The 144,179-nt window shown below is 47.1% G+C and overlaps 1 protein-coding gene across 4 annotated transcripts; it reads right to left on the reverse strand.

Moving 5' to 3' along the window:
- Positions 1 to 18,975: 18,975 nt before the first annotated feature.
- On the reverse strand, positions 18,976 to 119,779 carry DNAJC14 (DnaJ heat shock protein family (Hsp40) member C14). 4 transcript variants are annotated; one of them, XM_086950270.1, is made up of 7 exons: positions 119,644 to 119,779; positions 96,451 to 98,135; positions 96,104 to 96,210; positions 92,154 to 92,273; positions 85,849 to 86,009; positions 85,605 to 85,707; positions 18,976 to 22,664 (listed from the first exon to the last, which is right to left on the reverse strand). In XM_086950270.1, the coding sequence occupies exons 2-7, from the start codon at positions 98,065 to 98,067 to the stop codon at positions 22,433 to 22,435; spliced, it is 2,340 nt and encodes a 779-aa protein (XP_086806396.1). In that variant the 5' UTR covers positions 98,068 to 98,135; positions 119,644 to 119,779; the 3' UTR covers positions 18,976 to 22,432. The 4 variants fall into 4 exon arrangements, with proteins under 4 accessions (XP_086806396.1, XP_086806397.1, XP_086806399.1 ...); XM_086950271.1 differs by having other exon boundaries at positions 96,451 to 98,132; positions 119,644 to 119,767; XM_086950273.1 differs by having other exon boundaries at positions 96,451 to 98,132; positions 119,563 to 119,736.
- Between the last annotated feature and the right edge of the window lie 24,400 nt (positions 119,780 to 144,179).

The raw sequence follows: 144,179 nt of genomic DNA on the forward strand, positions 1-144,179 counted from the left end.
GATGTGGTGGTGTCCCCGAGTGATGTGGTGGCGTCCCCGAGTGATGTGGTGGCGTCCCCGAGTGATGTGGTGGCGTCCCCGAGTGATGTGGTGGCGTCCCCGAGTGATGTGGTGGCGTCCCCGAGTGATGTGGTGGCGTCTCCAAAGTGATGTGGTGGTGTCCCAGAGTGATGTGGTGGTGTCCCAGAGTGATGTGGTGGTGTCCCAGAGTGATGTGGTGGTGTCCCAGAGTGATGTGGTGGTGTCCCCGAGTGATGTGGTGGTGTCCCGAGTGATGTGGTGTTGCCCCTGAGTGGTGTTCCTGAGTGATGTGGTGGTGTCCCCGAGTGATGTGGTGGTGTCCCAGAGTGGTGTGGTGGTGTCCCAGAGTGGTGTGGTGTTGTCCCAGAGTGATGTGGTGTTGTCCCAGAGTGATGTGGTGGTGTTGCCCCTGAGTGATGTGGTGGTGTCCCCGAGTGATGTGGTGGTGTCCCCGAGTGATGTGGTGGTGTCCCCGAGTGATGTGGTGGTGTCCCCGAGTGATGTGGTGGTGTCCCCGAGTGATGTGGTGGTGTCCCCAAGACATGTGGTGGTGTCCCCAAGACATGTGGTGGTGTCCCCAAGACATGTGGCGGTGTCCCCAAGACATGTGGTGGTGTCCCCAAGACATGTGGTGGTGTCCCCAAGACATGTGGTGGTGTCCCCGAGTGATGTGGTGGTGTCCCCAAGACATGTGGTGGTGTCCCCAAGACATGTGGTGGTGTCCCCAAGACATGTGGTGGTGTCCCCAAGTGATGTGGTGGTGTCCCCGAGTGATGTGGTGGTGTCCCCGAGTGATGTGGTGGTGCCCCCGAGTGATGTGGAGGTGTCCCTGAGTGATGTGGTGGTGTTCCTGAGTGATGTGGTGGTGTTTCTGAGTGGTGCCCCTGATCAAATACTTTTTTGCTTTCTGTAAAGAACTATTGCTGTGCAAACAGTAAACATGCTGCCGGCAATATTTACTTATGACTACTGCCTGTAGGGAAACAGATCAAAGGAGTTAAAAAAGGTATCAATTGCTTTGTTCAAATAGCAGTGTTAATTCTGTTGCCTAACCTTTTATACTTTACTAGCTCTGGCACCACGGATTGTGTCCTTGCACTGGATTAGATACGTAATCTTATTACAGACGACCAATAAAAACTGTTATGGAAATTTTAGACCGGTTTTATATACGGAATAAGGCTTCCATTCATAGAAGGACATTTTCAAATGTTTCTTTTTGAAGCTTTATGGGGTGCGACTAGGCCAAGGAACCTTTCAATAGAGTGCTGCACAACACACATCCGGGCCAGTAGTATCGAGTGAGAAACATTCTCCTTGCACAGAGATGAAGTAATGGAGAACATGTGAATAAAGTACGTTTAGTCATAAAATAGGATTGATATGGACAAAACTATTATTTCTGCAGAAAGTAAAGCAAAAAAATCATTACAAATTCTAGATTCTTCTCAAAGAGATGTCACCTTGTATTGTTCACGAAGCCTTCTAAGGAGGTTTACAATCGAGGTTTGAGATTTCCATAGAAAGATGGAAAAGGTTATAATATGGCTATTGCTAGCTAACCTATATAACACCATGGCTGCTAAGGCTTTTCCCCCCTGTGCTGATTTATTGAGTTTCCCATTGTTCATGACGAGCTCAGCTCGGCATGAGTGTACAAGAGGTGTACCTCATGACGAGCTGAGCTTCATCATGAGCGTCGAAGGTGATAATATAGTTAATAACATTGGCAATGCCTGTTATCGGAGCCCTGCCTTGAACTGCAGTGAATGGCATCTGCTACAAATGCTGTGAATATGTGCCTCTGTTGGCGTTACTGGTGGCCTGCATTCACCCATCACACGTGCCCTCTGCATGGTACCACTGCTCAGAAATGGGATATTCTAATGTCCTCGTGTCAGAAGTGTCTGGTTTTCTTCTGTAACCTTTCAATCTGTCAGGGCTGGAGATCTCTTTTAAAGCACCCTCTGACTCCCTCCCTGCCCTCAGCTGCTAGGGCCAGGGGCAGCTGCAGGTTTTTTGGACTAAGGCAGGTGGCTAAACAAGTTAGTTCAATCAAGGAGATGGAGGAGAGCCGCTGAAAGAGGGCCCCAACTGTCAGGCTGCAGGTGTTGTGAAAAGGAGTAGTTTCTGTCCTGTAACTCCAGTTCTGTAGTAGGGGTATCTCTGTTATAGTCATAATCTAGTGAATAGTCCCGCCCGTGTGCGTGGACCCCGGCAATCAAAAATAATCTCTTAAGTTGTCAAAATCATGCAGAAACTGCGAAGACACTTAAGAGAGAATTTAAAGACAAATAATGCAGCCTATATCCACAGGCTACACTGTCCAGTACTTCAACTAGAAATTCCACCAAATAACACCACACATAATACAGCCAGCCCAGTTTCTACCATAGAGAAACTTGCCTCCACCATCAAAAAGACTCTGGAATGATAGAGAGGAAGGCATGGACAGACAAGCCCCATAGGCTGCCAGTATGTGGCTTAAATAGGATACTGTGCCTTTAAGAGAGCCTTCTAGAACTTTCTCCCAGTATCCCAGAATGCATAGCAGGTCCCTCTACTTTCAAGTTCTTTTTGACAGGCGTAGCACGCCAGACCTGTAGCATTACGTACATGAATACATATCTCCACCGGGGAGGAGGGCGAGCGCTTATGACTATAACAGAGATACCCCTACTACAGAACTGGAGTTACAGGACAGAAACTACTCCTTCTGTAGTAGGGGATCTCTGTGTATAGTCATAATCTAGTGAATAGAATGGCAAGCCCATCCCCACACCAAAGCGGCGGTGGAGAAAGAAAATAACGCCACTACTGTGCGAACAAGTTCCGCAGCGAAGCCTGCCCCACCTGAGCATCTGCTCTGGCATCAGTGTCCAGACAGTAATGCTTAGCAAAGGTATGAACCGACTTCCAAGTGGCTGCCTTGCAGATTTCAGCAATCGGCACGTTACGGAGCAGAGCCGTCGTGGCAGCTTTGCCCCTGGGGGAATGAGCCTTAGGCTTACCTCCTAAAGTCTTATTAGCCTTTTGGTAACATAATTGTATGCAGGACACAATCCACCTAGCGCAAGACCCGTCCTGACTGATCCGTAATTGATGAACAACTGGTCAGACCTACGACTATCTTTGGTTTTATCCAGATAAAATTTCAACACCCTCCTAACATCCAGGGAATGGAGAGACCTCTCCGCTGGGGATGAAGGGTTCTGAAAAAACGTAGGCAAAGTTATGGTCTGGTTGACATGAAAATCAGAAATAACCTTGGGAAGAAATTTAGGGTGAGTACGCATAACAACCTTAGCAGCATGAAACACAGTATAAGGTTCAGTACAACACAACGCCTGAATTTCACTCACCCTGCGGGCCGATGTAATGGCCACGAGGAACGCCGCCTTCCAGGACAGGTGCTGCAACGAAGCCTTATGAATAGGTTCAAAAGGCTCCTTCATCAATCTGGACAGCACCACATTCAATTCCCATGAAGGCGAAGGAAGCCTGACAGGAGGGAATACTTTCTTCAATCCTTCCAGAAAATCTTTGATCACAGGGATCTGGAAAAAGGAAGTCTGTGAAGGGCATTTCCTGGAGGCAGTCAATGCAGCAAGATGAACCTTAATGGAATGAACATTAAGGCCAGACTGCGCCAAATGTATAAGGTAAGGGAGGATGACATCTTCCTTACAGGTCGTAGGATCATGGTTCTTAGACTGGCAACAGATACAAAACCTCTTCCACTTGTAAGCATATGAAGTCCGAGTGGAAGGTCTCTTAGACTCCTTCAGTATGTCCATGCAATCATCGGGCAGATTCAGATGGCCATATTGCACTATCTCAGGAGCCATGCCGCCAAACTCAAAGACGAGAGGTTGGGGTGTAACATCCGTCCCCCGAACTTCGTGAGAAGGTCCGGCCTGCACGGCAACCGAATGTGAGGCAGGAGAGACCGGTGAAGTAGGTCCGTGAACCACCACTGCCTGGGCCACTCCGGGGCAATGAGTATCATCCGAGCCCTGAACCGGGCCAGCTTGATGAGCACCGCCGGAATCAGGGGAATGGGAGGAAAGGCGTACAGAAAGCTGTTCGTCCAGTCTATCCATAACGCATTCCCCAGCGTCCCTTGCTGGAAGTACCTGGAGGCGAAGTCTCTGCACTTGCTGTTTTCGGCGGTGGCGAACAAATCTACGTCTGGAGTTCCCCACCGTGCGAAGACTTCTCCTAGTACTTTGTCGTTTATGACCCATTCGTGGTTTTCCTGAACCAGCCTGCTCAGTGAGTCTGCCTGAACATTCTGCACACCTGGTAGATGGGTGGCCGTTACCGTCAGTCCTCTGGCTAGGAGCCAGTGCCAGATCGCCTGCGCCTCCTGTGACAGAGTGCGTGATCTCGAACCCCCCTGCTTGTTGAGGTAATACATCATGGTGGTATTGTCCGTCTGTACAAGCAGAGAGTTGGTCTGGAAGGACGGCAGAAAGGCCTTCAGCGCCAAGTGAACATCTCTGAGTTCCAGGAAATTGATGTGATACGTGGCCTCCATCGGCGACCACGTTCCTTGAATCTGTAGAGTCCCGGAATTCGCTCCCCATCCCAGGAGAGAAGCATCCGTCACGACAGTCTACGTGGGAATGTCCTTGTGAAAGGGAACCCCTCTGAGGAGATTCTACGCCGAACACCACCACTTCAGAGACTGAAGAGCATGCAGCGACAGTCGAATCTTGTCGTCCCAAGATCCTTTCCTCTGATCCCACTGGTCCTCCAAGCACTCCTGCAGGGGTCTCATGTGCAGCCGTGTGTGTGGCGTCAGGAAGATACAAGAGGCCATCGATCCCAGTAGAGAAGACACCGTCCTCACTGTTGTAGATGGAGTTGTCATAAGAGCCTTAGCCTTCCGAAGGAGAGATAATCGTCGCTCTTCCGAAGGAGACACGCTTGCTGACAGTGTATTGATGGAGGCTCCCAAGTACTGTATGCATTGGACCGGAGTCGGGACAGACTTGGCCATGTTGATGTGCAGCCCCAGCTTGTTCAAGAGAATGCACGTCTTCTGGAAGTGTGCTCGCGCTTCCGAGAAGGAGGATGCCTTGATCAACCAATCGTCCAGGTACGGGTAGACGAACACCTTGTTCTTCCTCAGGTGTGCTGCTACCACCGCCATGCACTTCGAGAATGTTCTCGGCGCCGACTTCAGTCCGAATGGGAGTACTGTGTATTGATAGTGATTGGTGCCGACTTGGAACCGCAGGAACTTCCTGTGTTTGTGTGCAATGGGCACATGGAAGTAAGCATCTTGTAGGTCTATAGCACAAAGCCAGTCTCCCTGTTGCAACTGAGGATAAATCTGATGCAACGACAGCATGCAAAACTTTTCCCTGCGAATCCATTTGTTTGCCTGCCGCAAGTCCAGAATGGGCCTGAACTCGTTCTTGTCCTTCTTGCGAACCAGAAAGAACCGGGAGTACAGACCTCTTCCTCTCTGAGACAGAGGTACGTCTTCTATCGCCCTTTTCCTCAACAGAATATCCGCTTCCGCCTGAAGCTCGCGCAGCTGAAACTGCGAGCTGACCGGTGGAATAGCTGGAGGAGGGCTGGTGAACCGAAGACTGTATCCATTGCAAACAATATTCAGCACCCACTTGTCCTGAGTAATTTTTCTCCACTCTGCCAGAAAAAATTGAATGCTTCCCCCTACCGGAGTGGGTAACAGATCCGGGGGAAGTAGGTTCCTAGGGCCTAGACCCAGCCTGGCCCTTGGGCGCCGGAGCCTACTGCTGGCCTACTCTGCCCTTCTGGCGCTTCTGGAATGGCTTACGGAACTGTTGTTGATGTTGCGATTGTCCCGAAGCCTGGCCTCGTCCTCGGCCTTGCCCACCGAACCGCCGTTGGTACGTCTTCTTGGTCTCTTTAGGCTTCTCCAGGCCCACGGCCGTGAGCGTCTCGGCCTCCGCCTTCATGCGGGCCATCTCATCGTCCGCATGCTTCCCGAAGAGGGTCTCGCCGGAGAATGGTAGGTTGGCCACCCTCTGCTGAGCGTCCGGTTTCAGGGACGTAAGCCGGAGCCATGCGTGGCGTCGTTGGTTGACTCCATGGCAAAATCCGTGAGCAGCCAACAGGGAAGAGTCCGCTGCCGCGCTGATAATCTGGTTCGCCACCAGCATCCCCTCATTCAGCACTTCCAGGAAGTCCTCACGCTTCTCCCGAGGTAAGTGCTCTGCAAATCGCTCGAGAGAGTCCCAGAGGGCGCGGTCGTATCGTCCCAACAGCGCCGTGGCACTCGCAGCTTTCATGGAGGTAGCGGAAGTTCCACAGACTTTCCTCCCCGCCGAATCCATCCACCTGGACTCCTTATCCGGGGGAACCGTGGATGACGGGGTGGTAGCATGTTGCTTGCGGGCCGCCGTCACAATTACGGAGTCAGGAGGGGGTTCCGTCCTCAGAAAGGCCGGATCCGAATCGGGAGCCCGGTACTTTTTCAGCAGCCTCGATGGAGCCGCCTTCGTCACCGCAGGGGTGAGAAAAAGGGCCATAGCCGGTTCTTCCAGGCCCGGCACCAGAGGCAGGAGAGGCCGAGACAGATGTTTTTGATGTAATGTCTCAAAAATGACTGAAGTTTTCGGAGTAAGCACCGTCAAGGATATGCCCAACTTCGCAGCGCCCCTTAAAAGGACGTCATGGAACGCCACCAGGTCATCAATCGGGGACACCCTCGTGTCCGGTGACCCCGACAAGGTAGGAGAATAGTCCCTGGTCCCAGAGGACCTCGTGTGTGAGCGAGATTCGCGCCTCCTATGGCGGCGTCTCGACCTCGTGGACGATCTGCGTCGCGATCTCTCCCTCCTCCCAGAGCGAGAGCGAGACCTGCCAGCCCGTGGCCGCTCCACCGGTTTTCGCGGCGGGGTCTTCCTTGGCTCCTCACGGGGTTTCGGTTTTGGGGTCCCCTTAGGAGGTACAGGAAAAGACGGCAGCGAAGTGGACCTCGGCGGCGGAACCTTCGGCTGCGGGGTGGGCCCATGCGGAGGGACCGGAGGTGGTGGTGGGTCCCCTGAAGGAAGTGGAGGTTTGGGTGGATGATCCTCCTTAGGAACAGGGGGAGGAGTTGGAGTCCGAGGCCTAGATGGCGTGTACACCTCTGAGTACACCGAGCCCGGTGACCCCTTAGGCGAAGGGCGCGGAGATCCAGCCCCTTCAGCAGGTGATCGCTTTCTCTTGCGTCCTCCACTAGAAGCAGCGTGACTTCTGGGACTAGAATCCCTCTAGCGCCGTTTTGGAGAGGCTGAATGACTTCCAGACGCCGACCGCTTTCTGCTCGACGCAGAGCGTCGCTTTTCTGGTGTCGAACGTCGCTTCCGCGACTCTGGCGTCGAACGCCGCTTCCGCGACGTCGACCTCTTTCTCGACGTCGAACGCTGACCCCTCGATGTCGACCTTCTCTTCCGCGACGTCGTACTCCGCCTCCGCGACGTCGAGCGTTCCGTCTTCGACGACGAGCGTCGCCGTCTCCGTCGTGATGCTCTCGACGTCGAGGAGCCCCTCGACGTCGACCGGTGCTTCGACGGCGATCGACGGTGTCGCCTCGACGGCGAGCGTCGATGCTTGTCACTTCGCCTTGGGCATCGATAGGAAGACCTTGACGTCGACGAAGACGATGACGTCGACGGTGGCTTCAACGGCGACTTCTCCATGATCTTCGACGTGGAGCCGTCACGCCGTCTCGACCCGGAGCCCCGGGGAGAAGGGGAGCACACCGCCGTCATCCCTCTCGACGTCGTCGTCGATGCAATCGACGTCGACGGAGACCGGGACCGTTTGCTGGGCTTCCTGCCCCTGGGGAGCCCCCCAGAGGCCTCAGCAGAGGCAGAGGGAACCTTCCCAGACTGCCCAGACCCGCCTGCAGACGCCTCTCCTCCAGGCCAGAAAGCCTGATCTTCATCCTGTCCCTCAGAGTCCGAGCAGTAAACTGCTGGCAGATGACAGTCCTCAGGGACATGATCCTCAGGGAGGCAGACGATGCAGACATCATGGGGATCACTCTTGGCCTTCTTCCTCCCACATGCTGGGCACTTATCAAAAAGGCCAGGCATTTTAGAGCCCTAAAACGCCTGAAACAGCACACAAAAGAGAAAGAAAACACCAAGAGAGACAACTGAAACACTTTTAGAACACAAAAGTGCCAAAAAATCCAATAAACCCTTGAAACAAGGGAGAGCTCAATGCCAGGGTCCTGTAAGCAGGAGCCGGAAAAAAGAACTGAAAGTAGAGGGACCTGCTATGCATTCTGGGATACTGGGAGAAAGTTCTAGAAGGCTCTCCTAAAGGCACAGTATCCTATTTAAGCCACATAATGGCAGCCTATGGGGCTTGTCTGTCCATGCCTTCCTCTCTATCATTCCAGAGTCTTTTTGATGGCGGAGGCAAGTTTCTCTATGGTAGAAACTGGGCTGGCTGTATTATGTGTGGTGTTATTTGGTGGAATTTCTAGTTGAAGTACTGGACAGTGTAGCCTGTGGATATAGGCTGCATTATTTGTCTTTAAATTCTCTCTTAAGTGTCTTTGCAGTTTCTGCATGATTTTGACAACTTAAGAGATTATTTTTGATTGCCGGGGTCCACGCACACGGGCGGGACTATTCACTAGATTATGACTATACACAGAGATCCCCTACTACAGAAACTTAATTCAATTAAGTTTTCTCCTCTAAACTAATTAGGCGGCAATCTGCCACGCGAGCTGCTGCTGCTCTTGCAGCCCAGAATCGGGCAGAATGGCGAGGTGAGGGGGCAGGAGGAGAGGGAGGTAAGGTCAACGGCTGGTCGAGGGATACAGTAGACCAGGGAGTGTGGGAGAGGGGAAAGAGGGAAAAAGGAGGGGGGGAATAAAGGGAAAGAAGAAGCAACAAAGAGAGGGCGAAAGAAAGGGGAAACAAAATTAGGAAAGAGACTGGAACGAAAAAGGCAAAGGACAGCATTGAAAAGTGAACCTATAGAAGCAATGAAATTAGGAAGGAAGAGGCAATGAAAGAAACGAAGGTGAGAGAGCACGACAAAGATAATAAAGAGGAACCCATCACAAAAAGAAAAGCAACTGAATTACAGGCTGAATGAAAAACGTTAACCAAGAAAAAGAAAGAAGGAAATTCATGTTTAAATAAGGAAGGGTTAAACGATCAAGGAATAACGAAATGGTGAAAAAAGCACGTAAGAAATATAAAATGTAAGGCAAGGAGGAAGGGAACTAGCAGGGGAAAGGAAGTAAATGCAAGATATGGAAGAAAGGTAATAAAGAAAAAAATGTGTGGGAAGAGGGGGCTGGAGACGCGAGACACGGCCAGACCAACGTGAAAGCAGGGAAAGACACTGTATAGGGAGATGAGGCGGGTGGGGGAGCAGCAGCCTTTGAAGTCTTATGAGGGGGGAGCGGGGCAGAGGCAGCTTTGAAGTCTGATGCGAGTCACAGACAAGCGGTGGAGTGAGATGTGCACGCGGCGGCTGGGGAGGGCCTAGACACGGTGTGGGAGGAGGGGGCTGGAGATGCGAGTATAGGGAGAGAAGCGCATTCATTTGAAGTCTGATGCGGCGGGGGGGGGAGCGGCAGCATTTGAAGTCTGATGCGAGGCACAGACAAATGGTGGTGTGACGTGGCTGGCCTCGTGCACGCGCCTGTCTCACATGAACTGTGTTTAATCCACCGTTTTGGTAGACTTTTCGGACTGCTTACTAGAATCTCGACAAACAAGCATTGCTAAAGCAATGCTTTAGGTCGAGACGGTAAAAGGTTACTAGGTGAATCTTCCTAAACCCCAGTATTTCCTGGTTGTTCTCAGAGCTGCACTGACGTCACAACCTAAAGCCCCATTGTACGCGACCCGTTGTTTTTTACAAATGGTCATTCACACTCAGGGCCCAGGAATGAGTAATTTGTTGGAGCGAGTTAACGCTCACCATTGACATCTGTTGTGATCCGAAGGCCACAACCCCGATTGTGCCACTAGATGTACGGTCATAAAAACAACATGAAAATCGATATTTATAATACTATGTGTAGACCTCTCAAGCTTTCCCAAGTTGTGCGTGAAGAAGCTGAAGAAATAACGATGATAGAAGGAAATATATCTGACTTGAATAAGTACAAGTTGTCACAGTTTTGTAACTCTTAGAAAGCCCTTCTTACTAACCCTGCTCCACAATTCTCGTTTTATGGACCTTTGACAGGTAAAAGGGCTTTTCTGGCCAACTGGGAATCAAACCTGGATGCATACATAATTCAGCATCCAACATATGAAGCGTAAGTTCTTATGTAACGATACTACACATTCCACTAAATTACAAAATGGTGTATTCATAGTTTTGTTGGAGAGGTTGTGGCCTTACGGCCAGAGCTGCAGACTTTGGAGCTGGGGGACCAGTTTCGAGCCTCGGCGTTGGCTCAACATCCCGTGATTCTAGCTTAAAGCAGGCCCCCTCCGAGTCCTGCTTTAAGCAGATGCTGAAGACCTGGCTCTTCACCCAACCGCGCTAGGCGCTCAATTCTGGTCCTTGTGGCCATGCCTGCTCTTCTAGCGCCGGGACACCTCCGTGTGAGGTAGCTGTTCGCGCTTTAGAAAATGCCGTATTATTATTATTATTTAAATCGCTCAATCTCCCCATGCCTACCATAAAATGAATGTGTCCTTGTGTAACGTAACTGGTGCTCATGTAAAGCGCTCCAGTACCTTCTGGTCGAGTTTGCACTATATAAACCTGTTTTAAAAAAATGCAGCGCTCTCTATCCAGCCTCCAAGTTGCACCCCGAAAAAAGCTGTATCTGGATGTACCAGTGCTGCCGTTAGTCCATTAATGATATCACTTCACGGTGGGGGCTGGAAGGCCCTCTGCTTCTGCTCAGGGTTACTCAGCCTTTCACCTGCAGGTCACCGGATCATCTCCCCCTGGCCCCGATTGGCGGGAACTCGTTGGAATCTTACCAGCCGCGGCCGGTAGTGGGAGTACCTGCCGGGCGGTGACGTGGGGAGGTTCAGGGTGGGGGGTAGTAATGTATGGATTATGGAGTTTAACAGGTAAGTAAACATATCAATAAATAAAACTAATTTCGCTGCGCGCACTGCATCCCATTTGGTGAGGCAGTGCACGCAACGAAATTCATTTTATTTATTTATTTGTTTACTTACCTATTAAGCTCCGTAATCCATACATTACTACACCCCACCCTGCCCCTCCCCACGTTACCGCCCGGCAGGTACTCCCCCTACCGGACGCGGCTGCATCTGACAGCTGCTCTGCGTCATATGTGGAGAGAGTTGGCCTCAGACCGGTCACCCGCCGACGTGTGGAAACTGTTCTAAAAACACCCTCACACTTGGCGTTCTTTTTGGCGGCTGCTCGCACGTCACCGGCACTCACTCCCTGGTATGGTGCTCTGTGTCTAGTTATATGGGGAGCGGTGAGGAGCTTTGACTGCTCCGGCTATTGTATCTCGCCGGTGAATAAGGGCCACTTTTCAGGGCCGCCATCATGGCACTGTTCATTGGCACCAAAGTGATCGGCCACAAACACACATCACACAGAATATCTGAGCACCCAGCAACAGGCAAGCCACTTGCGCCTGAAATTAAACCCCACTATGTCAACATTTGTCATTGAATTACTACGCAATTGTAGGCAAGTGCCTCCTCACAAGCAGGATGTGAAGTGAAATTCTGGTTGCAGATGTGGCCTAACAGACAGAGCAGCTGACTTTTGCACTGGGGAGCCAGGCACCAGTCCTACCACGGCTCCTCATATGGAGTTCCTGGGTAAAGCACTTCATCTACCCGTGCTTATAAATTACAAGCGTGGTCCCGAAAGTGAAAGAGGACCACCTTGTAGCTGGAGCATGGGGATCTCTTATCTTTATGGGGCCATGTGTTACCATAAAGAGAAGAAACTGCTTTGCGACAGCAGCAAAGCAGGTGAGCCAGTCCAGCTCGGAGACAAAAGGCGTAAACAGAAAACCTGCATTTCCAATGGCAGGCCATCGTTTAGCATAAACGGTGACGCCAGCCAATGGAAATGAGGGGTGGGGCGGGGCTTAAAGCCCTCTTCTGAAAGTTCTCTCTTACAAAATCTCTCGGGAGGCGGAGCAGTGCTTTGCGCTGCAACACCACGCGAGACCTAAAAAAGGAGGTTTGGGCTTTGTCATTACTTTAAATGGCAAAGTTTAGTTAAAGTTTCTAAACTGCCCTTTCAGTCTGCAGTGGCAGACAGGGAGCCAGGTTTAACCTTGTCCTAATCAGTGCGGCAAAACAAGTGCTGCAGTCCCTGGTGGACACACTAACTTACAGGTCCTGGGTAACCCTGGTACCATGTACTAGAGACTTGCAAGTTAAGCTATGCCAATTGGGGACAAGCCAATTAACCATGCACCATTTTAAGGGTCAGAGCACATACGCAGAGTCCAGTTTAGCAGGGCTCAGGGCATTTCAGAGCCGTTACACCAGTACCTAGTAGTAAAAATGGGGGCAAAAAGTTTGGGTAAACCTGCAAAAAGCCTGTTTTGTAACACCAACCAAATTAAAAAGCAAAAGCAGCCCACTGCCAGACTAGAAAACAATGGAGGAAAAAAGTACTGTATCATCTAAAGAATCTCTACATTTTGTCCAACCAATAACTGGAAACGGCATGGTCAGAGAGTAGGATAGAGTACTACCCTAAGGCAGGAAGTTAATTGAGAGTTTCTATGAATGCTTGTCATGAAAAATAATTTTCACTTGGCTTACGCGACTACTTTGAATCCCATTTTCTTTTTATAATCCCTGCATGTGCCGAATGCCATGAGTTGGCCATAAAACGGCATGGAAGTATTACATAAAACAGCTGCCCAAATAAAACAGTGGAAGCATGGCTACACAATACAAAGCCTGACACTTTCTACTATACAACATCTGAGTCTTCGGCAGTCGAGAATCTGAAGCAAACAAGCAGAGTCCTTCAACTAAAGGGAGGTTTAAAGAATAGTATTCTTCATTTCTCTTTCCACACTTCATCTCTTCACTCGATATTCTCATTTTATTCTCTCTTTTCTCAGGGTATTTGAAGATATTGAACATAGTTTCTGATCAAACCACTATATGACAGGATAGTGCATAGCAAGTAAATCTAAGGCGGATTCAGACTGTGCAGGCAGTGATCTTCAGACATTTTCCACCAAAGTGGCTGAAATTAATTAAATGTGGTGGGTGCCTTGCTTAGGTCTTGGTAACACACCAATATGGGGTGGGTGCCTTGCTTAGGTCTTGGTAGCACAACACTTCAGCCGTCAGTTGTCAGAAGAGCGATTGAGCACTATGCTGAAGCTTAGAGTGAGCTTTGGGTCAGTCCATAACAAATTACTGCTTGGCTTTCTGGTTGACCTCATTTGCTTACTCATTATTAGAATACTTTCCTTCCTCTTCTTGTCTTTGTCCCTCCCCTGGAGCTTAGCTCTTTCACAGTATTCCTACTGCATACGTTATCTACTTCAGCGTCTTACAATGGGAGAACTACTTTTTTCTTTTGGTTTTAGTACTCTATGGGAGTGAATTTTTTCTCTGTAACTTGTGTACTCGTCACTTTAAAAATGCTGCCCCGCCATTTCCACTGTGCGGGTTGTTTTCACCACCACTTCCTCCAGTTGCTTTTCCACACTTACCTGCTCTTCTGTTGCTTTTCTCTGACCCCACCAGTTGCTGTTGGTTGTTCCACTGCCCCATCATGCACTTTCATTGCTTTTTGTTCACCCACCAGTTCATCCGTTGCTCTGCCACCCACCTCCGTCGTGTTTATTCCTGCAAACTCCGGCTCTTTCCTGTTGATCACCCCCATTTGCTACATTGCTTTCCAACCCACGACAATCTTCTGTTGATTTCTCCTCTCCTATCAGTTGCCCCACAGCTCTGCCATGCCTACCTGTTCCATAGCTTCACTGCCAGTACCACCCCCCATTTATCTTAACAACAAAAAAGGACAAGCATTTACAATGGAACGGTCTCACCTTCGAAAAAGTTAGAGCTATTGGCATTCTACATGACAAACTTTATTTATGTGTTAGTTATTAAAACAGATAAATAAATGGCAGTCATTTTCAATTCCAATAGCTCAATCTCTCGCAAATACAAGACCTATTGCATTTGCACCCACACCCAGAGAGCCACACACACAGAAACACACAGACACAGAGAGAGCCAAACACACACACACACAGAGCCACACACACACAGAGCCACACACACACAGAGCCACCCACACACAGAGCCACCCACACACACAGAGCCCCGCACACACAGAGCCCCGCACACACAGAGCCCCGCACACACAGAGCCCCGCACACACAGAGCCCCGCACACACAGAGCCCCGCACACAGAGCCCCACACACAGAGCCCCCCACACACAGAGCCCCCCCACACACAGAGCCCCCCACACACAGAGCCCCCCACACACAGAGCCCCCCACACTCAGAGCCCCCCACACACAGAGCCCCCCACACACAGAGCCCCACACACACACACACACACACACACACACACACACACACACACAGAGCCACACACATACACAGAGCCACACACATACACAGAGCCACACACACACATACACACACACACACACACACACACACGGAGCCACACACGCACGGAGCCACACACACACACACACGGAGCCACACACACACACACACACGGAGCCACACACACACACACACGGAGCCACACACACACACAGAGCCACACACAAACACAGAGCCACACACACACACAGAGCCAAACACACACACACAGAGCCACACACACACACACGGAGCCACACACACACACGGAGCCACACACACACACACGGAGCCACACACACACACACGGAGCCACACACACACACACGGAGCCACACACACACACACGGAGCCACACACACAGAGCCAGCCAGTGTGCCAAATGCCGATAAGCCCGGTGGTACCAGTGGGAGAGGGCACCTCACTGCATCTCAATGGCAGCCCCAATCGAGGAAAACCGGTGCCAGGTCTTTGGTGTAAACTGAAGAGTGCACACGAGCCGGTGACACCGAAGCCAGCTCGCTGCATCCCACGCACGCGGACCTCAGCCAGGGTACTCTGCAAAAACTGAAGGGGTGCCCTACGGATGGTAGTCCCTCCTCAGGGAGCCATGCTGTTTACATGCCACACAGATTGTCTTCGGCCCAGGTCTTTGCTGTAAACTGAAGGGGGTGAGGGAGCCAGTATCACCGGAGCCAGCGCACTGTACCCCAGGGCTTTAAGTGGGATGAACCCACTGGGATGGTCTCTTAAAGGGCTGTGGCCGATGTAATTAAGTATGTGGCTTAAAAACACCCAAGCTAAAAATCTGTGCATAGCATAGTGTGCCGCCCATCTGGCATTTTGCTGTTTCTATCGTTGCAGCCAGATATATAAAACAATAAAGCAAGCAATATTATGGGGCACATGCAGCAAGAGAGTGTTCTGGGAAGGAAGGGACATGGCACAAGCTGCGGAGCTGCTGAAGTGTAGGTAGGGTGCAGGGAGAACTGACATTTAGGCTGGGTAGGGTACTCGGGCAGGATGCACGTTGCATGGCAAGCGATTAGCGTGGCACGCCCAGGAGGCGGGGGTCAGGACACAGTGGATAACAGGCTCTAGTTATGGAACAGGATGCAGGGCAGGTGTCTGGGTGGCTTGGTTGGAGGCATACTTGAGGAGCAGTGTGGCTGCAGGTTGGCAGAGGCTGCAGGTAACTGGTGGCTGGTTGGCAGTAGAGAAGTGTGGCTAAAAGGCTGTGTAAGGTGCCAACGGCCCCGTGCAGGTAATGAAATAGGCCACCTGACAGCTGGCTGGGTAATAAAGATACAACAACAATCATGGATTTGCGGGTGCTAGGGCCCTGAGTCTCGGTGCCACTGCACTTGCTGCACCATCGACACCTATGCACGATAGGTTGTTAGCACGCTACCTAAGCTCCATGGAGGCTTGCATGGTATATAAGGTGCATGGTAGTTATCAGACGCCAGGGCCGGTGGCGGCTCGCCCGCGGGCCTCTCACCTGCATTGTAGAAGCGGTCCAGCACGCCGGTCTCCCCGAAGTCCAGCTTGCCGGGGGGGCAGCATCTCCAGGCGGACGCCGGCCCCCTCGTACGCCTCCCGCAGGCTCTCAGCGCTGCGCCCTCGCAGGCCTGCACCCCAGGGCTGGCCTCCTTCACCACGTACACCACAGAGGTGCTCCTGCACCCGGGCTTGTATCGCAGCGGGCCGTGCACCCCGTCGCCTGCCCACCGCCCTCCTCCACCTCGTGCCAGAGGCTGCCAGCCGCGGGGGTCTGCAGGGGGACGCCCCGAGGCGGCCCCTCCTGCGGCGGAGGGGGGACAAGCATGGGAGAGGGGAGGTATAACTTATAAAACAAACCCCACTTAAAAAATGTATAATACGCCATTGAGAGCGAGCGGAGATAAATACATGCCAGGTGGTGGGTGCCCAAGTGTCACTAAAGCTAGGGAAATGTGTGTGGGGCTGGTCCGAAGTGGCGCTCTGAGAGACGGACCAGGAAGTTACATAGCGCCTTCGATTAGATCTGGCAGCTGTTTAATTGGGCAACAACAAAAAAATCTAATTGGATTGTAAAGCAATCGCTAAACCCTTTCATGTTATTTTTGCACACAGTAAAGTGAAAGAAACAGGGCACGTTAATTTCCCCTTCTCCACAAGAAATTGTCCACCTAAGTCCTTTTCTTGGTGGGTTGGGGACACACTTTATGCGCGTTCTTCATGCTCTTGGCGTGCGCCAAACACGACGTCACCTCTGATTTTGTCTGCTAAGTGCCCTTATTTCATAGGATTGCCCGAGTGTACCCCACCACGTCCTCGAAAACTGCGGTGGGCCCCCGCTGATGTTCAATTGGCCCCAACGTGCACAAAACTTGGATCACTCACTTCCATTTCCTTCGTAAAGCGTCTTTCTAAAGTTTATAAGCGCCACCACCCTATGTGCATTCTAAGCTACTTTTCAAGCTTCTCGACTACTTTCTTTACATTACGAATTACATGCTCTAGTCCTGCTAAAGTGCCCCCGATTCTTAGATACCCCCTTTTGCATGACCTCTGAGGTTTCTCACACCCCCTCCACGCCTCCAATTTCAAATGCACCATCTCCTGGGAACGTCGCAGCTGTGCTTAATTTGCAATGCACTGTGCTCCTTTACCAATATCTGAGCCACGTGCGCGCCCCTCAAAATCTCTCCCAGCCGCTGCAGCCTGCGCTGCCCTGGGCCTGTGTGAGCCCAGCACAGTCGCACCAACTTCCAGTGAAGCTAAGGAAGGGGCACCAGGCACGGGTTGGACGGGGAAGGCCACGTAGAAGCAACATTAACCATGCGGGGTACCCTCTTGCTCCCCAACATCTGTAGCGTACGCAAAGCTCCCACTCCGGCCCCCACCTCACCTGGGTCAATCTGCAGACTGGAAGAGCTCTCGGCGGCCGGACTTGTTTTTCTCGCTCCTTCAGCCACTTCTTGGCCCGGGAGAGCTGATTCTGCCAGGATTGGTCTGTTTGTTTTTCTTTCGCCCCTCTGCCCTCCGCCCTTTGTCTGAACAGAATTTGTGAATGGAAACCCCTGTGCAGGATGCCTGAGCCAATGGGAGCGTAGGGCTCGCCTGGGTGGCCTGCGTCGTAGCCAATCACCGCGTGAACACGCCAGCTCCAATCACAGCTTCCCCCTCTCATTTATTAAACAAGCAGCGAGTGCAGACAGGATAGATAAACCAGGAGGCGAGCATGCGTGGATTTAAGCCCCGTCCTTTTCAGACCGGGGTGTGTGTGTTTTGGTCCAATGATGTCACGGAGAGAAAGGACATCAAAACCTCAATCTGAAAAAGACGGGGCTTAAATGGAAAGATGGCCGCCTTCTCCAATGGCGGGCCTCCGTTTAGGAAGCCAGCCAATGGAGAAGAGGGGCGGGTTTAAGCCCCCTACTCTAAAACATAAAATCTCGCCAGCGATACTGCGCAGGCGCAGCCTACGCAGGCCAAGACCTAAAAACAATGCATATAATAAAAAAATGTAGGAGTCAGTTGAACACAAGTAGTGAGCTGTTCACTCATTGTTATGCTAATGCGCTTACCTTTTAATTTAGTTTACTGTTTGAAAATGGTAGTCTGCCACCTCGGAAAGGTAAATGAAGCAAAAAAATAATAAGAATGGCCACTGATGTATTACAACATATATGCAGTGTTATGGTACATGGCATGTACAGGAACTGGTGGCCATCTTGGAATGTTGATCCTTCAGAAAATGAGTTCCAAAATGGCTGCCAAATCGTGTGCTTGCTTAATGGCACAAAAATGGCCGTCTTGGCACAGGTAAGACGCACCCCATGCCAATTTGAATAATACAGGCATATTTTCACTATGCTTTATAAAAATGTACTGTCTAAAGACAGAACAGGTTGGCTTTGCCAATGCTCATTAGAAACTGGATGAGCAAAAAAATTAAAGCAACATTTCCAAGTTATAATTCAAACATGTAGGCATTAAAGACAACAATGATTCCCCTTACTTAAGGGACTGGAAGTGTTTCAAGTGTATATTTTCACGTAATTTTTTTTTTTAATTGCACGGTGCCATGACCATCTGACAAATGAAATGAACGGGTCTGTCTCAGCATGTTGAAGTTTCCCCATTGGTTGTTTTTTATCCCCCAATGCTGGACCACCAGTTACAACACGCTGTCTCATACCCCAGATTTCTGCGGTCTTCCTGGCTCTGGGTTCTGGCTGAACCACATTCTCCAGTACTGCACTAATAACCAATTGGGGCCAAAATCAGCAAAACCCCGGTGTCCCGGGGCTTGCTACAGTAGCGATAATACCACACTACCACTGCCACAATCTTTCAACATCCAACCCAGTCCCAACTGCACCTAGTTGAAAAATGAAAAACACAGAAGTTTTCTATCCTTCAAATTATAGCACTTACTTTTTTTAATTTAAGAAAAGTGATCAGAAAAGCAGTACATACATTTTTTAAAAACCTATCATGTGAGACCCATCAATACAAAATATCTGAATGCTGAACAAAGCCCACAGATCAGAGGATGCAATCAGCACTGATAAGAGATTTTTAAAAGTGATTGTCCAATATTTAATAATTATTTCAAATAAATGTTTAATGGCCATCGGAGGCCTGCCGGCTTCCTCAAATAGGCTGGAAACGTACTGGACAGTCCTGTCCAGCCGCTGAACAGAACCATCCCTGAATACTGGGCTGCAGTTGAACGTAAAAGCGGTGCAAACGAGTAGTGATACAGAGCTGCTGAAGCAGCCCAGTTAATTCTTTACACCTCAACTGCCCATTTACCCCTGAGCCCAAACCTCACAAAACACTTGCATTTTTTAAACTCTCAGGGAAGTCTGTGTAGACTGAAAACTGTCTGGAAGTCTGTGTAGACTGAAAACTGTCTGGAAAACAAAAGTTGGGACAATGTTTTTAGTTTGGACCTCTTGCTTTACAGGTTTGTATCCCTCACTTGGCACGTTTAATGCTTACAAATTCTTCATTCCACCACAACCCAGACTCCAAAGTGTTTAAGATTAGGTTTAGCCCCACTGCCCATGCTCCCCAGTTGCAAAAAGCTCTATCACTCACAACTTTTCATCAGGTTCAGAACTCAGGAAGCTCTCATTTTCTCTTACCACAAGTTCCAAACTTCCATATTACAAGATATTCCTCTCTAATAAGACACATGCATTTCAGTAACACAAAGGTCTCACGAAATTTGCAAGCAGGGAGAGAAGATGAACTGCATACCTTTTGCACTCTCACCACTGGCATTAACATGCACCCTAGTCTGCACTGCACCATGGGGCCCTGAAGTCAAACAAGAGGGTGTACAGAACTCCGATTAGGTGAGAGTTAAAGGACGTTTAGGAAGGTGGTGGAGTTAAAAGACTTCCCCAGTCCAATCACAGATCCCTGCTCAGGTGCCAGATTCTAAAACTAGTGCAGATTGCATATACCCACAATACATATACTATGAAGAACATTCCATTAGTCAACAAGAAGGGCGTGGTCAAGAGGCCCAATGAAAGTGGGGATGTTTTCTAACAGCGGCTGCTGTACTACGGTATAGATGATTTGGGCTGGCAGAGACAGGCCAAACTTACATGACTCATGGTCCAGGGGCCAGCAGCTTTTCAGAGTCACCTGCCAGTCAAAAACAACTGTCTGTAGCCAAAACCCTAGCAACCAGACAAAGGCTGCAATTTAGGAAAAATGGCGAAAGATCTATGCAGAGATCTTTCCCCTAGATCTCCCTTACACCAGTCTGCTTTCCCTTGTTTTGGGTGTAAGTCTGCAATTTACTTTGTTCATGATTCCAAGTTCTTTGATTCAGAGGTATGGGACAGCAACAAAATAGACAATTTGAGAAGGCTCAGCTTTTAAAAGGAAAAAAAGTGTGGCACTAAGAAAACGGAAGAATAAGGATACTCATGATGCAGTACCAGCAGCAAGGCTTGCGATGATGAAGGCAACCTCAGGCACATGCCTCTCAAGAGTCCCCAAGGGTACACAAAGTGCTCCCCACTGACCATGTTTTAAAAGTATTGCAGAACTTGAGCAATAGGGCCATGAACAAGAAACTGAACTAGTCTGGTTTTAATACAGTGCCAGCAGAGACAACTGATCCCCAGGCCAACAAGAGGCATGGAAACAACTGGGAGGGTAAATGCATACAAGGTGTTCAGGACTGCCAGCTCAAATATCTCCCTTCTGAAGAAATAACTTGGGATAAAAAGTAAGTCTGCTCACTGCAGTCATTTATATATGAAGAGATACTGCTCCAGCACTAATCTCCCTATTTGCTAACATGATGCTGCTCCGTAACAACCTTGAGCCGTGCCTGAAAGTTGCCTGCATCTAACAGGCTTACAGTACTCGTACATCTCTCTTTCCTTATAAGAGACTACATCACCAACTCAAACACCAGATTTACTTTCAGAAGAACCTGCTTAAATTAACAACTCCCAAAAATAGGAAGCATTTAAAGCTTCTGCTTGGTGCAGCCATCAGGCGTCCCTTCCCATGATTCTTAATAAAACAGAGTATCAACTTTAATTCAGCTAAAGGGACTGGAAAGGTTTTTATATTTATTTGTGCTGTTCTGGTGTTTAGCAGAGGGCATGCAACCACCAAGTGTAAGGTAAAAGCTCTTTCAGGTAACTCGGTCTTGAGACAAGCAGATATGGAACTTTACTCAAAAGACCAAAATGCTCTGCGAGATGGTAAAAAATGGCCTCTTTCTACCTACTGCTTGAAAACGTAAAAAACACAGAAGATAAGCTTTGTGTATTTGATGGCTTTTTCACCATTGCAGAGATCTTAAGGAGAACACTGTGGATTGAGACAAGATGTGTCCATCACCCTGTGTACGAAGCAAGATTCCTATATAAAAATCGAACAAGTGCATCAAAACCCAAAATCTATCTGCAGTGAAGGAACCACAGGCCTATTTCCTAAACCTGCACAGTGGCTTTGTGGCCATATATGCCTGAGTGATCCTGGCCAGATCTTACCTCCAACAAAGCAAACGAGAGATGTAGGTCGTGTCTGCCTCAGCTGGACATGGTTTACCAGCTGAACCTACAGGAATAGATGGTGGAAGACCTGCTTCCCGGTAGAAAGGGGCCGTCTAGATTCCTTGTTGCCAGGATAAGTCTCCGAGGTACAGACCATGGAGGAGGTGCATTACAGACATGACTATTATCCTGTGTGGATGCAGCTTACTATTAACAGCCACACTTGAATGGGGGTTTTATGACACACACACTGACTGAGAAAAGGGCGGTACCAGGACAGCAGAGCCGGTCTGTTACTTTAGGTCGCCAAAAACTGACACTTTCATCACCATGAGGGAATTACACCAAGGACCCAAAGAAGACTATCGGCAAAACCTCCCAGAACATTTACCATCATACACATCGATTGAGTGCAAATGCCCTAAATGATGGGATTCAGGAGAGATCCTGAAACTGCTCACTCACTCAATATGACTTCTGCAGATCTGAGAGCCCTCACTTCCTGAGCGTCACACTATCTATATCCTCACCCCCATCCCACAAACCGACCCTTACTGTTAAATTCTTTGGTATGGATAGAAGGAGGTTGTTCTTTAAAACTAGAAGTAACTGATTTAATAATCCTTCAAATAGCACATTATTTCTCTTTAAAATCGCAAGTGAGGGAAATAGAAAACTTCGAAAGCCAACCCACTTACAATGACAGACATCCAGGTTGACCCACTGCCTTGACGGTCATGCAGCTGGAAAGCCAGCTTCTATTTGTGGGTTTCACTTCAGGGTTAGTGCATGTGTCCAAAAAGTATACTATCACAGACTTGTTGACTTCTATCTTTGAAAAGGTCGTCTGACTTTCTTCCTCTTTTTCGGTTTAGTCTCTGTTTTCGGCACACTGTCTGGCTTTGCTGGGCTTGGAGCAGATGCACCCTGTTGTGGTGGAGCCTGCTGTGGGGTGGTGAAAAAGCCTCCGTTGGGTATTGGTCCAGGAGGGCCCTGAAATATCCTGTTAAAGAGGTCCTGTAAGTCTGCTGCTGAAGCGGGGGTGCTCTCTGGAACAGTTCTAAGAAGGACGAGAAAGAAAAATGCAATTACATGATGTGTAGTACACAGATTCCCCCTACCTTAAAGTAAACCCAGCTCATTGGCACGCTCCATCTTCTTCATGACAAATTTGAACAAATATGTACGTTCAAGTTATTTCAGCAAAATACACTTGTAATGCAAAAGCACAATTTCGAAGTATTTGCACTGAAATAAAACAGCTCAAACAAAGCTGATCTGAACTATTACCATGGAATATTCCAACCACAGTCCGATCACCAGTTTCGCCAATTACTTCAGAGTACTGTCGACATTTTGTACAATCTGTGCTTTTAACAAATGTGAGTTAGTTTGTCAATAATAATTTATTTTAATTAGTAACCTGTACAATGAGAATACTGTCAAATTTATCAGAGCATAAAAGCCCACATTTAAAAACAAATATTGAAAGAACCAATTAAAAATACAGCTTGGAATGAGCAAGTGCCAATACTCAAGATAACAGCAAAAAGCGAGACAGCATAAATGACAGACTTGGAGGAATCTGCTTTATCTAAGTATAAAGTACTCAGATCCCTTTAAATGCTCTTATTTCTAATTTTCCTCTGGGGTTTCCATTTAATGGGCAGATGAACACAAAATGTGATTAATGCTCCACCCACTCAGTAAAACTATAACAAGGGTGGCACTGCACAAAAGAAGACCTCATCATTTGTGAAAGTTGGAAGGAGCAGTGTGCCTACACAGGACCCAAGTCAGCCCTGGTTCACATCATCTAAATAGCTTTCAAAAGCAGAGTGCTTTTACTGCGAATGATGAAATGGTTATCCTTCCAAAAGTCAGGTTAGTCTGAAGCATTCTTAAGAACTGTTCCCAACAGGCATACATATATGGACCGTAGCGTTATTTTCTCTGGAGCTTTCTACATGTGCTGCAAAATTAATATCTCAAATTCTTCTCGAACATAAGTCTACCATCTCAGATGCCCCATGCCTTGATACTTCAGAACATCATATACTGCCTCCTGCCAAATCCTTAATTTAGCCATACACAAGATCTATAGTCAATACAGGAGTCACCTAATTTAACCAGAGACTATTTTTAAAGCCTAAGTTCAATAATAGTGTAACAGTCACTGAAGGAGGTTCTCACTGGATTTCAGTGGAGAAAGGATTGTAAAGTCCCATATTTCTGCCCCTTAAAAATACAGTCTGCCCCTTAATCTTGTAAACCTCAAGCGCTGGGCATACCACCCCACACCCCCATCTAAGTAGCAAAATGGGCAATGGCCACAAGCATGCTGAACTAATACTCTGTCTTGCTTTTCTGGATTTGTTTGCCACCTCGTACCCAAGCTTATTCTTATCCCTAAACAGACAAAATTAGAGAAAATTTCCCAAGCGATTTATCCAATACCAGCTAATTTAAAACTCTAGTGGGGCCGGGAGAACACTTTATATGGCTACGGTGTGTTAACCGAGCCCCTTTTCTTCAAAGAAGTCCCTAAGTCTGTGCAACATATTCTGCAATCCTCTTGGAGTCCTTGATACCCGAAGGGTGTTAAATGCAAATAACCAGGACGCAATCTTCTGAACGCCTAATAGAAGCACAACACACGATCCATGGCTGGGGAATTCTATCACCTGCCTAATATACAAGGAAACAGCAGTGGCATCAGCGAGCTACCTGAGGAACACGTTTTGTTCAATGGGAAGACATTTGATTTTTTTTGCGTTCGGTCTTTGCCTGAACAAGGCATGATTTCTACCATGTAATCATATTGGAATTTTCAAAAGAGTTATGGGACACCTTCATCCGCAACCACACTCCAAAGCAAGGGTAGAGGAACACTGCGAAGGTACCACGATCTGCAAATGACATTTCCAAACACATGTAAAATCTGAAGGTCTGCTGCTCGTGCTTGCTTTCCCCTTGAAACCTGCCTGGCACAGCAAAGGTGTATTATTAGTCTGAGCTCAGAGTTCCAACCAAGCGAGAATGACCCTCAAAAAGAATGGCCCCAGCAATCATTGTGCACCAACGACTCCATTCTTATTGCGCGGACATCAAATGGTTTACAGTTATTATTAAATCTCTTTTACTAATTTATTAAGGACTTAGGACTGAAAATTAATTATCCTAAGTCTTATCCTATGATAGTAGGTCCAAAAACATAAAATCGAAAACTCACTATATTAAAGACCATTGTTTAGGGAAAGCAGATAGGTTTTGTTATTTAGGAACTCTGATGGAGAATCAATTAAATTGGGGCCCTCTGGTAAGAGCGCATATACAATCTTTTAACGGGTAGCTCATGGCATAAACTCCTTTGCTAAGCGCCTAGGACAAATCTATATTACATTTCCAGAACGCGAAGTGCGTCCCAACCATGGCGTTTGGTGCAAAAATCTGGGCATATAAACCCTATCGCCCAATACAAAATGCCAAAAAGAAATGTTTTAGGAGGTTATTACGTATTCCCCAGAGTGTCCCAGAGGGAATTGTGCACGAAGAGGGGAGCAGATTTTATTTCTGATTTTATTCAACTCTGCCCAATACTTCTTTGGTTCTCTATCTGGCTTAAGAGAGAGCTAGAATTTAATAGAAAGATAGTGATTGACTGTATGAATATGGATCAGAGATACCCCATACCATGGCGAAGCTATGTCAAAACAAATTGAGGAGCGTTGAGCAAATCCCAGAGTTGATCATAAATCAGACGTAGCTTGGGTCAAAGAGACCTTTAAGATAACCACAAGAGAAGCAAGTCTCCAAGCGGCCCTACATAAAGACAGTTACAATCACTTTTATGATGGTGAAATCTACAAATAAAATGGGAATGTCTTTAATTCTGGATAGGTCAGCCCAGCACAGAAGACTTAACGTGCTTTCAATTAAACCGGTTTCTGCAGTTGTTGATGGGGTGGCATAAAGATCGCCCTTTTTGCATGAGTGATTTGGCAACTGTAATAGACACTTTACACATTGTTTTTATTTGTCCTAACCTGGTCAGCCTTAAGACACAAGTATGCTCGCCCTCTCTTTATACCTTTGAATTTTAATCAAGTGAGACCAGCCTTATTGTACCTGCAATTATTAGACTCACTTAAAGTCTGCTGATTTTTATCCCTATTTATGGGAGGTGTGTATTATATTATTAATTCTGTGTTATAGTCTTACTTTAATAATACGTTTCCTAATAATTTGCTCTTCAAGATTGTATATGCAAACTGTATTAAGATATTTATGATGATTAGATTAATGGTTTTAGGTGGCCCTATTATTTTCTAACATAGCGGACCCTAAAATTGAGTTTTTTGCTAGTTAGGTTTCATCAGGATGAGCCCCCACGCTGTTCATTCACAACCATTTCTCTCTTATTATTAGAGGTCTCTCTTTTTTTGCCTTAACATTTTTTTTTTTTAAAACCTTTATTGAGTTATAATAATACAGTAGCAAGCGCACAACCGCCAGGTCTGGCTGTCTCCAATATAGACAAATGCATAGGATAATTCAGTTACGCAGCGCTTCAGCCGGCAACCCGGGCGTCCGGCGGCGATTAAGCTCACATGTCATATCTATGCATATTGAGACGCAGGAGAAATAAAGGTTTTTCTTTTTTCGTTTTATAAAAATGGAAACCAACAAAATAAATAATAAAGAAAAATATATATAACTGGCGAGGCAAGACAGGAATTATATACATGAGTGATCCCTCCGGGAAGGGGAGAACCGCACCTGAAGATTCTTATGTATCAGCAGATGAAGCTATAAGCAGTAAAAAAGGGGGGGGGGGAAGGGGGAAGAGAGCAAGCAATCAGTGTACCAAATAAAATCAAGACAACAGAGGGAACATCAGGCTAAGGGGACTGCAGCACCTCCGGTGGATTTACAAAAGGGGGAGTACAGATCTCTCCGCGATACTGATTCCACTGGTTCCATATTCTCCCCCACTTCTTGGGTCTACCCCATGCGACATACACCGTTTTTTCTCGAAACATGCACCAATCCATGTTCTTTGACCAGGCGGATAGACTGGGTGCCCTCGAGGACCCCCACAGCTGTGCAATGTCTCTTTTGGTGACCATATTCCCTGAAGTGGCCCATTGTGTCTGAGCCACGTTATAATCGTTGGGTTCCCACACATTCAGCAGACACCTATGGGCCTCAGGCAACATCGAAACTCCTGTTACCTCTTTCATGACGTCATGCATACGGTTCCAAAAGGATACTACCTCGGGGCATTCCCATAGAATATGGAGGAAGGTACCCATCATTCCACACCCACGCTTACACAGTCCATCCACAGAGTATCCCATACATAACAATCAGGGGCCTGTCACATACACGCTGTGTAAAATTTTTAGTTGCACCAGTCGAAGACGGGCCGGGATAGCCACCTCCTTAGGAGAGGATATTGCTGCCTGCCAATCCTCATCATCTAGCTCCAGTCCATCGCTGGTCCAGGCCTCCCGCAGCTGTAGAAGAAGGTCTGTCCGGTCGTTTATACGTTTTTTATATATGAGAGAGATGGAACTGTCCGGGACGTGGCCGTCGAGCACTCTGTCTTCCAGGGGTGAGGATTCCGGAATGAGGGTACAGGTCGGGAAGACCGAGCCAATCGCATGCCGGACCTGCAGGTACCGGAAGTACTCCCTATCGCTGAGCGCATATTCAGTTTTTAACTCATCGAAGGTCTTTATCCTATCCTTAATCCAAAGATCCCCACCTTGCTAATACCGATGAGGTCCTATTTCTCAAAGCCCTTGGTGGTCCATAAATTGCCTAGCTTCTCAGTAACATATAGTGGAGCCGCTCGAGTGACAATATCCGACCAGCCCATAGCTGCGTTTGCACTATGCCAAATCCGCACCGCAACCTTGGTGGGTCCCGTTAACGTCCTGCCTGATGCTTGGAATATAGTGCCCTGTGATAGTCCCCGCCCGGGAGCAACCATTTGTCCATGGCGAAGGCCGGGTTGGACACCGGGCCATACATAGCGTGATTGACCGCGCTTAGTTGGGAGGCCCAGTAGTAACGTCTGATGTCAGGCAGCGCAATGCCTCCATTGTACCAAGTCAGTGTTAGCTTAGCCAAGGCAATACGGGGTCGTCCGACCCACAGTAACTTTCTCTGAAGGCTTTCGATCTCATGGAAATAGCTAGTGGGCACAAGGTCAAGATGTTTTGGAGTGCGTACAAAAATCTAGGCAGGGACATCATTTTGTATAGAGCTGCCCTGCCCACAAGAGACAGCGGCAGCTTACACCAAGCTTTCACATCGGCTTTCAACCGGAGAAGCGGAGGGAGCAAATTACGCTGGTACCTAATCGCGGGGTCAAGCGAGATATATATTCTCAAGTACTTGAAGCTGGAGTGTGAGATTTGTATCGGGCAATTACGCGGCACGAGTGGTGTCTCATCAGTGAGCGAGTAGACACAGGACTTACTCCAGTTGATCACCAGACCAGAGTTCTTACCAAAGGAGCTAAGGACATCAAACAGTACCCCGAGCGATTTCCGAGGGGAAGTGAGGTAAAGGAGAATATAATCCGCATATAATGATATGCGATCTTCAAAGTCGGGGGTCCACCTGATACCGTTGAGCGATGGTTCCCATCGCAACCATGCGGCCAGGGGTTCCAAAGCCAATGCAAACAGCAGCGGGGACAGGGGGCAACCTTGTCGCGTACCTCTCCCAAGAACGAAGGGATCTGAGACCCTACCATTAACAACAACCTGAGCCAGCGGCTCCTCATAGAGAAGATTGACCCAGCTAATGAACACCGGCCCGAAGCCAAACTTAGTAAGGGCCGCCCATAGGTACGGCCATTCCACTGTATCAAAGGCCATAGTGGCGTCTAGAGAAACCAAAATGGCCGGCTCACGCAATGTCCCCGCCCTCGCAAGAACGCCGTGAAGACGGCGTAAATTCAACGCAGTGTTGCGGGTTGGAATAAAGCCAGACTGATCTGGATGTATCAGGTCTCCAATCACTTTAATTAATCGATTCGCTAACAATTTCGCCAGGATCTTAGGTTTGGCATTCAGAAGTGAAATGGGTCTGTAAGAGGTACACAGCTCAATGGGTTTCCCCTCTTTATGAATTACGGCGATAGACGCCAATCTCTGGTCTCGGGGAAGCGAGCCCTTCTCATTGGACTCCAGAAAGATCGAACGAAGTTACGGCGCCATTTTGTTCGGACACAACTTGTACAACTCGATGGGTATACCATTTGGGCCTGTAGCTTTTCCTGAGCGAATGGAGCGAATAGCGAGCGCTATTTCATCGGTGGAGAATTCCGCCTCCATAAGCTCTCTATCAGAGTCAGATAAGCTAGGCAGTGCGATATCTCTTAGTAAAAGATGAGAGTCCTCCTCCGGCCTATCGGAGACTGGCGCATACACCGTTCGGAAATGACAAGCGAACTCTTCCATGATCTCCAGTGGATCAACCACACGCCCACCATCCGCACGTTCAACAACCGGCACCACTCGACTCAGTCTTTCCTTCTTGTGCAACCATGCAATCAATTTCCCTGCTTTGTCACCCACATCATACAAACAGCGCTGTTGCTCGCGACTCATGGCTTTAGCAGCATTCGTCACCAAGGCTTTATAGTCGGACTGTTTTAATTCAAGACATGCACCTTATCTTGCGTGACCCCGGACTCAAGGTCAGCGATTTCAGATTCTAGCTTCACAACCTCCTCATTATGACATCTCTTAGCACAGGCAATCAGCGACAGCGTCTGGCCCCGAAAAACAGTTTTGAAAGCCTCCCACAAGGACACAGACGAGGACACCGATCCCACATTTTCGGCAAAGTAATTGTCGATAGCCTTAACCACACCAGCCCGGGTTTCCGGATTACGGAGATGCCAAGGATTGATCAGGGCAACCCGACCCCCGGCTCCCAGTTGGAGATCTATGAGTAGCCATAGCGGGGAGTGATCTGAGATGCCTCTGGACAAATGTCGGACCTCTCTCACCGATACGGCCTGTGCCGCAGGCAATGTTCCCTCTAATTTTTTTCCTCTGTGTGCGGCAGTGGAGGGTCTCTGTGCGCTGCAACCATGGCTATGGCGCCAGGAACCAAACCGCGCGTGTCTGCGGCGCCAAATGTCACTCGTTTTTGGTGCCCTTCTGCCCTCTGTCCCACTCGTTTTTGGTGCCCTTTTAATCTCTCTCCCACTAGTTTTTTTGCCATTTTGCCCTCTGTCCCACTCGTTTTTGGTGCCCTTCTGCCCTCTGTCCCACTCGTTTTTGTGCCCTTCTGCCCTCGGTCCCACTCGTTTTGGTACCCTTCTGCCCCACTCGTTTTTGGTGCCCTTTTGCCCTCTGTCCCACTAGTTTTTTTGCCTTTCTGCCCTCTGTCCCACTCGTTTTGGTGCCCTTCTGCCCTCTGTCCCACTTCGCTTTTCCATGTTTTCGTGCCCCTTTTGCCTCCTGTTCCGCTCGGTTCCCCAGCCACTCTAGCTTTTGTTTAAGTATTGATGTTAATCAGAGCCCCTTCACAGGCTTCGATTAACAGTAATACTTAAACAAAAGGCCAGAGTCTGCAAGTTGGGGTCATTTTGGGAACTGGGCCAGGAAATGTAGAAGAGATCAATGTATTGTTCTACTAAAGACCTCAGAAGTCATCTTACTGGATTTCCCAATTACGGATCAATTCCAGCTGTGTTCGGAAGCAAGTCCTGCAGCAGCTTCTGAAGGCCAAACAATGGTTGTATCCCAATGGGGAAAAGATAGACTGCAAACACCAGAGGCCTAACTACACAGAGAAGCCTTACCATAGGTAATATCCTGTAACTCCTGTATTAATACCACCAACCATGTGCCTGAGCTCACCTCACCGCTAAGGACAGCAACCATCCACTATTACTTTAGTACACCATAACAAACTGAAATGACTGCATGCAATGGTTTGCTTTGAGTGCACAAGACTAACCCTAATAACAAACAGTAACCAATAACACTGAACTAACCATTAACCACGGGTTCCGAGCAATGTGCTGCCCGGCATAAAGCGCTTCTCCGCCTCATCAGGGGTAGTAAGAAATATATAAAAGCAATAACAGTTAAGATTGAGAATTTGATCTGTTCTCTGGCAGAAGTGCAGGGGCGGGTGCCTAAACTCTCACCTTTATTCATCAAAATCAATTATGGTCCCAAAAGAAAAATGCGATCAGTGATGCAAGCCATGGGTATACATACAGGAATGGTGTCAACTCCATCTAACAAGTTATTTATTGATGTTGCAATTGAGGAGGTGTGTTACCTTGTAACACAAGTGTATAATAAATGCACCTCAAGTTGTTTCACCACAAATAGTCTGTGGTTTGTGCTTTTGCACCAGGTGAGTCATCGCTTATAACTTCTGCTCTGGGGAGGGGGTGGGCATATAATGCAACATCACCGACATCTACACTATGCATCGAATGAATCTCTCATAATGCAGTCTGCATACACAACTGTTAAGAACAGACCCATTCACAGACTCTGCGATGCCCCCCTGTCCCCACATGCAGTGCACTTGTGCCTCAGATCCAAGACACTCCAAGTGCTCTCACAATGCATCTCTATCCTGACTAGTAACGTGCCCGGCACCTCAAGACTTAGAAAATCAATAAATACGTTTAATAGATTATTTCAAATTCCATTTGAACTTCTTCTGTTATATGTATTACATTTATCCAAAGTATGGTAAAAAGACCTTTTTTTTACATAAATACTATTGCCAAATTGAAATTAATATTCATTTTACATACTTCAAAAGGATGTGAAGTACTTTTGAGTATTTGAACCTGTGACCTATGGATCAATAACCATTCACTCGTCACGACAGCACACACTACCTGTTGAGCTTTCTTCACACATTGTGTATTTTTTCTACTCAGAACTCGCAGGCATGAACCTCCTAAAGAGAACTCCATAAGCAGCAGAGTCGTAGGGAAAAATACTGGCGGGAACAACTCGCCATTTCGTCCTTCTGAGGTTGATAAAATGAGTACCAATGAACTGGAGTATCACAGCCTCTTAATCACCTTAACACCTTGGCTGCTAAGGGGTTTTCCCGCTGGGTGCTGCATTCCCAGATTTTCCATTGTTCATGACAAGGTCAACTCGTCATAAGCACAGGGCAGGTAAAACCCATGACGAGTTGACCTTGTCATTAGCATGGAAGTGGTTAAGGTAAATTTGAATCAGCTGCACAAACTTGGTCCCTTTTATCTACGAACCCCACTGAGCCGGTTACGTGAATTATCTTATTGGCGCTAATTGGGAACGAGGAGTTATTTGCCAGCACCTGCTGATTATAATGGTGTCCAATATATTATTCAAATGGTCAGTGCTTTTCTACAGCAGCTAAAATCAATATTCATATTCTTTTCAATATGGACTTTCTGGAAAACAGCACTGGCCCAAATGGAGTAAAATAGCACCCCTTAAATAATGAAATAATGTATTGCTGCAAAGTAGCGCCACGCGGACAGGTACTTGCATAAAAAAACTATATAGCATTGGCCAAAAAGAAGCTATCAACCTTCAAGGGTCTGTGTGCGAGGCAAAAACGAACTGAACAAAAAGTTCAATGGGTTCAGCACATGCTGCACTGATTTCTCCATAACTTACAGGCCAAAGACTTTTGCAACAGAAACATGTGCGATGTGCAGCTCTCATGATTCACTCCAAGTGAGACAGCTCAGTGGGTTTGTGTCCCTACGGCAGAGATGGGGATGAAAAGTGCAGGTCTGATAGCCCGGACAGTTAATGCCACTGCTACCGAGATGTTCCTGAAGCCTTCATTCGCGTCACATTTCTATCTCAGCATGAAGGTTTGGCTGGCCTGCTGCAGGGACCTGTGCGCCTACGTCACACAAAGCAATCTGAAACCTTGGAAGCTATGAAACCATGTGGCCCTTTGTGAAAACATTTAATTGCAGTCCCGTCATGCGCTGCAATTAACAAACATTTTCACAATGGTTCACAATCAGCCCCCAACCGCGCTCCCTTAAGAGAAGACATTTAGCAAGTCCAAAAGCACGGACTTGCTAAATGTCTTCTCCCAAATCTACTGTGGAAAAATCAGCTGTGATGCTGGATAGAGGCCTTTGCATCCTTGGCTTTCACGAGCACAATACCTGTGCTGTTCCTGTGACCAGGAGCTTCTTTCTCTTCATCTGCTGAACTGATCTTTCTCTGACCTTTTATACACACAAGAGGAATGTGAACTCGCATGGAAGCCCCGCCCGTTTGGCCCCGCCCACACACTCGCGGTTTGCACCGTCTTCCCGGTATTCACCCACTATGATGGACAGCTCACTCAAGGGACCCCTGCACCCTTCGGGGCGATTGCATAGTAACACACACATGGTCGCTCGAACTAGATGATGCTCAAATTCAGTGACTCATTCATTAGCCCAAAAACAATCGTGAGCGTCGTCGAGGCTGGACAGGTGTGCCTTCTTCCCAAATCTACCGTGCAAAATCAGCTGTGATGCTGGATAGAGGCCTTTGCATCCTTGACTTTCACGAGCGCAATACCCGTGCTGTTCCTGTGACCAGGAGCTTCTTTCTCTTCATCGGCTGAACTGATCTTTCTCTGACCTTTTATACACACAAGAGGAATGTGAACTCGCATGGAAGCCCTACCCATTTGGCCCCGCCCACACACTCGCGGTTTGCACCGTCTTCCCGCCATTCATCCACTATGATGGACAGCTCACTCAAGGGACCCCTGCGCCCTTCGGGGCGATTGCATAGTAACACACACATGGTCGCTCGAACTAAATGATGCTCAAATTCAGTGACTCATTCATTAGCCCAAAAACAATCGTGAGCGTCGTCGAGGCTGGACAGGTGTGCCTCTTCCCAAATCTACAGTGGAAAATCAGCTGTGATGCTGGGTAGAGGCCTTTGCATCCTTGACTTTCACGAGCGCAATACCCGTGCTGTTCCTGTGACCAGGAGCTTCTTTCTCTTCATCGGCTGAACTGATCTTTCTCTGACCTTTTATACACACAAGAGGAATGTGAACTCGCATGGAAGCCCTACCCATTTGGCCCCGCCCACACACTCGCGGTTTGCACCGTCTTCCCGCCATTCATCCACTATGATGGACAGCTCACTCAAGGGACCCCTGCGCCCTTCGGGGCGATTGCATAGTAACACACACATGGTCGCTCGAACTAAATGATGCTCAAATTCAGTGACTCATTCATTAGCCCAAAAACAATCGTGAGCGTCGTCGAGGCTGGACAGGTGTGCCTTCTTCCCAAATCTACCGTGGAAAATCAACTGTGATGCTGGATAGAGGCCTTTGCATCCTTGACTGAAAGCTTGGAAGCTATGAAACCATGTGGCCCTTTGTGAAAACATTTGTTAATTGCAGCCCCGTCATGCGTTGCAATTAACAAACATTTTCACAATGGTTCACAATCAGCCCCCAACCGCGCTCCCTTAAGAGAAGACATTTAGCAAGTCCAAAAGCACGGACTTGCTAAATGTCTTCTCCCAAATCTACTGTGGAAAATCAGCTGTGATGCTGGATAGAGGCCTTTGCATCCTTGACTTTCACGAGCACAATACCCGTGCTGTTCCTGTGACCAGGAGCTTCTTTCTCTTCATCTGCTGAACTGATCTTTCTCTGACCTTTTATACACACAAGAGGAATGTGAACTCGCATGGAAGCCCCGCCCGTTTGGCCCCGCCCACACACTCGCGGTTTGCACCGTCTTCCCGGTATTCACCCACTATGATGGACAGCTCACTCAAGGGACCCCTGCGCCCTTCGGGGCGATTGCATAGTAACACACACATGGTCGCTCGAACTAAATGATGCTCAAATTCAGTGACTCATTCATTAGCCCAAAAACAATCGTGAGCGTCGTCGAGGCTGGACAGGTGTGCCTCTTCCCAAATCTACAGTGGAAAATCAGCTGTGATGCTGGGTAGAGGCCTTTGCATCCTTGACTTTCACGAGCGCAATACCCGTGCTGTTCCTGTGACCAGGAGCTTCTTTCTCTTCATCTGCTGAACTGATCTTTCTCTGACCTTTTATACACACAAGAGGAATGTGAACTCGCATGGAAGCCCCGCCCGTTTGGCCCCGCCCACACACTCGCGGTTTGCACCGTCTTCCCGGTATTCACCCACTATGATGGACAGCTCACTCAAGGGACCCCTGCGCCCTTCGGGGCGATTGCATAGTAACACACACATGGTCGCTCGAACTAAATGATGCTCAAATTCAGTGACTCATTCATTAGCCCAAAAACAATCGTGAGCGTCGTCGAGGCTGGACAGGTGTGCCTTCTTCCCAAATCTACTGTGGAAAATCAGCTGTGATGCTGGATAGAGGCCTTTGCATCCTTGACTGAAAGCTTGGAAGCTATGAAACCATGTGGCCCTTTGTGAAAACATTTGTTAATTGCAGCCCCGTCATGCGCTGCAATTAACAAACATTTTTACAATGGTTCACAATCAGCCCCCAACCGCGCTCCCTTAAGAGAAGACATTTAGCAAGTCCAAAAGCACGGACTTGCTAAATGTCTTCTCTTAAGGGAGCGCGGTTGGGGGCGGATTGTAAACCATTGTGAAAATGTTTGTTAATTGCAGCGCATGACGGGGCTGCAATTAACAAATGTTTTCACAAAGGGCCACAAACAGCCCGCAGCCACAGCCGGAACTACCGTTTTCGCGCCGCTCGCGTTTTAAAAGCGGCAGCGCGAAAGCATTTGCAGGATGTGTGCGCGCTTCCCTCGGGACTCTGCGCGCTCGGGGTAATCAACGTGCGCGCGCGCGTTACAGGGAACACTGGCCGCAGGCATGAGGATGTAATCGAGCCTAGCGAGGCTCCCGTGTGCCACCGAAAGGAAGGTGTATTGGGCTTGCCCGGGGTGTAACATCCGCCAACAATCGACCAGCCCCAATGTATCCAGAAGGCCACCAAGGCAGGACTGCGACCGCGTGAGACCTCTGGGAGGATTATGATCTTCCCTGCCACAAACAACAGAGTTGAAGTCTCCTCCCACAACCAAAATACCTTCGAGGAGCTCCAGCACCAGTTTCCCCAGGTCGGCAAACGTCGTGGTCTGTAAACCCGGGGGAAAGTACACTGAGAGGATGGACATCGTCTTCCCCTCCCACCTACCAATAATGGCCGCGTACCGTCCCCTATCATCCAGGACAGTATCATCAACCTCCAAGGGGCTGGAATTTCTAACCAGAACACCAGTCCCTCTCGATCCAGAGGTGAACCCTGAATGTGCAATCAACCGATAGCCCCTCCGATTCATAGTGTGAAACGTGTTCCCCACCAAGTGTGTTTCCTGCAATAGTACAATATCAGGGGAGTGGCGTTTCAAGTATTGAAGTACTATCCCCCGCTTTATCCTGTCCCCCAAGCCATTGACATTCCAACTTAAGACTCTCAACCCCCTATCCCCCATCCCATAAGCACTGGCGGAGTCTCCCAAACCCCGAGAAGGACACAGAGATCAAAATGCACAACAATACGTAGCCTCTAAAACAATTCAAACAAAGGAAAGAAACCCCACCCCTCCACCAAAAAGCCCCTAACACACATCCCCCCTCCCTGCACCTCTGCGGTAATACAAAAAACCACCCCAACTTGCAGTGTGCCTGTCGCCCTACCCCAAAAAACTAATCTACAGGAAGAAAAAGGAACACCCCAAGAGGAGGAAAAGTCTCAATCCCCCCGCCGTCTCGTGAAAGTGTCATTGACCCAAAAATAAGACGAGCCACCGCTGCGCAGTATGGGAGTTGCTCACGCCAGTCTTCTCACTCCTCCTGGTCAGTCTGGCCTTCCTCCGCGCCTCTAGGTTGCTCCGTATGGTCCAGTTGCGTTGACAAAGTGTCCAACCAGTCACTAACTACCTCGGGCCTATCATAAAATAGTACACGTTCATTATGTTCGATCCGTAGCCGGGCAGGGAAGAGCATGGCGTACTTCAGGCCCAAGTCTCTTAGTCTACGTTTCACCCCGGTAAATCCCAGTCTCTGTTTCTGCACCAATTGGGTGAAGTCAGGGTAGAAGCTGATGGATGTGTTCTCAAATTTCGTGGGGCCGTTGGTCCTCGAGGCCTGCAAGATGGCGTCCCTGTCCCTGAAATTAAAGATCCTAGCAATTATGGGTCGTGGAGTGGCACCCGGTTTGCGTCTTCCGCCCGGAACTCTATGGGCACGCTCCACCGCAAAAAAGTTGCTGAGGCCCTTAGGAGCAAGATGGTTTAAAATCAAATCTTCCACAAGGAGATCAGTCGATTGTTCAGCAGAAGTCTCCGGAACTCCGACGATGCAAACATTGTTGCGCCTCGCGCGGCTTTCAAAATCCTCGAGCCGGCGGGCAAACTGTTCACTCGAGGTTCGTAAGTTCCGGACCTCGGTCTGGAGATCGGACACGTCTGTGGTAAGACTGGCAGTTTTGACATCCAGCGACTTGACCCTCTCATTAGTTTTGGCCAAGTCCGTCCTGATCAAACTGACATCAACAGCCACTGTGTCGATCTTGGAGGCCAAAGTTTCATACTGCTGGCCCATGGATGACTTCATGCTCACGATGGCGCCCATTACATCTCGCAGAGTCAACTCCTCCGTTTCTGGGGGGCCACCTCAGAGGTCCTCCGTAGTTTTGCCAGTCCCACTGGGGGAACCCTTGGGGCGCGAATATCGATCCATGATGTTGGATTGAGTGGCACCACCCGGAGACGTATTCTTAGTCGTCCGTTTATCGCTTTCAGGTTTGCCCGCCATATTGAGCTGTGTGCCCCAAAGGGGCTTTTGGGACCTGGTGCGAATGGCTCCTCGCGGAGAGAAACTGCGAAAAATCAAAATGCAGGGCGCCCTTTAGGAGCAGTTGAGCAAGTTGTCCCATGGACCGGCAAGAACAAAGAGCAGCCGTCTTTCAGCGGACGAGAGCAGGAAGATCGAAACCGAAAGTAGACCAGGGGTAGCAGTCTCCGTCCATCAGCCGTTGTTGTTCAACTACCCCCCGGGTATTCCGGATGCTCAAGTCCCAGGTTGTCTCACGGTGTAGGTCTTCAGGCGTCAGGACGGAGTATTTCGGGTTTCCGGTGTCCGATTCAATTTTCGAAAAGGCCAAGTAGATCAGGAGAGTTATAGCTACAATAACCCGTCGTTAAAAACAGGATCCGTGACAGGATAGATGTAGGAGGCGGCGAGGGTTTCGGGAGCTCTCAGCTCACGCGACCATCTTGGATGCACGCTAAGCTCCTCCCCCCGCCTTTAAATTTTAAATAAGCTAGATGTATTTGCCATCTTTTGATAATTGTAATGTATGCAGCTATTCATCTAGATTTTTATCAGGGTGTTTTATGCTTATATATGAATTTGTAGCTTATGGATAGCTCATGTATTCACTGAAGATTTTTAACTGTTTGTACTGTGCTTGTATCATTGCAAATCAAATGAAGACAATTTGATGATGACCCTCAAAAAGTTTTTCCCCCAGGATGTTGAGGTGACAGTTGGCAGAATCGTTCAACTGAACCTTCTTTTATACAGGGGGCATTTTTGCAGTTAGCAAAATAAGAGGAATAGGGGCACCTTTTAAAATTACATTGCTCAGGACCAGGATATACTGTCCTCACAAAAATTTGGGTCGGTTTTAGACTGGTCAGCTGAAATGATGTCAGGTCCTTGAGGATTCACAGATTTTTGTTGTTTAATCGCAGCTAAGGCCTCTTTAAGAGTGAACTGGCTGGGAACATTTCAAGATTATCGTTTCTAAGGGGGTATGCTTGATACTGCTTCCTTCTAGAGGGTGGAAACCAAGGTATACCAGCAATCCACAGTTATATGGCCTTCACCTCGGCTGAAGATCTGCTGGCCTTCGTTTCTAAGTGCCAGAAACATTAAATCATTGACTCCGATTGAATCTTAGGATTCAGCCCATCAGTAGTGTTTGCTTTCATCCTTTTGATCTATGAGCGGAGTTTTGTAAGGCTTTTAGCAAGCCTGTACATCACCTCTTCCTTACTTTTGATAGTAACCAGCAGGAACAACTCATCTCTGTTCCACACTCCTTGTCTTACAGCACATTTGGATTACTTTCAGTAGCATAAATTTGAGTGGTCCCTTGATGAAATTCAAAAAATGCGGACAAGATATGAAGCTGCATCATTGCTATCAATCACAGTAAGAAAGGACAACCACAAATGGAATAAGGAGACTGAACAAGCAAAAATAAAGGAGGGGCGACAGATAAGTAGTATGCCGCAGTAAGGTGCCCAAGACCAATACAAGGGTCGCCACCAATGAACTGAAATCCAAACTGGAGAAACACCAGAAACACGAACGGAAACTAGAAGGAAATAGGTTATTTGTGCAGCACAGATACAATCAGCAAATTAACTCGACTAGTATACAAGCTGGGTTCTGATCCTGCTAGAATGAAAACTGATTCCTTGAAGTGAGTGCTAGCAACTGTGAGAACTCATTCCTTGAAGTGAGTGCTCGTATCTGTGAGAACTATCTATTCAACCATTAAACTCGACAGGTTAGTTACTGGTTCCTTTATTCATACTTCCTTACCAACCCTCAATTCCTCAAACTGTGGACAAAAGCATGCTCCAGAATCCTAGTCCAAGTTTAGCCATCCCAAGGCAGGGAAATCATCTTAAATTGCAACCATCGAGTTAGTGGAAAATAACGAATTAAAGTTTTTTTGCCCTAACCGAGAACAATCATTGGCACAAACATTTAAGCGAGGTACTCTTTTTGATAAAACAAAATCACTTATGGATGCATATCCATCACATTACATACATATCTCTAACTCAAAAGTATTATTAGTTTGCTATTACACAAAAGAAGGCAAGACAGTTGGCCAAGTCATGAGGAGACCCGCACGCAAAACTACATGTGCCGAAACACGTTGAACCTTGTTAAGGAGAGACTATACCACAGGACAGGGAGGCAATACCTTTGTAAAACCTAGGATAAATTAAATCAAACCTTGGCCATTTTCATAGACAGCTCATAGCTTCTTTCAGTTGTAAATTAAGCCAACTAACAATCCCATATTATCCCCTCTACCTAGAATACATACAGACTGGTTTTACAGGCCATTTATGTGTTTTCAGTGTATTAAAAATTAGTTATAACAATAAAATTGTATTTTACATACAACCACGTGTGATGCACAGGTCGACGGCCACCTCAATAATAAGGAGATGCTCAAGAGATTAACTTTGTTTGCTGATTTCTCATGCATAATCTGACACTCAATCTGTATGGTTGCTCATAAATAATTACACTTTGGAAAATACAAAGAATGTAATCATAATTAATTTCTCCTATTGGATGCAAGGCTGTTCTGCAATACACAAAGTATATGACTCGAGGGCAAAGGGGTACTTCATTTCAATGTATATAGTGTAGGCCCAACTTGTTATGGAGGCCATACAAAGACTAAATCCCATTTTTGTTTTATGGTGTAAATGTTCCATCAAAGGATTGAAATTTAATCCATGCCTTGCCCCACCCATTAATGTGCACAATTGCCTGTTTCTGGCTTTTCCAAACTTTTCATAAGCGCCCTGACTTCAGAAATGGCCAATGTTATTGCCTTGTTCAGGGGCACACTGGGGTACAATTTGTTGATGTCAGACAGCACTGTGATGTTACTATCCACAGGATCAGTCCTTCGCACAGACTAACTACTTCAATTTGTATCTATTGGTGCACGATTTTTCAGTGTGCCTGCTATTCCAATCAGTTATGAATTAGTTGAAGCTAGTACCCCCTCATGCACTTTCCTTGATATATTATTCTCAACTATGACAGGGTTCCTAAGAATGGAATTTGTGCCGGGACAGAGTTGAATCAGATTTGAGGTGAGAGGGTCCAGGGGTGTGTTGGTCTGAGAGCACTGCGAGTGTGGCTAAAAAAATGTAAGCTTCCGGAGTTACTTCAAATTCTATTTGCTGTGGAAGACTGTGAACCTCTTCCTGTCAAGTGCTTCATCACAAACAAACACATTCCCACACTACTCTGGCTCAGGAAGCGCAACCTGCACTATTGCCAATTATCTAACATCGCTATCTTTTTATTTTTTTTATAAAGTGTTACATAGTGCAAACATGATCCCGAAGGATATCCGAGAGCTTTACAATTTGAGGGAGAGGAAGGTTATAGGTACAGTACAGTCATCAAAAGGAATACCAACCCAAGCAAATCAAATATGCATATCAAACAAAAGGTTACGAACAAAAGGGACAACAAAGGGAAATATAATAATTGGACCATAGAGAACTGGGAGGGGAGCAAGTGACTAGTAAAGCAGAATAATACCAAAGACCGGATTAAGGGTGTAAGTCCAGAGCATTAGAGCAGACGATCAGAGACCCTTTGACGGTAGGTACTTATTCATGAGGAATCTTTTTACTTCCAATTTGAAGGCAACCTTGGAGGAGATTCTACGTATTTCCGGTGTGAGAGAGTTCCAGATCTTCGGCGCAGACCCGGAGAAAGCTCGTTGACACGTTTTCTTTTTGCGGAAGATCTGTGGTTTCAGGAGGAGAGAGTTAGCACTCCTAGAAGGTCTACCCCCTCCAGATAATTCAAGCTTTTGCGCTAGATAACTGGGGGTTTTGAAATGGAGGGCTTTGTTAAACAGACAGGCAATCTTTAGATGAATTCTTGCTTCATAGGGCAACCAATTTAGGAATTTTAAGACTGGGGAGATGTGCTCATTACTTTTGGTACCCATGACCAATCTGGCCGCCGCATTCAGAGAAGCCTTTAATGAGGCCAAGGTATATTTGGGGAGGCCACAGAGCATAGCACTGCTATAGTCTAGCCTCGGCAAAACAAGCGCTTGGACCACTTGCTTGAAGTCCGCTTGTGGGAGTTTGCATCTGGCATGAAAAATGTTGTTCCAACTCACCTCTGGAAACCTTTGAAACCCTGTGACCTAAGCTGTTCATCAAGACTCACTTGGAGCAATTGGAAGGAAATGCCATCGTCTGAGCCAATCAGACCCAATTTGGAACCAAGAATACAGAGGGACACTGGTCTGTAAACTGGTCTTCCGAACCCATTGTGTTCACACTTGAAATGCAACTTGAGCCAAGATAAGTATGGATAGTGTAGGGAGCTGGGTTCTTGTTGCAGTACTCCCCACATCCCACTCCACTACTTTTGCATGGTATTTAATGCAACTTTGACAGAAGTGTACTGGGTTCCTGCTAACAAGGTCCCCAGTACCAGTGTTCTTTCCCTAAAAAAGTTCAATTGTTCCCCAATTGGCACACATTTAAGCACCCTCTAAGTCCCTAGTAAATTTGACCCCTGGTACCTAGGGCCTGAGGTACTAAAGAGGGTAACTAAGGGACCCCTCACGAGGCACATGCAAGGCTGACATTGCAGGCTCTGTGTCTAGGTGAGACAAAAGTGAAAACCGACCTGTCACACATCCATGTGTGCCATGTCCCCTAACACTGCATGCAATATTTGTAAATCACCCCTACAGCAGGCCTGACACCCACAATGTTTGTGTTTATGTTTATGTAATTGGTTTTGTATAGTGCATAAATCACCAAAGGTCTCAGAGCTGCAGATACAATCCGATAAATAGAAAGAAGGAGGTATGGAAACATCTTAATCAGAATAGCCAGGTTTTCAAGTTTTTTCTGAATGATTTATGATTCGGATCACATCTGATGGATAAAGGAAGTGCGTTCCAAGTGGCAGGGCCAATTTTAGAGAAACTTCTGTCTCCATTTCTGACTATTCGGACTTTGGGCGCTGTTAAAAGATGTTTATTGGATGATCTAAGGGTTCTTCCCGGACAGTAACCTCGGAGCTTTTGCATCAGGTACTGTGGACCCTGTCCATACAAAGATTTATGGACCAGGCAGCAAACCTTGAACTTAATGCGTTTTCTAATTGGCAGCCAGTGTAGTTCTTTCAGACATGGGGCTGAAGGAGTGCGGTGTGGAAGATCAAGGGTCAGCCTGGCTGCCGCAATCTGAAGTGTCTGGAGCTTGATTAAAAGGCTTTCATTAACATCCGCAAGCAATGAGTTGCCATAATCCAAACGACTGATTATGAGCCCCTGGACAAGGGGTTTACGTTTGCTGCATTCATTTATGCATTCTGGTTCCCCTGAAGAAAGGGGGTCTTGCCTACTCAAAGCGCATCATGAGCGCTTCATCTTTGTTGCACCTTTGAGCCCAAGAGGGAGGCTACCCTCTTCGCTCTCGAGCCGAGTGGTCGCTCCCCAGTGTCTCTGACGACACCTGGTATCGTTGTGCAGCGCTTCCTATCACTGCCTCGTTGTTATTGCCTGCAATCTGCCTTGCTTGCCGCTTTTTGCTCTGTTTACATTTTAAATTGCCGCTTTTGCTCTGTTTACATTTTAAATTGCCAGTGTAACTTTGTCTGTGTTTGCGCGTTATCCCCCAGCGCTCCGCTGCCATTTTGTTTGTTGTTGTGGTCCTAGTAAACCCGCCCCGCCTCCCAGCTGAGCCGCCCTTGCCCCTCCCCCTCCACTATCCATATATGACAGCTGGTCCCGCGCGCAGCGTTTACGCGCAGCGTTCGCGCCCCAGTCGCGCCGAAGGTGCGCCAAAGGTAAGCCCGTCTACGCCCGTCCGCGCCTGGACCGCGCCCAGCGCCAGACCCCCTGGCCCTTGCACCCCCCACCCCTCCCGCATCACTTACAATGCCACCACCCTCCTAGCCCTTAACCCCGGCCGCTCCCCCAACTGCATCCAAGCTGCTCCGGGACAAACCCACGGACCTTTCTCATGCAACTCCTGCAAATTCTACGGCACCGTCTACAACTCCGCTACGATCACACCACAGATACCCGACCCCAACAACCTACAATGCATCTTGCTCAACACCCGTTCGGTCCACAGGCACGCCATTGACCTATGGAATCTACTAGACACCATCTCTCCGGACGTCGCCTTCCTAACAGAAACATGGATGAACGCCTCTTCTGCCCCAGACATCACCATTGCCATCCCTGAAGATTATAAGATCATACGCAAGGACCGTACCGGCCACACAGGAGGAGGAATCGCTATCGTCCATAAGAAATCAATCCGCATCTCAACCAGCTCAGACGTCAATCTCGCCAACTCCGAACACCTCCACTTCCACATCCACATCCACATCGACCCCAAGACCACACTCAGAGGCACCCTCCTTTACAGACCTCCAGGACCCCGCGCTCAATTTAGTGAGGACATCACGGACTTCATCACTCCACACGCACTCCCCTCCAAAGATTACATCCTTCTGGGAGACCTCAACTTTCACCTTGAAAAGCACAACAACCGCAACTCCACCACCCTTTTGGACAACCTCGGACTTAAACAACTTGTCACTTCCCCCACCCACATCGCAGGTCATACACTCGACCCTATCTTCACCTCCAGCAATCATGTCTCCTTCAGTCACACCACGAATCTCCTTTGGACTGACCACAGCTGCGTTCACTTTACCTACAACAAGCCCAAACCCAACAACCACCCCCAACCAACTCTGCAAAGAAACTGGAACAAAATCACCATCGACCAGATCTCCTCATCGCTTCTTCTTAACCCCCCAGCCCACTCCTCAAATCCCGATCAAGCCGCCTCCAACCTCACCCTATGGTTATCCAACAGCGCCAACATCCTAGCACCACTGAAAAAACGACACAACAAACTCGGCAGCAAGAAGGCCTCCTGGTTCAACGATGATCTTAAGAAATCCAAGAAACTCTGCCGCTCCCTTGAGAAGGCCTGGAAAAAAGATCCAACCACCAGCACCAAGGTAGCCTTCAAAAACGCCACCCGCTTACACCACCAACTGATCCGAAAAGCCAAGAAAGCCGCTTTCAAGGACCGACTAGATAACAACGCCCACAACAGCAAAGAACTATTCAATATCGTCAAGGAATTTACCAATCCCACGGCCAACTCCAACGACATCACCCCCTCCCAAGCCCTCTGCGACTCCCTAGCCTCATTCTTCCACAACAAAATCGCAGACATCCACAACAGCTTCGACAACCAACCCGAAGACCAACCCACCCAACCCCTTGCAGGACCCCCACCTCCCTTGAACACCCTCAACGACTGGAACCCAATCTCCACTGAGGACACCATCCGCCTGATGAACTCCATCCACTCAGGATCCCCAACTGACCCATGCCCTCACCACATCTTCAACAAAGCGGACTCCATCATAGCACCACACCTCCGAGATGTCATCAACTGCTCCTTCAACTCCGCCAACTTCCCGGAAAGCTGGAAACATGCCGAACTCAGCGCCCTCCTGAAGAAACCCACAGCTGACCCCACCGAACTCAAAAACTACCGCCCCATCTCGCTCCTTCCATTCCCGGCCAAAGTCATCGAGAAAGCGGTCAACAACCAGCTCGCCGCCTTCCTTGAAACAAACAAATCCCTCGACTCCTCACAATCCGGCTTCCGAGCCAAACACAGCACTGAAACCGCCCTCATCGCAGCAACAGACGACATTCGAACTCTCCTGGACAATGGAGACACAGTCGCCCTCATCCTCCTTGACCTCTCCACAGCCTTCGACACAGTCTGCCACAGCACCCTTCTACAGCGCCTCAAAAACATCGGAATACAAGGAAAAGCATTGGAATGGATCACCTCGTTCCTCACCGGAAGAACCCAGAGAGTCCGCCTCCCACCATTCATCTCAGAGGCCACTGAAGTCATCTGCGGCGTACCCCAAGGATCCTCACTCAGTCCCACCCTCTTCAACGTATACATGAGCCCCCTCGCGGCCATCGCACGCCAACACAACCTCAACATCATCTCCTACGCGGATGACACTCAACTGATCCTTTCACTCACCAACGACCCTAGCACCGCCAAAACTAACCTACACGAAGGAATGAAAGAAGTAGCCGAATGGATGAAACACAGCCGTCTGAAACTGAACTCAGATAAAACAGAAGTCCTTATCTTAGGCACCTCCCCCTCTGCCTGGGACGACTCTTGGTGGCCAGAAGCCCTTGGAAAAGCACCCATCCCGACGGACCACGCACGGAACCTGGGCGTCATCCTGGATTCCTCACTTTCAATGAATAGACAAGTCAACGCCGTCTCTTCATCCTGCTTCAACATTCTTCGCATGCTCAAAAAAACATTTCGTTGGATCCCCACCGAAACTAGGAAAACGGTCACCCACGCTCTGGTCACGAGCCGCCTGGACTACGGAAACACCCTCTACGCCGGTACTACCGCTAAACTCCAGAAAAAACTCCAACGAATCCAGAACGCTTCAGCCAGGCTCATATTAGACATCCCGCGCAAAGAACACATCTCTGGTCACCTGAAAAACCTCCACTGGCTCCCCGTCAATAAGAGGATCACTTTCCGGCTCCTAACCCACGCACACAAAGCACTCTACGAAATCGGACCAGAATGCCTCAACACACGACTGTCCTTCTACACCCCCTCACGCCAGATACGATCATCCAACCAAGCCCTGGCCACTGTACCTCGCATCAACAAAACCACCATGGGAGGTAGATCCTTTTCCTACCTGGCAGCTAAAACCTGGAACTCACTTCCCACTCACCTTCGCCTTACTCAGAACCACCTAGCTTTCAGAAAGCAACTTAAAACGTGGATATTTGACCAGTAATTCCCAACCCCTCTTCAAGCGCCGTGAGACCCTCTGGGTATGTAGCGCGCTATATACATTTTCTGACTTGACTTGACTACTGTATCAAAGCCCGTAGTGAGCGCTTCATCTTTTACCATGGTTGTAACCAGGGCGAGTGCGTCCCCCCAGCGAGTTGCCGTAGCAATGAGGGAGCCGCGGAGGAAGCTAGAGCCAGGTAGCAGGAAGACAGGCAAAAATTGCCTAGTTGTGGGTGGGTCCCGACAGAAGATGGTGCCGGCGCCTCACGGGCTATAGGTCCGCGACTTAAAGAGGAAAAGAACAGGAGCCTCGTGGGTCCCACTCCGTAGCTCCCCGCCTGATAGAGGGTGTGGCAAGTCACCAGTGAACGCCGGATGCCGCAGCAGCCAGAGAAAAGGGTATCGGGGTACTGCCATTGATCGCTGGTCGCAGCAAACAGCTGCATCCTATCTCGCTCAGCCCTCAAGGAGTGGTTAGTGGGGCTGAGCCTCTTTTCACTTAACCTCGGGCCTCGGTGGTGACGGGCCCAGCCATTTGTAACAGTGAGCTGCTGCGCCGCATGTTCATGGGCAGTTGCACCCTTACTGGAAGCAGGGGCATTTTTCCTTCTCGGCATTCCCGGGCAAGCCAGTAGTCAGTAGGTGCCCCGGCTTGGAAGGTGTCGCCGAGGAGGAGCTACACTGGACCAGAGTGTGAGGTCGGGGCGGGAACTCTGTCAGAGGTCTCGGTGCTCCAAGCTGTGAGTGGGGAGAATCATTGCACCACGAGCAATGGGCTTCGTTGGGCCCTCAGGTACAAGTACTTCAGTGCCTGTGAATACTGGAAGTTGGCAATGAGCATAGGTGGTGCCCTGATGTAAGGTTACGTTGCCAGTTACTGGAAGTTCCCTAATGTGCCTATGTCATGCCCTGAGGGGATCAGGCTTTGGGGGTACATTGACATGGGTGGTACCCTATGCACCCCTATGGTGATTTCATTGATGGGGCACTCAGATAAGTGTTTACTTCAGAATGCTGTAATAGGTCCTGCTATAATGTATGCCTAAAATGCTCTGCATAATGTGTTTGTGCTAAGTGTACCCTGACCGTAGTTACTGGTTGTTTTCACTACTTGTGAGCTGTGATATGACAGCGGCCCGATTGCCTTCTGGCACTAGGTATGGCTTTACAGGGATTTTATACACTTACAGGGCCACAGTGTACATATGTGATTGCGTTCTTATGAGTTTTATGGTTAATACAAAGGCTTTTTTTTATATAACCTAGTGTGGAGTTTCTTTTGTGGTGTGCATAGTGTGTCGCTGCTGTGAGTGTTGCGCAAGCACGTTATACAATGCCTCTGGGATAAGCCTGACTGCTCTACCAAGCTACCAAGGGGGTGAGCAGGGGTTATCTTCAGCGTGCAACTCCCTTGCCCGGACCAGAATGGTGGTTTTCTGCCTTGCTTAGGCACTAGCCCTAGCCAACCAGAAATCCAATTTTTAACTAACAGCCTGTCATTTTAGAGTTTAGAATGGAATGGTCGAGGGGGCGTGGCCGGACGAGCAGCGAGATGGCCGCCTAAAGTGCGAGCTCCGCCGGCTGCATCTTTTATCCTACCAAGATCCTTAATAATCCCAAGTTGACACCCATGTATCCAGCTCGCATCGGCGGCTGAGGTCCTGGGGCGCCGTCACTGGAAATCCTGATCCCCGTGAACGCTTGGTGCGCACAAAAATCGCATCGGAACTGGCGACCGGAGTGAACCCGAATTGTCCCCGGGCGACGCCGGAGTGCGAGGCGGGAGACAACGGCTAAGCAACACCGCGGCTTCAGAGGCCCGACTGCAGGTGCACGACATAGCGCGAAAAGCCCCTACGAAATAAAAGCGGATGTTGGGGTAGATGCCGCTTCAAAGTACACTGAGAATACCCCGCATAGAGGCTCCCGGGAGGCGGCGCGGACATTGCGGCGCTGGTACACAGATAACATCATCCCCGTCTGCGGCCGCGGCCACCATTTTGGATCGGGAAACCACCGCCCTGCAAGCTGACCCAGCGGAGCCCGCCTAGAGATTGCCTGTCTCATCAAGCGCCAAACCAAGATCCCTGCCATCCCTCCCTTCAAGTCCAACTATCAACCACTGGCCATGGGGGTTCCGCAAGGGTCCTCGCTGAGTCCCACGTTATTCAATCTTTACGTGAGACCGCTGGCTGATGTCGCTAGGCAGTGGGGCCTTACCTTGGTCTCATATGCTGACGACACTCAGCTGGCGGTTACTCTCAGCGGGGATGCGGAGATTGAGGCCCCCAGGTTTCAGTCCGGACTGAAGGCGGTGGCTAGTTGGCTGACAGGCAATTGCCTTCAGCTAAACGCCACTAAAACAGAGGTGATGGTCGTCGGGAAGGGAGTGGAGCTGTGGGGTGACCATTGGTGGCCCTCAGAGCTGGGACCTACTCCGACCCCGGTATCGGAAGTGAAAAATCTGGGGGTATGGCTGGATGCGGGCCTCTCTTTTGCAGGCCATACTAAAAGAACCGCGGCCTGTTGTTTCGGTCTCCTGAGGGGCTTGAGACCTGTTCTCAAGTTCTTTGATGCCCCGACCAGGCAGTTGGTGATCCAGGCTACTATCATCTCCCGCCTGGATTACGCCAGCTCTCTCCTGGCTGGGGCTAACCAGGCTGAACTAACCCGCTTACAACGGGTTCAGAATGCTGCGGCGAGGGCGATTGTTGGTTTGCCCAGATTCTGCTCAGTGACAGGTGTCCTTCGCTCCCTACACTGGCTTCCGGTTAGGAAGCGCATCCTCTTCAAGGTTTTGTGCCTTGCTTTCAAAATCTTGAGAGGTACAGGCCCGGAAATCCTGTCGAGTTGTCTGTCTTTTTATGTCCCTGCCCGTAGCCTCCGCTCTCAGGGTCTTGCCCTTGCGGTGGTTCCCAGATTCAGGCTCAGCCGTATGGGAGGCCGCTCGTTTAAGGTAATGGCTGCGACAGCATGGAACTCCTTGCCTGTTGAAATCCGCTTGCTGGAGGACCTTCTGACCTTTCGGAGGGCTATAAAAACCTTCCTGTTTTAGCTGTTTCTTAGTTTCTGTTTGTAGGAGAGTAGGGTCTGCAATCCTATGATCACCCAGATTTTTTGCTTTTGTTTCACTGGTTTACGACTTTCTCTGGCTGTGGGCCTGCCAATCAGACCCACAGCCTGGCTGTTCTCTTTCTAAATTACGATATGTACCCTAGGTGCATTTACCAATTGGTACTGGGCCACCTTATCAGACCCCGTAACGCAGGGCATAGGTGTACCCAGGGCCGCCAGGGGCTGCAGCATGTATTATGCCACCCCTGGCTGGCCTCTTAAATTTGACACAACTGGCTGCACGACAGCTGGGGCGAAGTCGTGTAAGCACCCTTCGCTTTAGGTATAGTAGCCCTATATCTAACCATACAATGGACACCCGAGTCACTATCAGTCACTCCTATGGCAGGCCTTATCAATCCTGAAGGCAGAGTGCGTGGGCTCGTGTGAGCTAGGTTCAGGCCCGAGCCGAGCCCGGCTGCAGCTTGCGGAATCAAGCCCCAATAGCTGTTCCATGATAACGCGTACCATATCGGTAACTCCGGTATCGCGTTATCAAGACATGTCGAGTAAGGTGTCATACGAATCGGGGTGCTGCCCTCTCACCAACTCTGGCGATGAGGTTAGTATCCCACCCTTCTCGAGGGACACGACATGTACGTAACTGTGAACCCCGGTTAAAGTTAACTGAAGCCTCAGCTCCACAAAATGGATGCTGCCACCACAGACACAAGTCTGACCTCCTGCTGCTGGGAGTCCTTCCAGCGAGGAGCATTTGGACAAAGGGTTTCCTGTCGAGGGCGCTGTTCGCACCGTCCCAGACAGGGTTTGTGTATTCTGGGTAGGTAGGGCTTTGGCGAGAAGGTGACTGCGGAGTGGCACCCCGGTGCTCACTACGCATCTGCCGGTTGGAACCAGTTCCAGGGGCGACAGCCCTGGCCTGGGGAAAGCCCGGCAGGGGAGAGGGGCGTAACTACCCCCCTTCCTGGTCCCACCCTTAGGGCAGGACCTAGTCATGTACCCACCCCTTTCTTTAGGATAACGACCGGAGCGGGGACCCTTCCAAATTAGATCATCTTTGAATCAAGAATACTTTCTACGAAAGGACTTCAAGACTCTTCTCAAGATTTCTCCCTTGTGGCTAAGGAGTAGTCACCCTGCATCAGCGGGCACCAACTAAGAACTCTGCGGTTTGCTGCAAGTCCTTCCTCAAGGATCCGACGGCCCAGCTCGACGAGAACCGGCTTCCCTGGCACCTCTGACCTCTACCCACGTCATCAGCTCAGCTGTGATCTGTGGGTGCGACGAGACCTCGAGGGACCGGCCATCATCAGAACCTGCACGCTCTTAAAAACCAGCACGACCATCGAGGTAACTCTCTGGTGAGTGCTCTGGGGTCCGAGAAGCCCCGACCCTGAGCCGCTCTAGCACCGAAGTGCAGTCTCCCAGCATCTCCACGATCTGCGTGGGGCCCTTCTGCTCGCTGCTCAGCACGTTGTCTGGTCACTCGCCGCTGGCTTGTGCCCTTCTGTGACGACATCCGAGAATCATCACTGCTGGTCTGGTTGCTCCAGACTGGCCCTTGCTTCCATCTTTGCGAGAAGCACCCCGGACCCTCCTGGTCCACTCAAGACGCCATCTTAGGCCCACCCCGTGGCCCTGAGATCTGCCAAGGCTTGTTGCCCCATCCTGGGCCCAGCGACACCGACAGCATCATCCTTCGTGGGACAGCTCGCACCTCCACCGTGGTCGCCGACAACGCCTCCTGGTCCGTGAGACTGCAGAGCCTAGCGTCGCCCACTCACCTAGTCGAGGTGACGGCCAACCGGTGCCTTCCTGGTACCCTCTGACTACTGGCTAGTAGTACGAACTTGGTCCCCTCTGCTTTCAGGTTTCATCAATCTCCGATCCAGGCTTGGATCTCTACGAACTATTCAGCACTGGTCGCCGGCCAGCAACTCCTTTCTTCCAGCTCCTGGCTCGTCAGCGAAGACCCCGACGCCTGTAAGACTTGTGCAGCCGCAGCCCTCGTGGCTAGGTAACTCGGCATTTCGGTGCCTGCATAGCCTCCTTACTCTAGGGTCCCGAGTCCCTCGCTTCCGACTTGCCTTATCGGGTCCGCCCGAGACCTTAACCTTTCCGTGTCCTCGGACACTCGTTTTAATTGTGCACTTGAAGTATTTGCTAAAGAGATTTGGTTTGTGCTTAGTACCCTGTCCTCATAAAGAGTACAGGGCTGTTGTGATTCTTAATAAATATCCTGTTTATTTTCATAACACTTGTGTGGTGTCCTTTCACTGGGTGTTCAAGGGGTACATGTGTGGTAAACAGCTGGCTTAACACGCCCTCTCGAGTCTTTAGCCTTAGACTGCTCGTATCCACGCTACTAGGATAGCTGGTCTATAGGTTGACTTACAACCAAACACCATAAGGGTCGTTGGAACGATACATAGCGGTCGCTAGAATAGCGAACGTTGCATATCGGGCCAACTTCTCACATTGGTGAGCAGCGGTTGGGATTTGAGCTTGCTGTTGTTTTACCACACGTATCCTAAGAATATCTTGTTGAAAGATCGCATAAGTACTGTTAGTACATATAACTAAAGCTTAGAATACTCTGAGTTCTACTGAACCAGCTGTTGTAGCTCCTCAAGGCTTAGCACACCTTGGCTGAAACTCTTAGCAAGGGAACAGTAGGGAAACACATAGTGTAGGTAGGTGCATCACTTACACCACACTAGAAACAGTATGTCGGACAAAGGAGGAAACTCTGAGTCTCCCCTTGTGTCAGTTGACCCTCCACAGGTCATCCCTTCAAGATATACTGCGCTTAACTTCCATGAGTTACGACAAGTATGTACCTCTAGGAAGATTAAGCAAGGGGCTAACCCCACCACCTCCTTTCTGATTGGTCTCCTCGAGACTTATGATGCCAGAAAGGCTGAGAAGCTTCTTAGCCATTCTAATCCAGAAGGAGACATGCCTCCCCTCGAGGGAACCCGAGACGATCCTGACCTCATCCACCTCGCAACTGAGAACGAAGATGGGGAGGAAGATGAGGATGAGGATCTCTCTGGGGATGAGGCAGATAAGGGACAGGTAGAAGTCGTCAGACTAAGCAGGTCCAACTTAAGCAAACATGATAGCGGTACTGGGGGACCCCTGGGGCCACTATCAGGTCAGCTTAACATTGGGAATGGACGAGCCAGATCTCTGTCGAGAGGCTCTGGCAGATCCCTTCAAACCAATGGCTCTCACAACTCGTCTCGGAGAGGGATGACGTCCCCTCAGAGGAGAGTGTACGAAGCTAAGGAAAGGGCAGCTAATCTAAGGATCGAAAGGGAAGAACTTGCCCTGGCCAAAGAGAGGCTTGCCTTTGCAAGAGAGCAACAGTTAAGTGGGGTAGTCCCCACTGGTGGCAGCAATGTACCTAGCAATAGGGAAAAGAGTTTCGATACGAAACACCTTGGGAAGATAGTGCCCCCCTTTAAACAAGGGGACGACATCCACAAATGGATTACTGCTTTGGAGAGGGCCTGCACTGTGCAGGGCGTTCCCCAGAGTCAGTGGGCAGCTATCTTGTGGCTCTCCTTTGAAGGAAAAGGAAGAGACAAGCTCCTCACCACAAGGGTAGAGGATGCGAACGATTACCAAGTCTTGAAAAATACACTCGTTGAAGGGTTCGGCCTAACCACTGAGCAGTACAGGGTGCTGTTCAGGGATACCCAGAAAACGCAGTCTCAAGATTGGTCTGATTTTGTCGATTGTGCCACTAAGGCTTTTGAGGGCTGGTTGCTGGGCAGTAAGGTTACTGATTACGAAGGATTGTATAATTTGATGATGAGAGAACAAATTTTAAACAATTGTCAGAACCAGTTGTTGCATCAGCATCTTGTCGACTCGGATCTGACCTCTCCCCAAGAATTGGGAAAGAAGGCAGACAGATGGGTTCGTACGAGAGTTAAACAGAACCAGGGCCAGAATCAAGGTGGTCAGAAGAAAGCAGACCAGAAGGGTAAAGATTCTAAGGGGGAACAAAATGACCAGAAGTCTTCGACAGGTCCCCAACAACCCAAAGAGGGTGGGGGTCAGGCTCCCCAAAAGAAGAAAGAAGGCCAATCCAAAAGATGGTGCCAGTACTGTAAAAGTAAATCTCACTGGTTTAGTGAGTGCACCAAGAAAGGAGGAGGGCAGACTCCTGCCACTGCAGCCCCTAAGGCACCTGTGCCCCCTAGTACAGTTAGCAGTGGTAGTGCGCCTCCCAAGGGTTTAGTAGGGTTAACCCTGGGTTCTGAGGGGCGTGACAACTTAGTTGGCACACTCACTCAGGCTGTCCTTGTCAGTACAGGGGACGTGGACGTGTCCCCTGACGTAAGCCCCAATTCTTTGGGCAAATACCGACAGACGCCTTTCATAAATGGAAAGATGGCTCAGGCCTATAGGGACACTTGTGCCAGAGTCACCATGGTGACGCCTAACTTTGTGGACCCTGGACAGATCATGCCAGGTACAGAATTCCTGGTGACCAATGCAAGCAATGTCACTACCAATCACAGTATGGCAATTGTAGCTTTCTCCTGGGGAGGGGTAACTGGCCAAAAGAAGGTTGTAGTTAGTCCAGACCTCCCAGTGGATTGTTTGTTGGGCAATGATTTGGAGTCGTCACAATGGTCAGAAGTGGAGCACCGGACTCACATGGAAATGTTAGGTTTGCCAGCACATGTGTTCGCTGTGACTAGGTCACAGGTCAGGAAATGCCCCACTGAACAGGTGCTGGATCCTGGAACAACGGACCAGACACCTCCCAAGAAAAAGAGCAGTAGGGTTAAGGCTGCGCCTTCCCCCTTGCCCCAGGTCGAGGATCAAGTCTCAGAGGAGGCTGACCTACAGGAATTGCGGGAAACTGAGCCTAGGGAATTCGAACTTGATCAAGTTGAATTCTTGGGTTCAGGGGGACCCTCAAGGGAAGACCTGGGGAAGGACCAGTTAGACTGCCCTTCTCTTGAACCCCTCAGACAGCAGGCTGCTGCTGAGGCTGCTGGGAACGCCACAGGTACCCACAAGGTATACTGGGAAGATGGACTCCTGTACACTGAGTCAAGAGACCCCAAGCCTGGCATGACCAGGAGGCTGGTTGTACCCTTGTCTCAGCGTGGTTTCCTACTTACCTTGGCCCACGAGATTCCCTTAGCAGGTCACTTGGGCCAGACGAAAACGTGGGACAGGCTCGTCTCACACTTTCACTGGCCTCACATGAACGAAGATACCAAGGAGTTTTGCCGCTCCTGTGTCACTTGCCAAGCCAGTGGTAAGTCAGGTGGCACGACAAAGGCCCCCCTTATACCACTGCCTGTGGTGGGGGTACCCTTTGAACGGGTGGGGATCGACATCGTCGGTCCCATGGAACCACCAACAGCATCAGGGCACAAGTTTATACTGGTGGTAGTGGATCATGCCACCAGGTATCCTGAAGCTATTCCCCTTAGGACCACTACAGCCCCTGTTGTGGCAAGAGCCCTAGTTGGAGTGTTCTCCAGAGTGGGCTTCCCTAAGGAGGTCGTCTCCGACAGAGGTGCAAACTTTATGTCGAGCTACTTAACTGCTATGTGGAAGGAATGTGGTGTCAACTACAAGTTCACTACACCCTATCACCCACAATGCAATGGGCTTGTTGAGAGATTCAACAGGACCCTAAAAGGGATGATTCATGGACTACCGGAAAAGCTTCGGCGTAGATGGGACGTCCTGATCCTCTTGTTCGCCTACAGAGAAGTCCCACAGAAGGGGGTTGGCTACAGCCCTTTTGAACTTTTGTACGGGCATCCTGTAAGGGGACCCCTGTGTTTGGTGAAGGAAGGATGGGAGAGACCTCTCAAAAAGCCTGCAACCAACATCGTGGACTATGTGCTTGGCCTCCGCTCGCGGATGGCTGAATACATGGAAAAGGCATCTGAAAACCTTAAGGCCAGCCAAGAACTCCAAAAAGCTTGGCATGACCAAAAGGCTGTCTTGACTGTTTACCAGCCCGGACAGAAGGTGTGGGTGTTGGAGCCAGTGGCCCCAGCAGCACTCAAGGACAAGTGGTCCGGGCCCTACACCATCCTGGAGAAAAAGGGAGAGGTCACCTACCTGGTCGACCTGGGAACTCCCCGGAGCCCCCACAGGGTGCTCCATGTCAACAGGCTAAAAGCATATGTCGACAGGAAGGACATGAGTTTGCTCATGGCCCTAGATGAGGGACAGGAGGAGGAGAGTGACCCTCTCCCCGACCTGCTCACTCAGAATCCTGACGATGGATCGGTAGATGGTGTTGTCTTTTGTGGCAGCCTCTCCGAACATCAACAGAGCGACTGTAAACAGGTTCTTCAGTCGTTCAGACATATGTTTTCTCTAACACCCAGCCAGACCGATTGGTGTACCCATGAGGTTGACACTGGTGACAGCTTGCCCGTGAAGAGTAAAATCTACCGGCAGCCTGATCACGTTAGAGACTGCATCAAGAGTGAAGTGCAGAAAATGTTGGAGCTGGGAGTCATTGAACCCTCGGATAGCCCTTGGGCTAGTCCCGTAGTTCTAGTGCCGAAACCTCACACCCAGGGTGGTAAGAGAGAGATGAGGTTTTGCGTAGACTACAGGGGTCTCAATGCAGTCACTAAGACTGACGCCCACCCAATACCAAGGGCGGACGAGCTTATCGATAGATTGGCTTCGGCCAACTACCTAAGTACGTTTGACCTGACAGCTGGGTATTGGCAAATCAGGTTAGCTGAGGACGCCAAACCTAAAACCGCATTTTCAACCCCTGGTGGGCATTATCAGTTCTTGGTGATGCCCTTCGGTCTGAAAAATGCACCTGCCACCTTCCAACGGTTGGTGAATCAAGTCCTTACTGGGCTGGATGACTTCTGCGCGGCGTATCTTGACGATATCGCTGTCTTTAGCTCCACCTGGGAGGATCATCTGGTCCACCTGCGGAAGACGTTAGAGGCACTGCAAGCAGCAGGTCTCACTATCAAGGCCACCAAGTGCCAGATAGGGCAGACACAGGTTGTATACCTGGGCCACCTTGTAGGTGGAGGCCAGGTTCAGCCACTGGAGAGCAAGATACAGTCAATCAGGGACTGGGCTCCTCCAACCACCCAGACTCAGGTTCGAGCTTTCTTGGGCCTGACTGGATACTACCGGAAGTTTGTCAGGAACTATGGTTCCATCGTGACACCATTAAACGAACTGACAAGCAAGAAAATGCCAAAAAAGGTTCAGTGGACAGCGAGCTGTCAAAAAGCATTCGATGACCTAAAGCAGGCCATGTGCACGGCGTCTATCCTCAAGAGTCCGGACTACTCCAAACCATTCATTGTCCAAACAGATGCTTCTGAGTTGGGTGTGGGAGCTGTTCTTTCTCAACTGAATTTTGATGGTCAAGACCAGCCCATTGCTTTTATAAGTAGAAGGCTGACCCCTAGAGAGAAGAATTGGTCAGCTATTGAGAGGGAGGCCTTTGTTGTGGTTTGGGCCCTGAAGAAGCTGAGGCCATACTTGTTTGGCACTCACTTCAAGATTCAGACCGACCATAAGCCCCTCTTGTGGCTAAATCAGATGAAGGGTGAAAACCCCAAACTGCTAAGGTGGTCCATTTCCCTACAGGGGATGGACTTTACAGTGGAACATAGACCTGGTACTGATCATGGCAATGCCGATGGGCTCTCCAGATATTTCCACTTAGAACAAGAAGACTCACCTGGTCAAGGTTAGCTTATTGTTCCGACGTTTGGGGGGGGGTCATTTAGGAGAGTAGGGTCTGCAATCCTATGATCACCCAGATTTTTTGCTTTTGTTTCACTGGTTTACGACTTTCTCTGGCTGTGGGCCTGCCAATCAGACCCACAGCCTGGCTGTTCTCTTTCTAAATTACGATATGTACCCTAGGTGCATTTACCAATTGGTACTGGGCCACCTTATCAGACCCCGTAACGCAGGGCATAGGTGTACCCAGGGCCGCCAGGGGCTGCAGCATGTATTATGCCACCCCTGGCTGGCCTCTTAAATTTGACACAACTGGCTGCACGACAGCTGGGGCGAAGTCGTGTAAGCACCCTTCGCTTTAGGTATAGTAGCCCTATATCTAACCATACAATGGACACCCGAGTCACTATCAGTCACTCCTATGGCAGGCCTTATCAATCCTGAAGGCAGAGTGCGTGGGCTCGTGTGAGCTAGGTTCAGGCCCGAGCCGAGCCCGGCTGCAGCTTGCGGAATCAAGCCCCAATAGCTGTTCCATGATAACGCGTACCATATCGGTAACTCCGGTATCGCGTTATCAAGACATGTCGAGTAAGGTGTCATACGAATCGGGGTGCTGCCCTCTCACCAACTCTGGCGATGAGGTTAGTATCCCACCCTTCTCGAGGGACACGACATGTACGTAACTGTGAACCCCGGTTAAAGTTAACTGAAGCCTCAGCTCCACAAAATGGATGCTGCCACCACAGACACAAGTCTGACCTCCTGCTGCTGGGAGTCCTTCCAGCGAGGAGCATTTGGACAAAGGGTTTCCTGTCGAGGGCGCTGTTCGCACCGTCCCAGACATGGTTTGTGTATTCTGGGTAGGTAGGGCTTTAGCGAGAAGGTGACTGCGGAGTGGCACCCCGGTGCTCACTACGCATCTGCCGGTTGGAACCAGTTCCAGGGGCGACAGCCCTGGCCTGGGGAAAGCCCGGCAGGGGAGAGGGGCGTAACTACCCCCCTTCCTGGTCCCACCCTTAGGGCAGGACCTAGTCATGTACCCACCCCTTTCTTTAGGATAAAGACCGGAGCGGGGACCCTTCCAAATTAGATCATCTTTGAATCAAGAATACTTTCTACGAAAGGACTTCAAGACTCTTCTCAAGATTTCTCCCTTGTGGCTAAGGAGTAGTCACCCTGCATCAGCGGGCACCAACTAAGAACTCTGCGGTTTGCTGCAAGTCCTTCCTCAAGGATCCGACGGCCCAGCTCGACGAGAACCGGCTTCCCTGGCACCTCTGACCTCTACCCACGTCATCAGCTCAGCTGTGATCTGTGGGTGCGACGAGACCTCGAGGGACCGGCCATCATCAGAACCTGCACGCTCTTAAAAACCAGCACGACCATCGAGGTAACTCTCTGGTGAGTGCTCTGGGGTCCGAGAAGCCCCGACCCTGAGCCGCTCTAGCACCGAAGTGCAGTCTCCCAGCATCTCCACGATCTGCGTGGGGCCCTTCTGCTCGCTGCTCAGCACGTTGTCTGGTCACTCGCCGCTGGCTTGTGCCCTTCTGTGACGACATCCGAGAATCATCACTGCTGGTCTGGTTGCTCCAGACTGGCCCTTGCTTCCATCTTTGCGAGAAGCACCCCGGACCCTCCTGGTCCACTCAAGACGCCATCTTAGGCCCACCCCGTGGCCCTGAGATCTGCCAAGGCTTGTTGCCCCATCCTGGGCCCAGCGACGCCGACAGCATCATCCTTCGTGGGACAGCTCGCACCTCCACCGTGGTCGCCGACAACGCCTCCTGGTCCGTGAGACTGCAGAGCCTAGCGTCGCCCACTCACCTAGTCGAGGTGACGGCCAACCGGTGCCTTCCTGGTACCCTCCGACTACTGGCTAGTAGTACGAACTTGGTCCCCTCTGCTTTCAGGTTTCATCAATCTCCGATCCAGGCTTGGATCTCTACGAACTATTCAGCACTGGTCGCCGGCCAGCAACTCCTTTCTTCCGGCTCCTGGCTCGTCAGCGAAGACCCCGACGCCTGTAAGACTTGTGCAGCCGCAGCCCTCGTGGCTAGGTAACTCGGCATTTCGGTGCCTGCATAGCCTCCTTACTCTAGGGTCCTGAGTCCCTCGCTTCCGACTTGCCTTATCGGGTCCGCCCGAGACCTTAACCTTTCCGTGTCCTCGGACACTCGTTTTAATTGTGCACTTGAAGTATTTGCTAAAGAGATTTGGTTTGTGCTTAGTACCCTGTCCTCATAAAGAGTACAGGGCTGTTGTGATTCTTAATAAATATCCTGTTTATTTTCATAACACTTGTGTGGTGTCCTTTCACTGGGTGTTCAAGGGGTACATGTGTGGTAAACAGCTGGCTTAACACGCCCTCTCGAGTCTTTAGCCTTAGACTGCTCGTATCCACGCTACTAGGATAGCTGGTCTATAGGTTGACTTACAACCAAACACCATAAGGGTCGTTGGAACGATACATAGCGGTCGCTAGAATAGCGAACGTTGCATATCGGGCCAACTTCTCACACTGTTCTTAGCCTGTTGTTGTGTTACGTGCTACCTTGTCTCTGCGCCAGGACGCTCCTTGGCTGGAGTATCTGTGCGCACAATAAATAGTCGTAACATAACATAACATAACATAAGTGCGCGCCTGCGGGGGGCTGTTTGTTGTGATCCCTGATACGCTGACGAACATAGGTGCGTGGCTGGCCCCCCGCTGCATGACCTACGTCCGTGCTTCCTTCCCTGATGGTCTGTAAAGGTGTGCCCCTGGCCTCGTGATATCCTGCAGCGCCGCATGGTGAGGGAGAGACACTGTACCCCTGCGGACCTGTTGCGAAAAGATAGTCGAGGCTGGACGGTCTCGGCCCCAAGGCTGGAGAGGTCTGGTGACTACCCACCACCAATCACCCAGCCCTACGCCGGCTTACTCACTGGGGGCAACTATCCAAACAATACCTATATTGCTTGGGCCACTGTTGGGGGCCCGGGGGCGCTCGGAGAGTCCCTTCTCTCAGAACCTGAGTGTGTTTGGGAGTGCCTCCGTTCACCCATAATCTGGGGAGAAGACTTAGGACTTCTGAGCCTGGACTGCTATCCTGCGCTTAGACATGGGTAAAGGCGACGTCCGCCAACCAAGGCTCACATTTGAGCAAAAGAAGACGATGTCGAAGCAGGCCGATCAGGACACCGGGGCACCGGGTGGATCCCAGCAGCAGGTACTTCCGGACATTGATGTAGCGGCCCTGTTGCTAGAGGTGCGTTCCAGTCTGAAAAGCATAGACGCTAAACTCGACAGCATGGTTGCCCAGCTAGAGGGGGTGAAAACACAAGTGGCTGCCCATGAAACTCGCCTAGACAGCCTCGAGAACAGACACACGGAATGCTGCAAGTTTCAACAGGGCACTAAAGCCCACATCGCAAACTTAGAGAAAACCATTGAGACACTTAGCGCAAAGGCAGACGACCTTGAAGCACGTTCCCGAAGATGTAACGTTCGCATTATGGGCATGCCGGAAAAAACGGCGATGGGGAAAATGGAGGACTTTGTGTCTACTCTCCTACACGAACTTCTTGACCCACACCTGTCCCCGGTATTTACGGTGGAGCGTGCACACAGATCCTTGGGAAAGAAGCCTCCGCTGGGCACTCCGCCCAGACCGATCCTCGCTAAACTCCTTAACTATCAGGACAGGGATCTAGTGCTCCGATTAGCAAGGGAGAAAGGAAAGATAACGCACAAGGGAGACAACATTTCCTTTTATCCAGATTTCACACCGCTCGTACAAGCCGCACGCAAGGAGTTTTTGCCTGCCAAGAAACTGTTACTCCAGGCTCGGATCCTATACTCCCTCATGTACCCAGCCAAACTGCGTGTAGTGCATGATGGCACGAAGCACCATTTTCTGGATGCAAAATCGGCCTTAAAATTTGCAAAGCACGTCTGCCACCCTAGGGCCCAAAAACAACCTAACACTGGTGCGGACACTGAGAATCCGATGAGTGACGTTGAGTGAGGTCCCCTGACCACAGCGGTGATGGACAACCAAACTGGTTGCACGGGTTACCCTGCATTCTGACTGCATTCTGTCTGTTTGGGATAAACATTCCTATATGCAGCCACCCTGTGTGAGCAGGGTTGTACGCTCGAGATGTCCCGCCTCCAAGGGGTGTCTCCCATATCTACACTGTTCTGTTGTTGGTGCGCCCTTGGCGCATTAGGGGGGGGGGGGGGGGGGGGGGGGTTTGGCACAACCTGTTTGGGGGGTTGATGTGGGTGGAGGGTGGGGTTGGGTCGGGAGTTCTTTGGTGTATCGTCAGATGTATTGTACGCAGCATGTTATACTGACAATCAGAATGCGCGCTCAAGGTCGTGATGCAGAAGGGTTTGTGCTGGTAATTGCAATCAATGGGAGTGACCAGATTCTTGACATGTAACATAAGTTGCCTAGGGGACCACAGGAAATCCAGACTCATGCACAGCTACCTTCTCCGACATAACATAGACATATGTTTCCTGCAGGAAACACACATCAACTCCTCATGCTCTCCCAGGATTAAACACTCGAGGTGGGGCTCTGTGTACTCGGCCATTTATTCCAACTATGCCAGAGGTGTAGCCATTCTCCTGCGTCGCGGTGTAGATTAGAGGGAGGAGTCTGCACTAATGGATGAGGCGGGCAGATATGTCGTACTGCACGGGGTTCTGATGGGCAAGGAGGTGGTGATGGTTGCTATATACGGTCCAAATGTTGACGACCCAGAGTTTTTCAGGGAAATTTGGGCTAAGATTGGTGTTGCTGGCTGTTCCAATATCATATGGGGTGGAGACTTTAACGTAGTGCTTGAGGACACACTTGATAGACAAAGCGCACCTAGACACCCACAGGCGCGACAGGCACTGACGGATGTCATATGCAAGGGTTCCCTTATTGATGTGTGGAGGGCCCGCAACGCAGATGCGAGAGTGGGTACGTGTATATCCGCTCACCATGCTGCCTTGTCCAGATTGGACTACTGGTTGGTCTCGGCGGACGTAGCCACTTGGACCTCACGGACAGATGTACTGGCCCGATCCCTGTCTGACCATGCCCCCTGTCTACTCGAGCTAAACATTCCAGATGTCCCGAGAAGCACTTTCTCTTGGCGCCTTCCACCAGATGCCTTCCAGGATGCCGCCTTCACTGAGGAGATCCGGCAAGACATTGACTATTTTGCTACTAACACTGGCTCGGTCAAAACTGATGCTGTCCTCTGGGACGCATTTAAGGTGGTGATAAGGTGGCAATGAATCGCGCGCAGGGCTGGGGTCCTTAAGTCTATCAGGAACACACTGGCAGCGATGGAGGGCGAGCTGAAGGTCCTTGAGAGGACATTCTGTGAGACTCCGTCCCCTGCACTAGCGGTGAAGATTAAGGCCAAGTTACTAGATTTTGCTGAAGAGGCGCAGCGCAAACTGAAATTTCTGGGTAAACAGGCAGAGGCCCGCAGATATGGCGAAGGAGATAGACCGAGCCGCACACTAGCCAGGATGATTAAAACCACTCCCCCTCCCACACGAGTGCACACCTTAGTCGACAGCGCAGGAAAGACACTGACGGACCAGCGGGAGATACTAGACTCCTTTGCCACTTACTATGCTACACTATATAAATCCGCACACAGCACATCAGAGGAGGCCCTGGGGGCCTTTTTGGACTCTTTAGCGCTTGTGTGGTTTAACAACGCACACAGGCAATACATGGACCGCCCCGTCACAGTGTAAGAGATCGCGACCACCATCAAAGCTCTACCACTAAACAAGGCGCCAGGGCCGGATGGCCTAACGGCAGTCTTTTACAAACCATACGCAGAGGAGATGGCTCCTCCCCTACACGCTGTGTTTGTCGAGGCGCAGGAAGTGGGGATACTGCCAGACTCGATGAGGGAGGCCCTTCTTGTCACACTGCTCAAGCCTGACAAAGATGAAAAATGCAAGGACTCTTATCGCCCCCTATCTTTAATTAATGTCAATGTCAAGGTCTACGCTAAGATAATAGCTGATCGCCTCCAGCCTCTGCTCCCACATGTGGCTCTACCGGATCAGTCGGGGTTCATACCGGACCGCTCCACTACACATAACTTGCGCGCGGTCTTTTCTGCATTACACTACCTCCACCCAGACACTCAGGCGGCTGTGGTGTTTCTCAATGCCACAAAAGCCTTTGATTCCCTTGAGTGGTCGTTCCTGTTCACCGTACTGACGCGCATGGGATTCAGTCAACTATTCATAAATCTGATTTGCTTACTATATACCGCCCCTAGAGCCAGGATAAGACTAAATGGCATGGTGTCCGACCCATTTCCAATCTCTAGAGGGACTAGACAGGGCTGCCCATTGTCCCCCCTCCTATTCGCCATCGCTATGGAACCACTTGCAGCTAGGATCAGACAGCACCACACAGCAAGGGGCATCGAATTCAGCTCCTGCAGCCTACTCATCTCCCTATATGCAGACGATGTGACCTTGTATGTAAAAAACCCAAATGAGAACCTCAATCCGCTACTGCGGGAGTTTGTCAAATTTGGTGGTCTATCCGGCGTCTCCATAAACTGGTCCAAGTCGGTTATATTTCCTCTAACTGATAGCACTACGGAGGTACACTCAGACTATCCCCTCCGATGGGAGGCCGATGAAGTGAAATACTTGGGGGTTTGGATCAGTAGAAAGATACAAGAGGTCTGGAACCTCAACTTTGGCAGAGCGGTCACCTGGCTGGAGGGCAAGGTAGCGGTTTGGTCCAGGCTTCCCCTCTCTTTAGCGGGTAGAATTGCACTTGCAAAAATGATTGTATTGCCGAAGTTCCTCTATTTATTTGCTAATGTGCCAATTCCACTGACAACACTTTTTTGCGTGCTTACGCTCCAACTTATTGGCACTTGTTTGGGCAGGAGGTCAGGCCAGAGTATCATGGGCGCTGCTAACGCTCCCGCTGAGGCAGGGAGGTTTGGGAGCACCAGACATGCATCTATACGTACTCTGCGCACAGGCCCAATACTTACATTTTTGGGCCTACCCTACGCCTTACCAGCCGCATGTGGCAGTAGAAATTGACATGGTCTCTCCGCTTCTGCTCAATGTGGGCCTATACCACAAAGCCCCTAGGCCATCACTAGATATCAACACTGCGGATATGCTCCGCTGGTCCTGGAAAGAGCTATTGAAACGATCCTCCGTTCCCCTGCTGTATGCGCCTGCGGTGCCCCTAAAACAGAATCCTATGTTTCCATGCTTGCGGGGCAGCGGCAGTGACATTTCCATTGCTGGCACCACCTTGCGCACGTTTGCAGACATATACCCAGGGGGCACATTCCTGGAGTTGCCCGCAGAGCCAGAAGTGCACCCGATGCCTTTTGCTGACAAGTTCAAACACCATAGACTCAAAGCTGCATGCAGGGCGCTTTGGGAAGGCTTCCCTGAGGAACCGCCACAATTGCTCGCACTGCAAAACATACTAGCTAGGGCTTCCCGCAAAAAACTTGTGTCCAGGCTATACAACTCCATGCAGGAGCAATCCCCCCCTGGTGATACCCAGGTCGCAACAATTATGGAGTGGCGAGCTAGAAGAGCCTCTGACAGACGAGCAGTGGTCGTTCTGCTGTGGGCAGCTGCTGGCACTATCCCCAAACTATAAACTTAGGCTCATACACTTTAAATTCCTACATAGATTCTACCGCACCCCGACCTATCTACACCGCATGGGACTCAGAGAAGATGACAGGTGTTGGAAGTGTGGAGCTGAGGGAGCTTCATTTTTGCATGTGGCCTGGCACTGCCCAGCGCTCTTTGAGTACTGGAGTGAAATATTTGATGCTATTAATCAAATCCTTGGCAGAGCTGATGCCCCATCACCGCTGCTCGGGATTCAGGGCTGGGTCGCGGACACTGCGCCTGGAAGCCGAAAGCTCCATGCACTGCTGCTGCTCTATGCCAAGAGGCGGGTGGCCGTTACCTGGGGGCGTAAAACCAAACCTAAGTTCAGCGATTGGCTGGCTGATGTGACATACGGTCATGCACAGCTGGGCTCCTACTGGGAATTGATGCCGCCCAATGCACGCACAGAGACATTTGGGAACCATTTCTGCAGTGGTCGCGTGCCAGGCCGTCTCCACCGGTGACTGCTCCTGGGAGCCCGGCTGTGCACCCCTAACCTGATGCTCTGTTTCAGACCATGCAGTGATGTGTCTGCCGGTTGACGTCGGGGGTGGTGTGGATGCCTGAACAGTCAAGATTTCTAGTTCGTAAACCTGTGGTGCCAATGGGCACTACATGTGTTGCATTGCAGTCCTCCCTCGGGCTGGTGTCATCATGCTACAACTCTGACTGATTGCCACTCTGGACCAGACAGAGCGCAATGTTCTATTTACATTTTTCTCAAACTACTGCTGCTAAGATTGATTACATCAATGATCGCACTGACGAACACCTATGTTATTGTTAGTAATGTTTTAATGCCAAAAAAAAAATGAAAATCGCATCCTTTTTTCTTTGTATTACTAAGCAACAATGCCGTGTTACACGTGCCTGGTGTACATTACATTTTAACTCATGATATTACTGTTGCCTTCAAGATATGCAAATGCTCAATACAAATTATTTTAAACAAAAAAAGTTACAAAAAAATCAAGAAACCTCAAGCATTCACAGTTTGGTATGCCTAATTCTCTTCATCATTACAGAATGCATCCTTACGCAGCTCACAGTAGCCTTCTTCGCGGCCGGCCCAGATGGGTTGTAGGCGGCTTGCCGTGTTAGACACATGCTTTCTTTTTCCCTTTTTTCAGTCAACGATTTACTTTAAAGACACTGACTAAGCTGCCGGCCTGCGATTCCAGGTTGTAGGCGAATAAAGCTGTGTAATTGTTATCTGCCTCAATAAAGGTTTTCGAAGCAAAAAAAAAAAAAAAAGAATGATATGGTCCGTCATTGTATGATATGGTATGGCCTGTCACTGTATAGTATGGTATGGTATGGTATGGTGTAGTATGGTCCGTCATTGTAGAGTTTAGTATGTAATGGTATAGCCTGTCATTGTATAGTGTGATATGGTATGGTCGGCCATTGTACTGCATTGTATGGTATGGTATAGTATGGTAAAAAAATGCTTGACTAGATGGACCACTTTTGCTCCTAAGTAGTTTTTACAAGAATCTACTTAGAACTCTGCACTAGCTGAATGTTCCCTGAAAATCAATAAAAACAAGTACTGGCAAAGCCAATAGCCTCTCCTATGTTAGAGCTAATGGTGTTGGCATGTTTTTTAGCCCTGTTGTACACCGGTGTGGCTGCTGTTCAGAATGGCTATAAGTTAGAGGCTACAATGGGTGGGAGTTGACTGTGATAAAGTAGGGTGGGGGTAGATTAAGTGGTGTGTGGTAGAGTGGGATAGGGTAGACTGGGTAGAGCAGGTAGATTGGGGTGGAGAAGTATTGGATTGGGGTACATTGGGGCAGAGGGGTGGAGTGGGTAGACTGAGGTGGAGTGGGTAGATCGGGGTGAGGTAGACTGGGGAGGGTTTGTTTGGGGTAAACTTCAGTGGAATGGGGTAGACTGGGGTGGGGTAAACTGGAGAGGGGTATAGTGGGGTGAGGTAGATTAAAAAGGAGTGGAGTGGGGTATATTTCGATGGAGTGGGAAGGAGTAAACTGGAGTGGAATGGGATAGATTTGAGTGGGGCAGACTGCGGTGGAGTGCAATGGGGCGGATTGGAGAGGGGTAGATTGTAGTAGTGTAGATTGGAATGGTGAAAACTGGAGTAGACTTGGGTAGAGTGAAGTTGGGTAATTTGGGGTAGAGTGGGGTGGGTTGGACTGGGGTAGAGTGTAGATGGGTAGATTAGATGGGGCGGGTGTTTTGGGGCAGGATGGAGTGGGGTAGATTGGAGTGTAGTGGGATAAGTTGAGTGAGGTACATTGGAGTAGGATAAATTGGAGTGCGTTGGGGTAGAGTTGAGTATAGTGGGGTAGAATGGAGTAGAGCAGATTGTAGTAGAGTAGGGAAGATTGGAGTAGAGTGGGGTAGATTGGTGGGTAGACTGGAGTGGGTTTGAGTGAGGTGGAGTGGAGTGGGTTCAAGTGAGGTGGAGTGGGGTAGACTGAAGTGAAGTAGATTTGAATGGAATGGAGAGTGAAGTGGAATGGGGTAGATTGGAGTGGAGTAGATTAGAGTGAAGCGGGATGATTGAAGCAGGATGATTGGGTCGTAGTTGAGTGGGGTAGAGTAGGGTGTAGTGGAGTGGGCAGACCTTGGTACACTGGAGTGGGTAGATTGGGGTGTAGTGGAGTGGGGTAGATTGGAGTGGGATAGATAGCAATGCAGTTCCTTTATAGGTGTTAAGTAACGCGATTAATGGGCCTGAAGTACCCCCTCTGTACCATGTGTAGCTTCAAGTAATTGAGTAAAATGATAACACACTTGTGCCAATCTCCAGAGGAGGTCCAGTTGTGATCATCAAAGAGACTAATAACCCCACCGGATAAGGGCACACCTAGAGCAGACTGGCAGAAGCAAGGATCCAGGAGAAGACAAGGCAGGAGTGAGCAGGGCCGCCCCACAGATTTATTTATTGATTTATTTATTTATTTTTTGTGTTTTATAGAGCGCAAACTTGACCCGTGAGGGGATCAGAGCACTTTACAAGGTTTACAAAAAATAAAGTTTACAGATGTGAACAAAAAGACATAGACATACAGAAGTATATGAAACGATAGGAAGGGGTAGGGGAGCTGGGTACATAGGGGAAAAAGGGACAAGTATGTGTGGCTACAGATGCAGTTAAACAGTATAGAACCCCCAATGTTTTTTTGCTGGGGCGAGTAGGTGATCGGAGGACCAGGCGATGGTCTTGGCATAGTCAGGTTCTCAGTGGTGGTTAAAGGTAGAGATTAGGATAGGAATTTTCCCAAGAGGAAAGTTTTAGCCTCCTTTTTGAAGCGTGCCAGAGAAGGTATTTTTCAGATGTCGGGTGGGAGAGAGTTCCAAAATCTTGGTGTGGCCCTCGAGAAAGCTCGATAGTAGGTTTTTTTCTTTTGAAAATGGGCAGGTTGGAGCAAGCGGTCACTGGCGGAATGGGAGTTTCTGCTTCCTCCAGATAACACTAGTTTGTGAGCAAGAGAAGCAGGGGAGTTCGCGTATAGAGCTTTGTGTGTAATGCAAGCCAGTTTCAGCTGTATTCTGGCCTCTAAGGCAGAGGTCTTCAAACTTTTTGATGCAGAGACCCCCTTGTAAAACCTTTTTAGGCGTAAGGACCCCCTTCCGACAAAAGTTTATAGAAACTGGTACTCCTCCATCAACTTTTGACAACCATAAATGCGCCTGTTAGACCTCATCACATCCCTCCATCATTCATCCACCCACACTTTCACACATCCATCCATACATCCATCCATCCTTTACCCAGCCACCCTTCCATCCATCCACCCATCATTCATCCACCCATCATTTATCCACCCCTTTTCATACATCCATCCATCATTCATCCATGCAACCTTTTATCCATTCAGACATCCATCCACCCTTTCATCCTCCCATCCATACTTCCATCCTTCATCCATCCACCCTTTCATCCTCCCATCCATACATCCATCCTTCATCCATCCATCCACCCTTTCATCCTCCCATCCATCCTTCATCCATCCATCCATCTTTTCATCCATACATCCATCCATCCACCCACCCTTTCATCCATCCATCCACCCATCATTCATCCCCCCCACCTTTTCACACATCCATCCATGCATCATTCATCAATGCAACCTTTTAGCCACCCATCCACCCTTTCATGCATCCATCCTTCATCCATCCACCCTTTCATTCTTCCATCCATACATCTATCCTTCACCAATCTATCCTTCATCCATCCACCCTTTCATCCTTCCATCCATACATTCATCATTCATCCATACATCCATCATTCATCCATCCATCCATCCACCCTTTCATTCATCCATCCACTCATCATTCATCCACCCACCTTTTCACACATCCATCCATCCCTTCAGCCTTACATCCATCCATCCACCCATCATTCATCCAGCCACCTTTTCACACATCCATCCTTCATCCATTCAACCTTTTTGCCATTCATACATCCATCCACCCTTTCATCCTCCCATCCATACATCCATCCTTCATCCATCCATCCACTCTTTCATCCTCCCATCCATCCTTCATCCATCCACCCTTTCATCCTTCATCCATCCACCTTTTCATCCATACATCCATCCACTCACCCTTTCATCCATCCATCCACCCATCATTCATCACCCCCACCTTTTCACACATCCATCCATGCATCATTCATCCATGCAACCTTTTAGCCATCCATCCATCCTTCATCCGTCCACCCTTTCATTCTCCCATCCATACATCTATCCTTCATCCACCCACCCTTTCATCCTTCCATCCATACATCCATCATTCATCCACCCACCCTTTCATCCATCCATCCATCCCTTCAGCCTTACATCCATCCATCCACCCATCATTCATCCAGCCACCTTTTCTGTGCCTCTCTCATGGGGGGGGGGGGGGGGGGGGGGGGGGGGGGTCAGTATCTCTCTGCGTCTTCCATCTTCTTTCCCGCTCATGGGAGGGCATCTCTGTGCCTCCCAGCTGGGGGCGGGGGACATGTCACGGGACCCACAGCTCCAGGTGCGCAACATCCATTGAACTCAAAGGGCTACACTACAGCCTGCTCCCCCAGCCCCCCCCCATCCCCGCCCCCCATCCCCCGCCAGCTCCCCCCCTGCTCGTGTATGTGAGCCCGGCGGAAACAGCTTCAGGGACACACACACAGTCACACCCAAGTACTTGGCAGGTCTTTAAAAGACCTTTTACATGTTAATGAGGCGTTGATGTTTTTCACACCTCGGTGTGAATTAGGCCTCCGCCGTGAGCACCCTCGATCAGCCCAATACCAGGAACTGCACTCTGCAGAATCTGCGACCCCCTTCCCAGGACTCCACGACCCCCCTGGGGGTCGCGCCCCACAGATTGAAGAAAGCTGCTCTAAGGGGAGCCAGTTCAATGCTTTCAGATGTGGAGAGTTGTGGTCGAATTTCCTAGTGCCGGTAAGTAGTCTGGCGGCCGCGTTGAGGCCGGCTTTTAAAGGTGCGAGGGAGATCTTGGGTAAACCCGAGAGGGGAGAGCAGCCAAATTCCAGCCTAGAGAGGACTAGTGCTTGGACTTCCATTTTTAGGTCAGGGGCATCAATGAAGGTTTTCAGCTTCCATAGGCAGCCCAAGTGGAACCTTGCTGATTTAGCCATCGAGTTAATGTGGTTAATGTTCAGGTTGCAGTCGAGGATTATTCCCAGAGATTTGGCAGAGTTCACGATAGTCGGTGGGCAATTTAAGGCTGTAATAGCCCTAATCCACATCTGAATCTCTGGGTTGGCTTTTGTAGTGGAGAATAGGAGAAATTCGGTTTTCTTTGCGTTGAGTTTGAGTTGGTTAGAGGCGAGCCACTGGATGGCCAGTTTCAGGGCCCATTCAGTGAGAGGATCTCCTTGAGTGATGAAATTTTGATGTATATTTGGGTGTCGTCTGCGTACATATGGTAGGAGATGTTAGCGGTGCGTAGTACTTCGGTAAGCGACTCACAATAGAGGTTAAAGAGGGTGGGGGACAGGGTTGATCCTGGAGCGACTCCAACCGTGACCGGAGAGGGAGCTGATAGGTTGCTGTTAATTAGGAATCTCTGTGACCGGTTGTGGAGGAAGGACCTGAACCATTCTAGAACAAAGCCATCCAAGCCCATCCTAAGTTTGAGGCGTTCAAGAAGTTTTTCATGGTTGACCGTGTCGAAGGCAGAGGATAGGTCAAAGAGGATTAGGAGGCAGGTTTTGCCTTGGTCTAGTGCTTGGAGGGCGTCCTCCATTATGTGAAGCATGGTCGTTTCAGTGCTGTCTCCCGGTCTGAATCCAGATTGGAAGTCATCGAGTAGGTGAAAATTGTTGATGTGTTGACTTGGTTGCTGTTGAACACACTTCTCTAACACTTTGGCTAGCAGAGGGATTTTGGAGATAGGTCTAAAGTTGTCAGGGAAGGCAGGATCCAGCGATGGTTTTTTTAAAATGGGGAGGACTTAGCCAGCTTTCAAAGAGTCAGGATTCGATCCCTGTTAGAGAGAGACGTGGATTATTGCAGTCCAGCTGGGAACAATGGATTGAGTGGCAGCAGCAAGGCAGTTGGAAGGTAGGGGGTCATTAAAGTGATTATTCGGGTTTAATGTGGAGAGGATTTTAGAGATGGAGTCTTCGTCACAGTACTTGAAGTCGGTCCAGCGTGCTTGATTTTTGGGTGAGGCCAGTATGGGTGGCCCAGACAGAGGAGACAGGTCAGGAAAGGGTTGAGAATACGTGGCAGCACTGAGTTCATTTCCTAAGGCTGTGATTTTATCAGCGAAGAAAGAGGAGAACTCCTCAGATAATATTAAGGACTTAGGAGTTTCTTTCGTTGTTTTGGCTAGCTTATTTGATTGGTGTTTGACCATTTCAAAGAGCTTTTGGGGTCTATTCTTGGCATTCCCCAGTTCCGATCTGAACTATTCTTTTTTTGAGTTGAGGATGTTCTTGTTGTAGGCGTTTCTCGACTGGCGGAGCAGTTTTAGATTCGCCGCAGAGGGGTGGAGTCTCTAAATTCTTTCTGACTGCCGGAGGGTTCTCCTCTCCATGTTGAGGGAACCAGGATTTTCTGTCTTTGATTTGTGTTCTTTTTATTTTTAGTGGGGCATGGTCATCCAGGATGTTCATATAGTTGCTGAGTAGTGATCATTGCGGTCTCTGACCGAAGATATATGCGAGGGGGAGGTCAGATTTAAAACGAGCCTTCAGTTTCCTGTGGTCAAGGTTCTTAGTGTCTCCGATCCAGCGTTTGGGGATCACCGGTTGCGGTGCCTTTGTCTTGTGGGTCCAGGGTAAAAGGAAGGCAATGGCGTGGTGGTCAGACCAGTCACATGGGACTATGGAGATAAGCTTGATGGAAGATTCCTTAGAGATAATCCAGTCCAGGGTGGTCCCTTTAGACTGAGTAGGCAGTGAGCTGGCTTGGTTCAGGGCTTGATCAGCTAAGAGGTCTTTGATGGCGTGGACATATGGATCCTTGGGGTCATTCCAGCGCAAGTTAAAATCACCCAGAAAAATATCTTTAGCGTTGGAGGAAATCTTAGATGTGATTTCCATGAGATGCTCGGTGAAAAAGTCATTCAGGCCTGGGCGGTGATAAAAAAAATATGCAAATTGCACAGTTGAATTGAGTTGCTGCAAATGGAGAGGGCAAGGTATTCGCAGGAGTCCGTGGAGTCCACCGAGGAGGTTAGATCGGTAGATACAGGTGATGCCTCCTCCCTTCCTGCAGGTTTGTCTGTCTAGTCTGGCAATGTTGTAGTTGGGAGGGATTAGTAGGTCCAGGCACGGAGATGAGGATTTGTTGAGCCAAGATTCCATTAGAATTGGTAGGTCTACGTTTTTGTTCAGGATGAGATACGCGATATCTGCAGCGTGCTTAACTGCTGATCGGCCTTTGATTAAGAGACCAGATTTGGGGAGGGGGTGGTGGGGGGAGGGGTCGGGGGTATGTGTCAGGGATCTGTGTGGACAGGAGTACAGGCGCAAGGTTGTTTTTGACCATACTTCTGTTACTGTTGGTAGCTGCTCTGTTGGGGTTGATGGTGACCGTGCGGATGGTATGTTCAGGACTCGCAACTAGTGGACACGGGGTGACTTGGAAAGGATTGTGGTCTTGGAGGATGACTAGGATTTCGTTTTCAGAGAGGTCTAGTGGAGAAGAGGTGCGAGTGCTCGGGATTCCTACTCTGATATGTGGTAAGATTGCTTGCGCGGGCAGATGCGTCTTAAGGTTATTGGTAGTGGGTGCTTGGGAGGCTCTATGACGTCGGGTGGGTGGATATCAGTGGGGGTTTCAGGTTGGCGAGAGAGAGTTTGGCAAGGCGAAGGAGGTTCATTAGGTCCAAAATGGAAATATGAATGCTCAGAGTTACCTTGGCCACTCTGGAGTGCAGGGTTTCAAGATCAATATAGGAGGGAGGTGTTATGGGGCAGGGGGGCAAAGGTTCAGGAACAGTACCTGAGGTATGCATAGGTGGAAGGGGAGAAGGGTTAGCTCGAGTTGAGTCAGGGGTCTTTGGAGGTGTACTAATTTCGCGGTTCAGGTGGATGACTGTTGGGCGGGGGTCAGAAGTCACGGGCGGCACTGTTGGAGATGCCAGGGGATGAGCTATGAGGGTTGGGGTGATCATTGTTGATAAGCCTTATAGGGCTAGCTCGATCTGAATCAGGGGACATACCAGTCTCCCAAAAGTGATGAACAGGTGGCGATGGAAAGTGTGCAAGTCATTTCTTGTGTTATGCTACAGATTAAGTACTTGTATGACTATGGGCATCTGAGCACAAGTTGGATTTTAGGTCAGGAGTCCCTGGCTCAGGTGACTCAGATATGATCCTGATACAAGGACCAGCTGTAATATCAAGGGTGGCAGACGCCATTAACTAAAAGACCCATGCAAGTATCAGACGTCACAACTCAGACAGCACTGAGTGCTGATATAACAGAAGTGTTATAATTTGTAGTGCGGGTCCGATTGAGGTGCTAGTTGATTACTAGGGGGTGGCACAAAGTGGAGCACCACCCTGTGTGTATCACGTTCCCCCTACCCATCTTAGATATGGCTGCCCGAATTGTGCATGTCTTGTTGTGGATGCAATTCTGTTTTTGGTAAGGAAAATATTTTGTTATATTCTTTGCCAATGATGGAATTTGGGGTAACAATGAAGGTGAGAAAGGTGCTAGCATTGGGTTATCATACGTGGCACTTGTGGGCTTCTACGGAAGTAACTTTCAATTAAACAACTTTAGGAGAGCTATGGCTGCCAGGTACAAACTGCCAACATGGAATATACAAAATATGGCCACTCCTTTCAAACAGCACAAGATTCATGCATACCACAGGTGTAGACACCTGCACCTTACTTGCCTACAAGAGAAGAACCTCATTACAAGTGAACTCCAGAAGGTGTCCAATCGGGGGGGGGGGGGGGGGGGGGGGGGGAGGAGAGGAGGTATTCAGCAAAACATATGTGGCATTCGCATGGTGGGGGTGGAGGAGAAATTATCGGGGATCTGGTTCCTCCAAGGTCCCTTTGGTACAGCATCGAACCAGTGCCGACAGCTAGGGCAGATATGTGGTAGTTGAGGGGATAATAGATTGAGACCCTTGGCCATAATTGCCTTTTTGCCCCTAATACTAATTAGTCTGCATTTACGGACACCATCACGTTGACACTGGAATAGGTTTTAAAAGCACTATGTCTGGGGTTAAGAAGATTTTAACTAGGCCCATGATACCTACTCAAATTACTCCATATTTCACTATACTCATTTTCAACACTAATCCTTTACGGGTTCCGTAGTAGCGTGCTACTCGCCAGAAAAGCGCTTCAACACCTATCAGGGGTAACAGGTGCTATATGAATGCAAACCCTTCTTTCTCTTCTATCCCTCCGCTATCCTTCTCACTCCAAATAACTGACTAATATCCACCACTCAAATTACTTACATATTTCACCATACTAATTCACCACTAATCCTTTATGGGGTTCCGAGTAGCGTGCTACTCGCCAAAAAAAAGCACTTCAACAACCCATCACGGGTAACGAGCGCTATATAAATACAAACCTTTTTTCCTCTTCTATCCTTCTGCTATACTTCCGAATCCAAATAACTAACTAACCTACCCACCACTTAAATTACTTTCATATTTCACTATACTAATTCAACACTAATTCCTTTATGGGTCCCGGAGTAGCGCGCTACTCACTCAAACAGCGCTTCGACGCCTCGTCAGGGGTAGTAAGCGCTATATAAATGCAATTACAATACAACACAATACTTAGACAGATCTACACCCCCACTACCGGGCACATGAGGTATAAGAGCAACACAACATTTCCATCAGTGGATGGCTGGCTCGCGGACAATTATACAATTCACGGAGACTAATGCACACAGATGTAAGGGAGTAATCCTTTTATTCCCCTGTACACCAACTACATGGAAGACTGGATTCAATGCTATGCAGTGATGCTCTCTGGCCCAAGGTGGCTGACTCAGAATACTTAGGCCGCACCATCTCTAATCATTGCCCGCTCAGATTATTGCTGTTGTGGGGTACGGTGAACGCTTAAATATCTGGGGGTTAACATCCTCATGCGAAAGGAAACTGGTCAGAGGCAATCTAGTTAGGGTCCTTACAGCTATCGGTCAGCCCATGCATTTCTGAACCAGTCTACCACTGTTACCTTGGGGATGTGTGGCGATAGCAAAGATGCAAGTCCTTCCGAGATTATTGTACCTGTTCCCGTCTGCCTGTTATGCTCAAGAAAGTGTTTTTATGAAGCTCCAAAGTGTACTCTCGGACATGATATAAAGCAATGGAAGAAAAGGGGTGGCGCTTGGCAAAACAATATCCCCATGGTAGCAGGGGGTATGGGAGTCCCAAATTATGAATTGTGTTATGTGGCAGCTTAGCTGCAGTGGTCGATGAGATGGCGTAAATATTACAAATAGGGCAGACTTGTTCCAGGCCTTAAAGAGTCCTATGGTCATAGATTGCCTAATGATGTCCCCAAATTTGAACAAGCTTGCAAAAGCGGCAGAAAACTGCTGGCACAACTACGTGCAGTTGTGGGTACACTCCTCTCTGTATGCGCCACAGCTGTCAATATAGAAGCTTTCCGAGCTGCCAACCATAATTGACACACAAAATGGGAGGTTGTGGTTGGAAGCAAGAGTGTGCTCGTTAGGACATGTATTAAAAGTATAGGCTACAATCATTTCAAGACATATAGGGCACATATGGGGTAGGATCAGGCCTCTTTTTGACCTACAATGCCCCAGTGTTCAGATTGAGACAGATATAGGGTCACGACTAGTCAGAGCCCAGCAAATCAGAGAATTACAGTGTTTGTTGACCCACAGGCACGGCAGGAAAACAATTACTACCCTGTAAAGCGCACTACTCACAATTTTCACTCAAAAGCCTAGATACCGAAAACAAATGAGTCCAGAGTTTGAGCCTAGACATATCAAACAAATAATGAAATTTTCATTAGAGTACACAACAAGCATACTATTAGGGGGCAAGAAACCCTTGGGGAGGAAGGAGGAAATAAACAGACAGTGGCCAGAATGGGGCAACACCAAAGAGGTGCATGGGTAGGAGGGAGAGGTTGCGGATTGCGGGCGTGAGGGGCGGAAGCAACATGAGGGAGCTGCGGGGAAGGCGAACGGAGAAGCAACAAATTAAAGCCGAGGAGGGCAGGGGAAGACCTACAGTGTCATGCACTCTTATAGAGAGAAAGGAGGTGGCGGGGAGCAGCCGTGAAGAAGCAGGCGGTGTGACCAATAAGAAGCAAAGAAACAAGAGTGACATGGAACTCAACTAATGTTAAATATTGGTATTTAATAGGCGGCCTCTCAGCCCAGTGTAAGCTTTTTTTTAACAAAAGATTTCACCGACAGCACATGCAAAACCTAAAAATGGTAATACGCAATTCCATATACCGAATGTCCCCGTGGGCATCTTTTTAGTGCCCCAGGACAGATCAGAAAAATATATATTTTATTTTTTGGGGTTTTCAAAAACCTTTATTAACATAGAAATAGGTCACGACAGTACAAGTTGTCATTGCAATGCAGATACAATCATAATTACATCAACACTTTACAGTCTATAGTGGGACATGAAAGGAATGTTGGATCATGAAGGCACAGCGTCTGGCCAAATCGCACAAGCGGAAGTTGGGATGGAATGTAGGGTGCACATGAAGGTAGATGAGATGGTGTGAGTTGACAGAGGTGTTACCTCCAACATTCAGCCCATCTAGAGCAGGGGAACCTGATGGTGAGTTGTCTGGGGTGGCTAGGCGCTGCAGGTAAGAAATAAGAGGGATCCAAATGTCGGGAGGTCTGGTGGCCGCCGGCATCAAATTCCAAAATTCACTAGAGTGTCTGACAGTGAGCAAAGTCATCCAGCCAGTTTTTGACCATGGGTGCCGATTTACGCCCCCACTGAATTGACACCCTGCGTTTCGCCAGAACCAGGGGCATGGTAGTGAGTTTGCGGCTCGCATCTGATATGTTTTTAATGTACCCTAAGAGGCATACCAGGGGATCGGGAGAGATGCGAACAAGTGTGATGTTGCTAATGGCAGCGCATACCCCCGCCAGAAGGCTGGACTTTGGGACACAATCAAGCTAAGTGGATAATGTCCGCATCGGGAGCGGAACACTGCTCGCACCGGTTGCGAGTGAGTAGCCCCATCTTGTGCAGTGTAAAAGGGGAGCGGTAAAGCTTATGCAAGTATTTGAAATGTATGAGTCGCAAGCGATAATTAGGAGATAGGCGTGTGCTCCGAGTGAAGCAGAATAGCCATACCTTCTTGGGAAGCTCCTTACCCAAATCCGCAGCGCATGCAGCGTGGGCTCGTTCAGTGTCAGTAGACGAGGCAGCTAGTGTGAGGGCATAGAGTTTGGTGACCAACTTCCACGAGGAGCGGACCAGTTCAAGGGCAGCATGCGCCCGGGGGGAGTGGGCCGGTGGAAATATGGGGTTTGCCTCCTTACAGGTTGCTCAATAGCCTATCCATTGGGCCGGCATTGCCTGGAAGGGTGAGGAAAATGTTGTCTGGGTAGATGTCAGATATGGTGTCCAATGAGGGCAGCGCGGCGCGCCATGCCTGCAGTCTGCAGTGGAGGAAAAGCAGGATTGCTGGCTAGGGTCATGGAGGGAGCATATAGTGTACGAGCACCACTGTATTTTCAAAGCACATCACAGGCCCATTGGAGACACTCAACCGTGTCGATCTCGCCACGCGGGGTTTAGGTGGGATGAAGAGCTTGGTCTTGAGCAGCCTCGACCGCAACATGTGGTTGGAAAGGTGTGGGGTGTGGTCAAGAATGGAGGAAGCTGGCCTGGGCGCACCACCATCAGTGCAATGGCGATGCGCCCTGCAAGCAATAGAAGAAGCTTTTGCCACGCACAGATCTTAGTCTCCAGCCAGTCCAGTGCTCGACCGAAGTTAGAACTCCAAAGTTCATCCACATCCCTGCTCAGCCAAATACCAAGATACTTAGTAGGGTCAGATGCCCACACGAAGGGGTAGTCTGAGGTGAAGGGCTTTGTGGCGTCTGTGAGGGGGAAGAGAACAGACTTGCCCCATTCACTTGGACACCGGACAGGCAGCCGAAACGCACTAGCTCCCTCGTCATGGGGGCCAGGTTGCCCTGGGGGTTGCAGACGTAAATCGTGATGTCCAGATCAGGGATAATTAAAGTACTGCATGAGGCTAGTTATGGCCCTCTTAACCTTTACATGCAACCCGGGGGTGAACAGAAGAAGTGGGCTGCTATTTACTTTACTTGACGGTAACATTCAGAAAGCTGTTCAACAGGCAATCATTTATTTAGGAAATTAAGCAAAGAAAGCTTCCTGCAGCAATTATCAGTTGAAACACCTTCAATTTTAAAAATATGGTGCAAAAACCATGTAAATATTCTCTTCAAAATTAAAAAACGTGAATTTCATTACCATTCAGAAAGATTTCACCTTAGTACATCAGATTGTATCACTGCATTATGAGGCATTTGTTAAAGTGATAGTTTTCAAACATGAACATAGAAACATTCATGCCTCCAAATAATATCATTAGTGAACCCTGACAATAATGCCATTATTTAAACCCAAAAGGCGGCAAGTTAGTTGTCATGTGCAACCTCAGGGGGGGATAGCTTGTTGTTATACATGGAACACCACTATGGTTAATGAAATCATACACAAACACACACTCAAATCACGTCAATTGCTCTGATGCATAGTAATGAAGTGAAAAAAATAACTTAGGATCACGCAATTTGATCATGTGGGTAAGTCGGGACTGATCCCAGGTTTTTGTATTTCACAGTGTGCACTACAGCTATTAGATGAGTATCTCTTTCCCACTCTCCTTTTACATCAAAAGTAAATGCTTTGTCTTTAATTCTTGGTGCATGAAGTTGGAGTTTGGGTGGCAGACAGAAGTTACATGAAGGGCTGGCCTGTTTTTAGTTTTGAAGATCTAAAGATCTAAGAGAACCTTGAGCTGAGCCAGACCCAAACCTGTGGCTCGAGCTTGGCTCTAATGTTCAATGCCTCACTCATCTCTATCACATAATGAAAATAAGAGGACAAAGTCAGAGGAAGGAAGGATATGATTGGACTATCGGACCATTTGATGAAGCAGGGGTAACAAGTTTTCCCTATCTCTGAAATATGTTCAGGGAGAGATTACCCAAGAACGCACAATTTGTCACAAAGGGAGGTCAAGCTTTAAAAAAAAAAAGAAAAAATATGACTTTGGCTCTAAAGGTGTGACTCTCATCCAAAAGAATGCCACTGTGCTGTTTAAGCTGCTAATACAATCAGCAATTATTTTGTAGCAACGTGGTAAAGCCAGAAAAATGTCAAGTCCCAAAGTGCCATGGCAAAACCTCTCCCACTATCTCATGTTAAGAGGTGGACGTTGGGTGTTTGTGTCTGCCCACCACAGTGAATTATACACATTGAGGGGGGGATATTTGTCAAGGATTTTTTTTATAGCACTAGCTATATTAACAGAGCCTGTTTCGAAGCACTCCCAATGTTTACAGATAAGAGATTAACCCCTTGCATGCTTGTGACGGAACCGTTCCGTCACAAGCCTCGGGTGAGCTGTGCTTGTGACGGAACGGTTCCGTCACGGCCCGCTCGGCGCGGCGCTGATTTCGCGCCTGCGTGGCGCATTCCATTGAGCGGGCGCGTTCGTGACGGAACTGTTCCGTCACAAGCACAGCTCACCCGTGAGCCGTGACGAAGCGGTTCCGTCAGAAGCATGTGACCGCCGCGCGGCCGCCCTACCCCCTTAGCGCTGCGGTGGAATAGCCGCCGCAGCGAAGGGGTTAAAGGCATAAGGAGATGGTGAAGCCAAACATTATATTTCTTTCCAAATCAATAATCAAGTTTCTTCCTTTGTACACTTAACTTGCCAAAGGTAGAGGGAGCAAGTAGAGAAGGATTACCCCTGAGTGCAGTACAGGCATATTGACTCAGATACAGCATAACACAATATTGTTAAATATATGACTCTTCTAGAGAATAGAGGCTTAATTTAGAGGGCAGTATGGAATGAAACCCTCAAAATAACTCCATGACTAGCTGTCTACATCATGTACAAGCATTGCTTCGCCTACATTCACCTTAAACCTCCCCCACACCGGTCCCTCCAACCTGCTGGCCTCAGTGCAGCCCTCGGTCACACCACAGGCCATACTTTTTCGCCCCTGGGAAAAAGCTTTAGAGTACCCCCAGTGTAGGCGCTCCGATGCAGACTTTTAACACATGGTGTGAGTTGTTCTCAGCTGGCGCAAGCATGGTTCACGGTGCTGGGGTGATATCAGAGCTCAAGGACTGCAATATAACTCCTGAACAAAATGCCTGCCTGCTAAGCTTGATGCATGAAACAAAAAAAAGATAAATATGTGCATACATTTGTTGACTGTCACTCATCCTGTTTAAACGGCACATTGCCATGTCTTGGAAGTTGCGATAGTCGCTAACATTAAGTGATCTATGTAAATGGGCAACTGCTGAAGCGGATACTCTCACCCTGCTTGCCAGGCAGGGAGATAGGTTCCCCTTAAGGTCGATTTGGGACTCATACATCATAAAACTGGACATGATAACTGATGAAAGGTCACTCTGAAGATCCAGAACATACTCTGTTCTGTCTCATACATGTTAGTCAGAGACACGGTCGCCTGCTGGGATGCATTTATGGGTGTGGCCGATCTGAGCTACCTCCGCTGGGTTGATAAATGAAGGTCATGTACTGGAACATCAGCAGGTGCACCATACGCAGGCTGCGTACACGTCATACTTGACATCCGTACAGAGCGCCCAGTTCAAAAACCCAGAAATAATGCATTATCATTCTGTAAAGTTATCACTGCTGCAAGGGCATCATACTTTGTGCTATCCTTTTTAATTTTCTCCTTGTCCAGATGAGACATATTTTGTAAGTCCTTCTCAGCTTAAGCAGCATTAATTGTGCAGCATATCTATTCCAAATACACTTAGTGATATAAAATTGGAAAACAAAAAAAGACAAAATGGGCGGAAAAACGGATCAGTCACTCTACCTTGACTTGACTGCGAACCAGAGAAAGCCTTGGAGATCTTATGTGATTGAAGGTGATTGATGACCAGACTTGTGGACGCCAGGACAGCCCAAAAAAAATCTTGAGTTTCCAGACTTCATGAAATTCTGGAATGTGCAAGAATTATGGAAGAGGGTGGGAAAACCAAAGAACTACAATGACCAGTTTAATAGGGCTGTATTCCCCCGCTGGTAGTTTCTTCTGAGAGGGGCAAACTGGAGAAACTGAGAATTTCTCTCTGTAGCATAGAGTCCAGCTACAGTAAAGCGATAAGTCTGGAATACCATCTAAATTGCTTGGCCATTGAGCTGCCATTCACTGGAAGTACGTGAAAAATCAACTCTACCTCCTGTGTAGGTGGGATGCAACTGGAAACAAAAAATTCTGCAATGATATGTTGTTTATGCTTGTTCAAAACAAAATAGCAGATGTTTACCCTGTTGTCAACTGGAGGATACCAAGATAGGGAGAGAGACTCAAATACAAAATGCTGCTTAATAAGACTGATTAAATGCATGAAGTCTTCACACACTCACAGGCCAAGAGTTTGAAGGACCAGGTACAAAGGCTGCGCTGAGAAAAATCTCTTGCTATTTTTTGTGTAGTTTGAGCCTAAAGGTAGCCACTCTTTCAAAGATGGTTTCTGCCTCAAGCAAAGGAGGTACTGTACTGGAGAAGTGTGGCTCAATGGTTAGAGCGGCAGACCCTGATGCAGAGGTCTAGCCCGGGACCAGGGTTCAATTCCCCGCCTTGGCGGGTCTTGGGCTCAAAATTCCACGGACCTGATAATTCTCGCCTCGGTGCCTATTCCAATCATGGAGTCCCACTCTGCAACTCTGGGCAATAGCTTGCTTAATCTCCACAACGGCCCCCACAACGCTAAGGATGCCTGGCCTCCACCTCGGGGGTGCCCAGGAGTGGATGCCTCACAGGGAAAGCCAGGATGGGTTCCACAGCGGTATTCGTACAAGCGCCTGGAGACCCTTGCGGGTGAGTAGTGCGCTATACAAATATCAATTTACAATTTTTTTTTAATTTTTTACTGTAAGACAAGACTGTAATCTTCTTCCACTGTGGAGCTCGGACTGGATACTAACAAAGGGCCCAACAGTGATAAATAAGAGGAGGCTTCTGAATACAAGAGTCCATGAGGCATTGTAATCTCTGAAAGCCTCTTGCAAGAATCACAGCACACAAGATCAAATGGTGTACTGTATGTTCCAATGGTGGTATTAATTTCTACCTGGAGCAACAGATAGCATCCGAATGAAGAGGTCTGATAGGATGCTAGAAATTACAGCACTGATTTTACAATTTAGACCAGATTCATTATGAAGAAGGATTTCCATTCACGGATTTCCCTTCACAGAGATCCAAAATGGGTTCTATGGCCTTAGATTCTTTGAGACTGATACAGTATTTGGTTTAAAACCTCCTATCGCTCTCTGGAACCTATTTTACGGCACTCGCGAAATAACGTTTCTGGTGCAAGCTTTGGAGAAGACGATAGATTATTTTTTACTACAGGTAACAAGATGATGCCTTAAACAAAAACTATGGTATTATTAAAAGGCAAATGAAATTCCTCTGTGGGTCAGCCAATGTTAGTGATGGTCCTGCTAAAAAGCTCCACCTTCATCGAATATCTATTGGCACATAAAAATTGATAACCAAAGATTTATTTTCATAAGCAGGTAAAACTGGAATTCTCATCAAGCATTAGCAATGCCAAAAGGCCTGGCCTCCTCAAACTTGCACAGTTTATTATTATTTTTCTTGGCAAACATTCATTACACACAAAAGAATGGCAAAAAAGTGTCTACGTAGCGCTGGTACTGAAGTATATTCCTGTTCAGAAAGCTGTGCAGCTGTGATCAGACAAAATACCCTCACTCTCAGTGCAAGATAGCCAGCAGATGAAGTGGGCCACTGCCTTATGCTGTAGGTTATGGTGGGAGAAAGCAAGAAGTGAATGGTTGCCGAGCAGACCAATGGATGAAAAGGGCTGACTAAAGTCCCTGTATACTTGTTTATAGGTATGTATGCTTTTCTTTTTTTTAAACATTAGGATGGGGAAGCAGGTACAGGTGTCTCTTGGCTAGACCAAAAAATAAAATATAGGAAACGCTAGATTTTAATAAATATGCACTGACAAAACCAATAACTGACTATTGTTTAGTGAAGGGGACACAGGCATGTAACAGTGGGATAGATGTAGACATAGCAACTCACATTCATGCACACACATAACTCTCCCGGCAGACTCACCTCTTGTTATGTTTTTTATCTTACCAGCGCCAAGAAGCCCTTGGGCGTACGCGCGCTTTATAAATTTCTAATAACATAACATAACATAACACATTAAGTACACAAACATGCACAGCAATACGGATTTAGGCAACAATGCGAAGACACCAGCAGAAAAGCCAAAACTCATACACATGGTGCCTTCTCCTTGGCATCAATAATGTCCATGAACGCGGACATTAATGATGCAGAGGAACATATCACGTAGTCTCAGCTAAGACAGGAGTCTTAAAACTAGCTATATACACATCATGTGGGCCACATTTTCTGCTACCTTGATGGAAATACTATACTTAAGGCACTTTTTATATACATATTTTTTAAAGCGGTCCATTGACATTCCAGCTATTCCGACAGAAATACTGTAAATGTATAGGCATTTATATAGCGCACTACTTACCCGGAGGGTCCCAAGGCGCTTCGACCACTGCGAAACCCTTCCTGGCTTCCCTGAGAGATGGTCCCTTAATGGGTATCTCCAGGGTGAGACCAGGCATCCCCGGCGGTCTGGTGGGGCCGTTAGTGAAGATGAGGCAAGCTAATGCCCAGAGTTGCCGAGTGTGATCGCTGATCAGAGTGGGCACCGAGGCGAGAGAATTATCGAGTCCGCTGACCCTGGTCCAGAAACCTGCCGCGCCGGGAATCGAACCCTGGTCCCGGGCCGTCCTCTGCTCTCGGGTCTGCCGCCTCTAACCAGTGAGCCACACTACTTCACTGCAACTCATGCCTTAAAAAGCCCATGTACCAACAGAATAAAGTAAAACGCATGTTGGCTGACGTTTTTATATAGTTTTGGCATCAATGAAAATGGAAATACATGAAGTGTAAAAAGGACTGAGCAAACTAATGAAGAATCAATGTTTACAGCAGCCAGTAGTCTTTCGGAACAAGTGCTCAAGGATCTGAAATATTTTCAGACCTCTAGGAACTGTAGTGTAACTACAAGATGAGATGCAATTCGTGATCTATGTAAAAAACTTGGTAATACACTGAATGACTGCCTTGATTCCAGTAGTACTATGGTCCATTACTTTGTTATTTTAATAATGAAACAAGAAAAGTATATGACGAATCTTGTACATTGGTACATCAAAGGATTGCTTATCTACCTGATTTGGGCAATACGGAGGACGGTTCCGCATAGATAAAGCCCTTTTACTTTGATCCATAACATTTACACATGCAGCAAAGGCTGAGATGGTTGTTTGAGTTAACAGAATAATGAGGGTGCGGAAATATATAGATCAGTGAGGGTACACACATGACTAACACGGATGGGTGACTTGGATAGGCGTATGAAAAAATCATGCCTTTATGAATTATACTGTTTTTTGTATGCTGCTTTCAGCAGGTTAAACTGTTTGTGAAGTTGACGTGTGTGTTGTAACAGCAGTTATGAGTCTTGCATACTCCATTCACAGCAGGGATCTCATGTTCAGTCTGTACTGATAACATCTAACTGCATAAACACACAATAAATCCTTATAAAATGAAAGGAGGGGCACAACCAGAGTGAGGAACGTATTGGCCTCATTGTCCGACAAACATTCATCAGACAGCAATCATTTGGGGTACTTCAGAAAAAGAAAAGCCGAGTGCTCTTTTTTCAACGAGGCACCTTGAGACATCAATGCGAATGGAGAAACAAGCACATATTTAAAACAAAGTGACAATGACATGAGGTAACCCCATGCTAACAGCACTAAATGTGAACTCTACATATCATACATTTTCCTTGCAAAGCACAAAACCCAAAGCTTCACATTTGGCAGCAGAAGGAATACGTTTGCCGTGAAGCTCCAGCACTGCTAAACTGAACTGGCAGTAACTCTTCGTTCAACATGAACCCTTCCCACCACCATAAAAGGAACACACAGAAAGGCCCAGCCCATGCTATTGCCTCACCTCGGGCGTCCAGTGGTTCCAGAATTCTTAGAGCCAAATGAAATGTGGTATGGGACCCGGTGAGTATCTGGAGATATTCCCACACGCTGGCAGCCGGCCCACTCTGTGAAGAGAGGAGAGGCAGGTCACAACAATAACAAGGTCCTGCACTGGGAATTAGGAAGTATAGTGGGACTGAACACGCGTGGAGTTTGCGTGTGCCTGCCAGCCATAATACAGGGGTAAGCTGCAATGCACTCTTCACCTGTGATGTCATACACCTTGCCATCCATCATGGCAAAGTAGGTTATCTTCAATCCCAGCATGCTGGACTCAGCCCAGAAGTCCCCTTCCTCAGCAGGATGGCTCTTGCTGCACTCAGCACAGTAGCGAGAAGCCAGAGGGTCACGCTCCATCTCGAACCTCCTGGAAAGGGAACAGCATGAAATAAAGGTAGGGTTAGCCGCTTACTTCCATTTCATCATCTCTTCTTCCAATCATCATGGTTTTCGTATTTTTAGCATGATAGCTTTCCTAATTCATCCAACCAAACTACCTGCTAGCACCACAGCAGGAGCAGTTTCCAATGTTTGAAGAAATACCATACATCTACTTCCCTCGTCTTTCCATAAAAACCCTGGTAATGATAGTCTCCAGTTAGCGATGGGTTCACAAGAAATCCAAGTGAAAGACAAAACACCTACAGGAAGTTTGTGTACTCTAAGCCAACATCAGGGTACCATTGTGATTTGCCTTTAATTGCACCCAACCCCAGACCAGGAACGCAAACAGTGGCTAAGAACCTTTCCATGATGGGTTGGGACCTTTTACGAGAGTCCACAACTCCCTGATTTAAAAGTAAAAATCCATACAAGTGTATCAGAAGCCAGTACACTACACAAGTATGCAAGACATAGAAAGGTTCTGTGTGTACTACACTGGAACACACATGTTTGTGAATGCAAGTAAACTTCAGTCTAATGGTGGCAGTCATTTAACACCAGCGCCTGTCTGAGAGGCAGTTAGCTGAACAACTAACTGCTGAATGACATCATTCACCGACAGTTATCATATGATCAGGCCTACTGGAGTACATATGGTACTGGTTTCTAACCTTAAATGCATAAATCCCAATCACTGCGAGTGACCTCTAACCACGAGGATAAAAATAATAAGTAGATCCAAAAAAGTAAACTAATAAAAAATAAATTAGGATTGTCTAGAGAAACTAAGAGTGAGGTAGTAGAAAATCTCCTGGCTCCTGCACAGGTGTAGTCCAACTATCTCTGAACTTAGATGAGAACGCACCAGTATGGGGAAATGGCACCGATTCACACGACCAAAAAGAAATGTAGGCTGGGGAGAGAGGAGGGAGTTCTTGCCGAATGCAAGTAAGAAGTTGGACAAGACACCATGGGGAAGATGCAAAGGCAGATGTTCAGGAAAATGAAGAGCAACGAACTAGACGGTGCTGAAAAGCAAAATAGAAAGAGAAGGAGAATGCACCCAGAGGAGCAAAGATCGGAAGTAGCCTGGCAGGAAAAGCCATAACGCAGAACGGAAATGTGCAGAGTAGGACCACAAGCATTAGGGTGAAGCGGCAGGCAGAAGAGGAACTGTATCTGAATTTAATAATAACAATTAAAAGAAAAATACATAAATGAAAGGATTTTGGCATCCCTGGTACGGAACAGGAACCCGAAAAGGAAAATAGAAAGGATAAAGAAACAAATGGGATGGGGAGGAAGTGATGAGGCCAATAGGAACAAGCAATGGCATAGCCAATAGGTCTCGCTTTTGGGACCTTATAAGTGTGTAGTCATGCAACGGGATATTGTGCTGCATAATTAAATACTTATAAGGACCCAAAAGCGAGACCTATTGACTATGCCAAGGCTTGTTCTTTTTTCACACGTTTTATTCTGCAGTCTGATGGGGACCTGGCCCATGGTATGCCGACAGCCAGCAGAGCTGTTGTGCTTGTTTGTAAGATATGGGACGAAGCTGGTGGCGATGGGTCTGTATAGGATGTTATGTTATGTTAGTTTTGTCTTTTATAGCGCACGGCTACTCCAGAGAGTGTCCCGGCGCTTTTATTAAAACCAGTCGTAGAGTAACACAACACAGAACAAGCAAAAAAGGAACAGCAAAAATCAGAGAGAAAAAGAATTACTGGGCAAAAAGCCAAGTTTTAAGGCCCTTCCTAAAATTCAACAGATTAGAGGATGCAGCTAGCTTTGAAGATGTGCGAGCAGGAAAGGGGCGCTTGGAGTTCAATCAGGGTGGGAGTGATGTGATTCTACTCACACTGAACAGCCCCCTCTGAAACAGGCCACAAAATAAAATACTGGAAAGGCCAACTCAGCCTCCCATCCTTCAGAGTTCGGCAAATGGATGCTATGTTATAGCGCCAAGGAGCAGCAGAACGGCACTGTGATTTACAGCGCTTAGAAACGGCAGAACTGCATGGAATATGGGGTTATTATTAGAACAAAAGGCAATCAAGGTTTGTGAAAAGCTGAACTTTTGCCAAGTGCGTCTGCTCATTTTTAATAAACAATACAGAAGAAACTGCGAGACACCAGCAGGGGGGGACGGGCGTTATTCCTCTCCTGAGCAGGAAATATCACAGCAGACTTCAGGGCCCAGAGCTCTTTCCAACAGGTCTGTTACACGACTTAAAGCTGGCTATTGTGTCTACAAGTGGGTGAGGGGGGCAGGACGCATGCTGTACCCTTCACAGGCTAAGGACCTCCAGTGAACCCTTCTGAACACAGCAGGAGATGGACTTTTACCCCCTCTGTGCTCGGTTACCGCAAGCTCCGCGCTCCCACAAACGCCAGCATTTCTATGCAGTCCTGTTCACTCTGGAAAGCGTTTTGTACCACAAACTGTAATTTTAAACTGTTAATGACATTCTCAATCTCCACAGGATTTGCGTGAGGTTAGCACGTCCATTTCGAATTGGTTATCTATCATTGTCAAGAGCAGGCATATGCAGTATGTTAATATTTACATAGAACATTTGAAAAATAATATTTTATTTTACATGGCGCTTCATTCCTCACATCTGCCGTTTCTTAGTACTGTAAAGAACAGACGCCGCTATCAGACCATTTATGCTGCTCTATTTACTGGCCTCGGAAGAATGTTAGGTTGAGAGGAGAGGGGCCGAATTATTAGACTGCAGAAGCCCGCACCTGTTCGCAGGCAGCGTTCAACCCATTGAGCCACACAGGCGCTATAAACGCAATATATTTCACTACTGCTATTTGGAAAGGAAGGACGGATCATATATAACTGACGTCACTGAGAAGCGCTTCATGGAAATGGCCTTGGGAAAGCGCTGCGAGGGAGTAAGGTAGAGTCGGGAGAAGCTCGGGTAATACTCCGGTTCAGAGAGTTGCAAAGCATGGTTCCGAGTCCCTGAGCTACAGCCTAATTGAAGTTGAGTTTTGTGATCAGAGTTTCTCCCTCAGGCGACTGAAAGACAGATGTGAGCTACTTGTGAATCAGGCGCCTAGACATTTTTCAGGTGGCGACGTGCATATAGAAAGCATGCATACCTAAATATTTCACTTATGGAACCAAGAAAAGAACAATAGTATATTAGTAGTAAACAATAGTAATAATATTACTACTACTACTACTGATAATATTAATAATAATAATGCTCCAAATTGAGAAATATTTAATTGTGCAATAAGTTAAGATGGATAACTATTGTAGGCAATATTTTGAATCTGAGTGATCCTTAATTCGTTTTTTATTTTTTATTTTATTTTTAAACGAGCCCCTTGATTTCTCACTGGTGAATATTTTCAGGAGGCTATGCCACTTTGAGGGATTTACAGCAGGGCAGCTGAGTGAGTTGGGCACCCGTTGCTGACACGTAGGACCATATTAGAACAAGAAGACATTGTGTATAACTGAACGACCTAAGTAAAAAAAGTTTTTTTAATTAATAAAATGCTTTCTCTATTTTTTGTTTTTGCAATAGTGGCAGCTTCTTTCTGCCTGTAGTAAAGCTTTTTTGTTAGTTGTTTTTTGTTATGGGGGAGACGTTGCGATGGGCATGGGGAAGAATCAGTGGCCTTTCAGCTTTCCAGTGTCAGGCGCATAGGCTGTTACTGTGACAGTCGTATAGCAGGTTTGACTCAAAAAGGCCTGCAGGGCAGAAGCAGTCAGTGGCATGCCGGGTGTGCGACTGGAGGCCTAAAAGATAGTAGTAAAGTTATTGTCACTTTGTAAATTGTGCAGTAGTTGCAAGCACAGTTAAATATTTAATTAATGTTAATGGCACAATGTAACCAAAATATAATGCGTGAAGCGCTTGCTGTTTCTCTACTGTACTTAAAGATCTAATGTGAGCAAGCATATTTCAAACTTCCACATAAACCAATATATCCTTTTTATAATAATAAACTCTTTTCTGCGATCAACAAAGACTGAGTGACCTTGCAAACAAGAAATATGCTGTGAGGCATGAGAGACTGGAAGTAAGAAAGCTGGACGGCGGCAGACAGGGCACGCGAGAAGAACAAACAGGAAACGTTGAGAGTGAAACACGGGGGCGCGAGGGCAAGATCCGACGGTGCTGGAACTGGGAGCAAGGAGGGAAAGACGGGAGATGCCGAAGGTGAGGCATAGATGGGAGGAGCCAAGGTGCAGGAGAAAGGAGAGAGCGAGTGTCACAGAGAAACTGTGGGAGGGGAACAAGGAGACAGATGGACGGAAGCGAAGAAGAGAAAGGGGAGGGAACAGAGACAGGCGGGAGGAGTAAAGAAGGTAAAGGGCGGGTTGTGGGAGGGGCACAAAGAAGGAGAATAGGACAGAAAGGCGCATGGAGGGGTGGAGCGAGGCGCACATGCGCTTGTGCGCGTAATCGCAAGCTGGTGGCAGGGGAAAAGCCTTCGGTTTGGTAGCACTTCGAAATGCCACTGTCTAAATGTCTCGGCCTGACTAGCGCATGCGCTGCATCAGGCGAGACCTAAAAATACATGAGCGGGTAGGAAGGTAAAAGACAGGCATGAAACGGTAGAGTGTAGGAAAAGTTAAAATGACAAAAATGACTGGGTGAATAACTAAGATTCAAGGTACTGCAGTGTCAAAAAAAGACCAAAGATAAACATTTTGTTTTCCAGTCGAAGTTGTTATAATCCACATTTAATGCTCTACAGATTCGGACATCTCTCCATATAGCTGTATTCGGGGTACAACTAGCATGGGAAAAACAGCGGACTGTGAGCACTGCGGGCGCTTGGACTAGTACCGTGCCCAAGAGTCACTGTGTTTGGCAAAGGCTATGAAAAGCTGGTTTAGTTGCACAGAGTATGGCACTGGGATGGTCTCTCCAGTGTGTTCTGCGCATGCTGAAGAAATGCTCAGCTTGTTTAGTGTCACTGTAGCTCGAACAGGGTATGCACACAGAAGACACCAGGGACTGGCCTCATGCCTGACTGGACACAGGTGCTGTAGTGAATCCACTGTGTGGGCAAAAGCCTTACACTCTGCAGTTGTTGGATGCACAGGTGGTTGGGCATTCAGCTGCGTTAGGTTTGTATTTGTGGATATGCGCATTTCAAGTTTCATGGCCGACTTCGCCTCCTACAGCAGTCCTTAGGTGGGTGCATATCGGGGGTAGGAGCACAGAGCACTGGCTGCAGATAGTGCATGCTTTTGGCAGTGCATCATTTGGTTTACAACACTATTTGAAATGCAAATACATTGTTCAGTCAGCAAGGCAGTGCAAGCACACAAATTTGATATTCTTTCCATGCAAGTGAAGACATTGGCTGTCAAAGCACTGTATAGACATGTTAATGTTGGCACTGGAACCACATTCCGACTAGGGTGACTGCGTCTGTGAGGAACAGATCCATCCTTCAGTGCCCTCCAAAACTTAATTCAATATGGGCCTGGAACAGCTTAGTAATAGGGTGGCAACCTCCTTCCAGGACATTATGGACACTGGCTCCTGCCCTGCCCTGGACTTTTGGGTGATAGCCTAACGTTCTGAGCCCTTGATTTACTTCAACTAAACTAATTAGGCTCAACAGTGAAATCTATGATTTCTCGGTAAAATGGTCACGACAGGAGACCACTCCTGTAACGACTGGAGAAAGGGGGTCACCCCACTCGGTAAACAAAGGAATTGTAAAAACGTTTTCCCACCCAATGAGTTTCCATATGGTGTTAGATAATTGGTCATTGTCAACTGGAAGTGAAATATACATGCACCACTTGCATTTTCCTTAATTATTCCTTGTAATATTTAAGGGGAAAATATTCCTACATTGTTAGTATTTCAGTATATTAGAGATGAAGTATATACGGTCCTTTTGTCTCATCCCATTCACTGGACACTGGCCAGAGCTTCTCAGCAGGGAAAGGTGCCTGCTATCTTACAACTTGTCTAGCTGCAGTGTTCAACAGAGTAGATGGCTACCGCTTTGAGCAAACATGAAAAGATGAGATCTGGGACAGAGTGAACTCAAGCAGCACATTTTGACCACGCTTTGCTCTCATTTGTGTCCGTGCTTGCTGCAAGGGGGCTGGTTACACACGTACTTGTGCTTGCCCTGGCATTTACTGCACATCATGGTGTTCATTGCCTCCTTCAGGTCATCCTGTAACTTGCTCAGCAGTTCAGTCATCGATTTGGCCAGCTCGCTCTCAGACATTCGCTTTCTGTGGGCGAAAACAATGGTTAGTGGTTACATTGCACTGCTGCCCTCCTCCTAAATCTACCCGAACAGGTGCTATGCAAAATGGATTCCTTTAAAAGTATTGGATACAAAAGTACCATATTGTCAAAAGGCAAACAAGCACTCACAAAAACCAATCGGTCCGACCATGGCAAGCTGAACCAAGGTAATATTTTTTTATATTTGTTATTGCAGCCTTACACCAAAAAAGATAAAAAAGAATAAAACATGAAAGGAGACTGATAAAAGGCTAAAGAATAAGTGCAATTAATCCAGCATTTGTTTTTAGACTCGATAGGATAAAGTTAAGCAAAGGGGGTTTTCATTTTGAAAGCTAAACCAAGGGACACAGCATGTTTGATTTGGATTGATAATGAATTCCATATCATGGACACTACCCCAAGAAGGCTGGGGGTGCAGCCTTGCCTGGGTGGAATTTCTTGGTTTTCTGCAGGCAATGACAGCATTTAAAGGAGTAAGTAAAAATACATGCGTTCCAGACAGAACTGATTTTCTTCCATAGTCAATTTTGAATAAAATGGGGCCTGTACCACCTGCCAGAAGGAATTGGGCAAAATAAAAAAAACTTGTTTACGTTTTTTCACAGCATGCATAGCAGGTCTAACTTTACAAGTTATTTAATTTACTCAGCTACAGTGACATTCAAGCACGTTTACATGTCCAGTGATTTCATTTCACTGGCCAACAAAGGAAAGAAGCTATCAGTACTAAATTCATCAAGCAATTATTATCCTGTTAATGACTGACCAGCGTGCATTCCGTTTTCACTGGTATTAGGATAGGGTTTGCAGACATCAGATCTTGTAGATAAATAGGCATTGTTTTAAATATCAAATAGATGTGTTTTTGATTGTGGCGATGTTCGTTTAGACCGGAATGTCATCATCATATTGATGTATGGTCACCCTTTGTTCCACCATCAGTATTCTCAGCAGTCTGAAGATATTGGACAGCATTGGTGCCAGTATCGATCCCCAGGAAACTGCTTAAGTAACTGAACGTAAAGGCAAGGTTAAACTGCCTAACGTAGCCAGTGGCGATTATAACACGTTGGAAAAGCACACTTTAAGAAGCACTGCTGGGAAATGCTGACTTTTAAGTCAACATGGAGATGAAAAGAACTGGTTACATTTGATTGGAGTTCATTTACATATTGAACAATTTCGAAATTAAGTTATGTTGATATGCCAATTTTTTTAAGAAGTATACACAGCATGAATATTTAGATAATTAATGTGACTGTAGTAACTGACAGCACAGCGAAAAGAAGTGAAAAAGTAGTCACGTATTCAGTGCAAAAATGGGCATCCGCCCGCCATCCTGACGGAAAACGGGACCGCCCGCCATATGTGCGACGGTCCCGTGGGTGAGATTAGGATGCGCCTGCCACACTGGCGGGCGCATCACGCATTTTTAACATTGCGGCGGGCGGTGCATTCAGCAGAACCCGCCACAATGGTAAAAATGCATGTTGTGCATTTGCAAGCACAAAGTGGCAGGGACATTGCGGTGCCTGCCGCATTGACATGCAAATGAAGAGGGGTACCATAGGTACCCCCCATGTGCACCCTCTAACTTCCTGGGGGCCCGCAACGGACCCCAATTGTGAACTCTGCATGCCTTTTTCTCGCAGCGTTAAGGCTGCTCTCCGTCTGTATACTAATATGGATGGCGGTGTCTAGCAGACACCGCCACCATATTAAATCGTTTTCCGCCCGGTCGACAGCAGACGATCTTTCCGTCCGCCGGGGGCCCCCCGCCATACTAATATGGCGGGGGAAATGGATGGGTGGCGGGGTAGGGTGTAGGCCGGATCGCCCCGCCATGCGGGCGGTGGCGATCCGCCCTACATCCTAATTGAACCCAAAGTGACTTGAAAGCTGAAACTTGGTGAACTGTCAGTGTCCAGAAGTTTAAGTCAGAGAGATTCCTTTACTAATTGAAACAAAAATTATTCAGTCCCACCCGTAGGAGGTGAAGTTTCAACCCTTCAAAATCAGGCTCTCCGCAGGAAAAGGCAAGTCAGAAGTCTACCTATTTTAAGATATTAATCAAAACCATTGCTCCCATTAAGGTGCGCGCGCGCGCGCACACACACACACCTCTCTGAACATGAACGCGCACTGCCGTATGTGCAGCGCGCACACACACATCAGGGCTCGAAAATTCCACTCAACCGTTTGCATTGTCGAGCTAAATTTAACAAGGTCAAGCTGTTTTTAGGTCCCACTCGCCCTTTCTGGCGAGTAGGAAAACAAACCAACTTTTGTCCTCTGTCTGTGAAAACGGAGCAAATGTGACAAGACAACAAGATTTGAAGGCATTTTTATTGCTCACAAAGTTAATGAGCAATAAAGATGCCTTTAAATCTAGTTATCTTGTCACATTTGCTCCGCTTTCACAGACTGAGGTCATGTAGGATGCAGTTAGGTTGAGTAAATTTTTTAAGGTACTATTCCTGCAGGACTAGTACCATTTTTTTGATTTTTCGAGCCCTGCACATACGACATCCCGCGATAGAGTCGGGACTCGGGAGTACACGTAGGGGGGGCTTGGGGCTGTTGGCACTTGCGGGGCAGATTGTAGGCTTTTGTGTAAGTATTCATGTTAATCACAGCCCCTTCACGAGCTGCGATTAACATGAATACTTAAACAAAAGCCCACAATCTCTCTCACATCCGCGCTTTACTAACTAAAGAGAAGAGCAACTTTAAAAACACAGCGTGTACATTTATGGAATTTCCTTATCTTACAGCACGTTTTTGAAAAAACTCAGATTAGCCAGACATTACTGATAATCTGAAATCGTGAGTGCCATAAATTACCCTCATCTCTAAACTCAGACTATTGAGCACATATCAAAAGTACATGTCTTTCTTTCAAATCAAATTTTATCACACTTTTTCAAGTAATGGGTGGTTAGTACACAATGAAAATTCATTGTCAAGCTTGTATCAATTGTAAACCCAGGGCCTCACAGGTTTTTGGACAAAACACAAACACAATCATTTCTACAATCAGAAGAACTGGGGGCGTAATCTTGTACTTTTTTGGTAGATGAGCATTTAGTGCAAAAAGTATGGCTGAAAACCTCACGATCAATCACTTTAATTCCATCACTAAGGTTCCCAATTTTTTTTATTTTGCTTTGGAAAACCCTGAACATTATATAAAATGATGCCTTGGTAAATTCAAAACTGGGTCTAGTTTTAGAAACATGGGCTCAGAAAGTCAGATACTTGTGTATACCACAAATTGTTTTCCGAAAGTTGTGATACGGGAGATCCTAGCACTGCAAACCCTTTGTGGAAGCACTTTTTAGAAGATAAAAATTATTGCACATCATTCCCCTGTTAAAAAAACCGAACATATTTTTGCTTTTTCTTAGGTAAATTATAATCCTATAGAGCTCTACAATCCCTAACAAGTGGAGAGAAATGGTGCACATTTGTGCAGGACATATGTCGTGGAAAAAAAGTTATGATGGATTAAGCATGAACTGCCAAAATTTGAAAAATACAGAGGCTTAGCTCTGGAAGGAGAAAAGTGCACTGCAGAGTAATACAGAGAACATTGTAGAAGGGGAACCCCGTTTAAGAATGCAATTAAATAGTTTTGATGTAGAAATCATGTGTTTAAAACAATTGACTCCCTACAATATATCAGCAGCTACAACCTTCTGTGCTGCTGGCATCTGTTGAGCAAAACACTTATGGCCTAAACAGACAGGGCAGCCCACTTTGCATGCTGTGTTAACTATAAATTCGTCAGTGCCCGAACCCCCAGACATACATTTCATATTCCTTCCGTTTTTCTGGGTTGCTTACGATGTCCCAAGCAGCTCGCACCACCTTGAAGGCCTCCTCCGCTCGAGGGTGAGTATTTTTATCAGGGTGTACCTGTGGAGAGGACAGAAGCGTCTGTAAACATCATCTCCTTCTCAGGAGGGTCAGAGCTCTAAATGTTACCAACTCTTCTCTACCAAACTTAAAAACACAATTTAAAGCAAAACTAACGAAGAGACATGAAAGGTTGAACATATTATTGTAAACAGGAACTCTGGTCTTGCCTCGGAAGCGTTCATAAAGGTCTGAGAAGTGCAACAGTGCTATGGGTCATACCTCTAAAATGACACTTACCAGCACTGCCAGCTGACGATAAGCTTTCTTTAGGTCCATGTCGGAGGCGCCCATTTCCACCCCAAGGACCTGGAAGGGGTTCAAGTCCTCCTCAGGGATGTCTGTCAGAGATAGAAGGCGTTCAATCTCTCCGCCTGACGGGGAGCGTCCTGTTGCACCGGGGGAACCCGTGGAGGCTGACCCCACTTCAGTCTTCAACTTCTTGGAAGTCCATGGGTGCCAGACCCATTTCTGCAGCAGTTGGGTCAAATACTTGCAAGTCCTCCATTCTCGGAACCAACCCCACATCCTGTAAACAAGCGGCAGGCAAGAGGATGAGCTGGTAGTGCTGCTGCCAGTCCTGCACACTTTTTCCACAATTGCTAAAAGAGCAGATCTGGTAGGTCTCCAGCAGAGCCGGAGGCAGCCAATAAAAAGCATAAGTACCAGAAAAAGCAGGGCACAGAGCATCTTCAAAAGACGAAAAGCCAGCATACCCCAAGAGAAGCCCCACTGCTTAAGTCTCACAGAGAGGCTCCTTGTCCGCTGCCCCAGAACCTGGGCAGAATTGTGCAGGGAGGATTTTACAGAGACCAGGTCACATGTTTGTAGCTTGCAAAATGTGTACAAAAGAATGCCACCAGATTCCACATACTCCCCACATCGGTGGGTGACAAAGACTATGAGGTCAATAAACTTTCTGAAGAATGACACAAAGAAGATACCCAGCTCCTCCACTTGCCTAGGCAATTCAGGTTTCAGCAAACGTCTTCCCTCTAATTGGCTTCTCTTACGCGCTGCCCTGTGCTTTACTGGCAGGGTCCGGCATTCCTTTTTAGCGTCATCCATCCCTTCATCCCGATCTTTAGTGACAAGCCGATTCCTCTGCCGCTTTCCGCCTTTTTTGCGGACAGAATGATCAATATCCTGCCTCTGAGCATCTTCATCTAGCCCGACCCAATCATACTGTACCTCCTCATCATAGTCCTCTCGCCCATCCTGTGACCCGGCAGGATCAGAGCTGCAGTGTTGCCCATGCTCAGAAGGAATGCAGAAGCACGAAAGACCACAGGAGTGTGCCCCACGGGCAGAATACAGATGGTGAGGGTCCAAACTTTCCCCATGGCACTCGGGGGTGCCAAGTTTGGGGAATGCATCACAGGTGGAGCGCTGCTTTTCACTGACTGACTGTGATGGCCAATCAAAGTAGGCATTATTACAGAGGCCATCAGTCACATAATCAGAAGCATCCTCATCAGCCATCTCCTGCTCTTCTTCAGACACATCCCCTGCCGAAATCTCGCCGAGGGGACCATCAGCAGCCAGTAATGGACCATACGTCTCCACTTCCAGGTTTTGGATGCTCCCCAACGTGAGAGGGCAGCTTGTGCTCTTGTGTCCGTTGGCTGCGACTTTGGAACCAGAGCCTTCTGAGCCAAACTCAACACCATTGAGTACATTTCTGTGAGAATCTCCAGAGCCTGTTAGCTGCTCTTCTTCAAAAAGAGCTTGACCTAGTTTGGGGTTGGAGCTTTGGGTGTTCCCCTCTTCAGGAGCCTCTGAACACCACGGATAACGTCTCTCAAACGGGTTCCAGTGAGATCTTCCTCTTGCAGCTCCAGGGCTCTTTTTCCCCATGTTCTTGGCCCTGCTTCTCTTGTGTGGGCCGCATAGGACTCAAGTCACAGCCGTCATGGTGGAATCTTCTGGTCAAAAAAAAAATATATATACATTAATGTAGTGATCAAAAAGTGGGGTTCATTTTGTACCCATAACTACATATTCTACAGATGCACACAAGAAAACACTGACAAGAATGGACACTAACATTTCATTAAGCCTGCTTTATATTCTGAGCAATGTGGTGAGAGGCTAGGGTTGGGTGGGGAATGTACAGGACCACAAGAATTAATTAATAGGGGTCCGAGACACACACACTCCTTGTAAATGGAAAAATAAATAATACACGGTATTTGTAAAGCACAAACTAATCACCCCCAAGGGTCTCAAAGCACTGGGGGCTGTCAGGGAGATTAAGTGAGCTATTGCCCAGAGTCACATAATACTGGGCTGATCTGCTTTCGGCGCTGGGGATCGAACCCTGAGACCAGCGGTCCAGAGTCAGCCGCCCTGGCCACTGCGCCACATCTCTCCCCCTACATTGTAGGGCCTACAAGGTCCACAGCAAGGGGGAGGTAGAGGAAGTATCGGTGGCCTTGATTTGTTCAGCTACATGTCGCTTTAAGTACCAGGACATCATCTGTTTCATGTTTGAACAAGTACACCTGCAACGCCCACCAACTTCTCTGCATGCCCTTAATGTAAATAAGGTACTTATTTTAACAGCACTAAATGTAATGTGCCACTACACAAGAACTGTTTACTTTATCTTAAACGTCCTAAGACAAGAAAAAAATCCTCAATAGTAATTCAACCATTCTCCTTAACTTCAAACCCTCCATGTAAAACCCCACAACACTTGAAATACTTCAAAGTTAATACACCCCTGTAATATCCCAGAGCAGAACAAAGAATGGAACTCTATAAAACTTCCCTTAACCTCAAATCTGAAAGGTACTGCACTTCACCACACTCCCTCATATGTAATAAATTCACTAAAATGCTCTTAACACCATGACATCACACAAATTGTAGGAGAAATAAACGTGACTCACAGCACTGCCTTTAACGTCCCTCTGCAGGGTAACGAACCGTAAGCTTACAGCATTTCTTATCTATCTTGCTACAGAGACTTCTTTCTTTGCAGCACTGATTCCAACCTCCGACTAGAACAAGTATTGGTAAAGCCAGTAGGTCTCGCCTTTGCGAGAGGTTCTAATTTTGTTTTCTCTCTTCTACAGTAGTTGAGTGGATAGTAAGTGTGATTGCGTGTGCTTGTGTTCGTAAAATAGGTTAGAATGTTGCCGATCTCAAAGAGATCATGATTGATAGGCACTCAATTAAAAAGAACCAGTTACACTTAAAGTTATTGACCAACTTGGCTACCCAACCTGATGCTTAAATACCACGAAAGGAAAATGTAGCTATGCATAATCCTACATCCAGTTATACTTTCCTAAATGTTTCACTGAGGTATAGACTCTATCCACAAAACACACCAAACTTGGAGGGTCAGGCAGGCAGCGGGAAGGCACATAGGGACCAGACATAAAGAGATGTATGTGATCAGCACACGGATAATTAATAAAGGTCATCGGGATAGCACAGAGATTGCAAGAGGGGTCAGAGCAATGCCGGATTACTGTGGCCCTACTGAATAAACAGTGTTTTCAAGAGGTGTTGTGAGTGAGAACAAAAATAGAACGGAAAGTTTCTGCTCGTGAAACAATCAAAACATTTGATTTTATTGGATGGCAGCACAGAGATATTCGCTAAAGCTAGAAAACAAACTACATCAATATTTAAGAGAGCGTTCAAGGCTGTCCAGTTAACAGGTTGGTGCTAGAGGATGCACCAACATAAGTTAACCTCATAAGTGCTGCGCCTAGTCCAACGGCACCACTACCTCAGGAGTGCTGCCGTCGGCCGTTCGAACCTCACCTGCGCAATGGAACGTTCAGCACTGGAGCTGGACGTTCCATTGCTGCTAAGGTGTTAATGATGGGAGGCACACTTCAGTAAAAAAATTAGTTTTCAAACTTTTATTGGTTGCTATGGTAACGGCAGCGTGCATACACCTAGGATATGTGAGAAACTAGTGCAACAGTCAGGGCGCAGTTCTGTCTTATTTGCAGCGCAGTTCGTGGCACAAGCAGTCTCCAGTTCTATGCTCTGGCTGAACTTTAGCCCATTACTAGACTCAATAATCTACTTGCCTAGTTGTCATTCTGAAAGATTTACAATTATCCTAATATGCTCTGGTCCGCAAATACCATTGTTTAATTTCGATTGCACATGACGATTCATCACTATGGTGTGGTGCTAGTGGGAAGCCTACGTTGCCGGGTCTAGAAACCAGAACAAAAATATTTTCGCCATGGTTACTGTTTTTCTTTATCCATCTCACTGCAAGCCGTTCCCCCTTTGGAGTACACAGATTTCACACACACACTTACACTTGAACTAGGCTGCAGCAGTTGAAAACAAGACGGCCAGCACTGCTTTGGAAGCATTAGAATAGTGCATTCCAAACGAGTGCCAGCCATCTTAAATGGTGATCTCGAGGGGAGTGGGTGTGGCTTGAGGGCTAGAGTGGTTGGAGTCTCAGCGGGAGGCTCAACATCCTGTGTTTCTGGGTAATTCACGTAATCTCTCTGTGCTGGTTATTTCTGCGTGCTTTTCAATGTGTCCCTGTGTCTAATGCAAATGCAACTGGTGCTTGTTTAAAGAGCTCTGATACCTTCGGGTGGAGTTTGGGCTATGCAAAATAGCAAACAAAAAGCACATAGATGCAACACCACAACATAAGAAAACTGAACCTTCCTAAAATACGGGCACACACACAAAGCTAAATACACTAATGTGAAAGGATACAAGTAATAGGCCAACGCCCCATGGGAGGGAGCAAGATACGAGAACGGGGGGGACATATGGCAAAGATTAACCACCTGCATGCAAGCCTTTGCGAACAGCAGTCTAATTAACCAATCAAAATCAATGGGCGGGCTGTAAGCCCACAGAGTGAATACTGTATGTCTCGAAGAGACAGCGCAAGTTCTGCCTAGGCCAGACCTAAAAACATGAATGTGAAAACACTGCTATGAAACAATGAACAGCACAAGAAGGAATGCAGAATTCCCTGTGACACCATACTATCTAAGATGGTGTGAAACGTCCCTGAAACATCTTGGTGCAGATGAACTGGACTTTACAACAATTTCTGTGATAAGAAATTAATTGGTGAGAAATTAGAATAATCCATGATTCCTAGAAACAGCCAATACCAAGCGGGAGAAATTAATTTTACTGTAAACACCGTAATATAAATTTACAATCGATCTGAACTTCAAAGGACTCTGTGTAATAGTTCACTATGGAGGAACGCTACTTAACAATTCCGGTAAAATGTTGCACAGAATTCAAATACGAACATCAGGCCCTCAAATTTCAAAAGCAAGAGTAAGATCTGAACTGTAAAGCAAATCATTTAACATCCGCTGCAGTACCTTTAAAATCCCACAGCATAAGAATGAATTGAGCTATACAGCAAGCCCCAAAATATCCCCGTGCATGAGGGGAAAAAGAAGATGAACTTACCTCCATATGTAAGGACAGGTTTTCTCGTGGCAGGTTAAGCTCACAATAATTGCTCCGTAGGTGACAGAGTGATTATACTTTTTGGAACTCTATTTTAGACAACAATTTTCTGACCTGGCTCTTTATTGCTTTTATGCACACTTGAGGAACCCGCCCATATCATCTGCTCTGCGCAGCAGAGATGGCAAAGATTATCCCACATATTGCCCTAATGCTTCCGCTTCTGAAACTCAGGTATGGAAGGAACTGCAAACAAGGGAAATATGTGCCATCATTGGTTTCATCAAAACCAACCAACAATGCCAATACTGATAATTATTTTTGGGCAAACCAAAGCAAAGAATCAAAGATAGCCTGAAATACTCGTTAGATTCTCCAATTTATTTAGAAATTATTCTCTCTATCTTTTTTTTCAATTTAAAGAAACTTTTTTCTTTTCTTAGGACAAACTTTTACATAAACACAACATCTAAAGTGGCTTTCTAACTACAGACACCAAACACTCACTTTGTCATGGACTTTACACATTCAGTCATCTACTTTCAAACTCATTTATAACCAATACTGAAATACAACCATACAACACTAACCCTTCCTGGTTAATCTACCCTATTTAATGTTTTTACCAACCAGAGGGAACTACCAAAGAACGGTGCACATCCTACATTTTTCCTTCTAATGCACCAAAATCCAAAATTTACAAAAAGATTCACCAAGTGAAAAGATATTTACAGTGCAACCAAAAGCTAAATTATTACAACACGCTTGTTTGGCAAACAACGCAAGGTCGACGCGTTTCAAACCCCCTTCCTTTTGAGGGTTCTCTTCAGGACCAGAATGGCTGAAAAACAAACAGAAATACCATCTCTAACTTGTTAGTCCAACACACAAAAACTGTGCTTGACACAACATTACATCCATGCACCCCAAGCGCGCACCGGCTTACCTATACTTATTATGGAATGGCCTAATGCTCCTAATGTCCTTAGGTGTGAACAGTCTGTGAAAGAGTATAAAAAGTAAATTAACAAATAAGAGTGTCAAGCAGTGTCTAAAGAAAGAAGTCTAAAACAAAACCTGCCCTACGGGCAAGTTTTAAGGATTCGACGCAACTGTTCTTACAAAGATAAGTACTTTGTACATGCAATATTTTGTTAAGTAAGTTGCTGGACCAAGGGTACCCAAAAAGACTTTTAAAGAATGCAATGAAGAGGGCATGGAGGACACCACGCAAGTCACTTTTACAAAAGCAAGAACAATTGCCCATGGATAGAATGGTATGTGTAACCACATTCTGCTCTAAATCAATTGAAGAAAGTTATACACCAAATGTGGCATCTGGTGAAGGATCTGGACCAAACTCTTTCAAATGCTCCACTTTTGGCTTTTAAGAAAAATAAAAGCATTGCTAATCATATTGTCAGCGCAGAGTTACCCAAGACATCCAAACCAACTCTGAGAGATTTTATGGGCTTAGCACCTGTAAGTGGGCACCACAAATGTGGGTCCTGCTCCTGCTGCAAACAAACGATTTAAGGGTCCCTGTTCTCCCGTGATGGCAGACATTGGAAACATGAAGTATTTACTAATCATACATCTAAGTTTATTTTCTATGGAGTTTTGTGTCCAAGTCCAAAGCTGTATGTCGGTAAGACGAATCAGGAAATGTGCCAAAGAATCACACAACATAAATCCAGAATTAAGAAAAATGTGGAAACTGCACCTTTTGAGAACAACTGGAAATTGAAGGGCCATACCGAGAGAGATCTGAAATGGACGGTCATTTCAAAAGTGGAAGCTGATCCGAGAGGTGGAAACCTTGATCAGAAATTAATTCAGCGGGAGGCAACATTGATTGTTAAATTCAATTCTGTGACGAACGGATTGAATGAGCTTTCAGAACTATATAAATTGGAAACATGCACACATGGGCGCTGCTTTTCTTTTACTAATCGTGTGGAGCAACAATTTATTCACCACAATACGTCATAACCAGCCGGCTCGAAGATTTAGAAAGATATCCTATCTTCGAGCGACGGTCATTGTTCATATTAGGACACTGCCTTGGATTAAAATTGAGAATGCACTTTGTGGCATTTGCAGAAGTGGCCGCCCGTGACATGGTAGCAAGGTGTCACACTCGTTGTCAAACGGAGAGGCCCCTTGGGGCTCCTTGAGGCCGGTTCGTTGACTGGTGAGTTGAACTACAAGTTCCAATAATCTGGACACTGTTCGTAAAATCCTCCGAAAAAAAAAGGCTGCACTACCCATTGACGCTCAAGGTCCCGTTACCATCCGAGTACGGGGCCTCCAATAGGAACACAACCTACAAATCCCAGGCACAGGACTCCTAGAAGGCGCTGGGTGTTTACGTTGCATAATCCGAGTAGGTTATAATGGAGTCAGTCACACGCCACAGCCATCGCGAGCAAAAGGCGGATGATGGACTGAGACGTTTTCCAAATGGCAGGAGACCACAAACGTGAGGTAGGCGGGTGATTTATTTTGGAATGGGAAACACATAGCAGAACGGAGCGCTGCATGTTCGATCAAGGATGTAGCGGCTGGCGATTAAACATGGAAAATTAGAGCTAACTTCCTCTGCAAAATCTGCCCTTTAACGATAAATGTTTAGTGCCGGAGACAGGAAGGTTGATGGATATCTTCTTGTGTCCCAACAGTAAGACGGTGCCCACAAAGAGACGAATAAAAGTGAACGCCGAAGCCTTGTCATTAAGGTACATTTAAATAAATTGGGGATCATATGGCCTGCTAGCAGAGTCTGGTCCTATATTTATATGCAGTTCTATTTTCAACAGAATTATCCGCAACAGAATCATTACAGCGAACCTAACCGAAAACAAGTACACCACGCCTCCTTGTCGGAACGTTAATTAGGTACGCTTTTTCCACTAAGAAATGACATCCGTTGGAGATACAAAAGTGGTCAGAGATTTAATGTCGTGTCCTCTTCCCTGCAGCTCCTGCGTGCTAAAAGATACAGTGGTCAGAGATTTAATGTCGTGTCCTCTTCCCTGCAGCTCCTGCGTGCTAGAAGATACAGATTTTGCCCTGGACAGCTAGAAGATTCGGACACCATATAGTTGTAAGTTTATTATGACATTTGACTGACAACAGGTTCAGTGTTCTATTAGTATTTGGGACACTGCTTGACACTCTTATTTGTTCATTTATTTTTTATACTCTTTCACAGACTATACACACTTAAGGACATTAGGAGCATTAGGCCATTCCATGATAAGTATAGGTAAGCCGGTGCGCACTTGGGGTGCACGGATGTAATGTGTCAAGCACAGTTTTTGTGTTTTGGACTTACAAGTAATAGATGGTAGCTCTGTTTGTTTTTCAGCCATTCTGGTCCTGAAGAGAACCCTCAAAAGGAAGGGGGTTTGAAACGCGCCTATCTGGCGTTGTTTGCCAAACAAACGTGTTGTAATAATTTAGCTTTTGGTGCACTGTAAATATCTTTTCACTCTGTGAATCTTTTTGTAAATGTTGGATTTTAGTGCATTAGAAAGACTAATGTAGGATGTGCGCAGTTGTTTGGTAGTTCCCTCTGGTTTGTAAAAACATTAAATAGGGTACATTAACCAGGAAGGGTTGGAGTTGTATAGTTGTATTTCAGTATGGGTTATAAATGAGTTTGAATGTAGATGATTGAATGTGTGAAGTCCATGACAAAGTGAGTGCTTGGTGTCTGTAGTTAGAAAGCCACTTTAGATGGCGTATTTATGTAAAACTTTGTCCTAAGAAAAGAAATAAGTTTCTTTAAATTGAAAAAAAGACAAAGAGAGAAAATAATTTTTAAATAAATTGGAGAATCTAACGAGTATTTCAGGCTAGCTTTGATTCTTTGCTTCGGTTTGCCAAAAAATAATAACTAATTGATTATCAGTATTGGCATTGTTGGTTGGTTTTGTTATAAGGGCTCAGTCTTACTGATTGGAGCAAAGACTCATTATTGTTTTATCATTGGTTCAATCAGCACCAGTACCTCTCAGACAACCTACTGAAGCACAATCCAATTACTTTTTCTGGTTATGAAGAACTGTTGGAGATGGATTTGTTTGTGGTTTTCGAGGACAGGGTTTAATCTAATATCCAAAGGTGCCCTAAATTCATATATGTTAAATCACTGTCTGAGATGTAGTGTTGGCCCTGCTAGCTTAGAGGTGTCAGGCGTTGCGGCACAGCTCGTGTAAGTGGACTCAGGAAGTTCAACACACTGGGATTAACAATAAGAATCATCTCTCACATAATCAAGAAAAGTATCCAACTGCTGAGACACATCAGACGTTTTTGGCTAGGCCATCATCAAGAACAAATGAGTAGCAATAAAGGAAGAACTGAAAATAGAAAGGCTATTAAAGTTTCTAGAAAGCAATGAAAACTCATTTACCATACACAAAATTGGTTCCCGGGATGAATGCACATGCCTCACTGCCAGGAACACTTATAACAAGCATTTGCAATGCACTAGGTCTCGCATTATTTAAGTTTGAGCGGTTGACATTGCAAATGACAATGCCTTTTAGTTTTGTTTTTAAAACATAAATAAAAGGCATTGTCATTTATAATGCCAATAGCTTAAACTAGTCTAAATGCAAGACCTATTGCATTGCAAATGCTTGTTTGTGAGGCACATATTAAGTGATTTGCCCAGAAGCACAGGATGTTGAGCTTCGCTGCCGAGACTCAAGCCGGGTTCTCCAGCTTCGAGGTCGACCGCTCTAACTGTAAGGCTACATCCTCTCCCCTAGAAAATCGAAAAGTTTGCACCTTAAGCCTGCTTAGCTTACTGTACAGAACTAGAATGACAGTGGTTTGCCAACGTTCACTAGGCCGCAAGAATTTACGTGTATGAAAATCATATTTCGGATTACTCATAGCAGCTCAGTTTATACTTTTAAAAATTCAAACAGGAGGTTGTTCATTATCTATCATAGTCAGAGGTCCCATAGCTGATGCCACCCAGGGCTACTACTTTAGAAGGCAGCCTACAACTAGGAGGGTTTGAGCTGTAAGGTTACTTATACCTCAACACATGTCACACAGACTGGAAGTCCAGAAATCAATGCAGAGCTTGTGCTCCGATAAAACTGCCCCACACATACGAGAAAGTTGATTGAACACCTATAGAAATAACAGTCTTCAACGTCCCTACAATATATCATGGCAGTGTAGAATAAAGCACTTTCTGCTACAAAGGTAAATATACTTAAAGAAACCACTCGGGCCTGTTTGCTGTACTCTTAATTTAGTTTGTTTAAAAGGCTTGATCTACTGGTTGTCTGATGCACACCCAACGTGGGGGTGAAATTCAGTGCTTCACCCTTTAAGAATACTAGAAAGGGGTTCCCTTTCTGTTACCACCATGCAGAGATATGACGCACAAACATGGCAATCTAAAAAAAACTCTTATCAGTGGTCCTCCAACCAAGCTTACAATTGAGATAAAGAATTAGGCGTTTCAAGAGAAACCACAAGCATTGGCAATGTCAACATGTTGGGCTTATAAATGAAAAGTAACTCTTCAGACATTGACAGACTTAGGCAATCAACAAACCAACACACACAACTCATTCTTGCACTTGTGCATTTATTCATCCACCTACAAACTGATTTTTACACACACCAACTTATACAACCACAATGAAACATGCAAACAAACTCAACAACATATGCACAAAAATGTTAACGTTGAAAAAAGAAACCATGCTACCACCTAAACATGTTAGGTATATATCTGTAATAATAAAATTAAGCATAGCGATTGGTGGCTGCATTGCAATGGTATTTATTGAACATAGCGCATCATTGTTTTAAAATTCCGGCTTTGCCGTCACTCTTAGAACCAAACTTTTGGCCATCTTGGAATTATAAATAATACACTATGGACAATACCAATCCATAATGATTGCCTGGTTTAGAGGCAGTCTATGTGCGTGATGCAGACTACTCCATGTGAAACGAGCAGCAAGCCGCCTGCCAGTTAACATTGTCTGAGGAGCTGCTGTAAGCTCTAAAAAATAAAATCTAAAAAGAGGATAAGTCAATTAATGAAACAGAGCCTACCTATAAAAGGAGAAAATGGAAAACTAAAGGACTGGGCCAGTCCTCGCTCTGGCATAAAAGCACACTAATTTTCAAGTGTATGTGCACATATGATCAGACAAAGGCCGTCCCTCACAGGAGAAGAGCGTAAATGGCTTAAGTGGGCTAACCCATTCCCCCAAGATGTATGCAGTCATAGATAGTAAAAGAGTGTAAATTACATGGATTGAGAGAGAGGATCAAGAGTTGACTCAAATACTAGATAGAGATTTGGGAATACACAACCACTTACTATATTGACACGACAGAAACGTAAAGAATAAAAAAAAATGAAAAAACGGGGTGCTGCCAATAACTGTGATAAGCCGCCCATGGGGGCACTAACAGACGCGTGCTTATCACTGCACCAGATGCAGTGTGAGAAAGGGGGATGAGGTAGAAACTTAACAGAGAAAGGTTCATAGAAATGGTATCAACCAAGAGACGCACATGAGTGGAGCAGGAAAGGTGAGCGAGGGAACTCGGACAGGCCTTAGCACAGCTATAAAGACTGGCGACACTAATTCCACCATGTTCTGATCAGCCAACCCTGGCGCCGTTAACAGGGAAAATCAGTGCGCATCCCGCCAATGTATGTCCTCCTGCAGTGTGTACTCACCAGCCCTTGTGAACTGCGTAGGCACGCAGTGGCGAACTAGCTACGCCCGTATAAACTAGCTAACCTGTTCTGTTTATGCACTTGATCTTGAAGCCGGAAGAGCGCTGCAGCACACGCTGTACGCCCCTGCAGACACTGTGTGTACAGTAAAATGGTTTTATGTAAAATTTCATACCCTAAGGGACAGGGCAGTCCCACCTCCCGGTGCGCACCTGCCCCGTGCATGCAGAGAGTATGGGTTATGATGCCCATTAAAGGGCTGCAGTATACAAGATGCCGGCCCGCCTGCCTTCCTGCACTATGTATATCATAGACAGTTGCAGGACAGACCTAACAGCTTACTTTATCATGATGTTACGCTGCCTTGGGGAGTCGGGGGTCTGCTCCCTCACATCTCACCTCTTGAGACACTGAGTACGGCCGTACTCCCCCCCCCCCCCCCCCCCCCCGAGTTACCAACAGAGGGGCCTCGTGTCTGCCTCCGAGCTGCTGGTGTGCGCGCGCGGTTGCAGCAGCAGCATATGTTTACAATTATTGCGCCAGTGTCTGGGCACGATAATCGGAAACATATGCTACTGCTGCGCTTCACAGACATCAATAAACCATGGGCGGATCAATGCGCCCGCCTTTGGCCTATTGTGTGCTGTCTTAAAAAAGAACACGCAGGCAAAGGCCAATAGCAGGCCACAAAAGTAAAAACACGCGCACAAGCGTGTACGATTCCAGGGTCAATTTCAGAACCCTAGACAAAAGGACTCTAGCCTGCGCGAGCACGGCTGCGCAGTGCAACGCAGGGCGCGAGCCCTAAAAATGGTCTACCTTCAGCCATCTCTTATTTTCATTGAAGTTACCTACTAAATTGTGTACAATAGGACATGAAGATATTTATTCAGTTCTCCACTTTAAAGCCCATAGAAGACTTCACTCCCTTCTGCTCTCAAGAGAGTTGGTCAACACCCCGCTCAATGACAGGTTAACAATCTTTTGACATCTTGGCAATTCAAAAAAAAACAAATGTGTTCCAATCGGATTGGAGGGTCTTTGTCAGGATGAGTAACCAGGAAGAGAATTTTCCCATCTGGATATGAACATTTAGTAAAAAATAAAGAAAATACTTAAACCAGTACACAAAATTAAAGTCACTAAAATTATGATAACTGCACTTCCAAAGTACATATTGGGAATTTGAACTGTGGGCCTCTATGTGTAAAGACCTGCTCTTCTACCTGTACATTATCTCTTCATTAGCCATCATCATATTAAGTCAATGCTTTTCTATGCTGTCTAATATAATAGGTCTGTCCATATGATGTCATTTGAGGTTCCCAATACATGGTGCAGTAGAGCTTTTCCTGTGAAGTCAATCACAAGAGGAAAATGTAGCGTACAGCATTTGCTATTGTATTTTTGTCACTTTCTTCATCACTTAGCAACTATTTTTGTTCTAGATTATTGCTTTTAGCAGTTGAATCCTCTCCTGGGATTCTAGGTGTGAATGCAACACCACTACTGCAAAGAAAATTGGGGAGGAACAACAAGGGGCTGCACCAACACAGAGGGCCAGAGCAATACAAAGAGCGCAGGTTGGGGGTGGTAACACAGAGCACGGGTGGGAGGAGCAACATGCATGACACAGGAGAAAACAGGAGAGAGGAAGAGCAACTGGAAAACAGTCTTGCTGAGGGCTTAAACAGAAAGAAACAAGCATTTACAATGCAATAGGTCTCGCAGCATTAAAGTTTGAGTTATTGGCATTGTGTAGGACAATGCCTTGCATAAAATTTTTAGCAAACTTTGAATTGGTGAGAAGTGAGAGTGTGTGCAAGAGTATGCTGTTGCTCACAGCGGTTATTATTCACACAGCTCTGATGATGCACCTCACGCACGGGGCTGATGCAGTTATTATTCCCACAGCTCTGATGATGCACCTCAGGCACGGGGCTGACAGTTATTATTCACACAGCTCTGATAATGCACCTCAGGCACGGGGCTCACAGCTGTGATTATTCACACAGCTCTGATGCACCTCAGGCACGGGCTCACAGCTGTGATTATTCACACAGCTCTGATGATGCACCTCAGGCAAGGGCTCACAGCTGTGATTATTCACACAGCTCTGATGATGCACCTCAGGCACGGGGCTGACGCAGTTATTATTCACTCAGCTCTGATGATGCACCTCAGGCACGGGGCTGATGCAGTTATTATTCACACTGCTCTGAAGATGCACCTCACGCACGGGGCTGATGCAGTTATTATTCACACAGCTCTGATGATGCACCTCAGGCACGGGTCTGACGCAGTTATTATTCACACAGCTCTGAAGATGCACCTCACGCACGGGGCTGGCGCAGTTATAATTCACACAGCTCTGAAGATGCACCTCACGCACGGGGCTGACACAGTTATTATTCACACAGCTCTGATGATGCACGGGTTCAGGACTTATATATAGGTACATGCTGAAGTAAAGTTTATCCGGCTTCGAAGCACTACTCTGAAGTGATACCGCCGTTACTCAACTTGGTGCGTATAGATCGCTCCCGTGGGCATGCCACTACCTCGTCTAATACATCAGTATATTCCGGGAAACTCCAGCAACCTCGCAAAGCTTCGAGTATGTGCCCCCCCTCCTCCCTTGGTGGGAGTTATACATGTATTATACCATGTAAGGGAGAGGAGAGCAAACATTTTAATACCAAGTTCACGCCCAGGAGTTTCTCATTAGAGTACGCTATATAGGTTAACTTTTTGGCATATGGAGAAATTATAGTCGGACTATTTCCAAAAAGGGTACTTCTGCATACATCTTTCCGTTGAAATGGTCTGTTTTGGTAAGGCCTTGTCGGAGCGCAGGGCGCGCAAAAGAAATGCAGCTGCTCGCCCATAGTTAGCCACTCATCCATGGCACGTGCGCCCGGTACTGCGGCCGTGTCACGACGGTGGTCATGGATAAGTGGGGGCACATGAAAGTGAACAGCAAAGAGGAGTCCTCGGACAGCCCCTGCCATACCCTACGCCCCGGCTTCGAGGAGCATTCACCTGCAGGCAGAGCTCCTCCGTGGACGTCACTCCTCCACTTCAAACCCAGGCTTCAAGGCGCACTCACCTGTAGCCACCGCTTTACTCCGGCTACAAGGTGCAACTCACTTGAAAGTACCTTCAAAGCCATACCTTCACCCCGTGCCCAGGCTTCAAGGCCCACTCACCTGAAGGTGCCGCTCCTCCGTGAAGCCACCCCCTCACCCCAGATGCAAGGAGCACTCACTTTTAACGCCGCTCTTACTACGCCATACGTCAAGCCTAGGCTTCAAGGCGCACTCACCTGTAGCCACCGGTTCACCCCAGCTGCAAGGTGCACTCACTTGTAAACGCCGCTCTTTCTCCAACATCATACATACACCCAGAGCCCAGGCTTCAAGGCGCACTCACCTGTAGCCACCCCTTCACCCCAGCTGCAAGGTGCACTCACTTGTAAACACCGCTCTTTCTCCAACATCATACATACACCCCGAGCCCAGGCTTCAAGGCGCACTCACCTGTAGCCACCCCTTCACCCCAGATGCAAGGCGCACTCACTTGTAAACACCGCTCTTCCTCCAACGTCATAAGTCCACCCCGTGCCCCGTGGACGTCATTCCTGCACTTCAAACCCAGGCTTCAAGGCGCACTCACCTGTAGCCACCCTATCATCCCAGATGCACGGCGCACTCCCTTCACCCCGGCTGCAAGGCTTACTCAGATGTAAACATTGCTCTCTCTCCATCTCACTTCCACCCCGAGCACAGACTTCAAGGCGCACTCACCTGTAGGCTCCGCCTCCGTTCAGGTAGTTCTGCCCCGGCCCCATGCCAGGAGGGTACTGCAGGCTGGCCAGCTCGAAGCGGTGGTACTGCTGCTGGTAGGCCAGGGAGTTGCCCTGCATGGGGGCATAGGCGGCATTGTGCGCCCAGCTGTAGGGCTCCATGCGCGGGCTGCCCCCGGGCCCGTGGCCCATCATGGCCCCGGAGGGCAGCGCGTACTTGGCCGAGTCCTTCTTGAGCGCCGCCTTGCTCTTGCGCCCGGGCTTGTACTTGTAGTCCGGGTAATCCTTCATGTGTGTGGCCCGCAGGTGCTTGGCCTCGTCGATGAAGGGCCTCTTCTCCGCGTCGCTTAGAAGCTTCCACTTTGCGAACAGGCGCTTGCTGATCTCCGAGTTGTGCATCTTGGGGTTCTCTTGGGCCATCTTGCGCCGCTGGTAGGGCACACTCAAAGTCGGTGGCCGATGGATGGGGGCCACGCCACGAGCTATTTGCTGGAGACCGCTCTGGCCCAGAGGAACCAATGCCCCTCTTCCGCGAGGTCTCGCTCCCTCCCCATCCCAAATACGACTGAGTCATGTGAAAGGAAGTTCGAAATACAAAATGACACACCTGACTGAACCAGATAGTTATAACTGCTCTAAGAGAATGTACCCACACTCAAAACCTTAATACTCATAACACCTGCCAATAATGCTGAAAAGTTTAAAAGCCCTTGTTTCTCTCCTCAAAGCCGGGGGTGGGTGGAAATTGATACAAACAAAGTTCCCTCTAGGGGTGCTGCATTTAACAAAACAAGACGTGTGCGCGCGCACTCCTAAAAACGAAACCTATCGTGGGGGCGGGACTTCCGTCTTGTGCGCGAAGCCCGCGCCCACGGAGTGCCTGGCCCAGTGATGACGCGGGACTCCCATGCCCGAGGGAGATCCCTGCAGAGGCTGCAGATGTCCGGAGTGGCGGTAAGTGGCCCTTACTTGTAAGGGGGGGGGGGAGTGGCAGGGGGGGGAGGGGGGGCGGTGCGCTCGTGTGTGTATGTGTGCGCGCATGTGTGTGTGCGGCGGTGGGGGGTGTCTGTATGTGTGTGCGACGGCGGGGGAAATGTCTCTGTATGTGTGAGTGCGTGTATGTGCGCTTGTGTGTGTCTCTGTGTGTGCGCATGTGTAAGCAGGGGGAGGTGTGGCTCTGTGTGTGTTTGCGCTTCCCAGGAGACAGGAGATGGCCACAGCGTTCGCGCGCGCGTGTCCCGCTCCGATCGCCTTCTTGAAGATGCACGCGGTCAGCTCCTGTCTCCTGGAAAGCTGTGTCGCTGACTATAGGTCTCTGGCGAGACCGCGCTTTCGCGCGGTTAATGCCACGAGACCTAAAAAAGCAGCCCCTGAAAAGGCTAGCAGTGTAAGGCACAGCAATGCATCCATGCTCTAGGGGAGGAACAAATGCATAAAAAGGAAGAAAGCTCACACACACTAATGTATTAGAAGCAAGCAAATTAGACTGACAATGAAACCAACCAATAGCAAGCAATGGCAGGCTCTAAGACCAAGGTAAGAGAACAATGCATCTCACAACAGATGTAGAATGTGCTGTCAGAAGGTGAAACATAAAAATAGTTCCCGGAATATGACCAGTAAAAGAATACAGGATAGCCAATTAAAAGGATGGTATGGAAGTTATGCTCTTGTTTGTCCATCCCATAGAAGATAATGGAAAGACACTGAACAAGCACGAAACAACTGAAACCGACAAGAAAAACAACCATTAGTATATAATAGGCGGCACCAAAGCCCACTAGAAGCTTTGGTAATGTCCACACTAGGTATTTTCTACAACAGGTAGGCAAGACTTAAAAAGGCTGGCATTGAATTAAGATAAGTGGCAACGCAAGGGCTAAGCCTGAAGACCTAGTACAAACTGAGCTGTCAAGCATACACAGGAAAAAGTACAGCAGGTGGGCCGGGTGGCACTTAAATGCCTTTACACCTGAAGGCAGCAATCAAGCACTTTAATAATATGCAAAGTGTAGCACCAACTTATCTACAATGGAGCCTGCACATTGCCAGCACTATGCTGCCATGAGACATAGCTCGCTCAACCATAAAGATATATACACAAATCAACCCATCCTTAACTAGGGTTAATCTGATAATCCAATAAGCAAACCATCTGCCAAAGATTACAGAACACCTGTCCGAAGACGCGAAATATCACACTGTACTGTTTCCAAGAAATTAAATTGTTGTAACCTTCTGTAGTTTGCATTTCTCTTTAAACATATATGGATGGAAGTGCAGGCGAATCTCTTCATTAGTTTGGTCACATTGAAAAAGTCACTGATGACTGCATCCCAGCTGCTGGTGTTATTGGGTAGAGGAGGCAGGAAGTGATTGCGCTGTAACTCAGGTGATAATCTTTGAGGAAAAAAGTGCCTGTGTTGCTGTGCTCCTCATTTATGGTGTGACATATGAGCGGGCCACTGGAATTATGCAATTGTGCAGCTGCAGCTAATTTTGCCTAATTATAGATTAGCCACTTAATCCACCATCTGCAGATTTCAACAACAAGAAATTTAGTTTCCAGCTCAAACGGTACAAAAGTTACTAAAAATGCAGTAGCACGTGTTGCAGAGAAGGGGAAGGCCTTTTGCAAAGATTGACAGGTCACCTTTCTGTTGCTTATTGCTATATTTGGGTATTAAACTGGTACTAATGAGGTGTAGCCAATGCCCAGAAAGTGTTAACAAGTGTAAAAAGCACAAAATAGTAAAGTAACACTATTTAAAAATGTGCCGCATTACGCCACATAATTTGCCCCTCGCCTGCTGCATAATTCCAGTGGCCCTGCATATGAGCTACAGGAGAATGAACCCTGCAAAGATCACAAGAATATATGAATATACAGTGCAACAATTTAACACCTGGTACTCAAACAGTGCCATGGTGGCTCATGGTCATCAGACAACACTTTTTACTGTGAAGATCCTGCACTGTGGACAACAAACCAACCAACCAACCAATACAGTCACGGGTATCCAACATGATCATGGCAGACACCTGGCAAAAACACAGATATACTGAATTTCTTTTAGATACAAGTGGGGTCTGCAGCAAACAAACTAGAGTCTCAAAAATGTAAACAAATTATTCCAACTAGTTGTGTACTGCAGTGAACGACTACTGCAAAATCCACCAACCACAGAAGCAGTCAATAGAGTGCACCAAGACGTCTATGCTGAACTAAATATAGTTCTTTATGCAATATTAAAGAGCACAGACAATGCCAGAAGGGCATGAGAGAGCTGTGCGAGAAGGCAATTTAAAGAATAATAAAAAGTACAGTAGTTTTCCTTTCAATCGACGTAACTTTTTTCTAGTTTTTTTTATTATATTCCTACATTCTATGGTATCTGTCACTTTGATATATCTGTTGCAAACGGCTATACCCTCTAAAATAATGACCAAACACAAAAGAAAGGTTGATGATAACGTCACACAATTTAGCAGGACAAAGATTTTACAAGCAAATGACCCATGCAATACGAGGCGCACTAAAATCATACAATATAAATCCATGTGATGAAAGGATGAACCATCTAAAAAGCAAAGACTTTACAATCCTACGATACACAAGAAGAGACTAGACCAGCGACACTCAAAGTACGGTCCAGGGGCTGGATGCACCTCTCCTGACCTTCAAATTCGTCCCCCGGTAAACACCAGCACTGGGCTGGTGTATACTAGACTAAGCAATAACCTTAAAAAAATGTTAAATAAATCGGCAACCATTTATTTAAAGATTAATTGAAGATAAAGCAAGGAAACTAGGGTGTCATGCACCAATTAACTTTAGGAACACCTTCAGTTTTAAAGTCATATTGCAGCAAAAGTGTAATAACAAGATCAGGTTTCTTCAAAATACAAGAAGTGTACTTCATTAACATGCAGAGCAGTTTCACCTTAGTACATCAGATTACATCAGTGCATTGAGAAATGTATGTACCTTTTTTTAATTGGTAGTTTTTAAACCTAAATTTAGAAACATTCACGCTTTCCTCCCATCCTGGCAACAGGGCCAATATAGAGAACTAAGAGGCACGTCAGTTGTAATGTGCACACATTGGGTGACCTGGGTTGCTACTATAGATGAATAACATTATGGTTTATTAAATCCAACACAGGAGAAGGTTTTGTACAGCGCACATTCTGAAGTTGTGTACTTTGAAGTCCTCTTATATTTGATATTGAAAAAAATGGGAAATAAAACAATTGTCTAGGATCACACAACTTGGTCAAGGGCTGAGGCCAGGGCTGATTCCAGGTTTTCTGATTTCACACTGTGCAATTCAGCCACTAGAATACACATGGCTAACTTCCCCCACACCCACCTTAAACCTGCACCTTACTGACTAAGCAATTGAACAATACACACACCCAGAATGACATTTGAAACGAATCCTACCACTGAAACCACAGAACAGAAAGCAGACAATAGACCAATCATTCACTCCATCCGTAAAACGAAAACTGAAATCGAAAGTGTTAAAATCTACACCTACACAATAAAGTCAAACAAACAACACGTACTATAACAACAACAACAATTATAATCACATAATAAGCAATCAATTAACCAAACAGCACGGATTCATAAACGTAAACAGTATGAGACCTAGACCAAACAAACATATTACACACTCAACTAATGACGACAGAGGTAAAAGATCCATGCAATACACGCATACCCAATGATAGGTGACAGCTGAGTGTGAAAATTCGAACTGACAAAAGGTTGAGAAAGAAAAGGTGTGCAGGGGGTAACAGCGATGGTCACAAGGTGGAAGAGTGTTCACAAAGGTTTACTTGTCTGAATTCATGGCAATGTAGTAAGACATGAAATGTGAACACTCGTGCTGATCTACTTCCCCTTCTCTCAACTACTCTTACAACACTTAATCCCCGTTTTTCAGTGGCTTATTTAATTAACTCATTTTGGAACACAAGGGAACCCAATATGAGGCCTTCGGACCATGGGTTAGTTTAACTTATTTCAGAGAACAGGGGTCCTAAGGGTTTACAATAAGACAGGAGAATAATAATATAGACTACAATCAGTGCTATATTTTTTTAGAACGCCCAGCCGGGCGTAAGTTTATTTAAAGGATAATGTAGAATCGTGTTGACCCAGAGAGGGGCCAAGATAAACAACAAGATAGGGTACAGTCCTGTACCTATCCCAGAAAGGTTTAGAAAAAACAAATCAAAGTCAGAGAGATGGAAGAAAGGAAGAAGTTTTTCAGGCAAAAGACAAATTATTGAGCCAAAGGGTGACTTGTACTTTCAATAAATAATTACACCAAATTCACCCTGCAGTGTAAACAATTACAATTATACATATTAAATCATATGTTACACTGCATAATGCGTCGACGTTTCGATCCCTAAGGGCTCATAATACACTGGGATCATCATCAGGACAATTTTAAAATGAATGCCTGCAAAGCCTGGCGCTAAGGCATGTAGTCGCCTGGAGTAAGCACTGCTTCCTATGACCGGCGGAGGGGAAATTCTTGCCGGTTCAGTAAACAGGAGGCTGGTTACGTTTAATGTAGCCGTGAGGAGGGTGTATTATTCCTTCGTTTTGGCGAAATTATCCGTGTCGTAGGAGCTGGGTGTCTCCTTTCAGTTCTGACACTCGAGGTTGCTTGCTTCTTAATGAAAGCGGCAGCGGGGCGGGTTTTGGCGTAAATGTCCGTGTCCAAGGAGAAGGATGTCTCCTTTCAGTTATTTACACACGAGGTTGCTTGCTTCTTAATGGAAGCGGCGGCGGGGTGGGTGAAGCTCAATGGACTTCTACCCCCTTCACTGGCAGTGCAGGTCCACCTCGAGTATCAAAACTGAAAGGAGACACCTAGCTCCTACGACACGGATAATTTCGCCAAAACGAAGGAATAATACACCCTCCTCACGGCTACATTAAACGTAGCCAGCCTCCTGTTTACTGAACCGGCAAGAATTTCCCCTCCGCCGGTCATAGGAAGCAGTGCTTACTCCAGGCGACTACATGCCTTAGCGCCAGGCTTTGCAGGCATTAATTTTAAAATTGTCCTGATGATGATCCCAGTGTATTATGAGCCCTTAGGGATCGAAACGTCGACGCATTATGCAGTGTAACATATGATTTAATATGTATAATTTTAATTGTTTACACTGCAGGGTGAATTTGGTGTAATTATTTATTGAAAGTACAAGTCACCCTTTGGCTCAATAATTTGTCTTTTGCCTGAAAAACTTCTTCCTTTCTTCCATCTCTCTGACTTTGATTTGTTTTTTCTAAACCTTTCTGGGATAGGTACAGGACTGTACCCTATCTTGTTGTTTATCTTGGCCCCTCTCTGGGTCAACACGATTCTACATTATCCTTTAAATAAACTTACGCCCGGCTGGGCGTTCTAAAAAAATATAGCACTGATTGTAGTCTATATTATTATTCTCCTGTCTTATTGTAAACCCTTAGGACCCCTGTTCTCTGAAATTATTTAATTAACTTGCATACATGTTTTAGACGAATGTTTTGGGGTACTTGGTTTATATATAACTCAATCGTGGCTAGAGAGGTGACCTTTTGACATTAAAATCCCGCATAGGCGGATAGTGCCCATCTAGACAAAGTAACTTCACGGTGAAAATCTAAAAACGGACAACGGATACCGCTAGAGAAGCGTAAACAAAGACCTTCCCTGCCCCCTCCACTCCCTCTTTCCATATGGCAGCGCTCCGAATTAGAATAGACCCGAGGGAGTAGACGTCTCACTTCCCCCTAGGGCCTAGGCAATGCGTGATCTCTGGAACGGCAATGTCCCAGACGCCTGGGGCACGCAGTGTTCCTGCAGCTTACAGCAACCTTCAGACCCTGCAATGACCACACTGGGGAGGACTGGGTCTCATTCTGAGACAGTACGCGCATCCTCCTCTCCAGTCAACCACCCCTTCCCACGCCACCCCCAATCCGATCCGGATCTTTAACAGGATGTAAACACCATACACCCTTAATGCCCGACACCCGAGAACAAGCAGAGCACCTTACTCTCAAGCTTTCAAAAGCACTTCTGACTGAGTCTGGGATATGACTAAAGCTTTCAAAAGCACTTCTGACTGAGTCTGGGATATGACTAATAGCCCCTAAATAAAAAGTGTAACCTGCCCCCACCCCTCTAAACGCTACAGATATGTCCCTACCTCCTCTCAACAATTAGGACAATCTGTAGATAGTAAAGCACACACTCCCTCCGCTGCACAATAGAGTGGGTCCCACACCTCAAAACAGAGGGATTCCTCCTACCTCCCACTCTCATTCTTTGACAGGGAGTAAGTACCCTCTCTGAAATCTCACCATGACAGGCCGGAAGCGTCCCCAGCCTCTGGCAACATGATGCTCACATGCCTTCTCTTGCCCCAAGGCCCGCACACTTACCGACTGGGGCTCAGAAGCGCCCGGCGCCTCCCCTTCGACTCTCAGGGCTCCAGGGCCCTACACCTGAGCCTCAGTGGCAGCGCTTCCGCCTCCACCGAGATTCACTTCCGAAGTCACAGCTCACTGTGACGCCCTCACACACGGATCCTGGGACTACAAACATAAAGAGAGGACTGCGTGCCACCACTGGGCGATTGAACCACAGAAGCAAAGGGGAGTTCTCGAAGCGAAGACGGACGGAGAACTTTGAAGATGCAGAGAGAACGGAATTTGCAGCGCCAATTATTTTTTTGCCCTTAGTTTAGGCCTCAATGAGGCATTACTAAATCACATTTAAACCATTTTAAATTGAGTGGGGAATTTCTCGCTCTACTCGTATATGAATGAATGGAGGTGTAGGTAAACCCGAGCTTAACACGCACCCCTGCACCCTTCTCCTCTATCAGAGTGTTCATATCCAGTGCTTTAAATGGGGAAAAATAAGTGCAGGTACTCATTAAAATGAGCTAGAGTTATAACAAAGCAGGTTAACTCATTACACAAAATGAAAGAGAAATGCGATAATATGTTAACATTTCCTTTTTCTGCAATAGTTGCACCTTCTTAATACCATACTGTTCATTGCTGTTGTTTGGCACAATACTATATATTTTTGAGCACGTGAGTAGGAAGAAACTGAAAATACCCCCACATCAAACCGAAGCTCTTATGGCAACAAGCAAATGAAGCAAATCATCATGACCCTCCCCAGAAGCTCTCTCTTGTCTCTTCCATCGATCTATTCATTCATCCTTTCATCCTACCATTTACCTGCGGATGTCCACCATTCACCCTTTACATTCTGTTGTCTATTCAGTTTTTCATCCATCATTCAGTTTTTCACCATTCGTCTGTCCACCCTTCATATCCAAACCTATCCATCCATCCATCCATCCATCCATCCATCTTTAAACCTATCCATTCATCCTTTAACTCATCCATCTCTTTATCCACCCTTTCACTCATTCATCAATCCTTTCGCTCATCTAGCCATCAACCCTTTCACTCCTTTATACCATCCACCCTTTCATTCCATCCACCCTTTTACTCAATCCTTCCTTTCACTTATCCATCATCCACCCTTTCATCCATCCTGCCTCCCTTTAATTCATCCATCGAATCTTTCATTTATCCACCCATCATCCGCCCTTTTATCCAATCATCCATCCACTTTTACCCATACATCCATTCACTCATCCATCCATCCATTCACTCGTCCATCCACCTATACATCCACCCTTGCTCACTCATCCATCCACTCACTCACTAACCCACCAAACCTCCCTACAACGTTAATCATGAACCTTTGTTGCCGCAGACATGTACACACAAAGTGCCACCCATTTTCTTTAAAATAACTCCTGAGAGTGTCTTGATTCGCTCTCGCTTTTTTCTTACAAAAAACAGGCATACAAATGCAGGCAAACACACAAACATAAGCAGACACACTAAAGACTCCTTTATGTTAAAAGACATGTTATACTCTTAACCATGGCTTTTTTAATTGCCACTGCCAGGGGACTGCCATGATTCCTGTATTTGCGCAAATGCAGAGGATAGTGTGAATGTGTTGACAGCACAGAGCCTGAATGGACCCCAGAGCTGCCAAGGTTTGAGATTGCTATGTGTGACATTTTCATATTTTCATTGTAATTATGAGTGACATTTCAACAACTATAAGTGACACTTTCCTGCGAGCAAAATTAAGCAATGAGGACGAGGGAATCATATAAATATCAGAAATGACACTCATTTGAGTTTAGCTGCTAATGTTTCAGATTGCTTATGTGTGACATTTTCATAGATTCAGTGGATTTATGAGAGTCAGGCAACAACTAGAGGTGTAACACTTAGAGTGGCACATTGTTGCTTCCAAAATCATGGAATGAAGTCAATGGAAATAGACAAATATCAGAAATCACAATCATATGAGCAACAAGGAAGTCAAACTCTGCAGCAGGTGCTTTTGAAGCTATTATTTAAGTTCTAAAAAAAAAAAAATCAGCACCCTCCACCAAACCTCAGCTTCAGGTGCGGCCAAACCACATGTAACAAAGGGATCTCTGTGACAAAACAGCAACTCACTGAGCTACCTACATACAATACAGTACAATATGCTTTTTTGAAGGAGGCATATTAACCCTCTACGCTACTTAATGGTGAGATTGAAAACTGCCAATAGAGAAAATTCTGGCCTCTCTCCAGCGGGAACAATAATCACATGCCTTATCTCTGACTTGGCAAGTCTAACTGTGCTGAGAAAATAAAGGGTTAAGGAGGTAGGTCCCGGGACGTAGGGTCAGCTGGACCATATAATATATTTTGAAAGAACAAAGTGCCAACCCCACCACTTTTCAGGTGCTCATAAATCTGAGCAAACAACACAACAAAAACACATCAAACAGTGGTTACGGTATATAGATGACGTGTGGCTCCTGTGGCAGGGGAGCCACACCAAATTGATTGCCTTCCACCAGTGGCTAAATAACAGACATCAGGACATTAAATTCTCCCTAGAACAGAGTAAAACTGCTATGACCTTCTTAGACGTTGAAATCACTTGTAGAGAGGGGCACCTCAAATCGTCACTTTTTCGCAAGAAGACAGACAAAAACACTATTCTCCATCACCGGAGTGCTCATCCGCGAAACTTGAAAAGCAATTTACCATATGGGCAATTACTTCGCATTCGAAGAAATTGTTCGAGCATGGAGGACTTTGACCACCACGCAAACAAGTTCTGTGAAGAGATGACCACCCGTGGGTATCCTAAGAAGATGTTAAAACACTCATACAAAAGGGCCCGCTACACGCCAAGGGAGTGTTTACTACAAAACAAAGTGAAATGTGAGCTGGAACAAATGGTGTGCGTCACGACCTTTGGACCAGACACCCACCGAATAAGACAAATGGTCCTCAAAAATTGGCATCTGCTCGAGGAATTGGAGTGCCCTTTTCCGCGACCAATTTTTGCCTACAAAAAGAATAGGAGTATCGGCCAACAGTTAGTACGTGCCGACATGATAACATCTAGACCCAAGCAAGATTTACTATCGAAATGGGGTCTTAAACCTATAGAGGGACACCACAAATGTGGTAATTGTGTATCGTGTGGGTCTTGTCTTGAGGGTTGTGAATTCCAACATGAGGACGTGAAATGGACCAATAAGGGTTTCTCGAATTGCAAGACTATAAATGTCGTGTACGCTATCATTTGTGGTTGTCAGAAACTTTACATTGGTAAAACTAACCAGCAAGTAAACACAAGGATTACACAACACCGTTCCCGCATTAAAAATAAAGTACTCAGTGCCCCTATGGTCCAACATTTTGCAGACAAAGAACATGCAGAAACTGATTTCACATGGACAGTACTATTCACAATGCCCATGAAAAAAGGTCTTGTCGACATTGAGGAAACTTTATTGCGCAAAGAGGCCTATTTGATTATGAAGTTTAACAGTGCCCAGACCGGACTGAACAGCATGTCCGAGGTCTCAAGGCTGTAAGTGCCTGATTGCTTGGCGTTTTGTAGTGCTCCACTCGACAATGTAAGCCTTTTATGTGTAGTTGTTTTAATCAGAAACCTAGTTGTAACTACAGGTACCACAATTCCAAGCGCTGGGTCCTTGTCTATATCCCCACCCCGAAAATGGCGGTGGCTGTCTTTGATTGATTTTGGGCAGTCTAGAGCGGTGTGTGATCAGATCGGTAAGTCTGTGTTTAAACAAGTGTGTTTACACAACTCGCTACTGTAGCCGGAGTAGAAGAGTAAATGTCCTCTATTGTCGATTGCCAGGTCACCGTTTGAGTACAAAGGTGTAGAGCGGCAAGGCTCTTAAACGCCGGCTGCTCCAGAAGGAAACATAGCGGCCAGGCCAGTGAAGCGGCAGCCTTGGATTGCAGGTAAACGGGCGCTGGGAGCCCTTCCATTTCGCCGCATTTGGTTTACATGATAAAACAGATAAACACGGTCTTCCCCGCATTCGCGCTTTAAGCTGAACGGCTACCTTGTTAAGATCTGTCATGTTGCCGTATTTTAATGCACACGACGAAAAGATTTATATATGTGTACCCGCACACTGTTCGCAATGCAGCACGGCTGTCGTGCTCAGATGAAGATCATTTTTTGCCGCATTGTATGCACTCGACCTAAGGTGACAAATATATTTAGTCCCGTTCTCTGTTCATTGCAGAACGGCCGTGTGTACACACTAAGAGACCTTGATTGGGAAGAAAAGATCACGGAGGGGCTTTTGACCATACGCTTTGCCTCCAGGTACGCTTTAGTTAATTGGCACGCTCTCCAACATCTATGATCAGAAGTGCCTGACTGGGTCTAACGCAGCAACTTGGTTATATTATTTATTTATTATTTTAGCATTTTAGCACGATTAGAATCATGGGCGGACTCGGTGGGCCTGATTGTAAATTCCCAATATGGATTTAGAAAAGGAAAAGGCACTGTTGAACAGTGCCTTAATTTGGCGTTAATTATTGGGAAATACACAAAGGCAAAAAAATCTTCAATCCATCTTGCTTTTATGGACCTATCAAGTGCTTTTGACACTGTGTGTCGTAGTAAGCTGTGGCAAATGATGGAGGAAATGGGTTTCGAGGAACCCCTGGTCACTCTTCTTCGCAGACTCCACGAATCCACCACGGTGGCTATAAGGTTTGGACCAGGGGGGGAGAAAACCAAGTCCATCCCCTCGACCGAGGGTGTCCGACAAGGATGCATATTAGCTCCTTTTTTATTCCTTGTATATACTAATGGCCTGGAAAAATACCTGTTGGACCATTGCCATGATTTCCCAAAAGTAAATGGTAGAAGCATTCCAATGCTTTCCTATGCCGATGATACGGTACTCATGACACTCACTGCAAATAGCATGCAGCACTGCCTTGATGCCTTTCACAAATTTATGTTGGACCTAGATCTCAAAGTGAATTTTGCTAAGTCTTTTATCATGGTCTGTGGCCCGAAGGGCACAAAGAGCAGAAAGTTCGCAGTGAGTACCTCCGTCATTGACAAAGTTGAAAATTTTAATTATTTGGGAAACCTTTTTAATCACAAATTAAGTTGGGCACCATTAATGAAAACACGAGTGCAGAGTGCTAGTCGCTCAATAGAGGGATTGTTCCGCTTTTGTGGCAAATTAGGCCAAAAACCCATTTTACATTTAAAAACTCTGTATAGAGCAAAATGTCTGTCAATTGCTACCTATGGGGCGGGGGTCTGGGGGACAGACAGCCCCGACACGATACAGATTATGGAAAATAAATTTCTAAAACGTGTCTTGGCTATCCCATCAGGCTCCTCAAATAAATTCGCTCACAATGAACTAGGCTTAAATTATGTAAGCGACATTATTCGTCTTTCTCCTTTGTTGTTATGGGGCAAAATATGGGTATCGGAGGACTTACAGCTTACTAAGGATATTATCCAGGACTGTTTGAAATTGTCAAATATGAACCAAATCCCCTGGTTATCCTATGTAAATGAAATGTTTCATAAAATAGGCTTGGGTGACACTTTTGACAACCCTGAAAACATACAGGGAGATATCAAAAATGTAATTAAATCGCATTACTGGAAATCATCGATTGTAAATTGTATGGACAGTCCTTATGCCCCCAAGGCTGTCTTACAGCATCAGTTCTATCTGACCTTTACAAATCATGTACAATGGCGTTTTTACTTGACAAGATTCAGGCTACATACTTTGCATTTTCTTTTTGCATTCCCCATACAGGGGGGCTGGTGTAAGGAACTCCCACCTTGCAACTGTAATTACAAAGATAGCCAAAACACAATGCATCTTGTTCTTTTTTGTTCCTTATATAAAGACCCGAGAACCAGGTTTATCAAACCGATTCTCAAGGAAGAACAAATACGCCATTATAAAGAGGGTTATGATTTCTTAATATCTCTGTCATCCCCTACAGTCTGCTGTGCAATGTTGAACTTTATACGAGTGTCACTCCAGATTAGGAAACGGTATGGCTAGAATTTTGCCCCAAGAACTATACCATTTGACATGTGCACTTTATAATCCTGCACTTTATAATCCTGTACCGTGATTCTTTTTATTATTTTTACTTGTTCCCAAAAACACACCTGCCTGATAAAATTATGTATTATCCAGAGATGATTAACTTAAAGTAATAATATGGTTATGTGACTTTATCTGCCAATGAACTTTTATAGTGCCATAAATTGTAAAACTGTTTTCATAGCGAATTTTTAACTGTGTGTCCTAAATGTACTTCTACTTTTATGATTCTTGCATTGAATCGAATAAAGTTTTTTGAAATGAAATATTATTTATAGGTCGACAGAGGACCATAGAAAATTGAATAACTGGGACAGGGAGAAGAACTTACACCCGTCCAAGGTATGAACGTTTTTGTGCTTGCATGTGTGCACCACATGAATTATACTATGATTGCACATTCTGAGTCTACTGTTATCTTGCAGATAACATTGTCTCGCTAAAGTGTTGGTGTGGCAAGATCATCACGATAACTGCTCCTGATTGACTAACAGGTACAGGAGGGGAACAGAGGGGGAGGTGGTACGGTCACCTATGATTTAATGATGGTTGGTGACACAGTGCTCTCTCTTTTTTAATACACCTTACAGAACCCCATTGATTGAGCCCTGATGAGATTCCGTGTACTTTGTCCACGGATTCGAAACGCGTCGGCAGAATAGAAAGAAACATGAAACATACAGGATTGATTTCTGAATTTGATTAATGTTCCGAATTAATTTGTTTTCTTCGATTTCTTCTTTGAACGTGTCTCTATCATTGAGTTGAAATATTGATTTTTTTGAATATGTGCCAAGATTTACTGTTTGCTATTGTTCAATAAGAAAAGGTGTACAATATCATTTTTGTTTGTTCAAATAATTTATTTATGTATTTGTGATTTTTGTATTGTTATATGTTGAGTGTCTTTCTCAAACATATGATCACTTTTTTTAAGTGTCTAAAATTTCTAAGTAAAGGGTAGGAATAAAATATACCGAACAAATCTGTAATCTAGTTCGATTTGTTTGCTCAGATTTATGAGCACCTGAAAAGTGGTGGGGTTGGCACTTTGTTCTTTCAAAAAGAGAAAATAAAGGGGGCTGCTTAGTAGTGTCACTGTCGAGAAGGGATGGTAAACACTTTGCACTACTAATAAATCAGCAAAAGTGCTATTTTAGAGAAAACGTAGCGCATTTTCAGCACAGACGGACAACTCTAGTATGCCCATTTGCAAGGCCCTCTGCCATGCTGAAGCCCCCGAATCATTTCTGTAACAAACATTTTAAATGTCAGCAGCAGGAAATGATTAAATGAATATCCGACTTAGCTGAATCTCTTTACCGCTGTCAGGACAATCCACCGAGAGGAGCTGCTGGCCTGGCACCGCGTGGATCGCTAGCCTGTCTCTTCTTCAAAGTCATACAGCGGCCCTGCTGCGGTGTCTCATCAGAGAAAGCCTTCAATGTACAGACCGGGTAATTGAGGCATTTGACGAGAAAGTAGTTATATTAGCGCTCAAGGAGCTTCTTCCATCGCATTGTCTGGACATTAACCCTCCGATCTAGAGAAATAAGGGAAGTGTGAGAATCCGCCGCCCTTGCCCCAGATAAAATTTATGTTTAAAGTATTACCCTGCACTAACTTTTCTCTACCTGAAGTGCGGCGCTTTGAAAATCACACGCGCACACTAGCAGGTAAAATGAATCTCCACCCTGCTCTGTCAAGCACAGCTTGACGGTGAGCACCGCACATTATTCAAATGAGCCCTGCCGAATAGCTCAGCAGGGGCTCAGATCAGGGCTACAGAAGTAGCGCCTTGGCTGGCAGACAGTTCCACTTCTGCTCATTAGCACTCTCAGCCAGTGCGCCAACCTTTTAATGAGTACTGGTACTCTCCTCGGGCAGTAGAGAAGTGCCGGTACTCATAGTGACAAATCCAAGACGTGCCGGTACTCCGTACCGGTGAGTACCGGCCCATTTAAAGCACTGTTCATATCCTTAGTGTAGCTTTTCGAGTCCGAATAAGTGGTGGTGTGAATAAACCTGGACGTGGGCCCCATTTACTTTATCTTCACCTCCATGGGAGCGTTCAAAATTCTGAGTACGCAACTGAGTGAGTGGCAGTGTGTGTAAACTTGGGCATTTGGTGTCCAAAGCAGGTCCAAGTTGGACCTGCTTTGAACATCTAATGCCTCATTATACCTTTGCCTGCATGGGCATGTACATTTTCCGGAGTGTAGCCCAGAGTGTATTTAAGAGGGGGTGGTGGTGGTGGTGGTGTGGGTAAACTTAGCCATAACACTTCATACATGCCCACATTTTTAACTCGGTAAGAGGGAGAAATTGGAGACAAAATAGGGGAAATGGATTTCCCCCCCTTGACTATCATTGAAGTGGAGAGGATTTTAGCCCGAATAGTGACTGTTGTTATGTATGCTACCTCAATGTATGTGTGCCTCCATCTTAGTACTGATATCTGTGAGTCTAGCCCACAGGACATATCAGAGCGAGTGGTGGTAAACCTAGACATCTGTTGGACACGAATAGCCTAATTTTACCTTTACTTCCATGGGAGTGCTCATATCCCCGAGAGCATTTCTCAGTGAGTGGGCAGTATTCATAAACTTGGACTTCTGTTGAGTACCCACTGACTCAATGTACCATTGCCACAATCAGAGTGGTCATATCCCTGAGCCTAGCCTAGGTATATGTGAGTTAGTGTCAGTGTCCGTAAAACTGGGCACATATTGGACACCCTCTTTGCACTTTTGCCTCCATCAAAGCTTTCATGTCTCTGAGTTTAGCCATTAGTGTGTTTCAAAGTAAGTAGCAGTAATAAGTAATGCCTGACCAGTGTTAGACACCCGTCAACTCACTTTCTTTACCTGCATCAGAGCATTCATTTCCCTGAGTGTAGTCCAGAGGGTATATGCGAGTCAGTGGCAATGTGCCTACACCGGGACCTATGCTGGACACCCAGTGCCTCATTGTACATTCCTCTCAATCAAAGCGTTTATATCCCTATGTGAAGCAATGAGGGCATACTTTAGTGAGAAACAGTGTGCATAACATGAACATGTCTTAGACACCTAGTGCTGGGTGACGAGCTTTTCAGAATAGAATACCGGGAAAGCCATTGACATAAAAATAGGACTAAATATTGGCACTGGTTGCAGTGCCAATATTCAGTCATATTTCTATGTCAATGGCTGTCTTATATATTACACACACACCTCTGTAGGATGAACATTAAAGACTTCCTCTGTCATTCTGGGGTGTGTTGTAAGGGGAGCTCTGTGATCCTGGCCTCCGGTGATAGGCTCTGCAGAGGTTGATTCACCAGTCATTAAATTCTGCTGTGCTGCCCGAATTAAGTCACACCGCACAGTAGGAGAAAATTCTAAACAAAACTCCGTTACTTGTGTCATGACAGGGGCGGTGTGAACGTGAGCCTTCACAGCACGGTGATAAATGTGTGTGCTTAACTGACCCTCTCTTTCAAAACCGGGAAATTTATTTATTTTTAGGTTTTGCCTAGCGGAAGCTGCGCTCTGCGCAGCTTTTCCGCGCAGGCGAAATCCTGTTGATAACTGTAGTGTGGCTTTTGTTCGGCCCTCGTCCTTGATTGGCTGGCTCCGTAAACGGAGCCTTGCCATTGGACGAGGGGCCTGTCCGTCAATGCCGGACCAGACACGGGGGCGTTCCCGACATTCTTTGGCTTTTGCCGACGTCACGGGACGCCGGGAACGCCCCCATGTCTGGTCCGGCATTGCCGGCACCCGCCTTCCGTCGTCAGCGTCTTCCTTCGTGCTCCGTCTCTCCTCCCCCTTTCCCGCCCCCTCCCGCTTGTTTGCTCATGGCCGCCTTCCTGCTCCAAGGCCGTCGTCGGCGTCTCTCCGCCCCCTCCCGCTTTTCTTGTTATTGCCTTATGTCTTCCCGCCCCCCTCCGCGCCTGTCCGTGTGTGTCTGTTCCTGCTCCCCCCCCCCACCCGATTGCTCGTTGACTCTTGGGACAGTCCGTTTCCGATCTTCCGGCAGCATGGGCCTACTGGAACGTGTCCGCAAGGAATGGTTCATCCTCGGCATCGTTTTGGTGATTGGAGCCGCCAAGCTGCAGCCCGCTATCGGCGAGAAAGGGGGTGAGTGCTGCCTTCGTCCGGGCATATGGTGAGGGCTGAGGGGACCCCTGAACTCCCGCCAAGACCGTCACTAACATGCCTGTGCTACGTGCCCCCCTGTGCCAGTTATTCATGCGCCCCCCTTCCCGGTGATAAAGCTGTTGAGCTGTCAGAAAGTAGGCAGGGGAGAGGCTGCAAGAAGGAAGCGATTCAGCTCTGACACTGCAAGCTTTTCATCCCTTCTGTGCCGGCGCTGATCCCTTGCCCCACTGCCCGGTGTGTCCAGCTGTCCGTCCACCCACACCACAAGCGCCCGCGCTCTCACCTCTGCGCCCCGATGGTGTCCCTCCTGTGCTGCGGGCCGAAGATGGCGGCCTGCGGGATCGTGCTCAGTATTTGGGGGGTCATCATGCTGGTGAGTGGGGGAGGATGGGGGTACGAGCTGGGGGGGGGGGGGGGGGGGGGGCGTTGGAATGACCTTTCCTCCGTGTCTCTGGAAGGGGGCGTGTGGAGGCTGTTGGATGTGTTGTTTCGGGGATGGTTTGGGTTAGGGGCCACAGGGGTAGACCAGCGACAGAGCTGTTGAATTGCATTGATTGGAGCCGCCAAGCTGCAGCCCGCTATCGGCGAGAAAGGGGGTGAGTGCTGCCTTCGTCCGGGCATATGGTGAGGGCTGAGGGGACCCCTGAACTCCCGCCAAGACCGTCACTAACATGCCTGTGCTACGTGCCCCCCTGTGCCAGTTATTCATGCGCCCCCCTTCCCGGTGATAAAGCTGTTGAGCTGTCAGAAAGTAGGCAGGGGAGAGGCTGCAAGAAGGAAGCGATTCAGCTCTGACACTGCGAGCTTTTCATCCCTTCTGTGCCGGCGCTGATCCCTTGCCCCACTGCCCGGTGTGTCCAGCTGTCCGTCCACCCACACCACAAGCGCCCGCGCTCTCACCTCTGCGCCCCGATGGTGTCCCTCCTGTGCTGCGGGCCGAAGATGGCGGCCTGCGGGATCGTGCTCAGTATTTGGGGGGTCATCATGCTGGTGAGTGGGGGAGGATGGGGGTACGAGCTGGGGGGGGGGGGGTGGCGTTGGAATGACCTTTCCTCCGTGTCTCTGGAAGGGGGCGTGTGGAGGCTGTTGGATGTGTTGTTTCGGGGATGGTTTGGGTTAGGGGCCACAGGGGTAGACCAGCGACAGAGCTGTTGAATTGCATCATTGGGGAGCACTGCAGAGGGAGCTGTACCTTGTCAACCCTGAAAAGAAGGCTTCTTGAAGCTGAGGGATGTGCTGTACAGGAGCTTGGGGTGAAAGGCATATGAGGTGAGGTCAGCGCGCAGATGCAGGGTGAAAGGCATATGAGGTGAGGTCAGCGCGCAGATGCAGGGTTCTGCGGTTTCCACCTTTAAGTGGCACAGCAAGACCTTAATATGCTGGCTGGGCAGGGCACTAGTCTGTCATTTTCAGTCCGGTGTAGCCCATGACGAATTTAGGGCTGTAAGCCATTGAAAGCAAAGCAACAACTCCAGTAGAAGAGACAATCTGGCATGGAACTGGAAAACTTGAGAGCCCTGGTGATAACGCCCTTTAAGTCCTGAGGAATGAGAGCCCTGAAGTAAGTGCTTCAAATAAGTCTGGAATTAGAAGTAAGGAAACGCGAGGGAGTGGACTGTTTCCTGTTGTATGGATGGAGCTGTGACATGACCTCCGTGGGGCGACCTGTGGGTGAGTGGAAGGCCAGTGGTGAGTTGTGGAGGAGGGGAAGACGTGTGAGAGGTCCGTGGAATCGACGGGAGGGGAGTTGTGGATTAGATACAGTGGATAGTGGAACAGCGACGAAGTTGTGGACCGCTGTATATAGAGGGACCTTTGAATGACCTCTGTGGACTGAAGACCTAACTTGGGGCAGGGTTAGAAACCTGGGTCTCGGGTGATGGCATGTGGGTGAGCATTAACAGTTGGCTCCTTCTTGTGGCTTTAATATGAGCTAGACATCTGATGTCCCTACTTCTGATAGTACGTCGGGTTCCCTCATACGAATGAATGGAGTTGGTGTCCTATGATTGTCTGTAAGGTCTGATTAGTATTGGGCATGTGATCACAGGAGGGTGTGGCTTCCAGTTACTGTTTCTGCCAAACTGCATGTGTTTACCAAGGAATGGGGGCCTCTAGGTGCTGCTCATCTAAATGCTCTTCAGTGTGGGTTCATGCCTGGTGTCCTGTGATTTTAACTACAAATAATAGACTAAAGTTTCTTATGTAAACTTCGATTCCAAGTATTTTTTTTTCGTAATCCAGACGGTAGCCTTTTAAATAACTTACAGGCAAGCAATGAAACATCGAGCCCCTCCAGTTTTAAATGTATGATGTGGGAGGAGCTGGATGTCTGCATGCATTACTTTTGTACACGCTGAACCCCGTGGATGTGGCCAATAGTTTGGATGTCTGGTCCTGGCTGGAACTTCTGCTCTTGTACAACTTTTTCACTTCCTCTTTGACTAGTGCCTGATCTCGGATTCCTCCTCTGCACTTCCCTTCTGAGTTCTGGAAATTATGACTGCTACTGTAACAAGGTGGCGTTCTGGTGTACTTCATTCTTAGTTTTCTGTGATCTCTAGAGGTGACCCCAAGGGTAACTTCTTTATGTGCTGGGCATGTATAGATGGGATCCCAAGCAGCTTGCAGCAATTGGTACCTCTTCCTCAGATAGCCTTTGAAGCTAATATTCTGAGCTGTAGGCGAGTTCTGCCCCTTTTCTGCTAGCAGTCTTTTGAGGTAGCTTTCTAGCCTCTGGAAGTTAGTTTTCTCCCTGAGGTTGATTCATTGTCACTATGTGGGTTTCAGCGCCTTCATTGCAGGCCATCTTTAGAGATGACCTCCAGCTGTATGGGTGGAATATCCTCCTCCTACTCTGGCTGCAGTCTCTGGAGGTGAACTAAGCTACGGGTACCACGGCACCACCTTCTTCTAACAGTCTCTAATCATGACTCCTGCGGGCTAGGTGGTTGTGATTCTTCTGCAGCTGGTCTCGAGATTACCTTCTGATTTGTTTGTTTCAATTCCTATGCTGCACGCAGAGTCTGTAGGTGACCTCTAAGCTCTCTGTAGTTCATCTCTATATGCCATCTCCCTGGGTGGCCTGCTAAGCTCGTAGTTCATGTTGTCATTTACCCGCACTTTCTGAAGATGCCCCTTTGCAGTCAGTGTGTTCAGGCTTTCCTGTATCTGCAGCTCAAAGTTTTAAGTGGCATGAAAAAAAAGTTGGAGGTTGGGGGGCGGGGGGTTGTATCACCCAACCAGTATTTTGGTTTTTGCTGTGCTTTCTGTTCTTGCATCCAGCTATATAAACCAACAGCTGACATGTGGGCCCCTGTTGCCTGCTTGTGCCTCTGTGTGCCCCTGTTGCCTGCTTGTGCCTCCGTCTGCCCCTGTTGCCTGCTTGTGCCTCCGTCTGCCCCTGTTTCCTGCTTGTGCTGTGTTGGTGTGTGTGGAGGGCTCTGTGTGGCTGTGTGTGTAGGAAGCTTTGTGTGGCTGTGTGTGTGGAGGGCTCTGTGTGGCTGTGTGTGTGGGGGGCTCTGTGTGGCTGTGTGTGTGGGGGCTGTGTGTGCGGGGCTCTGTGTAGGGGTGTGTGTGGGGCGGCTCTGTGTGTGTTTGTGTGTGTCATTTGCGATAGATAAAGCTAGTGGCATTGTAAATGACAATGCCATTTATTTATGTTAAAAAAAATAAATAAAAATAATGTCAAGAGCAATGCCAATAGCTCTAACTTTAACAAAGGCAAAACCATTGCATTGTAAATGCTTGTTGTAAAAAGTGTTGGGATGCCCGGACAGTCATCGAAAAACCGGGCTGTCTTGGCTAATCCAGAAGGTCTAGTCACCCTACCCAGAGCCTCACTGTACCTTTGCCTCAATCGAAGGTAGTTCATATCGCTGAGAGTAGCCCGGACTGAGTAACTGAGCAGAGGTGTGTATGTGTGTGTGTATGTATGTAAACATGCACCTCGAACACCCTCCGCCTCACTACAAGTTCCTCCACCTGAGCACTCCTGAATGTAGCCTTGATTGCGTATAAGAGTGAGTTGTGATGTACTTAAACCTGGACCTGTATTGAACACCCACCATCTCACTCTACCTTTGACTGCATCAGAACATGCATATACCAGAGTGCAAATCTGACTGGTGGTGTGCTTAAACTTGGGCAAATGTTGAATACCCGCCAGCTCACCGTACCTTTGCCTCCATCAAAGCGTTTATATCCTCTAGTGTAGCCATTAGTGTGTATTTGAGTAAGTGTCTGTATTTATAATCTTGTTTTAGACACCCACCTACGCAGTGCACCTTTGCCTGCTTCAGAGTGTTCATATCGCTGAGTGTAGCCAATTAAGTGTATGAGTGGGTAGTGATGGTGTGCCTAAAACTGGGCATGCATTTGACATCATCTGCCTCACTGTACCTTTGCCTCCATCAACGCCTGGACATCTCTGAATGTGTAGCTCAGTGAATGGTGGTGTGTGCATAAACCTGGACCTGCATTGAAAACCTATCATCTCACTATATCTTAGGCTCCATGGTAGCATTTATATACCTACCTCTGAGCAAGTTGCTGTGTTGATTGACCTGGACCTACCTTGGACTAAATGTAAAATTACTGGAGAGTACCAACTCTCTATCTGAATATCTTAACAAAAACAGTCATCATCATAAAAACTTTATTTCTGTCATCTATATATATAAAAACGAAAGTATGTCTGTCTGTTTTCCCTTTATGCATTACTACACCATTCATCCGACCGGCATGAAACTTTGGGAAGTTGTTGAGTACACTCAGGCAAAAGTTTCTGGCAAAAAAAAATTGTTAAATAGCGGCCCCCCGGGGGCCCTCATAATCTTACCAATACTGAACGTTTACAGTTTCCGGTGCGACTCGCTTTTGCAATGACCATCAACAAAGCACAAGGACAATCGCTGCAAGTGTGTGGACTAGATTTGGAAAATCCGTGCTTCTCACATGGACAACTGTATGTGGCCAGCTCACAAATCGGAAAACCTTCTGATTAATCTTTCAAATACTGAAATAGACAGCGAATTTGCGAGCATCATCGACAGTTATAACCCCCAAACGGAAATCGATTGGTCAATCTACATCAGAAGCACAAAAGAAAAAAGGCATTATGAGCTTCAGAAACAGACGAGCAACGAGAAGCAAGATTAGAAGCTGTTTGAATACAAACTGCTCAAGCACATAATTCTCAAACGAACAAGCAACAAGAATCAAGATTGGAAAACGATCAATTACGCACTGCTCAAGCCCGCTCGAATGAAAGAGGAGTGCAACCAGAATCAAGATTGGAAGCCAATCGAGGACCCACTGCTCAAGCCACACTTAGAAATTTTTTCCATATTAAAACGAATAAGTTTCAATAACAATGACACAATGTAAATTGAATGTTAACATAACGAGTTTCCTTGAATTTCCTTTCTTCGGAGATCGCAGCAACGCGCGACGGGTAAGCTAGTACACCATAAAAGTACAAAACCGGTGGATTACATACAGGTAATTCAAAACCATAAAAAGGAATACACTATAATCCTATTATAAAATACCAGTGTGGCAGGGTCTAAAATGAATTCTAAAATTTACAGAGTAAATATACATGAGGTTCCAAAGCAGCAAAAACCATTATCTACCCCCATCAGATCAATATAAACCATAGCAGCTAGATTAATCAATAAAGTGCATTATAGAACTTTTCAGATAAAAGGATGTCAGCATGGAAAACAGTCTCAAGTTTACGAGTGCCTTCTGAGTGCCCACATTTGACCCAAAAACTTTGTAACAGAGCAAACAATAGAGGGCTGGTATCAGATCTTAAGATAGGAAGAGCTTCTGCATAATGTCGAGTGCTCAGTTGCTTGCAAATCGCCCTCAGCCATTTTCTTCTTGGGCAGGAATACTTTGGGCAAGCAAAAAAGACATGGGCAATAGATTCTATTACATTAGGACAGCTAGGGAAGAACTGGGAAGTAATGGATTCCTGTGACCAAAACCCAGTAAACAAATTCAGAGGAAGGCGAGTTCAGAGGAAGGGAGCCAAACCTGAACTGTATAAATAGCTTCCTATCCTGTGGTGTAGTAATTATTTCGAAATACTGCTCATATGAATCAATCAATTTAAAGTTCATAAAGTCCATAGCTAGACAACATATAAAGAACGAAAGGGAACCGTTGCTGGTCCCCATCCAAGCTGCACAGCCCCGAATGAATGAATCAAATGAATAAAAATCTCAATATTCTTCCTCATTTTAATACTCTTTAATCCAATACTTTTCAACTCTTGTCAATGTTTTAAATTCGTTTTATACATTGAATATACCCAGCAGGGGTTATTTAAAAGCACAAGGGAATTTAATGTATCCACAAGCCACGATATTTTAAAAAATCCAATGCATTTCGGGAATGTTCCCTTCGTCAGGGATATCTGGAATACAAACAATTATAAAGGGTAGTGTCATGTTTCTACCTTTGTTATATAATTAATAGACATGTAACACAGAATGCTTAATCTTGTTTAAAAAGCGCTGCCTATTCTATTGCCAATTATATATCATGCATCAAAGAACATGAATTTCTGCTCCACTAATATTCTAATACCTTCATGTTACTTCGATACCCAAACAACCTCCACATTCTGTGTTCAAACAACCAGCAATATTGCCCATTGCATCCCCATGTATTTTCAATACGACAGCCAGTGTAAATGGATTCACCCTATTGACCCCCTTTCCCTTGGCAAAACAGTTCTCTCAACTACAATCCAAAAATGTACGCTCACCGTGACTTGTTTTTAACTGTCTCTGTGATGCCTCAAACACCTTGAAAACTTGGCCCATTCTCCTCGCCACGCTAATTAAATAATTGATCCCATATTTTCACAGAAATCTGGCATCAGAACCAAGTGAAAATGCACACTAACGGTGAACTGAAACAACTGCTGCGAACGCGCACAGATTATGTGCACACCCATCCAATTATCATGTGTGTTTGTTAAAGAAAAATGCATTTTGTGGTGAGGAAGAATATTGAGATTTTGATTAATTTGATTCATTCATTCGGGGCTGTGCAGCATGGATGGGGACCAGCAACGGGTCGCTTTTGTTTTTATACTTTGTACGCACATTGGGCGGATCACGATCAAGCTTGCACGCCGCTACCGTTGGAACATTTGAGTAATTGGACCATAGAAGAAATTGAGTACATTGCAGCTTACCACCTATATACTTTCACATAGTTAGACGACAACATGAGGAACTGGCAAGAGATACCAATACCCAATTACCCAATACCAGTAATGCTTCTTTATCATGCCTTTACTAGGTAGCAGTAATGGATAGTTTGGAGCCCAATAGCCCTTGAGACCTATTGCATATAGCAGGGATTTTAGATTACGGATCCAGCCATTCTGCCTGCAACGATCAAGTGCAACGACTTCTTTGAGAGGCAGCAACATACGAAGACAACTCGGGAGGAGATCTTACACGCTGCCATTACAATAGGGGGCATAGCATAGCCTTCTCAGTAATGGGGGCTCTGGCCAGGTCCAGCCTTAGCAGATGTAACACGTGCTCTGTGGTAGGGAGACCAGGGAACTAAAAAACTTGTTCTCGGAAGTCAAAAGAGAGTCAATCTTGTCGAAACCCCAAAGTTCAGCGCCATACAGTGTAGAACCTACTGCTTTAGCTTCGTAAATGTGAAGTGGGGCTGCCACCGGTTTGCTAAAGGAGGTCCTGTGTTCTTTTAGCAGGGCCCCCACAATTTGTCTGTATTTGAGAGTCTGTTTGGCTACGTGTGACTTTCATGAGATGTCTTCTGAAATGGTGATACCCAGGTAGTCAAATGTGCTCACCTTCTCCAGAGGGGCTCCTCCTAAATACATTTTGCCTCTGTATGTCTTATGTGGTTTAATTAAGCTGTAAGAGCTTCGTCTTTGAGGTGTTTACCTCTGGACCCTGGTAATTATAAAAGGTTTTGAAGCAATCTAGCAGTAGTTGGAGCCCAACCAGTGTCTTTGAGATTAACAGGGTATCATATGCGAACAAAAAAGTTACCACTTTTTCTCTGCCCAAAGTAGTAGCATCAGCTGGAACCTCTAAAATCCTGGACCATACCATTTACAAAAAGAGAAGAGTGTAGGAGCCAGCACACAGCCCTGGCATACTCCCCTGTTAATGTTTATTAGGTCAGTGAGCTGGCCTTGGGAGCCCCAGTGAACCCTAGCAAAATTTGCCTCATGAGGGCGAATAATGAGTGAAAGAATCTCTAGGGGAAGCCAATATCAATTAAAACCTGCCAGAGCTTGTTCCTAGGCACAATGATATGGTCACTGCTAGACCTGGCACCATTGGTGTGGGTCTCCCTTCCATTTGCTTGCTGTTGCCTCTTATGTTTTTGCGGTTTTAGATACTTTTGGGCACTGTGCCACTGCTATTCAGTGCCACAATGCAAGTGCTCCCTATGGTAAATTGATGTATGGATTAGTGACTCCATTATTGGCTTGTTTGGCTTACTGTCAGACCCTAGTACAGTGCACTGTGTGTGCCCAGGGCTTGTAAATCAAGTGCTGCAGGTGGGCTTGCAGCACTGATTGTGCCATCCACCGGAGCAGCATGTAAAGTGTGTCTCAAGCCTGCCATTGTAGAACCTGTGGGCAGTCTGGTACTGCCATTTTGACTGGGCAAGTGCACCCACTTACCAGTGCCTAAACCTTCCCTTTTATACATATTAGTCACCCCTATGGTAGGCCCAAGGGCCGGGTGCATTGTAGGTAAAAGGTAGGACATGCCCAGATGTGTGTGGCATGTCCTGATAGTGAATTACAGCCATTTTTGTTTTTCACTATTGCAAGGCTACCTGTTCCCAATAGGCCAGAATGGGCAGTTTGATTATAACATTTTATAATCCTAACTAACTCAGGGAACAAGGTAGAAATTAGAGTTTAGTATGCATGAACTCAGAATGATAAAATACATCTTTTAGTGAAGTTAGTTTTAGCATTCTGTGTTTGAAAATACCACTTTTAGAAAGTAGGTATTTTCTTGCCTAACCATCAAAAGCCTGCCTCTGCTAGGTTGTATTCTTGTCTGAAATTTGAGCGACAGGGGCTGGGGGATTTCAGGAGACAGGGTGAGTCAGCACAGGGCTGAATAGTGAGATCTGCATGCAGATGGGGGGGGAGTAGTTGCACCTGGGACCTGAATAGGGCTGTGCCTTCCCTCCACAATGCTGTCTCCAACTCCTGTAGTGTGTCTGATGTCCCTGGCCTACACTGTGAAAGGAAAGAAGGAGTCTTGTCAACAAACTGCTCCAGGACTGACCAGAACTGGTTTGGACTAGGCAAAGGCCTCTCTGCCTTTAGAGAACAAAGGGAAATGAGTAGAAATATTGGGACCCAGACCCAAGGACTTTAGATCACTTCTGGGAATCAAGATACACCTTTGCTGAGGAGAAGAACCAGGAAGCTAAAGGAGGAGACTACCCCTGTGCTGTGTATTTGGGGGTTGGCCTGCAGTGGTTGCTTCATTGCCATAGAAAGGAGAAAAGGACTGCGTGTGCTTTTTATCAACTTGAAGAAGAATCTCCAAGGGCTTGAACTAGAGCTTGCCTCCTGCCTGAAGTCTCGGTGATACAATACTTCACCAACCAGCTCCGCCCTGAATTCCCTTGCTGGGAATTGAAGTGCCTGCTGTTGTGCTGGGCCTTCTGAGAGACTGTGTGTCGCTGGAGGCTGGACGCGCGACACAACGACAAGAAGCATGTTGCCGCTGCAGCAGCTGTCATCGCATCGCCGAAGAAGTGAGCCGCCGTTGCTGCGGTCATCATCGCATATGTTATGTTATGTTATGTATTTATTTTTGTATAGCGCATAAATCACCGTTCGGTCTCAGCATAAGCACGGCACAGCACCGAAGAAGCGTGCCGCCGCCACAGAGGTTGCCGTTGCATCACCAGAGAAGCGCGTCGCAGGGCCTGTCGCAGCTCCAAAGATCATTGAGTCGCCGCATGGCCGCCGGGCGTGCACGCATCACATCAGCGTTGTTATATCGTAACCAAGACACCATTTTGTCGCATCACACCATAGAAGAGTATCGCATCAAGGTGCCATCTTGTCGCATCGCACCGGAGTGCAGTAATTATTATTATTATTATTATATTTCTTATATAGCGCCAGAATCGACCCCCGGAGGGGTATCTCCGCGCTTGCCTTGGGAACCCGTCCTGGTTTTTTCCCTGTGAGATAGCCCCTACAGGGCATCCCCAAGGTGAAAGCCAGGCATCCCGCCGCGGGGGGGCCGTTGTGGAGATTAAGCAAGCTTAATGCCCAGAGTTGCAGAGTGTGAACCCATGATTAGGTCAGGCACCAAAGCGAGAATTATCGAATCCGTGGACATTTGAGTTCAACACCCTGCCGCGTCGGGAATCGAACCCTGGTCCCGGGTCTGACCTCTGCTTCAGGGTCTGCCTGCTCTAACCAGTGAGCCACACTTCTCCAGTAAGAAACCGACGCATCATGTCCCCACTCAGTAAGGAAGCGAGCATCAACTCCCCTGCGCAGCAGTAGGGACACGAAGCATCCACGCCCCTGCATGTAAGAAACCAACGCATTCACGCCCCTGCGTGTAAGGAACCAACGCATCACCTTCCCTGCGACCCTTTTGTTTTCTTTGCATTACGCATTCAAGGTACATTGAGAGTAAAGTGTCGCATTTACAACTTGAGAGAACTGAACTATTCTATAACATTCTAGTGTCTATTTTTGAGTACAGTATTGTGGATTTTTGTCGTTTGGTCTTGTGTTAAGTCTATATAAAAATACTTATTTTGATATATTACAACCTATGTGGTGTCCATCTGTAGTGTTGTCACTGTATTACTGTATTTGTTCACAAATGCTTTACACCCTGCCTCTGAGATAAGTCTGCCTGCTTGTGCCAAATTACCAAGGGGGTGAGTAGGGGTTATTTTAGGAGTGTACCCCCTTACCCTTACTAGACGCAAGGGTCCCTATTTGGTCAAATGTACCTACCTCTGCCAACTACAGACCCCCAAATCTAATGGTCACTCAGAACTAGCTGCCACCAAATACACTGAATGGCTCAATGAAACTGTCAATGCTCAGTACCCACCAAAGAATTGTTAGGGAATAGGAGCACTCCCTCTGCCCCTGGTTCTCTGACACTACGGAAAGAAAAGCAAAAATGCTGTCGACTAGAAAAGTGTTGGTGAGCAAATTCTCACTCACCTGAGAGGAAAGCGTACAAAACGGCCCTAACACAATATAAAAATGTACTGATATTAGGAAAGCAGGAATATTTTACCAGACAGATTGATTACGCAAAAAATTCCACTAAAGCACTATTTTCGGAAGTAAATAAACTGACTATACCCAAAAATACAGAGTTCAGGGGCAATCAAAAGTTCTGTGACGACAACGCAGCTGCTTTTAAAACTAAAGCCCTGGACATTTTAAAGATCTTTGAGGATGCTTCAGCTCACCTCCCTACCACTCTACAGACAAGTCCGGTTTCTGAAAATATGACCCTTTGCAGCTTCTCCCCCACTTCATCCGAAACAGGGGGGAAACTATATAAAAGGGGCCAAGCCGGGATCTTGACCCACCGATCCCCACCGGCATTTCTGACAGAAATAGCAGATCTGGTGAGTCCCGGGCTCACAGAAATGTTTAATTCCATTTTTGAATCTAGCATCTTTCCTTCCAGGTGGAAAGATACTTACATCCTTCCGCTGCTAAAAAAAAAAATCCAACCTGGACGCGGCAAACTCAAATAACTATCAACCAATAGCCCGTCTGCCGTTGCCAGCAAAAATAATGACATAACCATGAACACTCAATTAACAGAATTTATTTGTGAAAATAACTCCCAATTTGTTTTCAGCCAAGAACACAGCACAGAAACAGCACTTATCAAAGCCGCTGAGATCAGAGCGGTGATGGATTGGATGGAGAAGGCACAGCCACCCTTGTGCTCCTCGATCTATCAGCCGCCTTGGATACGGTTGACCACTCTCTCCTGGAACAGCGACTGGAGTGTCTGGGAGTCAGAGGCACAGCACTAGATCTATTGTCCTCCATTCTTAAGGACGGGAGATTAACAGTTTCGGTTGATGGGTATCATTCAGAGCCTTGCACCCTCCCTTGTGGAGTACCACAGGGTTCCTCCTAGAGCCCTTCTCTTTTTAATATCTACATCTCCGAACTGGCTCCTTTGATCCAGGACTTTGGGTTTAGTCTGACGTCGTATGCCGATGACACTCAGATAGCGGTGGCTGCCAACAAAAACCAGGCTCCCCTGATTCAACTATTTCAGAACTGCAGTGTACAATAAACAGATGGATGAGTACACACTGTCTCAAACTCAACTCTGAGAAAACAGAGGTCCTGATTTTTGGCAATATGCAGCCAAACTGGGGTAACCCATGGTGGCCGGCAGAGATGGGAGAACCACCAAAACCAGTGGTCAAGGCTAAGAACCTTGGATTTTGGTTTGATAAACTCTCGCTCTCTCAGCAGACAAATGCAACCCACTTTCTTATCAAGAAAATAAGGAAGATCTTTCCTTATATTCCTGTCGACACCATGAAAACCGTGGTAACCTCGCTAATCCAGTCTAAACTGGATTACTGCAACAGGCTTTATTTGAATATACAGAAACAGTGCTTAAAAAAGCTTAAAATGGTTCAAAACTCAGCGGCACGTTTACTGGTCAACAACCCTAGGGGAAAATCTGTATCTAAAGAGATTCGTAACTTGCACTGGCTTCCGGTGGCACAACACATCAAATTCAAGGCTCTTTGTTTGGCGTATAAAGCACTGAACCACACAGGTCCTTCCTTTCTGCAAAACCTATTTGTCTGGTATGAACCAACAAGACACCTTTGCTCCACAGGGGCCAGACTTTTGACAGTGCCCAGATTTCAAACATTGCGATGAGGCGGACGCAGCTTTCACTACGGCACCTCCAAACTCTGAAACACTCTTTCGAGTGAGCTCGGAAGTACGAGCTTCCTTTCTACCTTCAGGAAAGAACAAAAAACTTGGCTGTTCATGAATTAGCTATTAGAGCGGGCCTAATGTGTCCACAGCGCCAAGACACCTCCGGGTTTTCGTGCGCTTTATAAATCCCATTAAGATTAACAAGGTCAAAGGCAGTCTTGAGGTCGATAAAAGCTATGTAGAGGCTTCCACGACCGAACCACAGTTTTCCAAGTGAGGAGAAAATGAAACACCATGTCAATGGTACTTTTTTTTCGTCTAAACCCAGTTTGAAAAAGGCAAACACCTTTTGGATACAATCTAAGAGACTGATTGGTCTATAACTGCCAGGCAGGGACCTGTCACTTTTTTTAAACACAGGAATCACCACAGTTCCCTTCCAGGAGTATAGAATTTGGGCCCCCTTAGCAATTGCATTAGGCAAAGTCGGAATATAGTTTGCCCAATTCTCGCTGTTATGGACCAACATGTCTCCTGGGATGCCATCTGGTCCGGTAGCTTTAGCCTTCGCAATAGAGGAGATACAGGTCTTAATTTCACTTAAAGAAACCCCTGGGGTCTTCAGCCTCATGTACACAGGGCCTAGAGTATAGTAGGGAGAAGTGATCATACCTTGCCTTGACCGAAATGTTATTATTCGGCTTTGTATGCCTATTTGAGTCCCCCCTGGTAATAAGGAGACATAAATTTTGCACATCCTTCATATCACAGGCCTCCCTGATCAACACCCCTCTGTCTTCATCCCACTCCTTATTGGCCCTTGTTTGTACCAGTTTATATTCTCTCCTCACGTCCATCACGTGAGACACGGCATTTGCTCTAATTGCCTGAGCTAGCTTCCTTCTGAGGACTCTACAGTCCTTATTAAACCAGGCCATCTGGGGGCTTATCTTCAGGCCCGCTTTACGCAGCTGGGATGGTTGAATGAAGTGTCTTGTTTATTGATTGAAGAGACCTGTGTGTAGTGTAGTTCCTATATTCCCAATAGGCTCTGCGCATTGGAATAATATATCCTATAGATTTGACGTAGGACTTAGGTCGACTAGGTCTCTATTGAATATATTAGACTTAATTGTGAGTGCCAGCTAGCTCAGAGGTCACTAGAAACTTTCTCGAATACACAAGAAGGGATTAGTTTCTGACAACCGCATAAACATGACAACTTTGTTTCCCCAAGAATAAAACTGATCTTCAGAGTCGTGGAAACAATAGATAGATATTTTACTCAGTCAATCGTGCATGCTTCGTTTCATCAGAGGTGCAGAGAAATAGAGATGGGCG

Source organism: Lissotriton vulgaris, unplaced genomic scaffold (assembly GCF_964263255.1).
Source record: "Lissotriton vulgaris unplaced genomic scaffold, aLisVul1.2 SCAFFOLD_2468, whole genome shotgun sequence".
Taxonomy (NCBI): domain Eukaryota; kingdom Metazoa; phylum Chordata; class Amphibia; order Caudata; family Salamandridae; genus Lissotriton; species Lissotriton vulgaris.

Excerpts from the sequence above, each read along its gene's own strand:
- DNAJC14 (XM_086950270.1), bottom strand. The coding sequence starts at position 98,067 with ATGGGGAAAAAGAGCCCTGGAGCTGCAAGAGGAAGATCTCACTGGAAC. Across the intron at positions 96,211-96,450 it reads ATCGTCAGCTGGCAGTGCTG|GTACACCCTGATAAAAATAC; the intron begins GTAAGTGTCATT and ends TCCTCTCCACAG. Across the intron at positions 86,010-92,153 it reads AAATGCCAGGGCAAGCACAA|GAGGTTCGAGATGGAGCGTG; the intron begins GTACGTGTGTAA and ends TTCCCTTTCCAG.